Below are 144,179 nucleotides of genomic sequence, written 5' to 3'. Positions count from 1 at the left end.
TCTGTGGCCAAAATCCACAGTGGGGAGCTGATCCATTCCCATAAAGGAGATTTGACTGGCTGGCAGCTGGCGATTTTCCTTTGTGGAATGGGTGTTCCTGGCACTCCATAAAGAAGTCCCGCCTTGCTCCTCACTCTTTTCTCTCCGCCCCCGCACTCCACTCCCTACTGCACACACCCTCCCACTCCTACATCAATAAAACCCCTCCCTAATGTACGCTGCGCGCGCGCGCACACACACATGCCCCCACAGCTTCCTCTGCAGACACACCCACATCTCTGAGACACACACCCAGGCAGCAAGCCTTTCCTTCTCAGGCCCTCATACTTTCTTCTACACAGACCTTCCGCACACCTGAGCACCCTATCTCCCACCTGACTCCCTCTTCGTCTCATCTCTCCTCTGTTTTCCTCGCTTTCCTGATTTTCCTTCACCTCATCCCAGCTCACCCGGCTTTGCTGCCTGGGCCTGGGAATGCTGGCGCTGTAATCTCGTTCTGCACATTTGTAATCTGGAGCCGTCACAGGCAGGAAAGGCAGCCTGCATGTGCCTGCCTGTTCTCCCACAGCCAGGCTAAGACAGAGGATGGGAAGAAGCTGGCAGCACGTCCTATTTCTGGAAACAACAAAAACTCTTGTTTTCCCTCTTCAAATCCCCGAAGGAGCCAGTGCAGCCTCTAGAGTAGTCACCACCATTCCTCCCTGCCTTGAACTCTGTTGCAGGTTTTCCTGTCCTTTTTATAGAGGCTCTTCCAGCCCGGATGCCTGTGGCGGCATCCCTCACACCCTGTTCATGCAGGCAAGTTGCCTTGGGGCTAGGGGACCCCACAGACCCACAGATGATATAGAGGACTATAAAAGAGGAGAATGAGATTGATTCCATTTAACCAGAACCTTCGATAATTTAAATATATGTTAATCACCTGGATCTACCTACAGATATAACATTGAAAAAAATGCTGAATCAATGAAATATAGAACGGATGAATTTATAGTGTTTCCATGCTGCGTAGTACCTGAGAACTTCACTAGGATTTAAAAGTGTTCTTCCTGGGCAAATGATTTGCCATGTTGCCTGAGTTTCTTATTTTTCCTTGGGGAGGTGAATTCTCCTCTAAATAAATAGCCAAATAAATGTTATGAACAATGGGGGTCCTTTATTCCTTCCATTCTAAGAACACATGAATTCTTAACAACAGCTGCTGTTTACATGAACTAAATATTAAGCATAGCCTACCACATTGCGTTGGACATTAGCTAAGCAAGTAAGATAGATACTGTTTTTGTCCACTGAAAATGTACCATCTCAGGAAAGATTATATCAGTGGGACAAAAAAAATATGTGAATAAATAGCCAGAAACAGCTCTGATTACTTTTTTTCTAGTTAAAAACAAAACAAGAAAATCAGTGAGTCCCTGCTTTCCAAAGAATAAAGTCCTAACATATAAATTTGATGTTCAAGAAGCTACCAGTTTGAGTCCTATGCTCCTTTTCATCTCTGTCTCCTATTTTCCCCACCAATGAAGTGGTCTACACTCTGGACTCGCTGACACACAGACACACTGTGTGCTTTCCCTCACGGTCTCGCGGCCAGGACTCCTGTCATTTCTATATCGTATCCCTCATAGTTCCTAGCCATAATTTTGCAGTTGCTGAAGGTAAGCTTCGCGAGAGTAGGGCAGTTGTAATTTGGGCAGAACTAGAATTTGCAAAGCTCACAAAGAAAAGGTATATCGTACCCTCTTTGCTGAGAAAGTGCTTGCTTTTTCCTTATATTAAGCCATCACCCTTTAAGCGTTCTTGTTCATCAACACTGTTTTTTGCATTGCCATTCCTGCCCAACGGTGTTAATATAGTTCATGTCTCTGGGATGTGCCTATTCAGACTCGCATGTCCAGGCTTCACATCTATCTTTAGGCTGGATTTTACCAGAGACTAAGAGGTTGCTAACACCACCCATATCCGAAACGCAAAAAACAAGTCAGCACAGCACAAGTAGAGACTAGAATCAGACCCCACGCCCCCCAAAAAACCTAGTTAATTCACCCTCCTTTCAGTATGTTGAAGAAATACCGTCTTCAGGGGTGTATAAGCATTTACATGTTTCGTTAATTTCTTCCCTCCTAGGGAATAACTCCCATCTCCCACCGTCTTAATGTTTAGCTGCCTTTTGTTGCTTCCTGTTTTATTTAACATCAGTAAAATGTATCAGCATCAGGACTGCTTTCCATCAACAAACCTTGGAAGTTGGTGCTAGTTCTAAAAATCATTGTTTCAGCCTTCTGAGTCAAGTAGTTTAAGAGTCTCCTGGTAATTTAAATACAACCTGATTAAACGAGTTGTCGATCATTTTCCATGGCAATGAGCATTATAAAAAGTAAATCACATATTCCTTATAGTAATTGTGACTATAAGTCACTAAAATTCACAAGTGATCATTAATACTCTTTTTAACCATTAATTGCAAATTTTGCCTTTTTCCTAACCAGGGTCATATAAGAGAGCAATTTTAATTTAACCTTATTTGACCATTTTATATAAAGATTTAGAGGTACTAACAAGCTGTGAATGACTCATAAGAGAACGGTGAGAGAGAAGAAAAAAATTTGAAAGGTCCACAAACTGGGTAATAAAGTCATGAACAGATGAAAGCTTAAAAAAAGATAACTTTTATTTTTTTAATCTTGAGTATTTCATTGCAAGGGAATTCTAAGTTTAGTTGAGTAAAGCAAAAAGTTTTTAGGAAAAAAAATTAGTTTATTAGACCAGAAACTTCAGAATTTGAGCTTTGAATGAAAAATAATTGAGCAAAGCTTTGCTGAGTTGGGAGTGGGGCAGGGGAAGGTGGGTGGGTGTGGAGAAGGACCATTTGTTGGGGCTAGTGGGAAACTGACATTCAGGGAGCCATTGTAAAAAGATGCAGAGCTCAGAAAGTAAATTAGTAGTTGCCTAGGGCTGGATGGTGGGGTGAGGGGTGGATGGGAACTTGGGAGTGATGGCTAAGCGGGGTGGGATTTCTTTTTGAAGTAATGAAAATATTTCAAAATTGATTGGGGGCTATGGATACACATCTCTGTGAATATGCTAAAAGCCACTGAATTGTAACTTTACATGGTCGAACTGTGTGGTATGTGTATTAAATCTTAAGCTGTTGATAGAAAGAGAGACAGAGTCCGTAAATGTTGGGTTCATCTAATCTAACTCATTCTAATCTGACTCATTCCATTCCAATTTTAAAGCCATTTTTTCCTTTCATAAGCACATAAATTGTAACTGCTCTCAGGCATATTCAAGCCAAGAAAAATGTAAAAGGTACTAGGGTTCAGGAGGTTTCTTCTGGGGAGCAAGCAGGGGCTTGAATAGCAAGCTACTGAAACTTTGACTCAATTTCTGGTTCTCTTGCAATAAGTTTAAGAAAATAGAGGTTTTGTTGCGGGAATAAATGCAAAGTTCATAAACAAAGATTGTAGAGAAACACACAACACTGTAAATAATAATAATAAAATAATGCCAAAAAATTCAAGAGACAAGGAAAAAAAGATAAAAATGGTAATAAATACACTGGATTTGAATCCCAACTCTGCAACTTTCTAGCTGGATGATGTTAGGTAAAACACTAGCCATTGCTAGCTTTGTTTTTCTCCTTTATAAAATGGGGGCTTTTATAATTCGCAGGGTTGTTCTGAAGATGAGAGATAGTGTATACCAATGCCTGGCATATGGGGGCACTGAATGAATGGTAGTAATTATTATTGTAAAGGACATATTGAGGCTCTTTCATAGGTCCAACATCTTAAGCTTATTATTTTATTAATTCTAAGTAAATCTAAAGTAGTCAGAATAGACTACGTTACATGGCAATAACAGACAATCCCAAAGTCTCAGTGGCTTAAAAAAAACAACAAAGATTTATCTTTTACTCAATTTACATACCCATGGGCGCCCTTCTCTATGCCATGCTTATTCTAAAGAGCTAGTATGATCCAAAGTACTTCTGATCACATGGCAAAGAGAAAAAAGAATGTGGCAAACCACAGATGGCCTTAAAACGCACACCTGGTGGGATGCCTGGGTGGTGCAGTGGGTTAAGCATCCGACTCTTGGTTTCTGCTCAGGTCACGATCTCAGGGTTGTGAGATGGAGCCCCACATCGGGCTCAGAACTCAGCTTGGAGTCTGCTTGAGATTCTCTCTCCTTCTTCCTCTGTCCCTCCTGCTTGTGCTTGTACTCTAGCTCTCTTTCTCTCTAAAATCAATAAATAAATGTTTAAAAAGAATGTTTGCCTGGAGATGGCACATGTGACTTTTGCTTCCATATCACTGACTAAAGAAAGTCACATAGCAGGGCCCCTGGGTGGCTCAGTTGTTAAGCATCTGCCTTTGGCTCAGGGTGTGATCCCAGGGTTCTGGGATCGAACCCCACATTGGGCTCCCTGCTCTGCTGGGAGCCTGCTTCTTCCTCTCCCACTCCCCCTGCTTGTGCTTCCTCTCTCGCTGGCTGTCTCTCTCTCTGTCAACTAAATAAATAAAATCTTAAAAAAAAAAAAAAGTCACGTAGCCGTACCTATCTTCAAGGCAGCAGGGAATTATATTTTTAACATGTGCATAGAAGATGATACGACAGAGTGTCAATAGCCTTAATGATTGCCACACAATCTTAGAAGGGATATATTTTTGGGGCGCCTGGGTGTCACAGCGGTTGAGCGTCTGCCTTCGGCTCAGGGCGTGATCCCGGCGTTGCGGGATCGAGCCCCACATCGGGCTCCTCCACTATGAGCCTGCTTCTTCCTCTCCCACTCCCCCTGCTTCTGTTCCCTCTCTCGCTGGCTGTCTCTATCTCTGTTGAATAAATAAAATCTTTAAAAAAAAAAAAAAAAAAGAAGGGATATATTTTTATCCTCAATTTTAAAATAAGGAATCTGAGGCACAGGGAATATAAGTACTTGCCTACAGCTAAATGGCTAGGAAGTGGCAGGGTAAGAGATTCAAACCCAAGTCTTGTGGCTCCTATCTTTCCAACCAGACCCTGAGCACTGAAAATATTCTACCTACAAGGATACAATATGTGAATATATCTCTCTCCCCACGTTCATAGAAAAAAAAATGTGCATGTTTCCTTTGGGAACAAATTGGTACTGCCTTCTCAGAAACCAGTTTGGAATGAAAACATTAAGAATCATAAACTGTTCACACACTCTTTTGACCTGGTAATCCTAGTTCCAGGAATTCATCCTAAGGGAATCATCTCAAGAAAATGAAATAATTATAGTCATGGAAAGAGCTATTGTGACATTGTTTATAACAGTGAGGAACTAGAAATAATCTATATTTTCAATAATAGGAAGCGCTAAAGAATTTGATTACATTCAATAAATTACTATAAAACTTTTATAATTATGAAGATCACCTAGTGATGTAAAAAAAGCTTTTGATATAATGTTAAGTAAAAAGCAAAATAAAATTGTTTTTACTATTTTGCCACTGTGTGATACATTTGTGTGGCAAAGACTGCTAACACACTCCATCTTTGTTCTCTCCTTCCTTCTTTCAGTAATAGAACCCCACCTCTACTTTCAGCCTGTCAGAGGGATACCCAGCTAAAGACCACATTTCCCAGCCTCTCTTGAATCCAGGTCTTGGCATATGAATAGGTTCTTGCGAATAAAATTCAGGAGGAGTGAATGCAGTTTCCCACTTTTACCCAGAAAAGTGCTGAGGTACATGTTCTCCATGCCTTATTTATTTATTTTTTTTAAGTAGGCTCCACACCCAACGTGGAGCCCAATGTAGAGCCCAACATGAGGCTTGAATTCATAACCCTGAGATCAAGAGTCAGATGCTTAACCAACTGACCCAGGCACCCCCCCCACCATGCCTTATCTCCTCCCACTAGAAAGGAAATGGCAACCACTGAAGCAGTTGTCTTAGGACCAAAGATTAAAGCCATATGTTAATGGAAATATGAATTTTTTATTTTTCTAAAACTTCCTTAATATATTTTTTATTAAAAAAAAGATGAGAAAGTGTTTTAACCTAGTTTTAATGCAACTAAGCATCAAATTTTCACTTAAATATTGTTTTTATAAAGGGAAAATAGTTCCTCTCGTATTTGTGGAAATGTTTGAGGAAGATGTGGGGGGAGAAAACAACCCAGAAAATAATAGGGATACACATACAAATGACATTTTTACCCCAATCTGGGCAATTTATAATTTTAAGCAGCCAGAAATTATTAGAGAGCATGACTTGGAAGGACTATAGTTGGGCAAGGCTTGCTGCAGTGCTGGGAATAAGGATAGCAAGAATCTGTACGGGAGACCATCTGACTGTGGGGCTGGTGGAGTGAGCTGTCATCAACACAGTCCACAAAAAGAAAGAAGTGGGAGATGGGGAGGAGAAAAGAGACAAACCAGTTATGGTTCAATGTGATCAATATCTAACTCCTTTCTCTTTCCTTTTTTGTTTTTTAATATTTATTTATTTATTTATTTATTTATTTATTTATTTATTTGAGAGAGAGAGAGCACAAGCAGGAGGGGCAGAATCTCCAACAGACCCCATTCTCAGCCTGGAGCCTGATGCAGGGCTCGATCTCAGGATCCTGAGAGCATACCTGAGCTGAAACCAAGAGTCAGATGCTTAACCAGCTGAGCTATAGAGACGCCCCTCCTTTCACTTTCTTTTTTTTTTTTTTTTTTTAAGATTTCATTTGTTTATTTGAGAGAGAGAGAGACAGCCAGCGAGAGAGGGAACACAAGCAGGGGGAGTGGGAGAGGAAGAAGCAGGCTCCCAGCAGAGAAGCCTGATATGGGGCTCGATCCCATAACGCCAGGATCATGCCCTGAGCCAAAGGCAGACGCTTAACGACTGAGCCACCCAGGCGCCCCCTCCTTTCTCTTTCTTAATACTACTATGGAGCATAACATTTTATTAGCTCAAGTAAAGCACTATGGTTTCACTCTAGGAATCACCATTTTTAAGTACCTACAAATGCAAGACCAGAAAAATATTGCATACCTGGAAATTCTTAATAGAGAATCGGATTGTCATAGCTATGTATGATTTAAAAAAAAAAGATTTTAATTTAAGTAAAAGATTTATTAATAGCTAGAATTTGTTGAGTACTTATGCCAGACACTACTCTAAGTACATTAGATGTATTAACTCATTTAATCTTCCAAATTTCTGTTAGATAGGTACTATTATTTTTATCTCTACCTTATGGAAAAGAAAACTAAGGCACAGAACACTTAAGCAATTTTCTCAAGGTTACACAACTAATAAATGGAAGCCAGGCAGTCTACTTCAGAATGTGCGCTTTTATCCCCAGCTACACTGTCTTAATCATGAATTATTAAATCCAGAAAAAATAAGTAATCAGGACTTCAAATAATGAATTTGCTAATTGGGCTTCCTTAATGCTTATGTCAGCCCTTCTTGCAGTATATATTAAATAACTACTCGACAGATGGTTTTGTTTGAAATTAATTACATGGCAGTTACTAAAACATGTGAAGGCTGCTGTTTGCCTACCAAATAATCATTCTTCTCTAACTCATAAAACTCCTATTTTGAGCTCGACATATTCCGACTAGCTAAGAGACCACAGTTTGCAACCATGCTTGCAGCTATGTGGTCATGTGACTAAGTTCCTCACAATGAGACCTAAATTAAATAGGATGGTAACTTCTGGGAAGTCTCCTTAAAAGGAAAGGGGCACACCCTTCTCCTTCTCCATCCTACTTTTTGGGGTGTGGATGTGCTCATTTGCAATCCCTGAGCTGAGACTCATGCCTTAACCAAAGCTGAAAGCAGCCAGGTTTTTGATGATGATGACTCCACCTTGCTAGCCTTGGGCTAACTTTCTCCAGATTCTTTTTACAGGACAGAGTAATGATCTAATTGTTGAAACGACTATCTTGGGGTCTCTATTAAGTTACTTGTAGCTAAACTTAATAATCCAAACTTATACATAAACCTAATGTTATTTCCATTCAGATTTCGGGGGCATGAAAAAATCTCTTAAAGCCCTGTGAATTTAACTACTTCTCTTATAAACTTAATAAGGAAGCAACTGAAAAAGACTTTACCTAAATGATATCCATCCTTACAATGGATTTTTATGGCACCTGTTTAAGGCAGTGCTTCCCAACCCTTTTCATGACATGGCACTCAAAGAAAAATCATAATAATTGTACAGTACTATATGAAATAGTTAGGGTGCTCTTGGCCAGAGGTTACTGATCCAGGGAGCCTGCCTAATCCCAGAAATGCGAGGATCAATTTCTCAATTCCTCACTCCTAAACTATTCACCACAGCCCAGCTTTAATGTCATTCCACAATGGACAGATTGGTTCTGTTTACTATTAGATAAAATTTGAATCTGGAAGCCATTCAAAAATCATTAAAGCTTGAGAAAAGTGAAGTCGAATAAACTATATATTGCACTTTATTGTTGAAATACTGGATGGATTTTAAGGTTACTTGGATTACTCAGAGAACATTTCTTATTTCACTTAGGATCTTTTACATTTTTTTAGAGAGTGTGTGCAGGGGGGTGGGGGGACAGAGGGAAAGGGAGAGAGAGAATCTTAAGCACACTCCACACTCAGTGTGGAGCCTGACATGGGGCTCCATCTCAGGACCCTGAGATCATGACCTGAGCCACAATCAAGAGTCAGAGGCTTAACCAACTGAGCCACCCAGGCTCCCCTTCACTTAGGATTTTTAAAAAATGACTTCATTATGCACATGTACCCTGAGTATTTCTTTCACATCCAAGGTGTAATGGAAGGGTCCTTGTGAGTACAGAAAAGAGAGGGGTTTCAAAGAATGAGCTGATACTGCTGAAAACCAGTGCCCTGGTTTTATCTTTAAGAGGAGAAAAGGGAAATTTTTTTGATCATTTTCAATCTACTAGAGCTTCCAAACATATTTTCTCATGAATTCCTTACCCTTTGGAAGGAAGACATAAAAGATTTTAAAAATTAGGAATCTTTTTTTTTATTTTAAGGTTTTATTTTATTATTTTTTTAATAATATTTTTTATTATATTATGTTAGTCACCATACAGTACATCCCTGGTTATTGATGTAAAGTTCCATGATTCATTACTTGCGTATAACACCCAGTGCACCATGCAATACATGCTCTCCTTACTACCCATCACCAGCCTATCCCATTCCCCCAACCCCCTCCCCTCTGAAGCCCTCAGTTTGTTTCCCAGAGTCCATAATCTCTCATGCTTCATTCCCCCTTCTAATTACCCCCTTTCTTTATCCCTTTCTTCTCCTATCGATCTTCCTACTTCTTATGTTCCATAAATGAGTGAAACCATATGATAATTGTCTTTCTCTGCTTGACTTATTTCACTTAGCATTATCTCCTCCAGTGCCGTCCATGTTGCAGCAAATGTTGAGAAATCGGTCTTTTTGATAGCTGAGTAATATTCCATTGCATATATGGACCACATCTTCTTAATCCAGTCATCTGTTGAAGGGCATCTTGGCTCCTTCCCCGATTTAGCTATTGTGGACAATGCTGCTATGAGCATTGGGAATCTAATCGAGCAAGTAACAGAGCCAAAATTCAAAACTCTTCCTAAGTGTCTACATGCCTAGATTCATTCTTGCAAATTAATTGTTTTTATTTAAAAATTTTTTTCAATGTAACCTCCTCACAAGTCTACAAAATCAAATAAGGGCTTACAGTGATGATCAAATCCAGTGACACTCCTCCAAAGGAAACCACTTTCAAGCTTTTCCCTTTAGCTTTTAAGATGGTTGCCTCCATATCTCAAAAATAATATGCCTGTATTGTCATTTCTCTTTCTAAAATTATGTATATTTTCATCTAAGTTATAAATGTACAGAGTTTTAATAGCTAAATATCTCTTCAAAGTCTGCAGGAAAAAAAACAGCCTCTTTCCCTGTCTAACCTACAGGATCTGATGTTATTTCCACTCCTAAAAGCAACCACACTCAACTCTTTCAGCCATTTCATCTGGTATTTATCTCCACATTTCCACTGCTATTTCTTGATTTTTCAAAGTTCAATATATTATCTGTGACTTCCTTCTAGGGAAGATACGGACTTAGTCCCTTAGACCTTCCTCTAATTCTCCTAATAAAGTTATTTCACATTGTTTTTCTCATATCACTGATCAGTTTTTACATGATTAAGATGATGAAAGTATTATTTAAGGCTGAAGGATGTAATGTACTGTGATTATATTGCTTCTCTGGGTACAAATTTGAATTCCTGGAATTGATGATTATCTCATTTTATTTGTATGTTTACTTTTCTATGTACCTGTCAAAAGTAATTCTTTAAGAAAACAATAATACTAATTCAAAAGTATAATATGCACCCCTATATTTTTTATTGCAGCCTTGCTTACAATAGCCAAATTATAGAAGTGGCGGAAGTGTGTCCATCAATACATGAATGGGTAAAGAAGATATGGTATACACTTTTATTCAACATGGTACTGGAAGCCCTAGCCACAGCAATCAGACAACAGAAAGAAGTAAAAGGGATCCAATTAGTAAAGAAGAAGGAAAACTTTCACAATTTGCAAATGAAATGATACTGTATATAGAAAACACTAAAGACTCCACCAAAAAACTACCAGAATTGATAAATGAGTTCAGTAAAGTCACAGGATACAAAATCAGTGTACAGAAATCTTTTGCATTCCTATACGCCAATAAAGAAGCAGCAGAAAGAGAAATTAAGAAAACAATCCCATTTACAATTGTACCCAAAATAATAAAATACCCAGAAATAAACTTAACCAAGGAGGTAAAAGAACTATACTCTGAAAACTATAAAACACTGATGAAAGAAGTTGAAGGTGACACAAAGAAATGGAAAGACATTCCATGCTCATGGATTAAAAGAACAAATATTTTTGGGGCGCCTGGGTGGCACAGCGGTTAAGCGTCTGCCTTCGGCTCAGGGCATGATCCCAGCGTTATGGGATCAAGCCCCACATCAGGCTCCTCCGCTATGAGCCTGCTTCTTCCTCTCCCTCTCCCCCTGCTTGTGTTCCCTCTCTCGCTGGCTGTCTCTCTGTCGAATAAATAAATAAAATCTTTTTAAAAAAATAAAAGAACAAATATTTTTAAAATGTTTATACTACTCAAAGCAGTCTACATATTTAATGCATTCCTAATCAAAATACGAACAGCATTTTTCACAGAACTAGAAGAAACAATCCTAAAAGACCCCAAATAACCAAAGCAATCTTGAAATAGGAAAACAAAACTGTAGGTATCACAATTCCAGACTTCAAGTTATATTACAAAGCTGTAGTAATTGAAACAGTATGGTAATGGCACAAAAATACACACATAGATCAATGGAACAGAACAGAAAACCCAGAAATAAAACCATAGTTACATTGTCGGTTAGTCTTCAACAGAGAAGGAAGGAATATGCAATGGGAATAAGTGGTGTTGGGAACACTGAACAGCTACATGCAAAAGAATGAAACTGGACCATTTTCTTGCATCATACACAAAAATAAATTCAAAATGGATTAAAGACCTAACTGTGAAACCTGAAACCATAACAATCCTAGAAGGGAACACAGGCAGTAACGTCTCTGATGTTGCCTGTAGCAACATTTTTCTAGATATGTCTCCTGAGGTAAGGGAAATAAAAGCAAAAATAAACTATTGGGACTACCTCAGAATGAAAAGCTTCTGTCCAGTGAAGGAAACAATCAACAAAACTAAAGGCAACCTACTGAATGGGAAAAGATATTCACCAATGGCATATCTGATTAAGAGTTAGTATCCAGGGGCGCCTGGGTGGCACAGCGGTTAAGCGTCTGCCTTCGGCTCAGGGCGTGATCCCGGCGTTATGGGATCGAGCCCCACATCAGGCTCCTCTGCTATGAGCCTGCCTCTTCCTCTCCCACTCCCCCTGCTTGTGTTCCCTCTCTCGCTGGCTGTCTCTATCTCTGTCGAATAAATAAATAAAAAAAAATCTTTAAAAAAAAAAAAAAAAAGAGTTAGTATCCAAAATATATAAAGAACTTATACAACTCAACACCCAAAAAAACAAATAATCTAATTTAAAAATGGGCAGAAGACATGACATTTCTCCAAAGAAGACATCCAGATGGCCAACAAACACATGAAAAGATGCACAATATCACTCATCATCAGGTAAATGCAAATCAAAACTACAAGATATCACCTCACATCTGTCAGAATGGCTAAAATCAACAACACAAGAATCAACAGGTGTTGGCAAGGACGTAGAGAAAAAGAAACTCTCGTGCTCTGTTGGTGGGAAAGCAAACTGGTGCAGCCACTGTGGAAAACAGTATGGAGTTTCCTCAAAAAGTTAAAAATAGAACTACCTTACATTCCAGTAATTACGCTACTGGGTATTTACCCAAAAATACAAAAACACTAATTCAAGGAGATATATGCACCTTTATGTTTATAGCAGCATTATTTACAACAGCCAAATTTTGGAAGCAGCTCGTGTCCATTGATAGATGAATGGACAAAGAAAGAATGAAATCTTGCCATTTACAGCAACATGGATGGAGCTAGAGAGTATTATGCTAAGCGAAATAAGTCAGTCAGAGAAAGACAAATACCATATGATTTCACTCATGTGGAATTTAAGAAACAAAACAAGGAAAGGACAATAAAAACAGGGAGAGACAAACCAAGAAACAGGCTCTTGACTATAGAGAAAAAACTGATGGTTAGCAGAGGGCAGGTGGCGGAGATGGGTGAAATAGGTGATGGGGATTAAAGAGTACATTTAGGGGAACCTGGGTGGCTCAGTCGTTAAGCATCTGCCTTTGGCTCGGCGTGATCCTGGCATTCTGGGATCGAGCCCCACATCAGGCTCCTCTGCTGGGAACCTGCTTCTTCCTCTCCCACTCTCCCTGCTGTGTTCCCTCTCTCACTGGCTATCTCTCTCTGTGTCAAATAAATAAATAAAAATTAAAATAAATAAAAATAAAGAGTACATTTATCATGTGGGTTCTCTTTTCATCTGAAGTGTGATGGATCCCCTATTTCTTAGACCTGATGTCTTTCTCTTTCTTGTTTTATCCCCTTATTTTTCTAGATCATCCCCTGAAGTAGCTTCCTACAAAAGATACACAAGAGGTAAGTTTCCTGAATTCTTCTGTATCCGAAAATGTGTTTATTCTGCCCTCACACTTTGGTAGTTTGGCTGGGTAATACATTGTAGGTTAAAAAAAATTATCCCTCATAATTCTTTTTTTTTTTAATGATTTTTTATTCTATTATGTTAGTCACCATACAGTACATCCCCGGATTCCAATGTAAAGTTCGATGCTTCATTAGTGCGTATAACACCCAGTGCACCATGCAATACGTGCCCTCCTTACTACCCATCACCAGTCTGTCCCATTCCCCCACCCATTCCCCCTCTGAAGTCCTCAGTTTGTTTCTCATAGTCCATAGTCTCTCATGTTTCATTCCCCCTTCTGATTACCCCCCCTTCCTTTTCCCTTTCTTCCCCTACTGATCATCCTAGTTCTTATGTTCCATAGATGAGAGAAATCATATGATAATTGTCTTTCTCTGCTTGACTTATTTCACTTAGCATTATCTCCTCCAGTGCCGTCCATGTTGCAGCAAATGTTGAGAATTCGTTCTTTCTGATAGCTGAGTAATATTCCATTGTATATATGGACCACAGCTTCTTAATCCAGTCATCTGTTGAAGGGCATCTCGGCTCCTTCCACGATTTAGCAATTGTGGACAATGCTGTTATGAACATTGGGGTGCATATGGCCCTTCTCTTCACTACGTCTGTATCTTTGGGGTGCAATGGCTGTATCCCTCATAATTCTTAAGACATTGCTCCATTGCTTTTTCCATTCCAACATTGTAGTTGAGAAGTCTCATGCATACTGATTCCTGCTTTACAGTCATTTGTTTTTCTTTTTCTGGAAGCTTTTGAGATTCTTTCTTTATTCCCAGTGGCTGACACTTCTCAATGATGTGCCTTTTTTCATTTGTTGTGCTGAATACTTGTAGGCACTTTCAATTTTGAGACTTATGCCTTGTAGTTCCAGGAAACTTCTTGTATAATTTTTTCTCTGTTTCTTTGTTTTCTGGAGGTACTTCTAGTCAGATATTGTACCTACTGGACCGGATCTCTAAATCTCATATCTTTTCTTTCTCATTGTTCATCTACTCATTTTTGGTTCTGTTTTCACCAAGTTTTCTTGACTTTATCTTCTGATTCTGCTGTGGAATTTTTTTTTTCAATTATTGCATTTTTAATTTCTAAGAGCCCTCTCCTGTTTTTTTTCTTAATTGTTCTTTTATCATAGCATTCTGCTTTTATTTTACATATAAAATCTTCTCATAACTTTTGAGGTTATAAATTAGCATGTAAAGAGTGCTGTTTCTATTCTCTACCGTTTCCTCTTGTACTCTTTCTGTTTTTCTTACTGAGTTCTCTCTTTTAGGTTAGAGGTTGCCTTACATGCCTGGTGGTCTTTTTTCGGGGGGGGGTCCGTTTATATTTAAGAATAGGGTGCTGAAAAGCTGATGCGGGACTCAGTGTGGGTGGATGGGGGTTACAGAGTGATGGGCTTCACTTTTGGATTGTGGAGAAAACATTTTGTTTCTTTTCTGAGTCAGTTTAGCTTTTCAAAAAACATCCCTCTAATTTCTTGCCAAGGGAAGTGACTTGTAAACATTTTTGACAGTAAGAAGTGATTTTCCATCACATCCCAGTCCACACACACATACATAAACATAAAGATAAAAAAAATTTCATGAAAAAAATATTTCCTTTTTCTACATGTAATGCACTCTGATCTTTCTACCTAGTCTACTGCACTTTCTTTTTTTTAATGTTTGTGACAGACCTTGTGATGTGCCATTTGGATGCCCCGCAATGAGGGACTGGTTGCCCAGCTGCTGGGAGTGCTGCTGAGGGGCAGTCTTCAGCTGTCAGCTCTCTCGGGGATTGCCTAAGCCCAGAGAGCTGCTGTGTCCAAGGTCATCCTTCCTGGGATGGCCACATCCAATGTGGGGGGATGTAATAATTTGCTAGGGCTGTCATAATAAAATACCACATACTGGGTGATTTAAACAACAGAAATTTATTTTTTCACGGTTCTGGGGGCTAGAAGTCCAAGGTTAAGGGGTCAGCAGATTATTTTCTCCTGAGGCCTCTCTCCTTGCTTGCAGGTGGCCACCTTTTCATTGTGTCCTCATATAACATTTTCTCTGCATGCCTACCCTTGGTGTTTCTTCCTCTTCTCATAAGAACACTAGTCACATTGGATTAGAGGTCTACCCTGAGGGCCTCAATTTAACTTGCTCACCCCTTTAAAGACCTTATCTCCAAATAAAGGATAAAGGGGATAAAGGCCTGGCCATCTTGGCCTCTCTTGGGACAACTCTGAAGAGCCATTCTAGCTTAGTACATCCCATGGGCTTGGCTGAAGAGGTCACTGAGCTTTGAGTCACAGTTCCACTCTTCCCTTCATCTGATTCTGTTTCGTTCTTCAGGTGTTTATCCGAAGGGCATGCCCTAATAAATATTCTGAATCCATAACTCAGTTTTAGAGTCTGTTTCCTGGCGAACCCAACCAATGGCAATGTTGGTTATGACCCATTAAACTGATTTCATAGTCCGCTAATCGTAACCAATTTCATAACCCACAGTTTGAAAAACACTTGCCTAGGTGTTTGTTGCTTGATTAACAGTTCTCTGATTATGTGGCAGGGAAGAGAACACAGATAATCCAACCATTCCCAACGTAGGCTTCTAATTCATTTCAGTGCTTATGTCCCTGCCATATCCATGTCTTCTATCAGGCCTGGTTTCTCTAATGCCCAGGCCTTTGCTACTGGAGTGTCTCCAGGAAACAAACCTTATATCTCCTCCTGGGAGATAGCCTGGGAGTAGCCTGGGTGCTGATTTTCTGTGCACGAGGGTGCAAAGTAGTTGACTGTTCCTTTTCAAGCTCTTTAACTTATTTCCTGCTTTATGTGGCACACCTCACTCCCACTCTACCAAATCTGGTGACCCCCAAGTCCCGAGCCTCTTTCTGGTTCTTCAAGGCAAAATATCTTGCTTATCTTCAGTATGCCCCACTTTGAACACTTTAGATTGTAGCTTCCTCTCCCATTGGGCCAGTTAACCCTCCGTCATTCTCTTTCCATCAAATATCTGTTGACATCTCTCATCTATTCCTATCCCTTCTTCTGGCCTGTACCGAGAGGAGATAAATGCCTAGGTTCATTTACCATCTTTAGCTAGAAGCCAGCAACTAGAAACTTACTGACAGTCGTATCACCACTGTGGCTGAAAGATGGACAGGGAGGTATTTGTTTTTTGCACCTTGCTTGCCTCTTTTTATGCAAGGAGCTTTTTATGTAAGGAGCCTTGCTTTATGTGAGGATATGAAGTTAAATCATATAGAGCTGTAACTTAAAAGTCCTTAGGAGTCATGAAAAGCTCTGAGATTAAAAATGATACAAGAGAGAAAGTGATGAATACATAAGAGAACAGATGCAGTGTTGTGAAAATTTAAAGGAGAGCATTGTTATATTCAAAATAAAGAGTAAATTAGTAGTGTATATAAAGTAGAATAAAATTGCCCCTAAATCTTAGTGATGACAAGAGAAATTACCAGGGACAGGAAGCAATTTTCCAGTCACGGACCGAGTGCCACTCTCTGTCGGATATGGTGCTATACCTCAGAGAGATTAATGGAGAAATGGTCCCAGCCTGCCTGTAAGGAGTTCACATCGATTACAATATTGAAAAAGCCAAATGACAAAACAAAACAAACTGTACCAACACAAATTCCATGTGCGCTCCTCAGTAAACCCACGATTATGTCCGTTTTTCCTATCAAAGAGTGGATTTGTGATATTGCAGAATAGATTCTCTTCACATCATGTGGTATATAATCTGAACTCCATGGAAAGATGAAAATAGTTGTAATGAATGGAAGAAAATCCAGCATCTCTCTAATTCTTCATACTATAAATACTGAGAAGGGTCAGGAATGACTCTTTAATGCTGGAATTTAAGGCATAGCAACATCAGGGTGAGGATGACTTGGGGAAAGCCTTTCTGGTGGCCTTAAAAACACACATAAGTAGGGGCGCCTGGGTGGCACGGTCAGTTGAGTGTCTGACTCTAGGTTTTGGCTTCGGCCATGTTCCCAGGGTTATGAGATTGAGCCCTGCACTGGGCTCTGTGCTGAGCATGGAGTCTACTTGGGATTCTCTCCCTCCCTCCCTCTCTGGCCCTCCCATGTGTGCTCTCTCTCCTCCCCTCTAAAATAAATCTTTAAACACACAACACACTCACACAGAGTAGCAGAGGCTGGCCTTTCTGCCTCCGCTAGGGCTAGTCCCACAGAGTGGGGAGTCTTTAGCAGGGTTTTGATGAGTGGGCTGGCCCTTATTCTCATATTGGCTCTGGAAGAGCTCGGCATAATCCACAGCCAATTAATCTTGTCAGGGTGCCTATTGATTTCAGCTATAGCTCAGACACTGTCACTGCAAATAACCATCCCAAGGAGCCATTGTCTCATTGGTACACTCATTCACTTCAAAATGTGAATAAAACATTTTAATTTGGACAAAAGAGCATCTGTTTCCACTGAAAAAAGTTACAACACTCAAAGTGCACTTACATTTTGGTAGTTTTCAAAAATAGAAAATCCAATTATTGTATATGAAGGAGTTTTGAAAAAATAATCTAAGAATAAAAGAATTGTTTCTCAACTACTCATTTGTGGATAGAGCTTTTTAATTAAAAAAACAAACCATAAGGGTCATTAGAAAAAGCATTCTTCTTCTCCCACCCCCAGGCTATTATTGTGGTTTGGCCGCTGAGCAGTGGGAGTATGAAAATGTCTACCTGGAGAAGGAGAGAAGGTGAGGGGGTGGATTTGTGGGAGAACAAAGGAGAGGGTGGGTGGTGGGCCCCAGGTCACTGAGCACTTGTGTGGGAAGAGGCTGGCCCCGGAATCAGCAAGGAGTAGGAGGCCAGGTTTGTGTGGGTGATGAGGGGGCCACCAGGAGAAAACAAAGCCATTTCACAAATGTGAATGTCTTAGGAAAATATCCATAGGATGGTGAAAAGAGCATTAGAAAACAATTCATTAGCAATTCTAATTTTAAAAAAGCAAAGCTTGCTGATAATGCCATCTTACAGGTCCTCATTTTGAATTTTAAAAATTATCCTTTTCAAAGAATGTCTCAGTATATATGTAGCTTTAAGAGTGATCTCGGTGTTGCCTCTGTAAATATGAGTGGCCCAAAGCAGAGCGGAGGAACCAGTTGAAGATTCATGGTTGAGGTGAGCTTAAATTTTCCATCTAAAACAAGGCCAAAAACCCTAGGAAGAAGAAAGGGATACTTTTCTTTCCTTATTTGTTAGCCAAAGGCATTTATGTTAAATTTCTTTAAAAACTGCACTTGGCATTTTTTCAACATCTGCATTAAAGTCTGAAACTGAAGCACAGACTCATATAACATTAGGGTGAAGACAGAATCATAGAGCTCATCTTAGTGAGTTGCCAAGCCACGTTTATGGAATGAGCTAAACAGACTTGGTGGAGAACTGGGATGTGAGGTTGGTAACATTTAATCAATCAATCAATCAGCAAACAGGATGGGCTGAAAGGGCCCTGGCCCCACCCACAGCAGCCACCAGAAATAAGTGTGGAATGTTTGTGACTCCACAGAGAGGCACATGGGCTGGCGGAGTGGGATACTGAGTAGTGAGCGGTTTCTGGTGCTGCAGTGCCTTTCTGTGGCCTCTGGTAGGAGGGCTGGAGACCCCTACTCCTTGGTATAACAATGTCAGCTTCCTCGCCCAGAATTTGCCTTATCAGACCAGAGCTTAGCTAAAGAGTTAGCATCCCATTTCTCCTGGTCTTTGCCTGTGTTTTCCGTTTGAGCTAATTCAGGTCTGCTGGGCTTGCTTCTTGCTGAATTTCCCAAAGAGGGAAAGGACTGTTTGAATTTTCTCTTTTTGGTCAGCCCAGTGAATCCCAGTTCAAAGATTCCTTGTCTTTCTCTCTGTTTTACTGATATCCTTTAATTACCCTTTAAAAACTAGCTTTTCATTCAAAATTTTTTTATGTGTTGAGGACATCCTGTCAAGGGCAAGATGAAACAGTTGAGCAGCAATAACTACACAGTAAAATAAAAACTAAGATCCTCTTATTTTTTAAAAAATAAAGTTAGTAGTGATGAGGACACGGAATACACGTGAGGTTCAGTGGGGTAGAGTCCGGAGACGACGACCAAGAAAGAATTCTTAAGGTGTCTTTGGTGCAAAAATGGTGGTTTATTAAAGCACGGAGACAGGACCCGTGGGCAGAAAGACCTGCTGCACCGGGGTTGTGAGAGGTGGCTGTTATATACCATGGGGTTGGGGGAGGTAAGGAAAAAGGGAGGTTGAGGAAATACTTTCATTATGTTAAAGAAGACTCACAAGATACCAGAGGCCTTGCCATTGTCAAGTTAAGGTTGTTTTTCCCTCTAGCAAGGCATTAACATTAAGATGGTTGGGAACTTCCTGGTGCCTGCAGATTACAAGGACATTTAATTGTATCTACATTCCCTTCCGGGGTCTAGGTTATTGATAGAAATGCTTGTTCTTGTAAACTGCTAAGACATTTGTAAACTGAGGGAGACTTAAGTCTTGCAGGATTGGTGTCTATAGGTTAACTATTTCTTTGTCCTTTAGGGCAGCCAGGAGTGCCTGAGGAATGTCACCTACATCCCATGGTGGGGCGCGGGGTTGCGGGGTGTCAGTTTCTCCTTTGTCCTCAGCTGGCCTTCTGTTCCCTCATCAGTAGCATCCAAGACTAGGGGCCACTAAAATAAGAAATCTATCTACAATATAATTAACTGAACTCATTATATTATGAGAACAGCTATGATGTTATTCGTAATAATGGTATTTTGACATTCATTTTGCAGAATATTTACATTCCTGTATTTGATTTTTAAGAGATAGAGGCGCCTGGGTGGGTCAGTCTGTTAAGCGTCCGCCTTCGGCTCAGGTCATGATCCCGGGGTTCTGGGATCAAGTCCTGCATTGGGCTTCCAGCTCAGCAGAGAGCCTGTTTCTCTTCCATTGCCCTTCGCGCCCCCCCCCAGCTCATTCTCTTGCTCTCACTCTCTCTCTCTCAAATAAATAAAATCAAAAGAAAGAAAGAAAGAAACATATTTGGTGCTATGGGCTGAATTGTGTCCCTCCCCTCCAAATTCATATGTTGAAGTCCTAACCCTTAGTACCTCAAAATGTGACTGTATTTGGAGATAGGATCTTTAAAGGGTTAATTAAGTTACAATGAGGTCTTATGGGTGGGCCCTAATTCAATCTTTTATTAGTCTCCTCAAAAGAAGAGATTAGGACCCAGACACATACAGAAGGAAGACCATGTGTAGACACAGGGAGAATCTGGCCATCTAAAAGTCAAGGAGATTTCTCCAAAGAAGACATTCAGATGGCCAACAGATACATGAAAAAAATGCTCAACATCACTCAGCATCCGGGAAATACAAATCAAAACCGCAATGAGATACCACCTCACACCAGTTGGAATGGCTAAAATTAACAAGTCAGGAAACGACAGATGTTAGCGAGGATTCAGAGAAAGGGGAACCCTCCTACACTGTTGGTGGGAATGCAAGCTGGTACAGCCACTCTGGAAAGCAGTATGGAGGTTCCTCAAAAAGTTGAAAATAGAGCTACCTTGTGACCCAGCAATTGCACTACTGGGTATTTACTCCAAAGATACAAATGTAGTGATCCGAAGGGGCACCTGCACCCCAATGTTTATAGCAGCAATGTCCACAATAGCCAAACTATGGGAATAGCCCGTATGTCCATCAACAGATGAATGGATAAAGAAGATGTGTGTGTGTACACAATGGAATATTACTCAGCCATCAAAAAATGAAATCTTGCCATTTGCAACAATGTGGAAGGAATTAGAGAGTATTATGCTGAGCGAAATAAGTCAATCAGAGAAAGACAATTATCATATGATCTCACTGATATGTGGAATTTAAGAAACAAAACAGAGGATCATAGGGGAAGAGAGGAAAAAATAAAACAAGATGAAACCAGAGGGAGACAAACCATAAGAGACTCTTAATCATAGAAAACAAACAGAGTTGCTGGAGCGGAGGGGAGTGGAGGGATGGGGTGACTAGGTGATGGACATAAAGGTGGGCATGTGATGTAATGAGCACTGGGTATTATATAAGACTGGTGAATCACAGACCTATACCTGTGAAACCAATAATACATTATATGTTAATTAATTGAATTTGAATTTAAAAAAAAAAGAAAAGTCAAGGAGAGAGGCGTCAGAGAAACCAACTCTGTTGACATTTGATCTTGGACTTCTAGCCTCTAGAACTGTAAGAAAATAAATTTCTGTGGTTTAAGCCACCCAGTCTATGGCAGCCCTAGCAATCTAGTACATATGGTCTTCATTCTGTGTTACATGTCACTTTCAAGTGTTCTTTGAGAGAAGATGGTGGTTCAAGGCAGAGATTACCTTCTCTTCTTGAGTCTTCTCACATAGGGTGATTGGAGAAGGGGACAGGCTGCAAGAGAACGAACAATACTGAGGGGAGCAGAGAGGATCCAGACCCTGGGAAAATGGTGGTAATGGGGTCTGGAACATCCCCTTCTCTTCCTGGCTGTTAGCAACTTCTAATCCTCCCGGAAAAAACGTTAAAATGTTCTTAATAAGTTTAGCTCTGTTCCATTTGCAATAGTAATGCAGTATATAAATTCTCTGGATACGTGTCACATAAATGATTAAGATTTCTAAAAAAATACTGATGATATTATAAGAAACAAATATAGTATTTCAGTACTTAAAAATCACTTGGGATAGAAAAGCGATCTTTAGATCCCTAACTCTACCCAGAACGCAGTCCATTAAATTCATAGTTGAGGGGATTAAGTCAACTTAATGGCTATACCTCCTACGTACCTTAACAATGAGCTACATGGAGGAACTGAATTCACAATAAATCCATGGCACTATTAAAGAACAGCCACATTTAAAATTTTTTTGGTTGCGGGGCGCCTGGGTGGCACAGTGGTTAAGCGCCTGCCTTCGGCTCAGGGCGTGATCCCGGCGTTATGGGATCGAGCCCCACATCAGGCCTCTTCTGCTATGAGCCTGCTTCTTCCTCTCCCACTCCCCCTGCTTGTGTTCCCTCTCTCGCTGGCTGTCTCTATCTCTGTCGAATAAATAAATAAAATCTTTAAAAAAAAAAAAAAAATAAAATTTTTTTGGTTGGAAGTTAATAAATATAAAGTCCTAGCTCAAAGGAGGCTCTCAACAAATATGTGTTGAATTAAAATAGAAGATATCACTTAAAATCACAGTATCACCAACACATGGCATATTTGTCCAGAAGTTCAAAGATTTAATCCAGATAGCCAATTTGTTTTTAAAAGAAGGTGACCAGTAATGGAGAGCAAATGTCATATTTTCTTGAATTTTGAATGATATATACTGTTAGGGTATAATTCTCAAAAAGAGAAAAATGAGTAACACACAAATAGTAAATGAATATGTACAAGGATTTTATTCAACATATTAAAAATGAGAGAGCAGCAAGATGCTCAAACCAGTTCAATGAGCACTTGAGGAGGGAGGTGTATGTAAGCATTGGGTAAAGGAGGGGCAAGTGAGATCTGATGGTGGCCACTGGCCCGCAGCCCCTGCATTCCTTACCTGCCTCTGTCTACTGCTCCCAGACCTCAAGCATTCCTGTCCCAGCAGCAGGAACTGCTTGACTCCTACCTGCAGGCCCCCACCTTAATTCAGTGTTCCTTCCGGGCTGAGAAAGTAGCAGCAGTTCTTGTCTGAACACTTTTAGGACTCAGCGGTAAAGTCACCTGACTTCTCATTTTGCTCTGGACCTTCGGCCCTATGTCCTGAGTCTGGCCCACATCCATGTACACCATAGGTGGTAGCTGCCTTCGCCTCTGTGCCTCAGCCACAGTTGGAGACCTGGCTACGACTGTCACCCTCTTAGGAGCCAGTTCCTGCCTCATTGTCACCATCCCTTTCAGAAACTGGTGACTGGCCCCTGAGTCCCCGAGCAGACAATTCTGAAATTGGTTTTCAGCTTTTCTGGGTACCAACTACCTGCCTGAAGCAGCCCGGCCTCACCTACTCCCAAAACCCTCTATCCGGGAGCAGGGTACCCTTCTCCACACTTCCCAAGGCTACTATAATTTTTTAGGATGCTTCCCTGCTAGGCATTTATGACTGCTTGCCTAAACTACTACATTTTGTTGCTATCTCTCAAGGTATAATGCCCTTCTCATTGCTAAATTGTATCTTATTAGAACTTCCTCTGGCATTGGACATGGCTGACCACTCCCCCCTTGAAAATTCTCTTCCCTTGGCTCAGGTGACCCTCTGCTGTCCCATCTGCTTCACAGTTTCTGTTGCAGGCTCTTCTTCTTCTGCCCTCCATTTATTAATTTATTTGTTCGTTTGTTTGTTGAGAGAGAGACAGAGTACATGTGGGAGTAGCGTGGGAGGGGCAGAGGGAGAGGGAGAATCTTAAGCAGGCTCCACGCCCAGCACAGAGCCCCACACAGAGCCCAATGTGGGATTCGATCTCGTAACCCTGAGATCATGGACCTGAGCCAACATCAACCGACTGAGCCACCCAGGTGCCCATTGGCCCTCCTTTTAAATGAAAGTGCTCTCTTCAGGGTTCTGTCCTTGGCCCTCTTCTCATTTGACTCTTTCCACTCAGCCTGGCAATCTTGTCCCCATCCCCCTGCCTTCAATTAAGATTTCTATGCTCAAGAGTCCCAGATCTTTCTCTCCTGCTCACATCTCCTTTCTGAGCTCCAGCTCTCCTACCCAGCTACCTACTAGTCATGCATGTACTTCAAAGTCACTTCCAAATGGAATTTATTCTTTTTCTTTCTAAACTTGTATTTTTTGTTTTCTTAGTCTTGGTAAGTAGGATGGATGTTCATTTAAACCAGAAACCCCAAATCACTTTCATGGGCAATTAGTAACCAGTTTCTCTGGATTCTAGCTCTATCCCCCTGCCACTGCCTTGCTTTATATCCTGATTATCCTGACCTATTTGCACTTTGAGTGCTCTTGCTGTCTCCCTTTCCCCACATTGCCACTATTTTTTTTTTTATTTTGAGGTTCACTCTACGAGGGGTTGTGCAACCAGTTTAGTGAATTGTTTCATATATATACCTATATACCTTCACATATGTATACACATATGTACACACATATGTGTATGTATTATATGTTTCACACACACACATATATATACTGTGCATATGAATCACCATGTGTAAAATGTATTTCTTACTACAGATGATGATCATAAAAGTTCAAAGCCATTCCTGTAAAATTGACCAGATCGGTTTCTTTCTTGCTTCATTGGCTTGTCTAGAGAATAAGTTCAAATATTTAGCAAAAATCTTCAAACTCCCACGATAGAGCTGCAGACGACTTCTACATCCTACAAGCTTTCAAACGGGGGGAACTTTAGGAGTACATGGTTATATGCCAGGAGGTACCAAGAGAGCCACTGGAGAAACAGTCTTGGTCCCCCCATAGCAATAATTTTACTTGCCAGCAAGTAGTATGGAAAATAGTCTTTTTGTATTCAAATAGCACAGATGTATTGCCAAGTAAAATTTAAAAGTTGCGTGAATTTTAAGGTAAAATATTAGGATGTAATGAAAAACTGCCAGAAGGTTTGGGACAGGATTCTCCTGTCGGAGAAGCACTGCCGCAAGCACCAGAAATGCTCTGGCACTGCCTTTCACGTCTACCACGAGCCGAAGTTACTCATGTCCAGTGACACGCAGGTATAGTGATGCCACACGGCAGTCAATGTGCCACAGGTCACACAAAGCACACTGCTGAAATTGATGTTAGCTAGTAGAAAAAAGCAAACTAAGGGGTCTAGCGTCCTAGGTTCAGGTGCCACTCTCACTTACAGGCTCTAAGGTGCTAGACGTGGCTCTTAACCAGATTGTGAGAGAGAACCAGATGTGAGAGAGATCTGGCTGCAGCACCTGTCACCCCCAGGGGTCCTCGAGAAATATGTGATTGGTATGGGGCGCTTGGGTGGCTCAGTTGGTTAAGCATTGGACTCTTGGCTTTTGGCTCAGGTCATGATCTCACAGGTCGAGAGATCGAGCCCTGCATCAGGCTCCCTGTTCAGCACGGAGTCTAAGGATTCTCTCTCCCTCTGCCCCTCCCCCCACTTTCTCTCTCTCTGTCTCTCTAAAATCAATCAATCAATCGTAAATATATATATATACATATACATATATATGTATATGTATATGTATATGTATATGTATATATATATATGGTTGATAGAGCTGGCTACGCAGGTTCCACTGCCTGCCACGAGCTACGCAGGGATCTCTCCAAAGCTGAGGCCTTGGCGGAAGAGCAAACCTTTTAAGTATAGAGTCCTCCCTGCTAAAATCTTAAGCCAAGGCATTTAAGTCTTCTAAGGTCAATTTCTTCTGAAGAGTAGGACTCATAATAACAGTACCTCCCTAAGGTTATTTTGAGGAGGAAATGAGATATATATGTGTAGACACTGTGTAAACACACCTCCTCTTAATACAGCAATAAGAATGTTATTTTTATTATTTTCAGCTTATAACCTGCTTTGCACCAAAGTTTAATATGAAGTTGGTTTTTCCATTAATACCCAGAACACTTAATATTTTAAACTGGTTTGAGGACACAGAAATTTTCTCTCTTTAACTGTACCAGAAGTAGACTGAAAAATACATACCTCTAGGGGCGCCTGGGTGGCACAGCGGTTAGGCATCTGCCTTCGGCTCAGGGCGTGATCCCGGCGTTATGGGATCGAGCCCCACATCAGGCTCTTCAGCTATGAGCCTGCTTCTTCCTCTCCCACTCCCCCTGCTTGCGTTCCCTCTCTTGCTGGCTGTCTCTATCTCTGTCAAATAAATAAATAAATAAATAAAATCTTTAAAAAAAAAATACATACCTCTAAAGCTCCCAAAGGATTTTATAACATTGAGAAAACATTCCCTAAACCTTGCTGAAATTATAATAAAATTATCCTAGCTTAGGAAGTTATTAGCAATTTACCATTTTCAATTCTTGTGATATGTGGATTCTACTTAAAGAAGAGAATATTTTAAATCTATTTGGTGGGTTCCAGGAAGATGACTACAGTGGCAATGTAATTTTGAATCCAAATCTCAACATAAAAACACAGAACTACTCTACAAAATAAAAAGTCCATGGACAACATCTACACTGACGCTAGGTAACAAGGCATCCACAAAGACTTCAAAATGCACATGAGTAAGGACAAACCACGAACAGCCACAGACCTGAATCATACCAGCATCTGAGCAGGAAAAGCAGAAAGAAGCAAGGAAGTTAACAGACGTTGACAGACTTGCAAAACAGCAACGACTATTTCCTGGAACACGTAGGTAGGTTTTGCCCAGTCTAGTAGATGGTGAGCGCACCAAGGCTGTTACAAAGCCTGAAGGTGTTTAAGCAGTGCCGGCCCTATGAACTCTCTCTAGACTGACCTGCCAGAGCTCCCTTCAAAGGACAGAGTGTCCCACGGAAGAGAAATGCTGAGAGTGGAACCAAAATTGAGCTAGACAGAGACAACAGCATAAAGATAGAAAGAGACCCAAATAAAAATGTGTTGCGGGGAGGCAACAGGACCAGGAAATCTCATAAAGCAAGCTGACCCTTCTTAACTACATGAAAATAGCAGAAGAGGGAATTTATGAAGTTAGAGAAGCTTACTTAAAACCACATCTCCTACTAAAAGTTCTAAAAGACCATTTTCGCATAAAAATGAGAAACAAAAAATTATTGAGGCCAAATCCTTTGCATATTTCTAAGAAAAATAGTGGGTAGAGACTAATATCCCTATACCAGAAAGAAATACACAGAACAAATCAAAACTGTAACTTTCTATCTCAAGAGAAGCTAAAACACGTTAAGAAAATGACACAAGACATGAAATGAAAATGTTAATTAAAACTGTTAAAACTTGGAAAATTTTAGGGGCGCCTGGGTGGCACAGCGGTTAAGCATCTGCCTTCGGCTCAGGGCGTGATCCCAGCGTTATGGGATCGAGCCCCACATCAGGCTCCTCTGCTATGAGCCTGCTTCTTCCTCTCCCACTCCCCCTGCTTATGTTCCCTCTCTAGCTAGCTGTCTCTATCTCTGTCAAATAAATAAATAAATAAATCTTTAAAAAAAAAAAAAACTTGGAAAACTTTAAAAACACTGCCACTGAGGTGGCAGAATTCAGGAGACAATTAGAAGTTAAAAAAAAATTCAGAAGCGACACTAAACTAGAAGGAACACAAGAGCAAATATAGTTAAACAGATTATGCCTTAAGAGAAATAAAATATAAAAAGGACAAAATGTTTAAAAAAATATAAGTTAAAAAACATTTGAGAGAAAGTGACAAATAGTGAAAATGGACAAAAAAGATTCATACACAAGTAACCAGAATCTTTGAAGAAGAGATGCAAAACAGGGGACAAAACAAATAATTAAAGAGAACTTTCCTTAAACAAGAAACAATGTGAAATTACATATTGAAAAAGCACACAATGTAGCTGGGAATATTGACCCAGAATAATCAATATCAAGACATATTTCTAGTAAAATGAATGAACTTTTAAAAAATGAGAATATTCCATTGAGTATGCAGTCATAACCACCAAGTAACTTATCGGATAAAAAATTAGATTATCATCAGGTTTTTTTACTTTGACAGTTATACTTTATGCCAGAAGGAAATGAAATAACATATTTAAGAGGCAGAAGAAATAAAATGTGAACTGAGGATTTTATATCCTGCAAAACTGACTTTCAACCATAAAAGGCATGGAACAACAGTTACCAATATGCAAGAACTCAGAGAATATTGTTTTCATTAGCCCTTCCTGAAGAGTCTAGTAGAGGATGAGTTTTAGACAAAATGATTAGAGGTATATAGTAAAACCTAGTTATCTGAAGAAATAATATTAAATGAGAGTTAAAAGTGAATAAATATGTAAGAGCTATATTCTTGCATAATGTAGAAATAGTACAACAATAAAAAACTGAGTGAGAGTGGGGAGAACATATAAAAAATATTTTAAACTGTTCTTTGTAATTATATTGTGGTAGTAATATATGTGTTGTTATTCTAAGCCTGTCGTGTACAATGTGGATGAGTAATTATGAGATATTCTAATTCCGTCATCTCCTGTATCCTTGGGAACCAGAAATCTTGTTATGGAGGAAAAGAGATACAGATGTAGTAAAAGCATAGAAAAGGCTAAGTAAAAAAATCCCATAGTTCTGAATTTTAATTGAAAATATCAGTATAATAAGAAGTACATTTATCTATAAAATTATGTCTGTAGGTATAATTATCAATAGATAGATAGATTTCCTAGCTTTGCCACTGAAAAGGCCAGAAACAATAACCATCCCTGGAGCAATAGACATTAGCACCAAGACTGTGATCTTGAAATTGTAAACGAAATCAGGACTTCTGGAAACATGACTGATTCCATGTCTGGGGCAAGACAAGTAAGGGATGAACCCGGACAGCTGATACCAAGTATCAAAAAAGTTATCAAATACTAGTATGCTGTATCAAAAGGGCTCAGAAGCCAACCTGAAAAGAATCCTGTTGGCCAAAGATAGGACAAGTTGAGCTTCAAAAGAGAAGCAATTGCTATTGATTGAAACCTTATCAAATATGTTGAAATCATGAGTTCATAAGATTGTTTTTAAAAAAAGAGTCACCTTCAGAGGAGGATAAAAAAACAATTTAATCTCTTAAAGTAAAGTGAAGGAAAGAACCAAGTACTTTACCCTAACTTTTCTTTATGAACTGTGTACCTCTGAGTAATCAAATAATAAATAAGGACATGTGTCTCCTTAAAGTATTCCAACCAATAAGTGAAAAAGAAATGATGGAATTAGAATATCACTATTTTGCAAACTCCCAGGGAGTTAATGGATCCAGACATCATAATTTCACAGAAAGAGAATCAACCAGACATCATATGCCTCCTTATGAAAGAACACAGCACAACCTATCATCTTGCCCAAAGAGATAAAACCCAAGTTCAGGAAGCTTCTGAATCCAGCTGCCAGTTTTCAGGGAATACCCAGGACTGAGGAACATGCCATACTGCTCTGTGAGTACAAAAACACCTCTACATGGTGGAAAGATGAACCTGTAGAATGAGATTTGAAAGATATATTAAAAATATGTAAGGACAGAAATATAATGTCTATGGATGTGCACTTCTGCCATATAATTATAAAGAAACACATGGAAATAATTACCATAAAGATTAGGATGGTGGGTACTTTTGGGGGAGGTAAGTGGTTTGAAATTGGTGAAGGACATGGAGGGCTTCTGGAATAGCTGGAAAATTCTATTCTTGATTTGGGGGTTGGCTACAAGAATGTCTGCCTTATGATAACTCAATAGGGTATACATTCATTTTGTATTGTTTTCTCTGCTTTTATTTTACAATAGATGTAAGAATTAAAACAACAAAAGCCTATTTACATAATCGATACCTATCACAACAAGGGGAGAATTTCAACAAGATTCTGTCGTGTATTATTCAAGATCGATAAAGTGTTAAAAGGAGCCTATAATATTTCTGGTGATTATAGTATCTGGCAAAGAGTAGAAAGAGGGAAAACTAGGAAAAGGCAATAAAGAACCAGGTGAAATAGGAAAATGGAAAGCAGGAAGAGTAACCTCTCAATCCTAAAACAAATCCAAGAAATATTAGTGGGTTTAGCTTTAATTATTGCTGAAACAAGTTAAGAGCCTTAAATATTTAGATGGATTATTTTAAACATCGTTGTTAGGCAAAATATCTTTAAGTGAAAAGAAGAAAGAAAAAGGAGTGCCAGCCTATATGAACATGCATTTCCAGGGACACACCTGCAATGTGGTTAAGACAGACAAATTCTAACTTGCAGAATGCGTGCCTGACAAAGGAGTTAACTCCCTCCTCCTTTCTATTTCCTCCAGAGTCTCAACGCCTTACCCTGCCCATCATTCCAAGGGGCAAGTGATCTAGTTAACTGAACTCTCTCTTGTTAGACCATCCAAATAGTCACTGCTCAGTCTACTCTACCTTTCCTTTTTTTTCCCCTTACCTTCTTCTTTTTCTACCATTCCTATTACTGTCTCCTTACTTTCCCTATTATAACCCCATACTCTTTAGTCTAATTTTCTTCTGTGTCATTAGAATAGGAAATACTTGCTATTTGGGAAATTCGGTGATTTGTATAAAGATGTTGTGTAAATCAACAAACAAGAGCAATAGTAGGAAAAATACTTGATATAGAAGCAACTCCCATTTTGAGTCAATGTGTAAATTTCTACAGGAAAGGGGCGCCTGGGTGGCACAGTGGTTAAGCGTCTGCCTTCGGCTCAGGGCGTGATCCCGGCGTTATGGGATCGAGCCCCACATCAGGCTCCTCCGCTGTGAGCCTGCTTCTTCCTCTCCCGCTCCCCCTGCTTGTGTTCCCTCTCTCGCTGGCTGTCTTTATCTCTGTCGAATAAATAAATAAAATCTTTAAAAAAAATTTTTTTTACAGGAAAATACATTTATCAAAGTTTAGGATAAGAAATAAAACTCATTTATTAAGTCAGCATAAATTTCAACTACCATTTTCAGAAACCTCCAAAGGCTTTTGGAAGCTGTCAGAAATATCACCACAGTGATTTTTTCCCCTGTCTATTGCTATTCCAGTCTTTGTCTTCTATGATACCCTTCCCACCATGGAGGCCGAAAATCCCCGCCACTCCACCCCATTTAGCAAGGGCATGGGCTAGTCACTACTACTACTGCAAATACTACTACTTCTTCCTCCTCCTCCTCCCCTACTCCTCCTTCTCCTCCTCCTTCTTCTTAAAGGACTATTTATTTTTTGAGAGAGAGAGAGCAAGCACAAGGCAGGGGAGAGGGAGAAGCAGGCTCTCTGCTGAGCAGGGAGCCCGATGCAGCACTCGATCTCAGGACCCTGGGATCATGACCTGAGGTGAAGGCAGATGCTTAACCCACTGAGCCACCCAGGCGCCCTGGGCTAGTCACTTCTAATAGCACCAGCAAGGGAGTCTGTTGAGAGGGTCAAAGTGAGGGCTTCTAAGAATGGCTCCACTTCCCATTCAAGAGATGAAAGGGGAGTTAGTGCCTCCTGCCTCTGGTCACAGTGGTATGAGGACCCAATATTGGAGGCAATGGCAGCCCTTTTCAGTTATGAGGAGAAAAGCTTATGGACAAAGTCCAACAAGCTAAGAGTGGGAAGTAGAGACCTGGAAAGAGTCTGAGACCTTGATAGCATGCTTAAGCTGCTGAATTAACCTGCCTTGGGACTTACTTCCATGTGACATAATAAATGTCTTCATTGTTTAATACACAGATGGAGTTTTTGACCCTTTCAATAAGGACAGGGCCTAATAAATCACAGCAAAGAAATATAAATGAGTGTGCGGAAAAGTTACTGAAATGTACTAAATCATAATTATTTTTTCCATCTAGCTTTATAGACTTTGCTTAATGTAAGCAAAATATATCTAATTTTAGGCAGATAGACTTCACAGGCAAAATAGGACTAATAACATTAGCAAAAATTAGAAGTATATTAATTGAATTATTTCTACTTTCCATGATCTCTACTGACACATGACTAATTTAAAAATTATAATTGTGTTATAGAAACCGTCAGAGCAGATAGACTCTCATGTCAATTTTCTTCATAAATAAAATATTTTTATTATAAATAAAACATTATAAATTTCTTCCCAACAGTTGCTTATACTTTCTTTCCACTCCCATGATCAACAGTAACATCCTGGAAAAATAAGGAAAGTCAAAATCTTTATAACAACTCCATATTATTCTTGGATCTAGCCAGATGTATATATTCTAGATATAGAATGCAAAGAGACAGCAATATTGGAAATACAGATAGGCTATTTAGATCTGGTTTGGAGAGGGAGAGAGAGACAGAGACAGAGAGACAACATACAAGTAGAGGAAGAAAATCTGAGACTGTTATATTTATCTTCATCTCCTAGCCCCTACATGCCTTTTTAAAAAAATATTTGAGTTCTTTCCAAAAACACATGAAAGAAATAGATTGAAGAAGTTTCCGGATAGACTGTGACCACCAGGGACATTCTGCAGTAAGTGCTTGATCAAGAACTGAAAGCAGGAAGAGAAAATCCCTGTTTGAACTGAACTGAAGGGCTCCTGAATCATACACAAATCTTTTTCATTGTCAATAAATGATCGATGAAGATAGTTAAGGAATTTAAACTATAAGCATATCTGTAGTTTACAGCTTTCCATGAAAGAAAAATATATAATTATTTCACTATAATCGTTTTAATAGAAATTACTCCAGTGGCGGGGGGGGGGAGACCTAGATTGTTGAGAAAGGCTGATTAAAAACGCTTTCCAAGGGTATGTTGGCAGCAAAGAAAACTTTGATAGAATTTCTTTAGGAATCAGGTGACGTGGAATGGTAGGATTCGATGGTGTCCAGGCGAAAGATTGCTCTACTCTTTGAAAACATAATAACTGGTTACCAGTTTTCTGTATCCTAGTTCCTTAAATTAACTCTTAGAAAGCTGTAACTCTTCGACCTTTTTTTAAGATTAAGCAAATATGTCAATTTTTTTCCCTTAGATACTATTTTTTAGCCACCATCAACTAACCATCAATCACTTTTGAATATTTTTTCTGCCACTAATACAGTATAGTCAGGACTGTTTGCCTCAGAATTACCAATGTAGATTTCCAGGCCACAAAAGAGACCTAATGAATAAGAATATTTGGAGATGGGACTCTTACCCACACCAAAATTTGACAACCACTACTTTAAAGAATTCCACGTCTCTCTACTTGAATTGAAAATTTTGAATTAAATTTGACCAATTATTTTTTACAACGGGCTTTACTAATTTGATATAGAGGACATACTATCTTTCTTATAAATTATATTTATTCTAATCTTTCCCAACATTTATTCATACTGAAAAGCTATCTCTCTCTTAGTTTTGACATGAATTATTACTAAAATTACCAAACTAGTATATGGCAAGTCAATTTCAAAATATTTCCTAAATGAAATATGCTAAGAAAAACATGATCCAATGAGTCAATTTCTATTTTTACTTTTTTCCTTTATGGATAGGTCTTGAACAGCCTGCTGTTGTTTGGTGTTTATTTTCTCTCTTTAAGTAAAATTCAAAAATGGGAATTTTTAAAAAGAAAACGTTATGACATATAGCCTCTGTAATTTTTACGTCATTGGTGGGTGTCAGCGCAGTAACAGACTAATTCTTTCTTTATGAAAGAACACAATGTAGTAGAACTTTATTTTATTCTAATTCATTTAACTAAATGTTCTACCTACCTAGAAACCAAGTGAAAGTTCCTAAATAATTTCTGACATGAGCTAAATTTTACATCTGATTCATAATGACTGGTTATAATCCTATGACAGTTACAGAAAATTAATTAGTTATGAAGAACAAGAACTCTAGAAATAAAAATGCAGAGGCTGAAAATTGGATTATAATCTTTTTCACACCATGTGGAAATAGTCGAATGGAATTAAAAAACTCAGGTCACTAAAATAATATTAAGGAAGCTCTTTATTATACTTTTTTTTTTTTTCAAAAATGCATCATATTATAGGGGCGCCTGGGTGGCTCAGTTGTTTAGGTATCTGCCTTCAACTCAGGTCATGATCCCAGAGTCCTGGGATTGAGCCCCACATTGGGTTCCCTGCTCAGTGGGGAGCCTCCCTCCTCTCTCTCTCCCCCTGCTTGTGCTCTCTCTGTCTCTCTGCCAAAAAAAAAATATATATGTATATATATATCATATTATACCAATATGAATTACATAAAGTACATACACACAATATTTTAGCTGTGGTTACAAACTTGCTGAAAAAGCTACTTCCTCTCAAGCATGAAACTTGTAAAACTCAAAGTTTATTTCTAATGATTTTGGATCGCTTGGGGTACATATTAAGAAGGTGCATTTTGGGCTTTCCCCAGATGAACTGAATCAGTCTCCAGAGGGTTTGTCTTGGGAATCTGCATTCACAATGCTAAACATTTACTTATTACCCACACCAATAACATTCTGGCAAAAGTGCCAACTTCTTCGTTATCTAGGAGATCCAGATCACCCAAGCTGCAGTGCTTCATTCCACCTTAGAGGTGGACAGGGGCTGTTTACCAGAAGTCCACAGTTAAGATCTATGACACAGTTGGGCAACAGCTTCAAGAGGCAATGAATTTTGTCCTTTTTCAGTCACCCATTTTGGTGTAGAAATTATGGGCTGGTGTTATTATCCAGTGACAATTGTTTTTGCATCCTCTTGACATGTTTAATGGCAATTCCAACTACAAATTTCTCACTTCACTGATCCACTGATGGACAAACTTTTTCTCTATTTTCTAATGGAAAGATAGAAAGCAAGCCTGCATAATATTCCAGGAAGTTTTGAACAGAGGATTCTGCTGGCATCCTGTTTATAGGGGGTTTTGTTTTGGATTGATTTGGTTTGGTTTGATTAAGGAGTATATTTCATCTCCTAGAAGGATGCACACAAATGCTGGTGTAATTTAAGAATAATATACTGCAATAATCACAGTTCGTTAATCCCTTTTGCTTCTCATGAGAAGGAAGCAATGTTCCATGATGATGTCAAAGAACCTATGAGTCTGACCACACTTTCAGTTCTTTCTCTTTTTCTCCTTTTCCTTCTCCTTGTTTTGTTTTGGTTTGGTTTTGGTTTTTTTGTGGATTTTGGGTTTTTTGTTTTTTTGGGTTTTTTTTTTTTTGGCTCATTTCCATTATTGCCAGAAGGTTTAGGTGTGGTGCTCACCTCTAAAGCTCTTTACACAGCTAAAGCTTGACTTTGAAATAAGACTTTATAAAAGACTAAGTGTAGTGTTTTCATATGCATGGGTTATGAATGGATTTTATTTGAGAAAAATAATTATCAGGCTTAAATTTCAGTGTAGTGTAAACCAAATGTTTCACCAAGAATTCCTCAATCCAAGAGAGATCATGAGGGAAACAACACAGCATTAATAGGGTAAAAACTAACCTAGTATAATTTACTATATCATAGTTTTTGAGAGTCAGGAATATAGGAGCAGCTTAACTAGGTGGTTCTGTTTCAAGGTCTCTCAAGGGCTGCAATCAAGGCATTGGCCAGTGCTACAAACATCTCAAATTCTGTTGGGGAAGATGTGCTCATTCACATGGGTCTCTCCATAGTGCTGCCTCACAACATGGTAACTGGCTTCCCTAGTGAGAGTGATCCCAGAGAAAGTGAGAGAGAACACTCAAGATAGAAGCCGCAGTCTTTTTATAACCTAATCTTGGAAATGACATACCATGTCTTTCACACACTATTCATTAGAAGCAAGTCAGTATTTCCAGCCCACACCCAAGGAGAGGAGTTTATACAAGAGCATGAATAACACGAAATAGAGGGGATCATTGGAGGTCATCCTAAAGGCTGCCTGCTGCAAATTTCTTTGCTACAGGAATTTTTAAGTCTTTAATATGCTATTTGTCATTGTGAATGTCTATGAGGGATATGCAGTAAGCTGTATTTTCCAAACTATTTGAACTTGGATTCTTTCCATCTGCCCTCATTCTATCAATTTTCTATGGGCTTAGTGTTCTAAGAACTTTTTAAAGATGTCCTTTAAAAACAGTGCTTTAAGAACTGTTTAAAATGTCCTCAGACCACTAGTGAGTTTGTTAGAAATGCAGAATCTCAGGCCTTACCCTAGACCTACCTAATTACTGGTAGTATTACTTATTCTTGAATCTACTTCATCTGATATTAATATAGCCACTCAACTTTCTTTTGATTTTTTTTTTATGGGGCCTGTCATTTCCCATCCTTTCCTTTTTAACCTATTTAAGTATATCTCTAAACTCAGGGCATATTTCTAGTAAAGAGCATGTAAATAAACTTTTGCTTATTTATTCAACCTGAAAACATCTGCCTTTTAATTAGATGTTGAGCCATTTATATTTAATGTAATTATTGATATGGTTGGATTTAGACCTACCATTTTTTAAGTTGTTTTGTATTTATCAATTTATTCTTTATCCCTTTTCCCAATTTATTTTTTATCCCTTCCCCCCGCCCCAATACTTCCCTTCTTTTGGAATACTTTATCGTTCTATTTTATCTCCACTGTTGGCTTATTAGATATACCTCTTTTTAAGAGATTTTAGTGGTTGATTTAAGGTTTACAACATACATCCTTTTATCACAGTCTAATTTCAAGGATTACTATATCACTTTAGGTATGGTGAAAGAACTTTATGATAGTGTACTTCCATTTCTTTCTTCTCATCCTCTGTTGTACTGTCATTCATTTTAATTCTACATATAAGTCCCACAGTGCATTGCAACTATTTTTGCTTTAGACACATCTTTTAAAGTGATTACAATAATAAAAACTTTCATATTTACTTTCACTTTATCATTTCTAGAGTTATTTATTTCTTTGTGTAGATTCAGATTACCATCTACTATAATACTCTTCTTGCCTGAAGAACTTCTTTTAACATTTTTTATAGTGAAAGTTTACTGGAAATGAAAAAAATCTTCATTTCCTTTCAATTTTTTGAAAGATATAACTGGTTTTAGAATTCTGGGTTGATGGTATTCTTTCTTCTACTACTTCCAAAATGTCACTTATGTAGTTTCTAACAAGAAGTCTGCTGTAAGTTTTAGCCCTCTGCAGTGTATCATTTTTCTCTGGCTGTCTTTAAAATTTTGTCTTTATCTTCTGTTTTCATTAATTTTGGAGAATTCTCAGCTTTATATCGTAAAATATTTCCCTTCTCATTCTTCGTCTCCTCTCCTTTTGGGATTCCAACCTGTGTTTATTAAACCACTTGATATTATTTCACAGTTCTTGGATGTTCTGTTCTTTTTTTTTTTTTTTAAAGTTTTCCCTTGTATTTCAGTATGGATAATTTCTATTTACCTATATTCAAGTTCATTGTTTTTTTCCTCAGCTATGTCCAGTGTTCTGCTAAGTCCATTGAAGGAATTATTCATCTCTAATAATGTGCTTTTAATTTCTAGAATTTCCATTTCACATTTTTAATAATTTCCATCTCTCTGCTGAAATTTCCTATATGTTCACACATGTTGTCTCCCTTTTCCACTAGCTCCTTTAACTTATTAATCATAGCCCAACATGTGGGTCATTTTTGAATCTGGTTTCGTTGATTGCTTTAAGCTCTTTAATAATGGATTTTTTCTTTGCTGGATTGGGTGTCTTGCAATTTTTTATTAAATGATGGATATCCTTGTAGAAGAACAGTAAAAGCTGAGGTAAAAAATATTTATACCCAGAAACAAGTATACCTCTTCTTCTGTCAGATTAGAAATGTAGGGGCGCCTGGGTGGCACAGCGGTTAAGCGTCTGCCTTTGGCTTGGGGCGTGATCCCGGTGTTATGGGATCGAGCCCCACGTCAGGCTCCTCTGCTATGAGCCTGCTTCTTCCTCTCCCACTCCCCCTGCTTGTGTTCCCTCTCTCGCTGGCTGTCTCTATCTCTGTTGAATAAATAAATAAAATCTTTAAAAAATAAAAAAATAAAAAGAAATGTGGGTGATTAAATCAATCTAGTCAGGAGGTGAGCTGAGTTTGGGTTTTATTATTTTTATAACAATAAATCCTTTGGTGTACCACAGGATTTAAAAAAAAAAAGATTTTATTTATTTATTTGACAGAGAGAGCACGTGCACAGGCACGAGCAGGGGGGAGGGGCAGAGGGAGAGGGAGAGGCAGACTCCCTGCTAAGCAGGGAACTGGGTCTCAATCTCAGGACCCTGAGATCATGACCTGAGCTGAAGGCAGATGCTTAACCAAGTGAGCCACCCAGGTGCACCGTACTAAAGGATTTTAATTTTTCTCCTATTACCTTGTTCTTAGTATAGAAACTGGAGCGCTGAGAGTTTTTCGTAGTGTCCCTTAGCTTTCTGCAGTTCTTGTATGCCTGTGTTACAGAGGGATCTCTCCCCACATTCTTTTTCCTCCTGTACAGAGTAGGGTTGCTTGTTGCTAGTGCTTGGCTTGTGGTGGGGCAAGAGGGCTCTCCCTTCTCCTGGTCAGCTTTGCTCTTAGGCAAGTCCTGCATACCTGAGCCTTAGAGGTGGGGCTTTTTCAGTGTTTCTTCCCCCTTTTCTCATTGCTGACAAATCCTGCCTTGTTTCAGTGGTATGTCTTCAATAAAAGAGGGTTTCCCAGAAGTTCCCAACCTCTACTCTGTGTCAGTTCAGTTCAGGACCCTGAACCCCAGTGTTTCCGCCTGCTCCCCCGGGGGCAGAGAGTTTGCACTTCTAACTCTCTTCCAGAAATAAAGGCAAAGGCCATGGCCCTGTGGTAGTAGTGTTTTATGCTCCTTCCACAATAGCTTAAGGTTTTCCTATCAGAGTTTTGGGCAAGTTAGGTGAGGTCTCATGATTGTCTCCCAGTGACAGAACTACCACCTTCCAAGATTATTATCTCTGGAAAAATATTTATTGCTCTCCTATAGAGAGGAATGTGGTGTTTTGACTTAGCTTCTTTACAGATATTTACTAAAGATACGCTACACGAATAGCAATTTGAATATTAATTTATTATATTGCTGCCTGCTCTTTACCAGATACTGCTGCAGGAAGACACACTTATCTTTCAAGAAGCTACCTGTTTCTTTTAGTTACTTTTCATCGTGCCTTCCAAAATTAAGCTATATCAAAATGAATGTGGTTAGGAGAAAAAGCTGTTGTGCAGGAGGCAAGTGCACACCTCACACTTGGATCAAGAGTTCTGCTGTTTCTCTGGAGACAGTCTTCAGGTCAGACAAGGTGGAAGTTTAATAGCAGTTTATTTGTAAAACTCATCCCCTTGAAGAGTTCCTTATAAGGAGATTTCTGAACTTCCAAAACCATCTATGGGTATACACGTGGTGCCAGGGATTTGAGGACAATTGGTTAAACCTTACTTTGAAGCCAGGGAAAGTCTAGTTAGTGAGTCCTACTCATACCTTTGGAGAAAATGAAGCCGAGTTATTTTTAGAGGATGATTTCTGTCACAATTCACTTCTCTGAGGTACCTAAGCAGAAGACCAGAATTAGAAAAGAGGAAATGAACTTTTGTTCTAGTAAATGTTTAGTATGAAATATTGAATCACATTAATGGGTTTTCAGGGCCTGAGGAAGATCTGTTCTTTAAAAATAAAAAAAAAGCAATATAATTTACTGACGTCTGCAGGTTCTATACTCATTATCAATATTAAGGCCACTCAAGATATTTTTTCCAGTTTTATTGAGATATAACTGACATATAATATTGTGTAAGTTTTAGGTGTCCAACATGATATATGTATATATTGCAAAATGATCATTACAGTAAGTTAAAATACATCACCTCACATAATTACAAAAATTTGTGTGATGAGAACATTTATGATTTACTCTTAGCAACTTTCAAATATACATTATTAACTTCAGTTATACTGTACATGACATCACCAGAACTTATTTATAATTTTCAGTTTGTACTTTTTGACCCCCTTTGCCCATTTTGCCCACATTCCCCCACCCCCTCCCTCTAGCAACCACCAGTTTTCTGTATTTTTCTTTTTTTAATGCAAGCTAATTTTAAGACATGTTTTATTGGTGAGGGAACGTTTTACAGCCTCTTTATGCTGAAATGTATGTTTAGGAGCTTAGACGTACAAGTCAGTGTTACTTAAGCAACTAAATTGCCCGTTTGTTATTGTTACAAACGAGAAGGAAAATAAAAAAAGTAAAAATAAACTTTTATTTGTAAAAAAGGGGGTTCTTGAAAGGTCTTCCCCTTCATAGAGCATCACTCAAGAGCCTCTGAGAACTCAGCCCTAAAACTCCGCAGGTGACACATGGGTCAAAAAAGTTTTAGGCAAAATTGACAGAAGAGTGGCCCCCTCCTCCCACAATTTCCACCCCGGCGCAGAGACTGACGGGACTGGGATCCAGCCCAACTGCCCCAGGGGAAAACGAGGCCCGGAAGCCCCACGGCTTGGCCAGCGGTGCCCCACCGCGAAGGCTAACGCAGAAGCTTCGTGCCGACTCCTCCTCCGCTCCGGGAAGGCGGGGCTTCCGCCTTTCCCGCGTGCGGGTCTCGCCCCTCCCTCCCCCGCCGTAGGGCCCGCGCCATTTCTGCTACTAACGGCCGAACCGGCCCCCAAAGGCTCGGGCCGCGGCAGAGCGGCACGGAGCTGGTGCCGGGGCGGGATGCGGCCGCCCCCGGGGCGGTGGTGGCTGCTGCTGTGGCTGCCGCCATTGTCTACACCGCCCGCAGGCGCTGTGCGCGGAGAGGAGGAGGAGGCGGCGGCTGCGTTGTCAGGTAACCACGGGCGGCGGGCGCGCGCGCGCGCGCACGCACGGGCTCCGGGTTTCCTGGGCTCTCCTGCTTCTCCCGCGCCCAGCGGGCGCTCTCTCAGCCCCCGGCGGCGGCGAGGAGCAGGCAACCTGTTGGGCGCTTCCTCGTCCCGTCAGGCTCACCCCGCGGGCGCGACCAGCACCCGCGGCAGGCCCAGCCTCCCTTTCCGCCTGCTTGGGCTCCCTGGTCTCTTTCGTGGCACTTGGACATTTTTCTGATTTTAGTGGAAGCAACCGCAAAGTCCAGAGTCTAGCCCAGTTCCCTCGGTTACAGAAGCAGCAACCAAAGCTCAGACGTGGTTTGATTTGTCTGAGGTCATACAGCTAGTCACTGGCACGGCTGACTCCAGTCTCCCGACGTTCGACACGGGACTTTTGTATAGTACATCAATTTATGTTGAAAACTTCAGTATTTCTCTCTATAGCTATTACTTTGGACTCAAGACAAGAGAGGGTCAGAGCTTTGGATTTAGAGTTAGACCTAAATTCCCCTGCCCCTGACTAACTCTGTGACCTGGAGCAAGTCACTCTACTGGTCATATGTAAAACACAGTATCTGACAGGATTGTTGCGATGTTTAACGTGTGCACGATGTTGCACAGGAGACAAGAAATGGTAGCTGCTCATAGTGTTGTTACGGCCTCTACGTGGAGTGCTCTCAAGGTTCTGGCACGGAAGGGGGAAGTCAGGAGTTCTAACTCCAGAACTACTGCTAATACGCTAAGAGCTTAACATTTCTGGCTCATTCTCTACCCCCCACCCCACCCCGCATAAAATCCTTTAAAAGATTTCCTGGAGTTTTTTGTCCACCGACTTCTCTTCATCTCATTGGCTACCTCTGTTTGCAAGGGAGGCAACCAAGTGTGGTCTTTTATGCTGGGCATAGCATCTCCTCCAGTGAAATCGGGGTTCTTTGTCTAAGGATGCAGACAAGGATCAGAATCTGCCAGAGCTGCCAACTCATGGGAATCTGGCAGTGAGTTACACTTTGGGGAACTGTTCTATACCAGTTTTCATTGAACAGACATTTGTTGAGCGTTTACTAAGTGCTAGGCAGTGTTAAAAGTGCTGTAAATGCATTGTCTTATTTAATACCTGTAATAGCCCTCTGAGGGTAAGTACCATTAACATACCCATTTTATGATGAGGAAAGGCAGGCTTAGTAGTGAGAAATGTAACCAGTCTATGCTGATGAAAAAATAAATCACAGATGTGTCTAAGAAGGAGGATTTCTGAGCATGGCAGCAGCCAGAAAATTTTAAGTAGCCCTGGGCCGACGCCCAGAAACTTGACTTCTAGACATTTGTTACATCCGCCTACCCAGTTGTAGAATTACCTTGGTCCAGGCACATAATCTTTATGGACCATGGTTTTCTCATCAGTAAAATAAAGTTGTTCTTTGCGGAATGGTTTCCAGTATTTTCCTCACCTTTTTATTTCCTTCTGTTAACCCAATATTTTTCATGTTTGTGTTACAACATTTGGTGTTAACTATGACTTCTTCTATTTTGTTAACCAAAGAGCTGCATGAATGCTTATCAGAACTACTGTTCTGCCCAAGACATGCAGGATGTACACTGAGTTGATAAAAGTCTAACCCAGAGCCAAGAAAAATGGCAACTTATGTAGCCTTAAAGCAATTCTTGCCATTCCAGATATGCTTTATGGGACAGGCTGCAGAGCATCCTGGATCCTGTGGTGTGCCAGTGACACCACATTGGAACCTCTGGGCTAGACTAGGTCTAAGGAACATCGCTGCTCTGAAAGTGGTTTTATGAGCTGAGATCAAACAGCTGGTCCTTCCTTTCATAATAGGGGCCCATCTCTAACATGAGAAGCTTGATGATACTTAACTGTTGTAAAATTCTGTCTTGAATGCACACACCCTTCCATAAAATAGAGAACATCCAGAGCCAGACCAGCTTTCTGTCACCCTATTTGGAGGAAAGTCAGAGGCAGGTGACACAGGAGAGGCAGGTAGTTGGCTGGCTGAAAGGAGGGGTTGTTATTCATAGTTTGCAGCCACCGGGAGAGGACCCTAGAAACCATGTGTTGTCTTACGATATAGTTCAGGCTACTGCGTTGAATTCCCAGGCTTGAACTTTACAGCGATAGGCCATTTGAAACCACAGCTTTCAAATTCATGTATGGAGAAGAAAAATCAGTCCTTGAAGTTAAAGTAAGCCTGAATGTCCATCAGCGTGTGCTAATTTCAGATTCATTCTCTATGAACATTGTTGGAGAAACAAAAATCAAGATTTATGTTCAAGTCTGGTTACAAAAACTAGTGTCAATAGAATAGAGAAAGTTACCTTCTAACTTTGGTGTTCCATGCACATTCCTTTGAAAATGTGAATTTATAAATAATACCGAGAAAAATTCTTCCTTTTAACTTTCAGGAGCTAAGTTTTGTTGGTTTTTGCTTTTTGGTTTTCTTTTTTTCCCTCTCCTTGTCCCAAAAGAAAAGCAGTAATAGGCCAAATGGAGAAAATGGCAGTCTAATTTAGTAAGTGATTTTATTATTCTATTATAGTTTCTTCTGAAGATATTTTCTTCCCATGTGAGGGACATGTAAAGGTTAAATTTTTAGAAGGAACATTGCTGAAATACTTTTTATGTTGGAGGTTGTTTAAGATCTGCTAAGATTATAGGAGTGTTTGTGCTTTTTATTTTTAGCATATTCTATAAGTAGGTTTAAGTACTACCTGACCTTTTCTGAAGTTTTGACTGAATATTTTTACCTTATGTATGACTAAATTTTTTAACTTAAATTTATCCTTTTACATTTAGGAAAACTAATAAATGACAAAAGCGGTACAAAGGAGTAATTTTAAATGTAATTTATTAGTTAAAGCAGGTAATAACCCATCTGTCCTTTTTTTATATAAGCTATGTAGTCTTAAAATTAGATTAATTGAGTATTTATAAATTGAGTGCTATTTAAAATGAACTAAGGAATCTAATTGGGTAAGGTAACCCTGACTCAAATCCTTTGGTAATGTAAATAGTTGTCTTAGCAGTTGGGGCACAACTGTCCAGAAAGTCAGAAGTTAGGTTTATTGCCGAATCAAGAGAACCTTCTAAGGACTGCAGGGAGTTACAGAAAGTGATGACCATTTCGTGGCTTAGAGACACAGCCTTGCTGGGGTAGGTATAGTAAGGATGGCATTCAGGGCTGGCCCTGCAGATATTCCTAGATGCTTAGGAGATGAGGCAGAGGTGGGATAGCCCACACTTCCAGATCTTTCTCTGGATCTGGAATCAGGTTTGAGGAAGTGAATACCTAGGTTATGGGTCACCTTCTGGGATAGAAACATATTCGGCTTCTCCTGGAAGCAGTAGCTGTCCCTAGGCAGCTATTATTCTCTTCTGATCAAATGAGTGATTATTATTACATTTTTTTCTGAATCCCTAGGAATTCCCATTTGTTTTCTAGATTGCATTGTGAGGGGATTTTGTTGATATTGTGATATCTTTGGGTTTGCCTACATCTACCTCCAGGAAGTTCCATCTTAGCAGAATGAACCAGCAAAGACTGAGGCCACGAATAAATGACACCTGCAGACATGCAGGCAGATTCCCAGACTTCAAGGCTTGAAGTGTTAGGGCTTGAGCAGCTGATGGAGTTCAGATAAGCAGTCCAGCTGGCTATATCTTCTATTTCCCACCCTTAGGTGGAGATGAATAATGGAAGTAGAAACTATATAATAAAATATCTCTAGAAGAAGCCTAGGTAACAATCTCTATTGTCATAGTTACTGTCTTATGCTTAGCCCGACTAGCCCATGGCTTAAGGTTTACGTGAACTCACATGAAGCTAGATTTGTAGTTTCTTGTGGCTGTGTCTAGTTCCTTAGATATTTGGGAGTTCTTGTGTGGAATGAATAATTCATCTCTGAAGAGAGTCAATAACAATGAGGGTAGCCAGAGGATACCATGAAATGCCAGCACCTTGTCTGTTATGTCTCATATATTGTGTAAATTTGACATCAACTTCATCTCAATAGCCGGAAGCCACTCTGGAGAATTCCAGGGAGGACACTTTACAACATGCCTTTAGTAGTGTTTCCATAGGTATCAATATCAGAGCAACCTACCTCCATCTGTACTTTACTTAATCCTTAGAGGACCGAGGAGAAATTCAGAGCAAGTTCCTTTCTTCTAACTGGGAACTCCCTTATGCAGAATACACTCATGTACCATATGAGTAAAACAAAAACAAGCTTCTTGTCTCTTGCTTCTCTCTGCCCTCCTCTATCTGGGGAGGATAAAGAAGAAGGTCCCTAGCCCAAGGGATCTTAAGGATTATAGCTTTCAACCCTGTGGTTAAGGTATATTGATGATGGAGTAGGGTGAGGGGGAGATGTAGCCTGTGGGTTCCGTAGGTGGGATGGCAGTGACACAGGCTGGATAAGGGTGCTTCACGGGGAGCGTCAGAGTGCACCTCCTTTTATGGTGCTGACCGGTACTGGGCAGCCTATTACAAAGATGGCCAGGCTTTCATTGTCTCGGTTATGCATGCCCAAATAACCCACTAACCCTCTCAAATTATAACACACATACAAAAGACAGATATTTAAAGGCTGGGGATACAGTAGTGAACATGCTGTCCCTAACTTTATGGAGAGACAGAGTATAAACTAATAATATGAGGAAAAAATAAAGCAGAGTGAGAAGAAAGTGGGTGAAAGGAGTTGGAGTGTGCCATTTTAGACAGCGGGGTCAGAGAAGGCCTTCCTGAGAAGGTGACGTTTGGGCAAACCTAAATTATCCAAAGGAACAAGCTCTGCCAAAATCTGGGGAGAGCAGATTGCAGGTCAAGGAATCAGCACATAGGAAAGCTTAAGGCAGGAATGGCTCAGCATCTTGAGGGCAGGAGGTTGGTGTGGCCTGAGCAGCTGAGAGAAGGAAGAGTAGAGGAGAGAATGCCAGAGGTACTAGGTCCTTGGAAGGGAGGGTGGATTTTATTATGTGTGCAGTGTGAAGTCATCAGTTTTGAGTCGGTAAATGATGTTCTCTGATTGATCTTTTAAAAAGATCTATTGGAGAATGGGTTGTAGGGGAACATCATAGGGCGATTTTGGAAGCAGGGAAACCAGCTAAAAGTCTATTACAGTAATCCAAGTGCAAGGAGACTGGCTTGGATGACAGAAGCATTTACTTCTAAATTCAAATTATTGCACTATACTTAAATTACACCATCTTGCTCTTAAGAGTTACAGATACCAGATGATTTAGGAGATAGTGTTAGGACCAAGTGGAAAAAAACCCATTGGAAGGCAGCATTTGTTTGCAAAGTTCAGGTCCAGAAAGAGGACATTCCCTCAAACCACTAACTAGAGGAGTAGTTCGCTGTTGTTATGGGAATTGATTCCTCAAAGTAGAGGAGCCCACTAGGAGAGGTGATTCGGGGAGCAGCCCTGGAGCCAACCTTAAGAAGAGCCCCTGGCATTGAACACAAGTGTGGTATTATTAGGAGTAAACCTGAAGAGAGAACTGCCTGGAAGTTAACGTTCTTAACAATGGCGTGGCGCTGTCGGGGTCTGTGGACCTGAGGCCTCCTCCCTTTTACCTGTCCTGTTGGAATGCACTCCCTTTCCAACAATAGGTGGGAATTCCTCTCTTTTATTGAGGACCCCCAGTGTAACGTTGTCAACTCTTGCCACCTGCTGTAGTCCTTTTCTGCTCAGAGACACCACAGGAGGTTCTGCAGAGGCAGAACATGGGATACCAGAAGGCCAGTCAGTGCACAGCCCTCCTTCCAATCCTGCCTCTGCTCTCACCAGCTGAAGGCTTTTAATGTGCTTTAGTTGCTCGTGTGCTCCCAGGTTCTGCACTGCCTTTGACATTGTCCTTTCTACAGCTGGCTGCCAGCCCTTGCATGTCCATGAGTGCCATCTCCCCTGTCCAACCCATGGCCAGGAGTCATCTGCATCTCAGATATACCCAAGAATTTACCTCGGCATTGTTTGCTTTGTGTTGGTCACACTGGTTCTGCATTCTCCTTTTGGTCTTATATATAAACAGGCCATACAGGGGGATGCATTTTTAATTTTTAGTATCCTGTATTAAGCAGAGCGTCTCTAGGCCGACCTTCACGTACCTTTTTGAGACCTGTCTCTTAGAATCTTGTATTTGCATCTCAGACTCTCAAACTCGCAAATTTGTTGGTATATTTAAAAAACATGCATTTTCTCACAATGTTAAGAGTAAAGAGTAAATGATCTGACGGTGTCACAATGGAAAATACTGGATTCTCATGTAACTTTCCTGCTTTGTGTAGCTTTGTAACTTTTATGCAGTTACACTGGTGGGTATTCTCTGCGTCTTCTCCCCAAGTCTGTCTTCACTTTCTCCAGCTGAATGCTTAGGATTCTTCTAGCTGGGACACGGATCTATGTGGGCTTATTCAATATTATTCCCTAAATGGTTGTAATTGTTGACTAGTTACTAGTTACTCAGTCCTTCCCCAGCTTTGGTGTAGTGGGTCGTTCTAGCTTCATTGCAGGTTTTTCTGGAGCAGCTAACCACACTTTCCTTGGAGGAGATGGGGGATAGGCATAAGGCCCATTCTCTGTGTGCCCATAGCATTCTCTGTGCCTGTTCCCTATTGACAGATGTAGCAGTAACACATTATCCCGGATCCAGAAGAATTTATGACTTTCCGTTCATTTTACTTTATTTTTTTCCCCACAGAAAGTGGTTTATTGCTTTTAGAATAAAATAAGATGCTTTCAGGACTTTTGTTGGTGAAGAAAAACAGAACTTGAAAAACTTTTCTAAAACATTATTTTGTCAGCTGATGGAAGTAAGCACTTTAACATAGAACACTTCCCACTTGCAACTCTGTGGAGCCAGAGCTGTTGGACTCGATAAAGCTAACCCCTTAGAAGCGGGGCTTGTGCTTGTGGCCGCTGTACTGAGTGTTCGGTCTCACCTCCTTGCCCTGATGCCTGCAGAGCTCCCTCTTCTCCGGCACCCACTCACAGCTCTTCCTCGCCACCCTGCTTCTCAGAGTCCTGTAATGGATCATATACTGGAGACGCGGCTCTGAAGAGATGGATGGAGCAGCCTGGCTGGTACCCACACTAATCCAGGCAGGGAAAAATGAGTTAGGTAGCCTCCGATGCCCCTTCCACAACAAATTCCCCACTTTTGGACACCCTCTCCTCCCCCAGTGATATCCCCTGGGGCCAAAGCCCTTGTTTAGTAGGTGAGCAGCTCCACTCCCTCAAAGCCATCTTTGTGTAGATGACTACCTCTGTAGGTGTGTTTCTTAGGTGTTGCCTATGGGGCAGGCCGGGGGCCAAGCTACTTTTGGGGCAACACAGGCCAGGATCAGCTCGTGAGAGCCTGGCACTATCCAAGGAGAGCTAGAGGCCCCATGCCTGGTGCTGCTACTTCAGACCCTGCTCTGGCTGGGGGGTCAGCATGCCTGGTATAGACCAAGTGGGGGCTCCCAGCAACTACAGGTGTCTGAGGCAGGAAAACAAGCCTGCCAGCATGTGGCAGCCCTTACAGTGATCCTCAAGGGCAGATCTTGGCCTCAGACTGTGACTGGGGAGGAAAGGGCATCTCACTTCATTTTAAATTCAGATACAGAGGCAGCCACAGAATAAAATTAATCCCATTACTTTACAGTTTTCTTATGCTATTTACCCTCTAATAAAGTACCTGTCTCTCCTCCTCTGTATATTAATAGTATATGGTGTTGTGTTATGTATTATTTATATGTTACCTCTACCACACAAATGCACATATATTTATACACACAGACACAGACACACATATGTACCTACTTCTGTCTCCAAACTTCTCCTCTGCTGCAGACCTATCCATCTTCACTTAGTCCCACAATCGAAACTCAATTATGTCCCAAATTGAACTCCTCCCCCTTTCCCCGCACAAGCTTGCATCTTCCCCAGTGTTCCTTATCTGGGTGAAAGGCCTCACCATCTCTCCACTTACCAGAACTTTCATGTCATCTTCTTGCTCTCCCTCATCTAATGAATCTCCAAAGTCTGTTGATTCCAGTCCTAAGTGGTCTTTAATCTGTTCTTTTTCCCTCCTTCCTGATTCATTTCTTGCTTAGATTGCTTCAGTAGTCTCCTTAGTGGTTCTTGTACTTTCAGTCTTCTTCACCTCTAAAATTGCACATTGCTTATAGAATGCTTTTTCTAAGAACAACTGTGTACCTATTATTTCCCTATTAAACTGGCTATTCTCTGTTTGTTCCCACAGATCCATTCTCTGTCCTTCCCTCCCTGGCTCGGTGCCTGGAAGCTGACATCTGTGGATTGTATCACCTTTGCTTCTTTGTCTTCTGGTTCCCATTGGGTTTGGCCAGTGAGAGGTCCTGATGGGAGGGCAGGAGAGAGAGGTCGAAGTAGTCATACCTTCATTCCACCATCCCACATTTTGGCAATGACTGCATCCTATTAGACTGCCCTCCGGGCTTTGTAGCTCCAATAACATCGAGTCCTACCTTTGCCATTTCAGGCCTAGGGATGTTAAAGGCTTCCTGCTATTGTCGATGTCTAGGCAGTTCACAATGCCTTAGTTCACAGTGTTAATGCCTTAACTCTGCCCACATCGTCACTGAGCTCTTTAGTCACACCCTTTGGAGTGTCAGCAGTTTCCTGCTGAAATTTTGATGCTTACCTAAATTCTTCAATACTCTGCTTCCAGCATGAAGTCCATACTCCTTAAAGTAGTAACCATTGTTTTCCTCTCTACTGCGGATGCTGTAAGGCCCTCATGTATTCCCCACACTCCATCCTCAGTGAATGACTGAGCCACTTCCGTGATTTCCCTCATCTCCACGGTTTTGTATACACTTACTACCCTCTAACCTGTCTTCTCTGTCTCGTTGCCTCCGACTTACCTTCAGTACTCCACTCACAGTTCCTCTTTTCTAGGAAGCTGCCCCCAGTTCTTGCCCTCTACTTCAAGATTGAAGTACCTGTTCTCTCTTCTTACAGTGCCTTCCATATATCATAAGAGTATTGACACCAGACTGTAATTTTTTGTCTGTCTCCTGTAGGTTGAGAAGACTGAAGGACTGTAATTACCATGTAGAAGAATTCATTGGTTAGAGAATGATGTAAAAATAGCATTATTCTTGTGAGTAAAAAAGAAAAAAAAAGATAATATTCTGAGAAATTAAATATCTTAGGAAATATATTCTCTTTTCCATCTCTCAGTTCTAAGGTGTAAAGCTCTGAAGGAAATGGATTTTATTAAAACTTCTGACTCAGGCTGTTACTGCTATAATCGAAATTCTCAAATGGAGTGGAAATACATGTGGTCGACTATGCAGGTAAGATCCTACATTTAAATCATGTCTTAGGAACTGAGAATTGAAATATACTATTTCAAGAATGAAAAATAGCTTTTATATAACACAGAGCAGTATATCAGTATGAAAGCTGACTTGGGAATCACATAGAGTGGCCCAAGGGAAAGGGTCATGTGGAAGGGACATTAACTCCTCATACTTTCCATCAGCCTTTCTCTAAACCACTCCAAATAAATGTGGTATCTAAGAGAGCACAGTGTGCTTGCTGTTCAGACACCAACTCAAGACAACACCCTCTCTCCTACTTTACAAAATAATTGCTATCCCAAGCCCCTCTCTGATCCCAGGCATGGCCAAGATAATAGTTAATCTCAGTAGCCTAGTACTTTCCTTCATTCAGCACTTACCATATTAAGTACTTGCTAAGTGCCAGAAACTATTATAGGCTGTTAGGATACATCAGTGAACAAAACAGATCCCTGCTCCTGTGATGTTTATACTCCTAGAGGTAAGGGATAGGCCATAAATGTAATAGAGAAGAAAATTATAAAATGAGTAAGTGCTATGAAAAAAGAAAATGTAGAGTAAGGTAAGCAGAATGAGGGAGGTGGGGAGCAAGTTATAGTATAAAAAGAGTGGTCAGGGTAGTTCTTGTTCAGAAGGTGATATTTGAGAAAGATTTTAATGAAGTTAGTGAATTACCAAGATAATATACCAAGAGACATATTCTAGGCTGAAGGAAAAGATAGGACACCATCTCAGAAGGCACATGGTATTGATTTATACTGTTACTGATAATATACACCACTTTGATCACCTGGTTAAGGTGGCATCTGGCAATTTACAATTTACCACTGTAAAGTGACCATTTTGCCCTTTGTAATAAATGAGTATTTTGAGGAGATAATTTGAAACTATGTAAATACCCTTTTCCTCATCAAATTTTCACTCCCTAGTTTTATCATCCATTGTTGATGCTTGCATGAATCAGTTATCATCATAATGTTAATCAAACGGTCATTTTCTGGTTCCATTATTCTTTCTACATTCATCAGCATTCTTCAATAAGGAAGAATTTTTCCTCCTCCAGTTTATTTATATCCATATTTATATTAAATCCACGGATTGCCAATTCATTCAGTGGATTAAAATCAATTACTTCATTATTTATTTTGATATTCAAATTGTCCTAGATTTGACCAGTAAGAGCCCCTTCAAAGTAGCTCACGTGTCCTTTTAATTTGTGCCTGTCATTTGAGCATCTTTTGGCAAACAAGATGTTCCAGGCTTATCTTATAATTTCTTAAACCCAGCTCTGGAATCATAATGTTTTTTCAGGGAGCATTCAGTTAGGTGTATTTATCAGTGCTTCAATACCATTGTCATATGTGTACACACAGAGATATATACATCCATACACCTGTGCACATATCTATTTCTGTCTCTTCATCTATTGAAAAACATGAGTTCTGATATATTCTATACGACTGGGTTCATTCTAATCTCTCTCCTTGCCATATTTGTAACTTTTCTCTGATGTGGGGAACCTGGTTTTCATTATTCTCAATATGTTGATTTATTTGCCTGATGCTAGAATAGTAATTTGTTTGTTATTTATTTCTTCGTCAATGTTTGTTCAGAGTGTGTTTTACCTCTAAATACTGTGCTCCAAAATTACTTAGGTTAATTCATTCCCACATACCCTCCTTTAATATGGTTATATTATTCATTTGAAATATATTTGGTTTTATTTTTTTCCATTTCCATTTGAAATATATTTGTTTTCAGGGTTTTTTCCTTATCTTAGTTGATTTTATTATCATTTATTCGTATGTATGGTATTAATATGGTTTAAAATCACAACTCTATGTGGAAGTATTCTCAGAGAAGTGTCACTCCCTCTCATTCCTCTACCCATTCCTACCCAGCCCTTGTGGGTAGTCAGTCTTACTAGCTTCTGTATGTCTTTCCTGTGTTTCTTTCTGCAAAAGTAAACAGTGGTGCATGTTTATAGACAGTGGTAAGGAGTGAGTTTAGTTGGAGGACCAATAGCTGAGCCTGGGTCAGTCTTATATATAGGGAGGAGAAAGGAGCCAGCAGAAGCGAGAGAGGAGGAGGACAAGTGAAGATGTCCAGGAGGCTGCAGGAAGAAGCTGTTAAAAGGAAAAGGGAATGATCAACAGTGCTAAATGCTGTTGATGAATCAAATACGATGACTGAATTGACCATTTGATTTAGCAACATGGAGGCCACGTGACCTTGTGAGGGATAGTCTGTTGGGAATGAAACACTCAATGATTGAAGAGGGTTAAAGAGAGAATGGGCGGAAAAGAACTGAAGACTGCAGGTATGGGCAACTTTTTCAAAGAATTTGATTGTAATGGGAAGTAAGGGGATAGTTGGAAGGGAAAGTGGGTCAATAGAAGGCTTTTGTCCCCCCCCAGTGGGAAAAGTATCTACATGTTTGCATGCTGATAGTGATATAGGAAAGATGTTAAGGTTTAAAACCACAGCCAAGAAAGAATTCTTGAGACATCTTTGGTGCAAAAGGTGGTTTCATTAAAGCATGGGGCCAGGACCCGTGGGCATAACGAGCTGCACTGGGGTCATGAGTAGTGGCCCATTATATACTTTAAAGTTGGGAGGGCGTTAGGGATAGCATCTCTAAAGAATTTTGGAAGCGAGGTTTCCAGGACCTTGAGGGGGCTAGCTGTTGTTGGGAATAGGTCATTTATTACTGTCTAATAAAATAGTCATGAGATCCTCCAGATGTATATTGGTGGGTCGTATGCTTGGGGATGATTGCCAACATGTATCTTGGGGGGTAGAAATAAAGGAAGTTTCCAGAGAAACTTTTTATATATTCAAGTAGATTCATAGGATTCTGGGAGTCCGGCTAAGATTGGCTTTTGCCCTTAGCAAAGTAACATTGAGGCAGCTGAGTTTCTAGAGGAATGTCACTCTGCTTGTTTCAAGGACTTATCAGTGGGCTATTTTAGTAAGGAAATTTCATTTTTCTTTTGCCCTTGTTTCCCACATCAATAGGAATGGTCCAACAGAGAGGGAAGAAGTATTGGTAGGATGTCCTTGAGTAGACAAAGGTGGATCTTGTGCCTTCAAAATCTCCTTTAAATCTCCTCTATGGCAGAAAGTTCTTCCCAATAGGCAGGAAGCAGAGCACATGCCTACAGGTGCCCACCAGTGGTTGGGAAATGGGATAGGAGCCTGTTGACATCGTCTTCTTCCATTTTCAGCCAGGAGTGAGGATGGGGAGGAGGTGTTGGTATTGAGGAAGGAAAAGCTGTGAAATCTTTGTTGAAGAGAGTGGAGAGTAGATAGGAATGTGTGGTATGATCACCTGTAGCTTCAGGTCCCACTTCGGGTTCACACCCAGGGGCCTGAAGTCAGACTGCTGAGTGTTTATCTAGCACTGTTTGGTGGTGCAAATGCAAGAGTGGAATGGGTGGAGAGCTGGATCTTGCAGGTGGGTGTGACAAAGCAAGAGCAGTGCAAAGGAGTTAGGGGTACAAGCAAGGGAATGATTTATAATGATTGGTTATGGAATTTAGCTGGTAAGAACGGCCTAAGGACATCAAATGGGTGAGGAGCGGGGGGAAAAAATGCTTGATCCAAGGCTTCCTGGGGTCGAGCTCCTATAAAGGGCATGCTGGAAAAGTAGGAGGTGGTGGTCAGCCAGTGGGATGCATGAAACGTGTAGAGGGCCGGTAGTTTGGTAATAACAATGTCCAGGGTGTGGCCATGGGCGTGATTAGCTGAGGTCAGACAGAGGACTAGAGCATAAGGGAGGAGTCAAGATGCCGAGAGTCAGAGTATTGGAAGGAGTTTGGTGTATATATTGTGCATATTGAATCCCTAAGACGTATGACAGGAAATAGTATTAGAGAGAGAGCAATAGTGAGCCAGAAGAAATGAGGGTAGAGAGTGGCTATATCACCCGATGCCTGAGATTCAGAGCTGGTGATCTCACTCCCCTTTTCTGGCTCACCTTACTCCTGGACAAAGAAGGGTATGAATAGAGAGGGATAGACAAAGGCAGCAGCACAATTGTCATTTAATGATCCCTGGTTTATCACTGTCTGCTTGGTACTGTAGCTAGTGCTTTGTTGTGAGTCTTGAATAGGACCTGTGGTTGGGTTCTTTAGGAGGCATGGGAAGAGAAGCCTGAATTAAATATGCTCAGCTGATCCAGAGGAAGTGCTTTTGCATAAACACAGTAGAAAATGGTAGAGATAGAAACCCCATTATACCCCAAAGATACAGACGTAGTGAAGAGAAGGGCCATTTGCACCCCAATGTTCATAGCAGCATTGTCCACAATAGCTAAATCGTGGAAGGAGCCAAGATGCCCTTCAACAGATGACTGGATTAAGAAGATGTGGGCTATATATGCAATGGAATATTACTCAGCCATCAAAAAGAACGATTTCTCAACATTTGCTGCAACATGGACAGGACTGGAGGAGGTAATGCTAAGCGAAATAAGTTAAGCAGAGAAAGACAATTATCATATGGTTTCACTCATTTATGGAACACAAGAAGTAGGAAGATCGGTAGGAGAAGAAAGGGAAGAAGAAAGGGGGGTAAACAGAAGGGGGGATGAACCATGAGAGACTAGGGACTCTGGGAAACAAACTGAGGGCTTCAGAGGGGAGGTGGGTGGGGGAATGGGATAGGCTGGTGATGTGTATTAAGGAGGGCACGTATTGCATGGTGCACTGGGTGTTATACGCAACTAATGAATCATGGAACTTTACATCAGAAACTAGGGATGTACTGTATGGTGACTAACATAATATAATAAAAAAATATTTAAAAAAAAAAAGAAACCCCATTATAAACCAAGTAGTTTGCCGCCTGTTGCTTTCTGCCATCCTTTTTCACATGTCTCTTGGCCACAAGGACTTGCTAGAAGAGGGAGTTAAATCACCTCGGGGAAGAAACTTCCACTTTGCGAAGTCTCTGTGCTCCAGCATGTTCGAACTAATACAGATCTGTAGGTCCATCTATGGGATCCCCGGAGTTGTGTGCATCTGAATGTCTGTCCTTTATCCTTTCTCTCAGGCTCTCTTTATTCCTCGGCTCATGATTTTAAGGAGCTTATGTATTTATGGATTTGTTTGTTCTCCTTTTATAGGTGAAAATTACCAGTTCAGGCCTGCTTAATATTGTATATATCACAGAAAGACATAATTGTCAGTATCCAGAAACCATTCTATCTTTTATCAAATGTATGATTCATAATTTTTGGACACCGAAGGAGTCTAATGAAATAACCATAATCATCAATCCATATGGAGAGACCATGTGCTTCTCTGTGAAGCCTGTCAGGAAGATATTTGTCTATACAATTAGTGTGAATCGAAACAGTAAGTCTGTTTTCACTACACTTGATTTTCTGTATTTAGTTTTTCTGGAGTGATATTTCAAGAAATTGACTTTTCTCCTCTTTTACTAGCTACATTGACACAAAATCTTTGTTGTGTGTGTCTTTTTTTACCCCAGTTGTAGATTTCAAACTCTTCTTTGTGTTTGTGGCGGGCATTTTCCTCTTCTTTTATGCAAAGACGTTGAGTCAGTAAGTATTCATTTTTACGTTGTTAATTTTGTGAATTACCGTTTATCCTTTTAAAAAGAATAGGACAGTTTTGATCCTATGCTATATATTTCCACATATATAGCTTGTAGTTCTTGCTTTAGGTTTTACAATCAGTAGGTCTGAAGATAGTGCTTGAAAGGCCTTTAAAAACTAGTAACAGTACACATGATATGTAATGCTTTTACATGCATTATTTTATCTTACGTATTAATATACATTTTTTAATCTGATTCTCTTAACAGTTATGTAAGCTTTGTATTATTGTTCTCATTTTATAGATGAATAACCAACATTCATTTCACATGACTAGTTCTTCCTAGGGCTGAGATTTATACTCAGGTTTTCTGATGCCGGATGCCTTGCTCTTTCTATTAGATTCAGGCTGCCTCCAAGATTTGTGGCTCTGATACAAAAAGTTGAATTTAACAAGTATCTGACTCTTGGATAAACATATTATCCTGATACTTTGTGTATTACAACTTCTCTCATGAAAAAGGAGTCTTTTTCCAATAATATTTTAATTCTTAGCTTGTTACTCTTAATATTGTTCATCTTTCTCGTAGTATAATTAAGTATATTTAATGTAATCCGTGGGCTTTAGAAACCAGGATAAAACTTGGACTCAGAGGAACTAGGCTGCAAGCCTGAATCCTCCAGTTGGCAGATACTCACTTGAGGATGGTCTTTAACTTCCTGGTGGCTTCCTTTCTTCCTCTGAAATTTAGACACGGAAAGCCATTTCACAGAGCTGTATGAATGCGTGCACAGCTCACAGACCAGCATCTGCTACATGATTGGTGCTCAGTAGTTCTTCTTGCATCAGATTCTAAACATAGAAAGTAACTCAGACATTTTGTTTTGAGTTAGTGGCAAGCTATTTACCATAAATTTCAAGTACAGACTTCATTTTTTAAGAGTGTAGGGTGTAATTAAAGCTACCGTCTGAGTTTTTCTCCTTAGTATTCTTTATGGCTACTGTCATCAGGTTAAACATGGTTTTAATACTGAAAGTGCTGCTTAGCATTTAAATGGCTTTTATCTGCTTGTCTTGACAGAAGTCCTATTTTCTATTACTCTTCTGGGACTGTGCTAGGTGTTCTAATGACATTAGTCTTTGTCCTGCTGCTGGTGAAAAGGTTTATTCCTAAGGTAGGCATACTGTGTATAAATGAATAAAAGAGGGAATGAATAAAAGAGGGAAACCATGATCTCATAGACATGAAAAATTGATCAAAGTTAATTCACATTGATTGTGACAGTTCCTAATTCAAACTGTATTTCTGTATTGTATAAACTGACTTTAAAATGTATCTTTTTCTAGAGGTTCCATTTTTATTTGTTATTATATATACCCTAAAGTAAGTATTAAGTTTTGGTGATACTTGTTTTGAGACCCTTTTACTTTAGGGTAATGCATTTTTCTTAGGAGTGGCAGGGGACTGATCTATGCTGTGTAGAAATTTGTCTTGTCTTAGCAGAGCTGAGGAATGTCATGATGCTGAACCATCAAGGCCTTGAATAACTGCATTGCTACATCTGGAGATTTCTTCATTATGAGTTCCCTGAAACACCTTTAATGAAAGAATGCTCTGCACTTAGTTGAGGATAAATATTAGTTCATGGTGATAATGTTGTGATACTCTGATTGAAGCTTACAACACCGGCGTTATTTTGAGATAAATTTCTTCTTTAAAACAGTGCTTTTCCAACTTTAATGTACCGAGGATCCTGTTGAAATGCAGATTCTGACTCAGTCTGCCATAGGGCCTGAGGTCTGCATTCCAGCAAGCTCCCAGGTGATGCCGATGCTGCTGGCTCATGGACCGTAACTTTAACAAGACTCTAGAGAGTATCTTGAATTGACTTCAATGCAATTTGAAGTAGAAGTTTCTAATACAAAGGGTTTATTTGTTTACTCCTGTTTTTGTGAGAGTGAATGAACCAAAAACTGTGTCATTTATTTTTTTCCACGCACAGTATAGCACCTTTGGGGCTCTAATGGTTGGTTGTTGGTTTGCTTCAGTTTATGTTGTGTGCCAATTGATGGAGGATCTGAAGTGGCTATGGCATGAAAACAGGATATATATATTAGGTAGGTAATTTTTAAAAAATATGTCCTATTATCAGTAAAGCTGAAAAGTACAACTGGAGGCCTTCTTTGGAAATATGTTTTTCTCTAGCGTCTAAATTTTCCTTTTGAACTAAGGAAAAGTGCTGTTAAAAATATTTTATTTTATTCCCACAGTTGATGATTTCAGTTCATTAGATCTCATTTTAGACTATTTCTCTATGACATCTTTCTTAGTTTTCTGTACTAATGATCAAAAGAGCAAAAAAGTATTTGTCTTTTTTGACTGCCTTTATGCCATTGAATTGTGGTTAAGCTCTAACCAGATCTGATTTGTAATGAAAAAAATTCTCTGAAATGTGGCTCTTTTTCTTAATATATTCATCATGAAAGGTGAGAAATTCTAAATATAAATGACTAATGAAAACTTGAATTTTCAGAAACAGAGAGGCTATTAAGAAACCACTTGTTCTTATTTCATGTAACCACAAACAAACAACTTTTTATAACTTTTTGTTTATTTGTTTTAATTGGGAAATAATGTAGAATGGGAGGATCAGTTTTCTCCTAACCCCTAAGCACCAAATTTTTCACAAAAGTCCACCCACCCAAAACAAAAGCAGTAAGTTTTCTGTTTTACTTGAAGATTTTATGTCTTTGGTTCACTCTCCTTTTTTTGATAAAGTATTTTTAAAAAAGATTTATTTATTTTTTTATTTGCGAGGGAAAGAGTGCATGCACAGGCAAGGGGAGGGGCCGAGGCAGGAGAGAAATCCTTAAGCAGACTCCCCGCTGAGCATGCAGCTGGACAGGGACTCAGCTGTGGGGCTCCATCCCAGGACCCTGAGATCATGACCTGAGCTGAAATCAAGAGTAGACCACTTAACAGACTGAGCCACCCAGGCGCCCCTATGATAAAATATTTTTTAAAGTAAATTATAGATATCATGGTATGTTCCCCTAACTACTTCAGTAAGTATCTCTAAAAAATAAGAGCATTTTCCTCTAGAGTTAAAGAACTATTAAGTCTAAAAAAATAATAATTACATAAATTACTCAAGTCATGTTTAAATTTCCTAAGCATCCTTGATGGTTGATCTGTATAAGGGGGGGATATAGTCCGGAACCATATTTTGCATCTACCATGTCTCTTAAGTCTTTTTTAATCCATAACAATTCCTTTTTTCATTGCTGAGACCAATCTAGTTGTCCTATAGAGTGTCCCGCTTTCTGGATTTCTCTGATTACTTTTTTTTGGTGTAATTTAACTTGCTCCTCTCTCCCCTGTATTTTCTAAACTGGAAATTAGATCTTGAAGCTTGCTTAGATATGAGTGAAACACTTTTGGTGGAATACGTTAAGAGGAGATGTGGATTTCACATTGGATCCCAGCAGGAGATGCAGAATATCGCATCTTCCCACCATTATTATTTTTTTTTTTAAGATTTTATTTGTCGGGGCGCCTGGGTGGCACAGCGGTTAAGCGTCTGCCTTCGGCTCAGGGCGTGATCCCGGCGTTATGGGATCGAGCCCCACGTCAGGCTCCTCTGCTGTGAGCCTGCTTCTTCCTCTCCCACTCCCCCTGCTTGTGTCCCCTCTCTCGCTGGCTGTCTCTATCTCTGTCAAATAAATAAATAAAATCTTTAAAAAAAAAAAAAAAAGATTTTATTTGTCAGAGAGAGCACAAGCAGGGGGAGCAGCAGGCAGAGGGAGAAGCAGGCTCCCTGCTGAGCAAGGAGCCTGATGCAGGACTCGATCTGAGGAACCGGGGATCATGACCCCAGCTGAAGGCAGCTGCTTAACCGACTGAGCCACCCAGGCGTCCCCGTCCCACCATTATTAATGCAGAAACTGAGCACTGCACTATTGTGCAGCCTGATCCCTCCACAATAAAACTGTGTTTTCCTTTTTTAACTAGAAAGTAAAAATTAAAAAATAGGGTTTGTAGCCAACTGTGATATATGCTGAGGCTTAAATCCTGACCAAAGCAACCATGATAACATTTGTCCATCTAGGACTCTGGACTAAAAAACAGGTGCATATCATAATAATTTATTATTAAATAGCTTTAGTTATTACAAAAGGCAGTGTAGTATCTCACATGGAAGGAATAACTATCCCTGCATGTGTTTTTCAATCTTACTTCTTCAGAAAAAGAAGTCATAAATATGAAGGCTTTCTGATATGTTCTTAGCTTAAGTCAAGGGTCTGCCAGGATTTTTCATCCAACTTCTCAAGTTCAAATTTTCAAGTTCTGCTTTTTTACAGGCTATGTCCTAATGGTGGGATTTCTCAGCTTTGCTGTTTGTTACAAACACGGGCCCCTTGTTGACGAAAGGAGCGTAAATCTCCTGACGTGGACGCTGCGGCTCCTCGCCCTGCTCCTCATCTATTGTGGTGTCACCGTGCCGCAGTGCTCGTATGCAGCTATGATCCTCGTCCTGTCCTCCAGGAGTCTGCGCTACCCACTGAAAGCACTCAGTTATATGACGTGGTGCGTGTATTTTTTGGCCTTGTAAATTTGACATTTTGAGCTCTGGTTTTATTTATTGTTTTGGTAAGTTTCTTGCACGTGTCATATTTAGTCTCATAATTAACTGCATTTCATCTGGAGATTTGAGAGAGGAGGAGGATAGAGAATATAAGCATCGAATCCCATCTCCATTCTAGTCTTCATTAATCTTTCAGAGGACCTTCCCCAATTACTAAGTAATTACAGCTCACCCAGAATTCACTAAAATCAGTAGCAAAATTACTTGCACTCTGGGTTGCCTAAAATTTCCACTTTCATTCTAAATTTCCTTTCATTAGGGCCCAAGATTGCTTTAAAGGTATTTGTTGTGCTTATGAAATAGAGCTAGAAAAATGATTGAAATGTATTATTTATGTGTAGGACCTGTTTTTTAGGTTTTAAGTTAAGGCTTAAGCCCTTTAAAAATACAGAAAGAGAGATGAAGTAACTTTTATTGCCACAGCTTTATTATGTCTCTCCTTAGTCATTGAGTCTAAACACCTGTTTTTGTGTCAGGTGCACAAACGAAGGAGATAGTTTCTCCCCTTGAGGTATACTTGTTGAGACAGCAGCATACCTTTCTATATCTCTGAAGTGTTAAGATATACCTGTTCAGGGACTATGGCACGTAGAGTTCAGGAGAGTTTCTGAAGAAGACATTACTAGGCTGAATCTTCATGAATTAAAACAGCCAGGTGAATAAATGTGGAAAGGACTTTCCTGACAGGGAGAAGGCCCAGTCTGGTAGCATCATGAGGCCGGTGAGCAAGGTGGGCATCTGCAAGGTTGTGGAGGCTTCACAGGCTGTGTTAAGGAATCTAGTCTGATCCTGTATGTAGTAGAGGCCAGAAGCCATTATGTATTTCAGGCAGCATTCTCTGCCTACTGCTTGGACCGGAGTTATAAATCCAGTTGCTTGGGGCTGGTACTGAGTGGGTGATGCTGAGCAAGGGTAAGGCAGTGGGGCCATCATGAGGACTGTGGGAAATTCTGCAGTGCAGCCTCATCAAAAAGGGGGCAGTTACTACTCAGCTTGAGCTGATTGTTGCCACGTAGGAGTATGGGCCCTGCTTTGCCAGATCTTCTGGTTTTTATTTTTTGGGTTTTTTTTAAGAAAAGCTGGGAATATGGATTTGAATGTGAAATCTTATTATTTTTAAATGTTGGCAATTAATATGAAAATAAAAATACATTCAACAGTCAAGATCAAAGCAGAGACCATGAACCTCCCTGGGTGGCAGGATGTGGCCCAACTGCCTTCTGGCACAGAGGGTGTATGTACCTAGGAGGCCCCGAGGCAGTGACATCACAGCGGTGCGGGCAAGAGGTGATGAGGGCCTAGAGTCGGGCTGTGAGACAGTGAGGTAAACCTAGCTGAGAAGAAGGAGACTCTGGTAAGTGGTAGTTTATGGATCTGGGACTGCATACGTAACCGTGTCACAGTGTTAAAAATGTACCAGTGACAGGACAGGGCCCTTGTGCAGAGAATGCTGGCAAGGCTGAAAGGCAGCAGGGCTGGGTCAGAGGGGCTGCTGTTAGCTGCTGCTGTCTGTCCTATCTCAGAGGCCGATGTGACTGGGATTACCAGAGGTCCCTCTGCTAGGAGGAGGCTGGCCAGTCCACATCTGCCAGCCCTCTGGCCTTTGGCCAGGCTCGTGGCTTGAGGAACCCAGAATAGAATTTGGGCCTCTTTCCCTTTAAACATCCAGCTGCCCTGCCAAGTGTAAGGTGTGTTGTGTTATCTGCATGATGGTCCTTCTATGCACTTGCTATGCATTCTGTTAACATGAACCTAATACAATGTTTTGTAACTTCCTTAGCTTTTCATTTTGCTAGTAAATAACTATGTGAAGAACAAAAGGATAAAACAGGAACATACAGGTTAAATTACAAACCAGAGAAATAATACCTTGATTTGTATAGTATTTTAGTTTTACAAAGAGCTGTTTGAATATATCCTAGCATATGGTAGCTACTGTCTTAATTATCCTTGTTGAACTCTCACTATAAGCCACTCACTGTGCTAAGCACTTTACACAAAATACACAAAATATTTAATCCCTACAATGACCTCATGAGGTAGATGTTATTGCTTTCACTTTGTTCATATGAGCAAAGTGAGGCTCGGAACTGTTATTCACAGTTGACACAGTGGATAAACCTCAAAGCCCCAGTCTGTGCCCCAGTCTTCTGCTCAGAGACCAGTGGTTTTCCTCTAGGGAGACCAGGCTAGGTATTCAGAAAAGGAAAAAGAAATAATGTCAGTGGTGTTCCAGTCTGACTCTTCACACCATACAATCTTTAAAATTTTAAGATTTTTTCAGGTCCCAACCCTCAAGAGAATATATGTTTAAACCACCTCCTGGTAATTCTTATACTCATCTAGATTTGGGACTCTCTGGTTAAATTAAATTTTAAACCACCCAAGAATATTTTTAAAAACTCATTGATAAATGTAACATATATGTTAAAACCTTATCGTCATTGCCATTTTTATGAGATTCTTCCCTTTAGGACTTTCCTGATTGGGAAAAAAAAATTCCAGTTATGAGCTCCTTAGTATGTAGCAAAGGAGGAGTTATTATAAATTATTGTACACAAATGATCTTTGTACAATATTTACTTCTCTTTTCTAGGATTAGTCAGAATCTCAACCACTAGATGGAGGCGATATCCCACAAATCCTCCCTTCTTTTTTGTCTTTTTTTTTTTTTTTAGGGGGCTAGCGACTAACTGGTCATTGATTCTACCAGGTCTCTGTAAAAAAGCATCTCAAAGAATTGCTTCCATTAGTGCCCAAGATAATGAGCAGACCAAGCATAAAAGAGCCAGACTTTTAGTGGTCTGATTGTGCAATTAAAAATCACTGAGAAGAAAAATGCAATTAATATGTCTCTCAGAAATTGAGCCTCACATTCCTAGGAACATAATTTAGGATGATCCAGGAAGAGAGGAAGTGTACTGTTAGGCCCAAACGGTGCATGTTCTCTATACCTCAGTCACGGTAAGAACCATGAGAGTACAGTGTGACATCAAGGAAGTTAAGTATTACTGTTCCTTTCTAAGAAATGTATTTTTATAAATCTTAAGGGTTGAATTGAACAGTCAAATATGACCAGGAATCTAGCAACCAAATGCCACATGTTTTAGGAAAATGAAGAAATGGTTTACATCAGAAAAGCTGGTGGTTAAGTATCTCACTGAAGACGAGTACAGGGAACAGGCGGATATGGAAACAAGCAGCGCCCTGGAGGAGCTGCGCTGCGCCTGCCGCAGGCCTGACTTCCCAGCGTGGTTGGTCGTCTCCAGGCTCCAGGCTCCCAACAAGTAAGCCCTGCTCAGCTGCTTGGACTAAACATGGGTTAGAATGAGTGTGAAAATACTGTGGTGGTTTGTTACACATACTTCAGACTAGGAACAGACTCCTGCCCTGGGTAACAGATGGTGTGGAGGCTGTCGGAAGGTCTGCTTTTTCTTCAGTGCCCTGCCTTGCATAGAACTGCCAATGTCAGGACAAATTCTCACCTGACGTGTTTGATAGGGAAGGTCAGAAAGATAACTTACGTGTGGGAAGTTATTGGTATGGAAAATCATTTTCAAAGTTTACCAAGAAAGACATCTTTGCCCCAACATCTTTTTCCTTACTGCTTCCCCTTCTTCATAGCTTTATCCAAATAACAGTGCCCTCAAATTAAACATTGGAGGGGGAAAGTATTGACGTACTAAAATAACAAATGAATCATGAATCTAATAAGAAAGAGAGAAGGAATTAGAAAACAGGAGTGGGTATGTTCAGCAGCACTCAGTGCTTCTAAGTCTGCCTGTTTCTCTGTGCTTTCCCTGATTATCTCTAGAAGGATCACATAAGCCATTGCCGTTTTTATATCCAATGTATAAATGGTGTTCTTTATTGACATAAAGGCAAATTTAATTGAAGAAGATAAATAACAAGAGAACATGTTATCTTCCAAATAAACCTTTCTGTGATAACACTAACTTCATTTAAAACAAAAACATACTTATTAGATTTGCAGACTTTGTTCTTGGAGGAAGCCACTTGTCACCTGAAGAAATTAGTCTACATGAAGAGCAATATGGTGTTGGGGGTGCCTTCTTGGAAGAGCAGCTGTTTAACCTGAGGACTGCTTGATGACCGCCTGTGCATTGACTTCATTTTGGACAAGGAAATGGGTTAAGAGCAAGGATCCTGTTAACGTTGGGCAGAACTGTTCTAGGGAACAGTGGCAAAAGCATTTTCTATGGGAAGGAGTCATACTGGAGAGGAAAACTAAATATATGGAAGATAACGTTTCATTCTTGGTGAGTTCTGCTAATTATTGTACTATAGGTAGCCGTCAAGATTCTGTGAGAGTCATTACCACTTTCCTTGAATGAAGACTTTCCTTAGGAACAGGGGAATCATGTTGATCTTCAAGGAGTCAGCTAACAGGAACTTCTGCCTTATCAACACCAGGACATTACATCTTCTCTTAACCTTCAGAACCTGTGTCAAAAGACTGTATTGGTCTTCCTACATGCTATCAGTATAAGTGCTGGAAGAGACCTGAGATACACTGGACCAGTATTTTCCAAAGTATAATCCATAGGACGCTAATAAGTGCTAGTCAGTAAAGGGATTCTGAGGTCATCTAAGATTGATACAAAGTTAAACAAATGTACTGTAGGACTTCTCAGAGCCATTAATGCTGATGCACATTGTGAATCTCCTAAAGAAAAATTGTGTGCAGCGGTTTGACTTAATTTGACCACAGAACCCTTTTTCATGAGATTAATATTCCTTTGAACAGTTTAGAAAATGCTAATGGTGGCAGAATTGAGGTTTGGGGAGGTTAAATAACTTGTCCAAAACTACAAACTAGAACTCCAGCCCTAGTGTTTCCTACAACTCAGGGTTAAGAAGAGACCTTCAGAGGTGAGCCTAGGGGCCATCTCCCTACAGCCTTGATCTCGCCGTATTGGTGACTTTTTTATTTTTTATTTTTTAATAATGGACAATTAGCTACTTGATAACTACAATAGAGAAGCATTTCTTAAGATATTTTAAAGCTTGATAAGATCTTTATAGACATGTAAAAATTAGAATTATTTTCTGTAGTTTTTTGTATGTTGAAATTGAAAACATTCAACTTCTTAGGATATTTTGAGTTGACTGGTCCATTTTTACAAATTTAGTTATATATATTTGCAATAGTTTCCTACAAAACAGATTTGTGATCTTTCTTGAGAGAACAAATCTTTTTTTCGTGATTCTCCAGAGTGAAATGAGGGACTGACTGTAAACTTTGACCCTGGGGAAAGAAGGCCAAACCATAAGAGCTGAGAAAAGATGTGAACACGGGAAAACAATCCAAGGGTTAAGATGTGCTAAGTTGATTCACTTTAAGAATCAAACATAGCCTTTTTTTTTTTTTTTTTTTTTTTTTGTGATGGGTTCTTAAAGAATAGAGGCATGAAGAATGAGGACTCTCCTTTTACTAGAGGAAGGGATATGGAGGAGGGACATACAGAGAATTCAGGAGCTGCTTTCCTGAGCCAAGTTCAGTAGAGTGTTTCTAAATTGTTGAATAAAGCATGGCTCCCGTTTGGAACTTTCTAGGTTGATTTTCAAGTGATATTTCCTCTTTGAAACAGTGTGTCAGTGTTTTACAAGTTTCTCTTTTGGCCAGGTACCTCTTAATATTAGGAGCTTTGCAATTTTTTGAAATGCACTAAATTCAGTCTGTGCTTTCACATAGACTGATTCAAATACCAAAGAATCTTCCATTCAAATTTATGATTATGATGATGATGTTTTGTAAGTATAAATGGTTCTAATGTCATTTTTGTTATAGTTTAATCTGATTTTTTTATAATTAAATTTATTGCTGATCTAAATGTATCAGATGTATCAATGCTTGTGCTCACCACATTCACCTCCCAGGAGGCAGTTTTTGACAGAATGTGTGTGTGAATAACATGTGAACAATCAGCTGGAGTTCCCAGGGGCTGCCCCAGCCAGACCCCCTGGGGCTTACCTTTGCCAGTTTGAAGAGGTGCTGACTACAGAAGGAAGCAGCTTCTCGTGGGTTAAGCTGGATGTAACCATCACAACGAAAGGAAAAGAACAAGAGTCTTCCAGATACTGTTTTTCATGTTTATTTTTAGAGGAAATCATGGATTTGTCAGTTTCTGTTATGTGAGAACGCTGAGAAGCTGAACAATTACAAGCATTACTTGTGATACATTTGGTGTATTTCTGTTGTGTTCATTTGATTTGGGGTTTATTACAGTGCTGATCACAGTTCTAATCCCCATGAAGCAGTATATTGATGACTCCCATAGATCTTTTTTCTCTTCTTCCTCCCTTCCTTTCTCTCTCCCTCCTCTCCCCCTCCATTATTTATTGAAAACTCTTTAAACTGTGTAAATGATTATTCAGTAAAATGGCTCTGCCCTTCACAGGTAGTTGAAAGTTGGCCTCGTGCTTCCTATAGCCATAGGAGTGCAATTACAGAGCATAACTGAACCCTTTCTGTTATTGCTTATGCAAGGTGCCTCATAAAAGCTTACTGTTGTTAGCAAGTTGGGACTATTTGACACCAAAATGTGTGGGTGAGATTTAGCATAGGTGGCCATGCTTAAACAATTGTATCATTCAAATGTTATTTTTAAAGGTTTTAAAACACATTTTACATATCACAAAAAATGCTTTGTGAATTGGTTGTACAATTTGCCAGTAATACTAAGGGCTGAATTAGAGGGGAGTATCCACCTGATGTTTAGGATAATATTTGAATTTATGACCTTTTTTTTTTAAATCTAGAAATTTCAGATTTTAAGAGGCTTGGAATAGATGATAGATTTTCAATACAGGTAAACGTGGGTGAATTAGGACCCTTGAAATTGTGTCAAGAAAAGAAAAAGGATTCTGTATGTGATTATTTCCCAGTTAAAGTAGTAGAATTTTTTAAAATCAGCTTCTTTTGTCCAGCTGTTACGCATAATGGATGTAGAATTTTAAAGAAGCCTGCCGTAAGACAGAGGTGCTTGTAGGTGACCCCAGGAAGCTGCCTTCTGAGAGACCCCCAGTCCAGTAGGTGATATGACATCGATGACTTAACCACGTGAGTGTGAATCTTGACCTTATTGATTCATTACCCTGATTTTTGTTAGTTGCACCGTAGGAAAACCTGTCTCACATTAGCCAATTCATATAGTCTATTTAGTGATTCACAGCCAAAAATAAAACTGGCATAAGGATTAAAAACACTTGAATTGGTAAAACCAGCAGATTCTCTCCCAGAAGACCCCTGAGGGGTCAAATGGTGGTAAGAAGGTTGCTTGAGCAGAAAGAGAACAAAGGGAGTTTGTTACATAATTCACATGTTTAATGTCACCAGGCCAAAGTCTAATGCAACCCCCTCAGTGGGGCTACCGTTGCGAATGTGATGAGATACTCAATCTGTTAGTAAAGACCACCCTTCCTTTATGCAGGTCCTACCACCTTTTCCTTTCTGTGATTGTTGTTTTGTAATTCTTTTGGTCATTGACCAGCACCTCTACCCCCTTCTACTGGGTATGTTCTTGTTAAAATCTGCAGTCTTTCTCTGACCTAGGGAGTCTAGTTACTTTTTCAGGTAACTGCTTATTTTTGCTATGACCCCTGAATGTGATACCTTAATAGGTCACTGGAGATTTGGGTTGAGTATATATTTACTAGGATAAATCTAGGAAGACATAGTCATTGGGGTAGCTGCGCTGTTTCTTGTTTAAGTTGTCTGGGGGAATCAGTTTACCTTTTAGATTTGGCCCATTTTCCAAGAAGGCAGTCATCAAAAGGAGAAAGGGGAGGAGTACCAGCATTTTTTAGTGATCTATAAAGTGCTATACTAGGCCCTTTCTGTGCCTCTTCATTTGGACTTCTAATCAGTCTGATACACTTTAGCATTGTTTCCATTTTTCAACTGAGGACAGACTCAGAGAAGGTTGCTAAAGGACATATGTAGCTAAAGTGGAAGAATCAGAAGGTGCGCCTCAGTGTGTCCTGGCCCGTGCCTTTGTGTTGCCTTTACTGCCATCTTTAAAAAACAGAGTTAGTCAGGTAAGTGGCTCTGTGGCTAATTAGTTGAAGAGATGACGACATCTGATGTTAGGTGCGTGCCAGTTCCAGGGCAATGGACCAATTCCCCCACCTTACGTCAACCACAGACCGGTACTTTTGTACACTAAGAATAAAAGAGAATTAAGTTGAGTAGCACTGGTCTACATGTTATTTTTCGAGACCCCTATTGATCTTTTTGGGGAACAAAAAGTTCCTGACCTTTTCAAAATATTTACATTTGAAGAGAATAATAGCCTCAGCTAACTATTTGGCAGAGAGCAGGGTATGTGACTTGTTAAATGATTATAAAATTCTTGCTTAGCATTTTTTGACACCCCTTAGAAGGAAAAAAAATATTGAAACTGTGGAACAAATGTCTTATAACCTTTCCTGTCTGTGGCTCTTGCACACTATAGAATTGTCCTTGTTATTTGTCATTTTTCCCAGCTCTTCAATTTATATTTTGCTTAATTTTATCTCTTAATTAACTCATATCTGCAAGCAACTTAATGGTTATAATGCATGTTGGACCTGAATGCTTGCTGGGTGTAGGCAGACATTTGGGAGAATGTAGTATTACAGATTTAAATGTTAACAAACTACTAGGGAGCTAGGCCCTAGTTGGGGAAATGAGACAGCACTCCTCTTGCCATGGGCTGTTTGTCACACAACGAAGGCAATATTTATAGAGTGTGCACTGTGTGTCAAGTACCTCATTTAAACCTCAAAACCACCTGTAAGGTAGATACTGTAATCACTGTCATTTTACAGAGGAGGGCTCTGAGGTGCAAAGAAGTTATGTATGTAAGTTCTCACTGGCAAAGCGGAGACTCGAATCCAGACTTGGGGCTCAGAACTTGCACTTCACCCCCAGCACTGTAAGATTCCTGGGTTGCCATCGAATATCTTCCTGGAGCCGCAGTAGGGCAGGCGGTCCTGCATCAGCCACTGGAAGCAGATGCGAGCTGAGTGGGAGTTAGGCATCCCCTGGACTGGCTCATTTCTCCCCCAGTCTAGACATCAACATGTTTCCAGGTACTCTCGTAAGCCACAGTTTGTCCTGGCATAAGGTGAATTACTTTTTTTTTTTTTTTTTTTTTTTTTTTTTTTTTTATTTTGGAACGCTTCACGAATTTGCGTGTCATCCTTGCGCAGGGGCCATGCTAATCTTCTCTGTATCGTTCCAATTTTAGTATATGTGCTGCCGGAGCGAGCACAAGGTGAATTACTTTCTGATTTGAGAGACCACTCTGCCTTTCTCTCACCCCTTTATTCTGTCCCCGTCTCTCCCCATCTGCTTGATGGTTTGGAATTCTTGAGCCAGGTATTCCTAGAGCTTTGCTGAAATGGCACAGGAGTCTTTTGGGGCTTCAGAAGTAGCTTCACCTTGTCCTCATGAGGCAGAGGATAGAAGACCTTCTAAAAGGAAAATCACCTTTTACTTGCTTACAGTCAGCTGTGTCACATCATTCCTCATCTTCACAGAATAAAATGTTAGGGTCCAGCCTCTCACACTGAGATGAGAAAACTGAGGCCCAGAGATCTCCCCAAACTGATCTCTTCCTCTGTAACTATACTGTCCAGAATGGTAGCTGAGAGCCTCATGTGGCTGTTTAAATTTCAATACAATGAGAAATCTAATTTCTTCAGATGCACTGGCCACATTACACGTGCTTTAACAGCTACCATACGCAACAGTGCTCCTGGGTACTGAATAGATCTGTCTGCTTGTCCTTCCTGACTCCTGTGACGCTGGCCTTCAGGGTCCCTGCCAACTTCCCAAGTTTTCTCTACAGGGTTGCAAACGGTGCAGGTCGTTCTCCAGAGTGTAAGGGGTCTGACACTCACAGCTAACAAACACCAGGAGTTTGAAGGTACTGGATTTCTAGGCATCTAGGAATATCTAGAAATCCTAATAGAAATACAACCACACACGTGTATCAGGCACACGTTCAGGCCAGGGCTGCTTTCACCTGTTCTACCACAGAAGCATGGAGTGGCCTCCCCAGCTCCTGGGCGGGGGGGGGGGGGGGGGGGGGGTAGGTGCTGGTGGACCTGAGTTTGGCATTGGGTAGGTTTGAATTTGTATCACTGGTATCCTGGCTTTGTGATCTTGGTCCCATGGGGTAAGCTCTGTTAGCTGCAGACTTCACCTATTCTGGGAGCTACTCCAGTATTTAAAATGGGGAAAGTGGTATGTATATACCGTATTGGGTTATTGTAAGGACAAAGAATCTCCTCAGCGTGCAACCGCACTCAGTAACTGTGGATGTGGTTCTCCTTTTTCCAAGATTCACTGCTTAAAACTCCAGATTGGCCTAGTAATTGCTTAAATAATGGTCCCAGTAGCACGAGCAGCCCCCACCCGCAGTACTGGATAAATGCAAATTAGGGAGGTGCTTAGCGAACCACTTCCTGTGGCCCAGGGCAAGATTAATAGGCCAGTAAAGCAGCATGTTCTTCCTATGAATAACTTAGGCTTTTTATGAGGTTTACTAGCTAGTAGATCTATGTGTATTGTAATCATCTAATATTCTACTTAAGGTTTTGAATAATAGTCTGATAATTAGCAGCTAACCTCTTTGGATCCATACAAGCTCAGCACTCAGCCAATTCACTTTTTCTACAGTCAGAAAGAGTATGAAATAAGACATCAAGACAGTGATTACATCAGCACGGGCTTTGTGATTACTCTGGGGATTTCCAGGGAGTCTCAGCTGGGGTTATGAAATTCTCAAAATTTAATTTGAATCCACTTTAATATTTTTTAAAGGGCGCCTGGCTGGCTCAGACAGTAGAGCATGTGACTCTTGATCTCAGGCTGGTGAGTTCAAGCCCCATGCTGGGCGTGGAGCCTACTTAAAAAGTAAATAAATAAATAGAAAATTTAAAAAATAGTAAAATGCCATAAATAAATAGAAAATTTTAAAAATAGTGAAATGCCAAATGGTGCTTTGGCGACAGTAAGAGAAAGGAAGTCCACAAACCCTTGAAGGTGTCTGTCCTAAAAGGCTAGAAATTACTGCATTACTCAATCAGCTCTCATAGTAAATGATCCATAACAAAGGCCTGTTGAATTTGGTCTCAGTCATTACAGAGTAAAGGGCTTTTATTTGGTCACATCTTTATCATTTAAGAAATTTTTAAAAATGATATTTATTTTTATTTCAGCATGTCAACTGTGCATTTCCAAAACAGCAGGCTTTTCAAAGGAATAAATCAGAACTGTAAACACAAGACACAGTATAAGTTTTTGACTTCCTAAAGTCAGTGTCACAAATCCACATACTGTACATTCATAGGTGAGGTTCAGCCTGTCATCCATTTCTTTATTTCTATAATTACATAAGCATAATAAATACATCTGATTTTAAAGGTCACTTAAAATGAGTCATGATAATTTACAGTACAGTACGTTTCAGTTCAAGTGCAAAAATAACTATTTGCTTAATTCTATTTCTTTCCGTTATTTTATTTCTAAGCTGTGTTTTGTGGCAAAGCTAGACATCCAAGTATAGAATTTCTTCTCCCAGATGCAGTATTGGGCAGAAGTATGGTGTCATGGAGAAGCCCTCAATTTACAACTCATCCTGTCTAATCAGGGTCAGGAGGTAAGGTGAGTTGCTCATTTTTAACTCTGTTCTTTTCTTTCCTCTCTCCTATGCTCACTTACAGTTATTACACATTCCATAACTGACCTTCATTCAGCTAAAGCAGCATTCCCTTTTCCATTACAGCCCTCCCCCAGGGCTTCCTCGTATCCTCAGCTTTTCATTTTTAGCAGCAGGCTTTATGCGTGAATCACCCAGCCACTGTTCTGACTGTAGCTATGATATTTACAGAAGCACACCCCTATCTGATCTGTCCAGTGTCTGACAGTATCCTCATGGAAAAGAATATACTGAGATTTGTTTCTTTAGTCATTGGAAAATATAGTTACTTCTTACTCTCATCCTTTCCATTCCTGGCTTCCTATTCATCACCTTTTCCCCTCACCAAAAACAAAACGAAAACTTACCCATTGCGTGAGTTTTAAAAATTGTATCCCTCTCCCAGGCACTTAAATCTTATACTGTTATTTGTAAATAGTTGCTTAATTAAAGAAACCCTTAGGAATTCAGTGATTTTTATTTTACTTAGAGCCCAAATCACTATAAAATTGTTAAACAGTGATAGAGGCTCTTTACAGTATCGATAATATTTAGTAAACCCTTGTCTGTCAAGCCACAGGATACTGGGTTGGTTGGTTTATTTGAAATATTCCCTCCTCTGGTCTTAAAGCCCATTTAAAACAAAAGGCATTTTAAAGCTCAGCTTAGTTTGCAGTAGTCAATGCGGCTTTTGCTGCTCAGAGAATTGACTATTTTCATTATATACCATATACATATAAAAATATATTTCCTAGAGATATGTCAAGTTTCTAATGAAACTTTTTGCTTTTTTTTTTTTTTTTTAAACAAAAGCATATAAGCTAGTAACTTTTATCTGGCTACTTTTTTAAATATGTCTTGTAATTTTTTAAATAGTTCTTTTCAAGAGAAACAAAATTATAGGTATATTGTATTTCTTCCCAGTTTGCATTAAGAACCCAATAATTAGAATAAATAATCAGAAGAGGGAAACTGTATCAGCATTCACCTTGAAACAATTTCTTTCCCTCCACTTACTTAGTGTAACTGCTGCCTTCAACCCTTACTGCACTGGCAAAGAAGTCCTATAGTCCTGAACCTAACCAATCAAAGAACTGGAACTCCACCGAACTCCCATTTCCCTTCTGTGATTCCAGTGGGATTATGGAAGTTTACCTGTTTCTGCCAATATGTACTGTAGCTCCTGTGTATGTGTGTGTGTCTCCATGTTGATGAGTTCAGGTATTTAGAAGCGTATATAGTGCTATGCTTCTCAAGGTGAGGCATGTCTTAGGTTCAGGGAGCCTCTCCGTCTGTCCTGGCAGAGAAGCCCAGTTCCATGCAGGGTGTGAGATGAGTGAGAGCCCTCAGTGTCCCCCAGCGGCAGGCTGGACCTGCTTGTCCTCCCTCTCCTCCACACGCTGGTCCACACTGGAGGGAGTGGGGCTGCTCTGCGTCTGAGATGCTGCTGCTTGAGGGGATGGCTGGTTTCTACATGGGTCAGAGTGAGTCTCACATGGGACAGGCCGGATTCCACCAGCTAGAGAATTTTCCCGATTCTCATTGGTCCCCTGGAAGGATAAAAAGAGAAGATGTTCTGTAGTCAGGGCTGCTTGCAAATAAATCCAACATTTTTTATACGCCTTCAAGTAAGATACAGGAAACATGGGGAGATCATCCTGAAGTAACTTCAGGCAACAAATAATAGAGGAATAAAGATAGAATGTCTTACCTTTCATCTCCTTTCCTATGTGCAACTGCCAAAGCCGCATGAAAAACACAAACACTTTAAGCAGACGTATCATGTGGATAAAGGAACATCTCTACCAAAATGCCTGGTACTACTAGGAAAACAATTCATATCAGATATTTACTGAGCCGCCATCATTGTGACATGTCACTGAGCAAGCAGCATAGAAGTGAAACTCAGGCCACTTGCTGAGACCATAGAATTCAAGAGCTGGAAGCACCTGTCTGACAGAAAGTAAGTAAGGCATTCTCAGCCTCAGAGACAAGGCCAGCAAAAGAATGTTCTGAAATTAGAGTACTGATGAATATTTGGGATTTAAAGTATACACTAAAAGTTTAAACAAGACAGAACATCTGTGTAAAAAAGGGGACTGGAAACAAGCATTTAGGTCACCAATTGTAAGTAACTGTGAGTCCACACATACTCCAGCATATCACCCCCGCATGTCTGTAAAATGCCACATCACCACAGTCCATGATACATTCCTGATTAATAGAAATCAGGAAACATGTTTTTTTAAAAACAGATTTTCCTCTGAATTAGTATACATCACTTCAAATAGCTGACCACCAAAGAAAAAGTTTTATTTCTGTGATTGATTCTAAAATGTAAAGAAATCTTAATATGATGACTACTTATTCATAAGAATAACTAAGCCATACCAGCCAGTTTTAATTAATCTTAACATGCCAGAAAAAAAAATGTAATGATGATATGTAGGCCTAATAGGTTTCAGTGAAAATGAGAATGAGTACGGAAAACACTGCTATCCAAGCAGAAAATCTCATCCTTTCTTCTGCTTGACCTTGCTGCTTCATATCCTTTTTATGCCCCTCCCACCCCAAGACTCTCCTTTCTGACTGAGCATGTGAGTTCATAATCTTGATAAATAAGATCATGCACAGACCAGGATGAATTATGAGTATGGGTGAAGAATCAGGCTTGGTTTAAATTTTAGAAATATTACATGTTAGTTTACAAAGTCATGATAAATTTAATTAAGGTAGCTAAAATTTTCTAAAAAGGAAATTATCCAAATTACTCTTTATTTTTGTCTGTCTTATGTGCCCTCCAAAGCTACTCTAGATATAGAGCTGACATGACTCATCAAGTAAAAGGATGTGATTAATATAAACAGGGAAGCAGACTCATTACTTTAGCCGAACTATTCATAGAAGTCACACTTGATCGTTTCCAAAGGCAGTGGTATAGAGCTTTAGTTAATAATTACCCATACTGTTTTATCAACATGATCTGACTTTATTCAGGAGAGACCACATCTCTAGGGACAAGAAAAAAAACAATTTTTCATGTGAGGCCACCAGCAAAACAACACCTCCACTAAGTTGAGTATTCCATTAGACTCATTCAGTGGCTCAGGGTATTAATCCATCAGATATTTATTGAAGTCCTATTATATATAATGTCCTCACTAGAATTTCAGAATTACAGAGATTAATAAATAATGGTCTCCCGTGGCAAGAACCATCTATCCTCAATAGAACTGGTATCTGTCAACACTGAAATTTTGAAGAAATGTACAATTTCTTGGATTTATTTTTCTTTCTTTCAAGAAATATCTTCTCTGTGAAGCCTTCCTGAGCTCCATAAGGCAGAATTTTCCCTCTGCAGAACCTTGTATACACCTCTATGATGCACTTGTCACAGAATACTGAAATTATTTGTCTGCATGTCTGCTTTGCCCACCAGACCTTCCATAAATCTTGGTGAGTGAATAATTAACACAGCTGAGCCCACTTAAGGGAGCACCTTTACCTGCAAAGGCTGTATCTCAGGAGCACGGTTGTCTTTTGTTAGCTGCATCATCTCTTTAATTTGGTAGAGTGCATAGACAAAGGTCACCCAGGGAGAGGAGCTGACCCCCCAGGCTGGCTTGTTCACATCCTCCTGTTCTTCCTGGTGCTTGGTTTTCTTGGGCGGAAGTCTAGGCTCAATGCGTGGCATGACATCCTCTGTCTGTTGCTGTACCAAGTCAATGGTTGCTATGGGAACAGGACTAGAGGGAACAGGAATCCTTTCTGCAAGCATTGTCTTGTCTGGAGAGAAAATCATGTTTAAATCATTTTTCAGAATTTTCTACATATTTAAACAAACATAAAAATAAATAAATAAGCAGACAATCCTGTAACCCCATTCTAGTGTACTTGGCAACATAGTAAATTGATATGTATCAAGGGCCTCTTGGTGCAAGTACTGAACAATAGATGTGATGTTTATCTTCCAGGATCTCTTTATAGGTATTAATAGATATTAGCTTACATTTATTTATGAAATGTATTCTTCATTACACTTAGATGTAATTTAATCTATGGGCACGGGTTATCATGAATGTGGTCTTAGGCCCACTTCTAGTACTGAGTTTTTAAAGATAAGTATCAAAACAGTAATAGCTGTTTTTATTGGCCTTTTACTGAAGGTGTGGACTAACACTGTATAATCCATTTAGGATTAAAAAAAATGAGAAAAATCAGCATTGGTCTTTCTTTCTGTATAACTTGTTAGTATTAAAATCTGCCTCTGGGGTTTTCTGTAACAAGCTAGTTCTTCCCTAAACAGAAGCACTTGAGGTGCTTGAGGCAAATGCTCCTTGAAGAATAGGACACCAGGGGCACCTGGGTGGCTCAGTAGGTTAAGCGTCTGCCTTTGGCTTAGGTCATAATCCCAGGGTTCTGGGATCCAGTCCCTCATCAGGTTTCCTGCTCAGTGGGGAGTCTGCTATTTCCTCTTCCTCTGCCCCTTCCTCTGCTCGTGCACGCTCTGTCTCGCTCTCAAATAAATAAATAAAATCTTTAAAAAGAAAAGAAAAAGAATAGGACACCAAAGAAGATGAGCCTTGTTCTGGGACCCAAGAACTAAGCAAGAATATTTCCATTCTACTGGTTGGTTTTCTTCATTTAAAAAAAAAAAAAAAAGTTGATTCAGCTTGTACATTATATTTGATATAACCTCCTTTCTATATGACAATTTTAATGAGGGTCATGCCTGGTTAAGAGAAAACTTCAAATTTAAGTTTTAAGATACTTTTTTCAAATAATTGTAAAAGCATAGCAATTAATACCACTCCCTATCCCTCATAGTAAAATTACTGTATAGCTTAAATGTGATTTAAATTTGAAATCCCTTTAGAATACCAGAGAAATTTAAAACCAGTTCTTCCCATACTACCTTATACTACAAAACAAAACAAAAACAAGAAAACCCCAGGCTATTTAAAATGACCAGCATTCGTTTCTAGACAGGAGACAGCTTCTCTCTAGCAGTGGTACACATAAATTCATTGATACACACCACTGAGAAAATCTAGCCAGGCAGGTCTGTTACTACCTCTGGGTTTCTGAGGGGTACGTATAGAATTCTTCATGGCTTCAACCTTTAGAACCAGTAAGAGGGTATGTACAGGTTTACCTTCTTCCTCATCTGGTACTGCCAGCCACTGGATCAGGGCAAAAAGCAGGAGGATCACGAGGCAGGCCATACCGATTCCTCGAAAGGTCGCAGCAGCCCCTGTGAAAACAGAGCGCTATGTAGGGTAATTCCAGGAAGTGCAGATAGCCTTAATCCCAAACTGTCAATGTGCTGAAGTTCAGGGCAAAGGCAGCAGAGCTTGGGATGAACCAGAGAATGATGACTAGCCAGTCACTTCATATAGTGGAAAAACACAGGCTTGGTAGGTGCCAGGAGCCCCAGATGCTGGTATTGGATTGGTCATTCATCAGATTTTAAAACCACATTTATAAAAGATTGTCTCTGAGTGCCTCTTACCATAAAACTCAGTGGTGTTCTCTTCTTCATAAAGACCATTTACCTGTTAAACAGCCCTGTTAATCAGTAGTTGGAACAGCGAAGCTTAAATAGTGCTGTATATTCAGATACCCTGGGCCCACCTTCCACAGATGACTGAGCAGTCCAGATCCCTTGAGCAGGATAATTTCATCTCTAGCCCCCCACCCCTTGTATTTCCGATAAGCGAGATCAGACAGGGCAGACAGATTGTGTTATCAGAGATGTAGTGACATTACCAAAGGCAGCAAATAGCTAGATTTTTCTGAAATAACAGTGATGAATTTTTCCTCTAGCATTATTATCAGCAGGTTTAGGGTACCTTGCTTCAAACCAAAGCACATGTGCTTATTCATTTGTTTGGCTCCTTTGAGGTATCTGTGCAGCATCCCATTAGGCTGTTTGTCATAGAAGTGTGCACAGGTATGGGCTGGCTCTAACCATCGTAATGACTTAAGCGCCCTGCTCTACCATTATGACTACCATGAATGTGAGAAAGATAATATGAATACTGGAGTTTAGCTTCTAGCAATCTTCAGTAATAATTTGAGTGTTTACTGAGGTGATGCTGAAAAAGTGTAAGTTTTCAACAAAGAAGAAAGGGAAAAAGTGAAAGCCATTCTTACCAAAATAATTGACTAATACTCCTCCGATCATGGCACCACAACCTCTCCCCAAACCCAAGTGAAGGCCCTGCAGGATGCCCTGAGCAGATGTCCTCAGCTCAGGGGGAACAGCTGCACTGAGGTAAGAAATGCATGCTGCCCAGATGGCTGCGTGTGTCACTCCTGGAGAGGAAGAAGAGTGGGAGTGTCTGATGAGCGTTCCTTAGGTTACTCTTTTTTGGAGTGCAAAATATTTACTTAATTACACACACACACACTTAATAAAGACATACACTTGATTTCCAGTAAAATAAGCATAACATGAAATACACTATCTTAACCATTTTTAAGTGCATAGTTCAGTAGCATTAGGTACAAAGTGGTATGCAGATGGCATCCATCTCCAGAATTTTTTTTTTTATCATCCCAAACTGAAACTCTGTACCCATTAAACAATAACTCCACTTAGGTCCTAGAAACCACCATTCTACTTTCTGTCTCTGAATCTGACTACTCTGGGTACCTCATATAAGTGGAACCATTTATCAGTGGAATTGGTACATGTCCTCTTATGTCTGGCTTTATTCACTTAGCATAATGTCTCCAGGGGTCATCCAAGTTGTAGCATGTGTCAGAATTTCCCTCTTTTTTTTATATTGTCTTGCAAGGATATAACACATTTTATTCATTCAGCTGTTGATGGACATTTCAGTTGTTTCCACCTTTTGGCTATTGTGAATACTGCTGCTATGTATATGGGTGTTAAGTATCTGCTTGAGTCCCTGCTGTCTGTTGTTTGGCGTGTACACCTGGAAGTGGAATTACTAGGTCATAGGGTGGTAATACTATGTTCAACATCTTGAGGAACTGCCTGCTTTCCACAGTTGCCATACCGTTTTATATTCCCCTGAGAAATGCACAAGAGTTAGTTCCAATTTCTCCACACCCTCCCCAGCACTTGTCTTTTTTCATGTGTTTTATAGTAGCTTTCCTAACAGGTGTGAAGTATGTCATTGTGGTTTTGATTTGCATTCCTTAATGGCTAGTGATGCTGAACATCTTTTTATATGTTTACTGGCTATGTGTGTATCTTCTTTGGAGAAATGTCTGTTCAAGTCCTTTGTCCATTTTTGAACTGGGTTGTCTGGGGGTTTTTGCTGTTGAGTTGTAGGAGTTCTTTATATATTTTGGGTTTTAACCCCTTACTGGACACCTATTATGACTTAAGATTATTTCCATTTTTTTCCATTATATTGAGCACCGTGACTAACATTTCTAGAGATACAGCTTTTTACATATCTGAGATTATTTATTTGGCTATAATTCTACACATAAGGTTACTGATTCAAAAGATATAATAATTTTTATGACTTTTAATATATAGTCCAATTTGTTTTCCAAAAAAGTGTAGAGACCATTTATAGTGCCTCGATACCTGTTTCATTATATTTTCACCATTTGTTGGGAGGGAGGAAAGGATAAGGATAACAGATGAAAAATAATTTTGGTATAGTAACTGTGCATTGTCTGAATTTAAATCTTTATTAGAGCACTGCTTTAAATGTAATAAAAAGATACTGCCACAACAGATTTTATAGCTAGAAGGGGTTAAGAAATCATCTGGTTCTGCCTAGATTAAGTCATGAGCTTGCTCCCTGAAAAATAATCTCATTTGGAGATAATAGCATTTCATAACTTATGTTTTGAAATATTAAACTAAAAGATTAATATTAAGATTTAATCTGACATTAGTCTGCTTCTGACCAAAATGGAATAATGGACTGGACTTGTCCTCCTTCTGAAATAATAAAAAATTGGACACAATATATGAAACAATAGTTCCCAAGACACTGGACATCAACAATTAAGGACAGTGATGTCTGACTGATAGGAAACAAATGAGGAGCTTTAGAGTTTAAAATCTATAAGGCATAGAGAGAGAGCCACTGAGTTGAGGAGATGAAGCTGACAGTCTGGAGAGACCACAGCAGCTAGAGTTCCAGGGCAGAGTACCAGAGAGGAGAGAGCCTTACAGAAGAAACCACGGGCATCTGTAGGGGGTTTCCCTCACGTGCTCAGCACAGAATGCTGCCGCAAAAGCATGGTACTGACTGTCCACAACCAGGGAAAGAACCATCCAAAAGCATTACAGAGAACAGTACTCAGAACCCACACAGGGCCAGGAATAGTACCTGTTTCCATCAAACTGGAAAACTCATGATTCCTGGGATTGGGAGAGTACTCAAAAGGGCCATGTGTTAGTATTATGAAAGAATGGGAATTAGTCTGAATACTGCTCTGGTCCCACCTAAGTAATCTTCACAAGCAAACCCCAAAAGGATCATACTATTTCCAAGTAATTTATCTGTATCCCAGTACAAAGCTCAACAATATTTATAGAAATACAAAAATATCCAGCACCCAACAACATAAAATTCACAATGTCTAGCATACAATTAAATTACCAGGGATGATCTTAAGTGGATATATGCCCTACAGTTATATGCCCTACAGTTAAATAATAAAAATAATTTTTATGAGGTTTATATATGTTTCAGTAATCATTTCAACTAGGTTATTTATTAACTAGAAAAATGGTCTAGATTAGGAATAGTATGCATACTTAATTTCCACGAAGTCAAATAAAGTATTTGCTTTATCCGACTAAACAATTGTAATACCTTAGATAATGCCAGCTTTCTCAGAGCTGAATAATTCCTGGTAGATGTTTTTTTTTTTAAGATTTATTTATTTAGGGGCGCCTGGGTGGCACAGCGGTTAAGCGCCTGCCTTCGGCTCAGGGCGTGATCCCGGCGTTATGGGATCGAGCCCCCACATCAGGCTCCTCCGCTATGAGCCTTCTTCTTCCTCTCCCGCTCCCTGCTTGTGTTCCCTCTCTCGCTGGCTGTCTCTATCTCTGTCGAATAAATAAATAAAATCTTAAAAAAAAAAAAGATTTATTTATTTATTTTAGAAAGCAAGCGAGCAGGGAGAAAGGGAGAAGGAGAAAGAGAATCCAATCAGAAGTTGGAAGCTCAACTGACTGAGCCACCCAGGCGCCCCCTAGAGTCTTAATTATAAATGTTGACACAGTAGTACCCAATGGAAATATGTTTAAATATTTCCCTTTATATGATTAAAGATGCTGCTAATTCCATTTCTTTTCAGATACACATATTTCTTCATTAACAGCACTAAGGAAAAAACTCAAATAGTCCAAGAAATAAGATGAATGTATTCAAAATTAGATTTATTAGTAAAATCCAACATAGATGTGGAAATCAATTCTTAAAGATGAATCATCAAAGACCTGAAACCGCATCAAATGATTATAAACTACCTTTAATAGTGAAGCCAAATCTATCGTATGTCTGTGTGTGAGCAGTCAATTGCTGGATTTGCAGGTAGACAAAGATGGGCCTATGTATTTATGTGACCAAAACAATAACAAATATATTTTTGTTATAATTCCAGGTCAAATATAATTCCAGCAGTAATAGGGTTTCTTTCTTTCTCTTTCTTCAAAATTCTGAAGGTTTTCTAAAACATTGAGTCTTCTAAGATAATTAAAGGATCTTCCAGCAGGATGACTTAAGTCAGGATTCTTATTAAAGATTCTAAACTATTCTTAGAATTTGGGGGCTAGTATTATGTGGCAGTTTTAAAAGATTCTCTGTAGTCAGATTTCTAGAGTTTCCTTACTGCTTTTTGGGACTAATTAGATAATTGGGAACTACATTCCTTAAAGCATTTCAGAGCATTAACTGAAGGAAAATATAGTCTTTACTATATACAGTAAAAAAATATATAGTTAGACTTAAAAAATATAGTCTATACTACATACAGTAAAAAATTTTCTTTGGTACCAAAAGCAAAAGAATGAAAGCCACTCTGCCTGTATGCTCCAACATTTTCCAGGGCAGATGTAGAATTAAAAATTGGTTTCTCTGAGATACCTTATTTCAAAATAGGTAAGTACAAGAATCCATTCCACTTCCTAGAAAAGAAGCTAGCAAAACTGAAAAATCCACAAGATGGGATTGGGTTGGTAATACCACTTTTGTATATAAGACACAACTGTGGAGTTGTGGTTCTTATTCTTAAATATGGAAACTTCTAGTAATCACATTAGTTATATGAAACTCTTGCCAGTGTTTTTACTATAGTTCTGGTCTTCTAATTTTAAAACAATAAAAAAGCAATCTAGAAACCTAAAAACTCTCCACCATTTGTCATATTTGTAAAGCAAGCAAGAAAGTCTTAACAACTGTGCTACCCGAAACAACTTTCCTGTAAGATTTGGGAGGTAAAAGATATAAGCTGAGGAAAGAAAATGCTTCTGTCCACTTTATTTTTTATTAAGAACTGTGAAAAAGTAGTAGGTGATTACTCTTTATATGATGAAATAAATAAGCAAATTTATTCAGTGGCATGGGTAAAAATGTTTTCACATTAGAGCTACAACTTCTTAAACCTTTTAGTATGAGATACCTAGGTTGGTGGATCAGACAGTCTAAGAATAAAAAGATGCTACCCCCTGACTGATAATAGTAACAAAGGTACTTGAACTTTCTTTGCAATATGTGGTAACCCTTCCTTGGCTGCTTGTCAGAAAACTATTGATATTTGTGAATGGCAGGTCTAACACCAACTCACATACTAGGTGCTTAATGTGTATGTTTGAATGGTGATTCAACACCGTATGTTAACTGATGATGAATGACTCTCAAAGACCACATAGGTCACAGAAACTTAGCTTCTCAGTGTTTCCTTACCTTTTCTGGGGCCCCTCAGGATTACCTACAAAGCCTAACAGAAACATAGAGATAGCTTCACAGTACCTACAACCAAGACCTTAACTGTTTGGGAATACACTACATATGAATAATCAAGAACCATGAGAAATAATTATGACTAACATTAAATTTTTTCATTAATAATAATATAGCAGTTTACTGGGAATTGTGCTAAGTGTTTTATATAGGTTATCTCATTTATTCCTCTCAGTAATATTTTTTTTTCTTCCTTTTCCAAAAAAGGAAACTAGGCACAGAGAGATTAAAGTGCCTTGTCCAAAGTCACACAGACAACAGGATAGAACAGGATTTGAACCTAAGGTATATAAGTTCAGAACTTAAGTACTATACACCTTCACAACAACTATTAAAAATATTATATAGTAAATATAACAATCTACTTTAAGAGGTTGTTTGATAATATCAAACATATCCAACAATCTATCAATTTAAAAAAATGTATATTCAGGGCGCCTGGGTGGCTCAGTTGGTTAAGCGTCCAATTCTTGATTTCAGTTCAGGTCATGATCTCAGGGTTGTGAGATCAAGCTCCACACTGGGCTCTGTGCTGAGCATGGAGCCTGCTTGGGATTCCTTCTCTCCTTTTCTCTGCCCCTTCCCACTCACGTTCTCTCTACGAAAAAAAGAAAAAGAAGTATAGTCTCACTACCTACTTCTCCTCTAAAGAGCTCACATCATACATATTATCAAGTTTTTTATATGCCCCAAATAACTCTACCTTATAATCAGCATTGGTATCTGATCCTGTAACACGATTTTCAAGATTGTTCAGTCTTGGCCCAGAAGAATGCTCTATTGCCATAAATGTATACAGGGATGAGCAAGAAAAAAAATCCTTTCTTCCCAAATAGACAGCTGCTCTTTGTAAAATGCTGCTTGGCTTGAGGAAATCACATCATAATGGCTGGGAGGGCTAAGAAGTGACAAAGTACTGGAGAACTAGGATTTTTTGTTTTGTTTTTCTTGCTCTGCCACTGACTTATGCTCACTAAACAAAACATAAGTATTCCCATAGCACTGGCACACTGAATCATTTGTGACAAACCTTATGCATTGATGGACCAAAGCATACGTTTCAGTTACTTCAGGGTACCTCTCAAATGCTAGGATTAAAAAAAAAAAAAGCTTCTGAAAGATCAACCTAGTGAAAAGAGACTGTTCTTTCCAAAAAAAAAGAAAAGAAAAGAAAAAAGAAAAAAAAAAGTCTCCACTGGGCTCACAATAAACAGAATCTGTAGTGGCTAAAGTAATGATAGCTGTTGTAACAGATAAACCTTGGAATCTTAGTTTCATACATTAGATGTTTTGTGTTTTTCTTGCTCATATGAAGTCTAATGGGCATGAGTCAAGAGGAGTAGCAGCCGTGCTCCATACAGTCATTCAGGGATCCAGGCTGCAGAGACTCTGCCATCTTCAACACCTGGTTATCTTGGGTACTGATATCCAGGTGGCAGAGTGGGGAGGAGAGGATGGCACATGGAAAATTTTGTGGTCTGGGTGTAGAGGTGACACTATCATTTCTGCTCACATTCCACTGGAAAGAATTAGCCAAATGGTCATATCTAACTGCAGTGGAGGCTGGGAAATAGCATCCAACTATGTGTCCATGAAGAAAAGGAAACAGCAGGTAAACAGCAAGCCCAGTGTCTCTGCTAAAGTCAGGGCCACCAACAGCAACAGACTTTCCAAAAATAGCAGAGAACCCTACGAAGAACAGTGGACCTAGCAGCCACCTTCATGAAGAACCTGTGCATTGAGTGAAAGAGACTTTATATAAGGCATGCAACAATTATTGTTAAACACCAAAGCTCCCTATCCACCAACGTATAGCACTACAAGAATCACCTTCATGCATTCATTCAATAGGACTTAATGAGCACACACACTGTGTGCCAGAGCCCCTGCTCTGCTTTGAAGATATGATAATGTACAAAACACCTCTTAAACCACCATGGAGTTTACAGTCTAGTGGGTAAAAAGGTCCAGCACTGATCTGAAAGAGAGAGACTGAGCTCCTTGAGAACAAACATACGCAGCGCCTTGACACACGTTGGCAGAGGAGCAAAAGAATGTTGAAACTAAGCAGGCAGTGGTCTGCATGTTGGGGGATGAGGAGGAAAGCATTTGGAGATAAAAGGGGCCCTGGGAAGGGTTGGAGAAAAGTTCCAAATCCCATGTATAAGGAAAAATGAACAGAGGAAATGAAGCTTCTGTAAGTTTCTAAACTTCACTTTACAAGTTCAAAAAAAAAAAAAAAAAAAGACGTGGATTGCGTTAAAAAAAAAAAAGGGGGGTGTAATTGATACAACAATGTTTTACAGGCCCTTGTGAATTTTACCTGCTGGCACCATGCCCTCAGCATACCTTAAAAGAAGTTTTAGGAGACCACTACCCAAACTGTTTGATGTCAAGAGTTGCCAACAAAGTCGGCTACATGCTTAGTATTTCCCCATATCAAGCCTCACGTGAAAACGGCTGTCATATCAAAGACAGTAAAAATTTCACTTCCCAAAGATACCTTGAAGAACAGTGTGCACTGACTAGTCATTTATGGCCAGGTTTTAATGCATAACTGCAATTTAATCTCGTAGAGCAGAATCTTCTACATTATATTTCCCTTGGTCCTGATTTTTATTTATAATTTTTTATTTTACTTTCATTGTTATATTATCTAACATTTATTGAAGGCTAACTATGTACCAGCTAATACGCTAAGTACTTTGCGTGGATTATTAGTTTATTTAATACTCACAGCAGTCTATTCTATAGCATAAGAATCTAAGGCTTAGAGAGACTGAGTACCTTGCCCCAAAACACCTAGTTTGTAGGTAGGGGAGCTGGAATACAAGACAGTCTAATTCAAGCCTAAGCACCTAATAGCTTGTAGATTATTGCATATTTTGGTAAGTTGTCTTATGTAATTTCTAGAATGAGGTGGGAACATGAATAAATGATTAAAAACCCACTGATGTTTTATAGATGTACAGTGGAGAAAGGATGATATCCTAGGAAAAAAGTTAGTATATTGAAGGTTCAGCTCTCAGATTTAGTTTTCAAATTTTCTTTACATATTTATAAATTTTTGAGATAGGACTTTCTGTATTACTCAAGAGCTTTAAAAATTAGAACACATAATTACAGTACATTTTGCAGGAGACTATAAAATCATACAATAAGCAGTTACAGTATATCTTCCTATGTGCATGTTTCTTTGGAGGATTCAAAAAGCATAAGCATGGTCTTCGCATTTAAGAGTTAAAACTAAGGAAGTAAAACTAGTATTGGTAAAATAATTGGGTAGCAATTAAGTGCTAAACTGTGTAACAGTCCATCAATCTGAGAACAGTTCAGAAAAGGAAGAGCTCAGTGTGAAATGCAGTTGCCAGAACAGGATTCTTGAAGCAGAAACATTTAATGTGAATTTTAAATGGACAAAATAATGCCTATTTTGAAGAAAAGTTTATATAAGAACCTTTAGTAACTGCAAACAAACCAAGGGAGTGACAAAGAATAAAACTGCTCTGTTACAATTTATAAGACTGTTCTGATTAAAACTAAATGATTAAAACTATGATTTTAACAGCACCAGTGACTTTTATACGCCAGTTTATCAACTGAAATGCTAAACCTGGAAGCATTTGTCTATCCCGCATATTCATGTGGCAAGCTACTTGTGTTTCAAGGGTTAAGCCAGACGGAAAATTTCCAATATGGATGTTAACAGATTGGAATCACGTCTAGGATTTCCACCATCAGAGAAGGACTGCATAGTAACCCTTTCATAATGTCTCTATGATCTTCCAGAACACAAGGGGAAGGAAAACATGGTCCTTACTTGCTGAACAGGCATACTAAATAAGAGCAAAGCTTCATAAATACCAGTCCAAGCCCTCCTACTGGTGACACTAAAAAGCCATCTTTCATCAAAATCTTAATCCAGCTCCCACTGATGGAGCATCCTGCAGAGAAGGACCTGACACAGACCTCATTTTTACCCCTCAGTGCTCAGACCATTCAGTCAAGTACCTCAAAAGGACTTTGGTTACAGCGGCTCTGGGCTGGTCCTAATTTCCTTAAATGCATTTTAATAGCAAGAATAATTTTGATCACATTTGTCTCAAAGTTTGTAAGGATTCACAACCAATACCTGCATAGGAAGGAGCATAACAAATCTGGGTTTGACTTGCTATATATAAAGTATATATACCTCATCATAACCATGAATGTTTAAATGCTTCTTATACAAAAGTAATAGAGAAAATTCCTATGGGTTTTAAAAAACGAGATCTTGAAAAATACATACAAACTCACACCCCTCTACTTCACCCAGCAATACTTTCAGGACTTAGACTCACTGTCTCTTTTTAAAATAAATTGTAGGCTCCTTATGGGCAGGAAATATGTCATCTGCTTCTTTATGTGGTGCTGCCAGTTCCCTAGAGGACGTGTTTGCTGCAGATGGTAGCCAGGCTGCTAAAAGCATAAGATTGCAACAATACTGGACACTAAATGTGAGGAAGATCGTGGGAAAGAAACATCCTTACGATTCCCAACAGTATCCAGGAGTCTTACCTTGATCCCCAAATGGATACCTGCAGAGTCTCCCTCCTAGGGGCCCAGAGAGGAAGAAATTTACTTCATCCCCATCTCATTTGCTAATTATTACCAACATGACCTAAGGAGATAAATGCTGAAATGATGATCAAGAGCTCCAAAGAATGAAGGATAACAAGGGACCTTCCTCTGTTGGTTACATATCACTCAAAGAGGACGGGCTAGGCAATGGAGGATAGGGAGTAAAGTACATCCCTGTCTCCTCCCCTTCAGTTGCCCACTAGGTGATACTAGTTCTCGTGGTATTGGGGGAAGAAGCAAGGGCTAACAGGATGAAGAGACAGACCTCACCTCTGTTTTTTTAAAGAAGACCACCTGGTGTGGCACTGGTTGGGAATCAAGGAATAGAAGTGGGGACTATTCAGTGTCAAGATCATTGATGAAGAGAGCCAAAATCCCACTTCCCAGCTACCACCCCATTGAGACTAGGTCTTTGGTAATCATCAGTAACAATTCCAGTCAAGGAATTAAGGAGCATCTATATCATGACCATGGGCTTGTCCTGTAATTAAATCTGTTTTGTCATCATTAGTCCTTGGCTTTACCATACCCTAAGTAGAGCTGCCTTAAGTACAGAGACTTTAAAGTCATTTGGACAATATCTGTAAAGGGGGAAGAGTCCAGACTGGCAGAACAAACCTCTTCAGTCCATGTGATGCAGGATTTTACTCCACGTGGGTGATCCACTGTTTTCTGTGGGCTGGGTATGGGTCTAACAAAGGCAAGGGATTTTGTTTTCGTTGTACAACGGAAACATACTAAGCACTCACTTCTGCCAAGGAATGAGACTGTCTCCTCCAGTCTTAGACACAAAGAGTTCTTAGAAGTGGTCACAAAGTCCTCTATAAGACAAGGAGACTCTATGTATTTACAGATAGCCCCTTTTACTTGCTTCAGATCAGTAACTAGATTTCTACTGGCACAGGGGAAAAGAAAATGAACCACAGAGGTATAAATTGTAGCCTGCCACGGGGAGCAAAATGCCTGTTTGGATTTCAAACATGGGCAACTCCAGAAATGCTAGGATAATTACCCTGAGGTATCCATAAATATTTAACTATGGCCACGGCATACACTTTGTTTCCCTCAAGTTGCCACTCTGCTTTCCACTTCTTGGCTTTGGCACATGGCTTTGTGGCATTTTCTCTATGCCACAGTGGATTCCTGTGCACCCTTCAAAATCCAGTTCATATGTGATTTCCTGGGGGGAATCTTTCAGTAATATCTTTATCATTCTATCCCCTGCTCCTTCCAAGGAGCTTCTCTGTTACCTGGCACATTTTTCTGATTCCATCTAACACACTAGTAATTATGTTTACACATCCAGCTTCCACAACAGATGGCGGGGCCTTGGAGCCTAAGTTAATATATTATTTTTTTATTACATTTTATTGCATTTATGACATGCCTAGCATGCTACCTGACTCTTGTAGTTATTTAATTTATCTTGGATAAATGAACAGGAAAAAGTTTTTTGATTCATAACAGCATTTTTTTTTCGCCTCTTATAAAATTCCTTTGTTGTTCCTTTATCCGTTTCATTTAAAAAGCTTCTCTCTTTTGCTTTCTTTTCTTGAGTCATTTATGTCCTTTTCCATCTAATTCATGTTAAATTAAAAGGAGAAAAAATACATATGCATATATTATTACAATATCCTTTCTTTTCTGTGGGCATACCAGTTAGTGAGTTTGTTTTTTAATATAGAGTCTGCACACTGCTATACCAACAATAAAGCAGTTAAGTAAGGCAAGGATCCTGCCCCATAAAATAGGACTAATGATGAGAAATCCTAAGAACTGTGTTGCATTGACCTTGTTATTACACAGTTCTTTCCTATGGTCCATACTTAGTGCTTTGTTATTCTTTTTTTTTTTTTTTTAAAGATTTTATTTATTTATTTGACAGAGATAGAAACAGCCAGCGAGAGAGGGAACACAAGCAGGGGGAGTGGGAGAGGAAGAAGCAGGCTCATAGTGAAAGAGCCTGATGTGGGGCTCGATCCCACAACGCCGGGATCACGCCCTGAGCCGAAGGCAGACGCTTAACCGCTGTGCCACCCAGGCGCCCCTAGTGCTTTGTTATTCTTAAATGACACAATGCTGAGACATGCTCTACCTCAAGACTCTTCCAGAGTTCCAATTATTATAAACAATTTATTATAAGACCAAATTTCCATTTTCTATTTTAAATAAAATCTCCTTTCACCAATTATACCATTACATCAGGCCTGAGAAAAGCACCTTTAGAGTATGTATATATTTTAATTTTATAATTATAATGTGAATAAAAATTATATCTCCTGGGGCGCCTGGGTGGCACAGCGGTTAAGCGTCTGCCTTCGGCTCAGGGCGTGATCCCATCATTATGGGATCGAGCCCCACATCAGGCTCCTCCTCTATGAGCCTGCTTCTTCCTCTCCCACTCCTCCTGCTTGTGTTCCCTCTCTCGCTGGCTGTCTCTATCTCTGTCAAATAAATAAATAAAAATCTTTAAAAAAAAATTATATCTCCTTTCAATAAGGGTTTTTTTTTTCATTGCCACAATGGGATTTGATGAATGAGCTTGCATTTTGTACATTTTGTTTAGATGTATAATAATGAGTCTTTCATCTTAGACATCATGATGAGAAATTATGTTGATTGCACTATATTTGTATTCTCAGGTTTAGGGAAAATGATAATGGCAGTCTATAAAGCTAATTAAATTGTATACAATCATGGACTGTTCAGTACAATTAATGATTTAGGAGCCTGGGCCGTCCCAGAAGACCTCACCTCTGATAACCTTGTCCTAAACCTTTACTTTAATCACCATGCCAACCACCAAATGGTTCAGCCAAGGAGTTAACAAGGGTCCTCAGTAGATAGTCTAAATTATATGAGCTAATGTGGCCATGAGCTTTGTATAGAAATCCAGGTTTTTATTGCTCCTAAGCCACATGGCAAAAGCCCCCTAGAATTTTTTTTTAAAGTTATCTGTTGAAGGGAAACAGTCCAGTGAAGCAAAGAGAGGAACTCTGGTCAGGATGTTTGAGCAAAGATTTAAAAGGTTCATAGGAAAATAACAGCTTGACTATAAAGCTTTAGTTGTAAATCACTAGATGTGATAAAAGAAACTGAAGAAACAGAATAATTACGACAACCTTATTTTAATATGTACAGTTAACCTACAAACACCAAAACATCAAATTCTTTAAAAGATAAATCCTTTTATACTTAAAACTACCTTTGGATGTATACGCTTAACAATTGTATATAGAGTTTATTCCAGAGTTCCTTCTTCTTTGTTTAATCACAAGGGTGTGAGACAAATCCAGTTTTGTTTGGCTCAACAAACACAGAACACTCAGAGTAACTGAAGAGCCAACCCCCCTGATGTCAACTCTTCCTTAACAACCACTTCAAAATCATATAAAACAGTAGGTCTGCCCTTCCTTTCAGAGTCAGATGCTCAAGGCCACTAAACTTTTACATAGTCGTAGCGCAGTCAGGTAGAAAAATAATTCTCATTCCAGCTGTTAACTTACCTTGAAGAACTTCCATGGGGAGAACAGTCCAGGCATTTTCCAGATAGGAAATATAAATATAGCGAGCTGTATTGCAGGCCAGACCAATGTAAAGAACCCTTTAAAAGAAAAAAAGGAAATAAGTTGAGGAGCTGTATGAAACATAAAACATGCAAATATTACGTATATTTTCCCCTGTCCACACCATCCATCATCCAGCAGTGTTCAAAGTTAGGAGTTGGGAAGCTAAAGGACAACTAAATTTAAACATGAACTCTGAGGAATAAGAAAACTGCTTCTAACATATCTGCCCTCAGTCTTTTCAAAACACTTGTTCATATAAAAGCGAACATCACCCTTCCTGAAACTGAATTAGTAGCACAGCCAATGCTTTTTTAAGGTAGTCTGGGCACACTGCCATCTGTAATGACTTTACTGGACTCCTTCCAGATGACTGTAGGGTAAATATGCCTGGGATTATAGCTACTTCACTATGATGGGGGAAGGACAGGATAAAAATGAGAACATGAATATGAACGTGGTCTCACATGCAATACCCAAGACCTCAAGGAGTTTTGTAAGGAGACTCTCAAGGTCATCAAAAACTATCACTCAATGGTGAATAATAAAATATTTCGAAATCAAATACTTTTTCCTATCAGTTCAACTTATACATCTTCATTATTTAAAAATAAATCCATGATATCATATGCTGACCAAACTAATAAATATATATCAACATTGCTTTCCCCCTCACAAACAGCACCACCGAAGTTATGAGAAAAACAAAATAAATAAAGGCCTAAGTGGTGCATCCAAGCATAAGGTTACATGCTTTCTCGTTCTGAACTGGATAAGCTGGTTTGGAAGCAAATGGTGGCTGCTGCTTTGTACAAAACACAACATGATGGTAGGGATTTCTCTTTCTAGTTTGTTTTCCATTTTCTGTTAATCTTCCTAATCTTAATGCTTTTCTTTTTTTCTAAATTCAAGTGGATGAAAACTCGAAGGTAAAAGAAATAAGCCAATAGGACAGTCAGTGGTATTTTCCTAATCTTGCTCAACTACATTTTTATATTAAAATCATTCCAGTAAACACTGTTCTCTTTTCTCAACCTTGAATCAAGGAAAGGAAAGCTTTGAGGAATCCAGCTGGTATTAACTGAAAATATAGAATAGAAGGATGGGAGAAAGACAAAAAAGGGTTGAGGGGCAGAGATGGGATAGGAAATGGATATTAAAAGGGATTTAGGAGAGCTTCAGTATTGAAAAGGTCTGGGTTATCATATTCTATGGACATTATGTTCTTTGTACTGGTATGTTTTGAGGAAAAAAGTGTATGTTTCAGTCCTGTTTTATAAAAAATTTCCTGAACAGACTAGCTACAGATCCATCAACCAGGGTCCTTCTGCTAGAAACAACAACAGCGACAAAAAAAGCCCACAGGAAATTAAAGTGCAAAATACACTACACAAGCATACAAGTTACACAAACCTAAGTCTTCTTTTTAAGTTCTAATCTAGCTCTGTTGATGACCTTGACATAGCCTATCTCAGGGGTCAGTAATGATTTCCTATAAAGGGCCATATTATAAGTAGTTTAGGCTTTGTATGTCTCTTGCAACTACTCAACCCTGCCATTGTAGTGTGAAAGCAACCACAGACACTATGTGTATGAATGAGCATGGATGGATGTGTTCCAATAAAATTTGAATTATGAACAATGAAATTTAAATTTCTGAACAATGCAGGGGTTGGGGGTGTCAGCCCCCTGCACAGTAGAAAATCCACATGTAACTTTTGGCTCCTCCCAGAATAAGTAGTCTACTATTGACTGGAAGCCTTACCAATAACAAACAGTCAGTTCACACATTTTATATGTTATATGTATTATATACTATATTATAATAAAATAAGATAGAGAAAAATATTAAGAAAAACAAAAGGAAAATACATTTGCAGTACTGTACTGTATTTATTGAAAAGAAATCTGTGTATTAGTGGACCTTCACCATTCAAACCCATGTTGCTCAAGGGTCAACCATAATTTTTATGCATCAAAAATATTATTCTTTGATTTTTTTTTCGACCACTTAAAAGTAAAGAAACCATTCTTAGTTCTGGGTCATATAAAAACAGGTAGCAGGCCAGATTTAGCCTATGGGCCATAGCTTGCTAACCCCAGATCTAGCTCATAGTTCTTGTTAACTTTGGCTATATGTCACATTTACTCAGGTAACTACTAAAAACAACAGATGTCCAGGCCCATACTAGTCATAGTAAAGATCTCTATGGTTGGAACCCAGGCATTATGCTTTAGAAAGCCTCCCAATTTATTCAGATACTAAGCCAGGGTGAAGAACCACTGGTCTAGCTCATTCCAAGCAGCTCCCACTAATACTTTCCCATAATTCCATTATAAAAAAAAATTGGTAATATATCTTGTGTTCATATTGCATATCCTGAAACTTTCTTTTGAGACCACCTCTGAATCAGTTATCCTGACAACTCTTATTCAATGCAGGCCATAATCCACAGGTCCTAGCCTAAAAGTAACCCAAAGTCAATCAGCCCAGTTTAAGAGGTTGATTGTGCTGTGCCTTCAAACCTCTACCATGTGGAATTCAGCCACTGGAGTCTATAACCTCTGGGACTCTTAGGGCTCTGATTGCCACCAAGAATCCAGGTGGCTATCAGCTTGATATCTTTTGCTTCTGTCCCACATTTCTAATCTCGCAATTGATAGTCCTTCAGGACCAAACAGATGCCTTACAGGAGAAAAGCGAAACAAGAAGTATCCAGGGAAAGTTACTTCATCTCTCTGAGCCTCAGTTTCTTCCTATATCAAGCAGAGATAATAACATCTATGGTGCAGGCTTGTGATAATTGCAATACAGTGAATCACCCAAAATAAGCACTCAAAAAATTGCATCAGCAGCATCCTCCTCCTCATCATCATCTTGAAGAAAAGTATCTGAGTACCCTTTTGTTTTCTGACAAAACTTGTAACCCAGAATTCCAAAAGAGAGAGGAGCACTAGCATTTCTTCCTCACCAGTGATTCTGGGGCAGCCAGGGTAAAATTGTGAGCAGAAAGGAAGACAACATTTTGATCTATGAGAAGGAAAAGAAGTAGGCACGTATTTATTAAATAGTCACTTAAAAGTATTTCAGCAACCTAAAAGAATCTCTTTAATACCTGAATGCGATATCTAAACTGAGATATTATTCACCGTTATGGGCTGAATTGTGTCCCCATGAAATTCCTACATTGAAGTCCTAAGTCCTAACCCCCAGTACCCTGGAGTGTGACTCTGTATGGAGACAGGGCCTGTAAAGAGGTAATCAAGATAAAATGATGTCGTATGGGTGGGTCCTAATCCTTCTGCGAAGAAGAAAGAGAAGAGGTCAGAGACAGGCATAGAGAGAAGACCAGGTGAAGATACCAGAAGAAGATAAACCAAGGAGGAGAGTCCCTCAGAAGAAATACAACTTGCTGCCATCTTGATCTTGGACTTTTAGCTTCTGGAACTTTCTGGTTTTTTAAGCCATCCAGTCTGTGGTGCTTTGTTATTGCAGCCCTAGCAAATGAATTCATGTACACTTCCTGAAATAAAGGATTTGCTGATAAAAAGAAATTTAAACTGTTTTCCTGATCATCTTCTGGGCAATCAGATCGTTCATACTGACTACAGAGCACACGTTCAGAGCCCAAGGGTATTTGTGAGCACTAAGATGTCTGGGAATACAGAAGAATGGGGTGAAAAATGCTTCTCACTGAGATACAGATATCTTTTTTTTTTTAAATTTTTTTTATTATGTTAATCACCATACAGTACATCCCCAGATTCTGATGTAAAGTTTGATGCTTCATTAGTTGCGTATAACACCCCAGTGCACCATGCAATACGTGCCCTCCTTACTACCCATCACCAGTCTATCCCATTCCCCCACCCCCTCCCCTCTGAAGTCTTCAGTTTGTTTCTCATAGTCCATAGTCTCTCATGTTTCATTCCCCCTTCTGATTACCCCCCTTTTCTTTATCCCTTTCTTCCCCTACCGATCATCCTAGTTCTTATGTTCCATAGATGAGAGAAATCATATGATAATTGTCTTTCTCTGCTTGACTTATTTCACTTAGCATTATCTCCTCCAGTGCCGTCCATGTTGCAGCAAATGTTGAGAATTCGTTCTTTCTGATAGCTGAGTAATATTCCATTGTATATATGGACCACAGCTTCTTAATCCAGTCATCTGTTGAAGGGCATCTCGGCTCCTTCCATGATTTGGCTATTGTGGACAATGCAGCTATGAACATTGGGGTGCATATGGCCCTTCTCTTTACTACGTCTGTATCTTTGGGGTAAACACCCAGTAGTGCAATGGCTGGGTCATAGGGTAGTTCAATTTTTAACTTTTTAAGGGACCTCCACACTGTTTTCCAGAGTGGCTGTACCAACTTGCATTCCCACCAACAATGTAGGAGGGATCCCCTTTCTCCACATCCTCTCCAACAATTGTTGTTTCTTGCCTTGTCTATCTTTGCCATTCTAACTGGCGTAAGGTGGTATCTCAGTGTGGTTTTGATTTGAATTTCCCTGATGGCTAATGATTTTGAACATTTTTTCATGTGTCTGTTAGCCATTTGTATGTCTTCATTGGAAAAGTGTCTGTTCATATCTTCTGCCCATTTTATGATTTGTTTATTTGTTTCTCGTGTATTGAGTTTGAGAAGTTCTTTGTAGATCTTGGATACCAGTCCTTTATCTGTGGTGTCCTTTGCAAATATATTCTCCCATTCCGTGGGCTGTCTCTTAGTTTTTTTGACTGTTTCCTTGGCTGTGCAGAAGCTCTTTATCCTGATAAAGTCCCATAAGTTCATTTTATCTTTTATTTCTCTTGCCTTTGGAGATGTGTCGTGAAAAAGGTTGCTCTGGCCGATGTCATAGAAGTTGTTGCCTATGTTCTCCTCTAGAATTTTGATGGATTCCTGTCTCACATTGAGGTCTTTCATCCATTTGGAGTTTATTTTTGTGTATGGTGTGAGAGAGTGGTCAAGTTTCATTCTTTTGCATGTAGCTGTCCAATTTTCCCAGCACCATTTATTGAAGAGACTGTCTTTTTTCCACCGGATGTTTTTTCCTGCTTTATCAAAGATTAGTTGCCCAAAGAGCCGAGGGTCCATTTCTGGGTTCTCTATTCTGTTCCATTGGTCGATGTGTCTGTTTTTGTGCCAGTACCATGCTGTCTTTGTGATCACAGCTTTGTAGTACAGCTCGAAATCCGGCATTGTGATGCCCCCAGCTTTGTTTTTCCTTTTCAACAGTTCCTTGGAGATTCGGGGCCTTTTCTGGTTCCATACAAATTTAAGGACTATTTGTTCCAGTTCTTTGAAAAATGTCCTCGGTATTTTGATCGGGATAGCATTGAAAGTGTAGATTGCTCTGGGTAGTATGGACATTTTAACTATGTTAATTCTTCCAATCCATGAGCATGGAATATTTTTCCATCTTTTTATGTCTTCCTCAATATCTTTCAAAAGTGATCTATAGTTTCTAGCATATAGGTCCTTTACGTCTCTGGTTAAGTTAATTCCAAGGTAACGCATGGTTTTTGGTGTTATTGTAAATGGGATGGATTCCCTAATTTCTCTTTCTTCAGTCTCGTTATTCGTGTATAGAAATGCAACTGATTTCTGGGCATTGATTTTGTATCCTGCCACCTTACTGAATTGTTCTATAACTTCTAATAGTTTGGGAGTGGATTCCTTTGGGTTTTCCATATAGAGTATCATGTCATCTGCAAAGAGAGACAGTTTGACTTCTTCTTTGCCGATTTGGATACCTTTGATCCCTTTTTGTCTTCTGATTGCTGTTGCAAGGACTTCTAGTACTATGTTGAATAATAGTGGCGAGAGTGGGCATCCTTGTCGTGTTCCTGATCTTAAGGGAAAGGCTTCCAGCTTTTCCCCATTGAGAATAATGCTTGCAGTAGGCTTTTCATAGATGGCTTTTATGAGATTGAGAAATGTACCCTCTATTCCTACACTCTGAAGGGTTTTAATCAGGAAAGGATGCTGTATTTTGTCAAATGCTTTTTCTGCATCAATTGAGAGGATCATATGGTTCTTGAGTCTTTTCTTGTTGATATGATGTATCACATTGATTGATTTGCGAGTGTTGAACCATGCTTGCATCCCAGGTATGAATCCCACTTGGTCATGATGGATAATCCTTTTAATGTACTGTTGGATTCTATTAGCAAGGATCTTGTTGAGGATTTTGGCATCCATATTCATTAGAGAAATCGGTCTGTAATTCTCCTTTTTGAGGGGGTCTTTGCCTGGTTTGGGGATCAAGGTAATATTAGCCTCATAGAATGAGTTTGGTAGCTTTCCTTCTGTTTCTATTTTTTGAAATAGCTTTAGGAGAATAGGTATTATTTCTTCTTTGAATGTTTGGTAGAATTCCCCAGGAAAACCGTCTGGGCCTGGAGTTTTATTATTTGGAAGGTTGTTTATCACTGACTCAATTTCTTCATAGTTAATTGGCCTATTTAAGAAATCTATTTCTTCCTGTTTCAGTCTTGGTAGTTTATAGGTTTCCAGGAAGGCCTCCATCTCTTCCAGATTGTTTAGTTTTTTGGCATATAGCTGTTGATAAAAGTTTCTAATAATCCTTGCAATTTCAATGGTGCTGGTCGTGACCTCTCCCTTTTCAGTCATAATTTTAATAATCTCAGTCCTTTCTCTTTGTTTTTGGACAAGTTTTGCCAGTGGTCTATCAATTTTATGGATTCTCTCAAAGAACCAGCTTCTAGTCCTGTTGATCTGCTCTACTGTGGTTCTGGTCTCTAATTCATTGATTTCTGCTCTAATCTTGGTCAACTCCTTCCTTGTCAGTGGGTTAGGCCTGTCCCTCTGTTGCTGTTCCAGTTTCTTGAGGTGAGAATATAGAAACTGCATTTTAGATTTTTCTATTCTTTTGAGTGAGGCTTGGATGGCTATGTATTTCCCCCTTAGGACTGCCTTTGCAGTATCCCATAGGTTTTGGACCGTTGTGTATTCATTCTCGTTGGTCTCCATAAATTGTTTAATTTGTTTTTTGATTTCCTGGTTTATCGAGTCATTCTTGAGCAGGATGGTTCTTAGCCTCCAAGTGTTTGAGTTTCTTCCAGGTTTTTCCTTGTGGTTGAGTTCCAATTTCAGAGCGTTGTGGTCTGAGAATATGCAGGGGATAATTTCAATCTTTTGGTATTGGCTGAGACCTGTTTTGTGTCCCAGAGCATGATCTATTCTTGAGAATGTTCCATGGGCATTTGAATAGAATGAGTATTCTTTGGTTCTGGGGTGTAGTGTTCTATATATATCTATGAGGTCCAACTCGTCGAGTATGGCATTCAAAGCCTTTGATTCTTTGCTTAGTTTTTGCCAGGGTGTTCTGTCTATTTCTGATAGTGGGGTGTTGAGGTCCCCTACTATTACTGTGTTCTTATCTATATGTCTCTTTATTTTGGTTAAGAGTTGGCTTGTGTATCTTGCTGCTCCCCTGTTGGGGGCATATATATTAATAATTGTCATATCCACTTGTTGAATACTTCCTTTAAGAATAATATAGTGCCCTTCTGTATCTCTCTCTATGGCCTCTAGTTTAAAATCCAGTCTATCTGATATGAGAATTGCTACTCCAGCTTTCTTTTGAGGTCCATTTGCGTGGAAGATGGTACTCCATCCCCTTACTCTAAGTCTGAATGCATCTTTGGGTTCAAAATGAGTCTCTTGTAGACAGCAAATGGATGGGTCATGTCTTTTTATCCAATCTGCAACCCTGTGGCGTTTTATGGGAGAGTTTAAGCCATTTAGATTGATAGAGATTATTGACAGATATGATTTTAATGATGCCATTTCTCTTTAAAGTCTTTGTATCGGTTGTGACTTGCTGCTCTGTATCACTCTTGGGGCCTTTTTACCTTTATAGAGCCCCCCTTAATATCTCCTGTAGGGCTGGTTTCGTGGTTACGAAATTGGTTAATGATTGGCGATTTTGGAACGTCTTTATTTCTCCATCAATTCTGAATGACAGCTTTGCTGGATAAAGGATCCTTGGCTGCATGTTTTTCTCTGAAAGAGCTTTAAAAATGCCCCCCCAAGCCTTTCTCTCATTCCAGGTCTCTGTAGACAGGTCTGACGTAATCCTGATACCTTTGCCTTGGTACGTGAGAAATTTCTTTGCCCTGGCCGCTTTCAATACTGTATCCTTGGATCTAATATTTGCGAATTGCACTATGACATGCCGTGGCGTAGGTTTGTCCTGGTTGAGCTTGGATGGGGTCCTCTCTGCCTCTTGGACACGAATGCTTGTTTCCCTTGCTAGATTAGGGAAGTTTTCAGCTACAATTTGTTCAAATATCTCTTCTAGACCTCTGTTTTTCTCCACCCCTTCAGGGATGCCGATGATTCTGACATTGGATCGTTTCATAGAGTCAGTAATCTCCCGTAATCTACATTCGTGGGCGTGGATTTTTTTAAGACCAGCTTCTATTTTCGTTTTTTCTTCTACTAACCCATCCTCCAATTCGCTAACGCGTTCCTCTGCCTCGGTGACCCTGGCCGTCAGAGCCTCTAGTTTTGACTGTATTTGGCCCACTGAGTTTTTAATTTCTGTCAGATTCGCTCTCATTTCTGCCCTTAGGGATTCTATATTCTCAGCAACGCTTTCTCTGATGCTTTTTTCAAGTTTACTCATCATCTTGACCATTGTTGCTCTGAATTCCATTTCTGATAATTGGGATACATCCATATGTATTAATTCTGTGGCCGAGGCCAATTCTGTGGCAGAGGCCACAGACTCATTATCTTTTCTTTGCTGGGGGGGACTTCTCCTTCTCGTCATTCTGATGAAGAGAGATTGCAGGGTTGTCCAGAGCCCAAGTGTTGACTGGGACCCAGGCCGTGCGCCCTTGTTTTATAGAGATCTTAGGGATGTGGGCTTCTTCCTTAAAGAGTTTATTTATTTATTTGAGAGAGAGAGAGACAGTCAGCAAGAAAGGGAACCCAAGCAGAGGAGTGGGAGAGGAAGAAGCAGGTTCCCGGTGGAGAAGCCCGATGAAGGACTCCTTACGGAGCGTTGTGATCACACCCTAATCCGAAGACAGGTGCTTGGTGACTGCGCCACTCAGGCGCTCCGGGTTGTGGGCTTCTTGATTTTTCAGCCTGCCTTCTGGGGGAGGGGCCTGCCTGCAGGTACTCAGAAAACCCTGTTTGGGTAGAGTCTCTGTGTCCCTTGCGAGGGGGGATGGGGATGGGCACCCTGTGAGCCGGTATTTCCGGGCTTTTGTTCTCTGGCGGCTTTCCCTGGCGGTTTGCTATGCCTCTTCTGAGAGAGCAGCAGCGGCTGAAATTCAGCCTCTGTCTCAGAACAGAGGGATCGCGGATCGTTCTCCACTGATGTTCTGGCCACTTTAACTCTGTTTCTGTTGGTGCTGCTCAACCCTGCAGCATCCCGGGCTGTGCGCCCCACACCCGGCGTCCCAGCCCTCACTTCCAGGGCCGGCACGTCTCTGTCCTTTGTGTTTCCAACCCCGCCCGCCGCCAGCCGCCCCGCGCGGGCTCCCGGAGCTCCCCGTCTCAGTCTGGTGTCTCACGGGTGCTGACCGCGAGTCCGCCTGCTCCCCCGTGCAGGTGGCCCTCCAGCCGCCAGCCGCCCCGCGGACGCTCCCGGAGCTCCCGGTCTCAGCCTCGATCCAGTGAGCACACCGGAGCTCCGGAGCTCCGTGAGATGCTTGGTGGTGCACGCTCCCGGCTCACGGACTCAGTCTGCCGTTTCCAGAGTGCGGGTCCGCGGTCCGCCCGCTCCCCGGTGCAGGTGGCCCGCCAGCCGCCCTGCGCGCGCGCTCCTGGAGCTCGCGTTCTAAGTCTGTTGTCTCGCGGGTGCCGTCCGCGAGTCCGCCTGCTCCCCCGTGCAGGTGGCCCGCCAACCGCCAGCCGTCCCGCGTGCGCTCCCGGAGCTCCCTTCTCAGCCTGCTGTCTCAAGCGTGCGGGTCCGCGGTCTGTCCGCTCCCCCTTGCAGGTGGCTACCGCTTCCCGGCGCCCTGACACGGCGGCTCCCTCCCCCTTCTGTTTAGCTTCCGATATCTGTGCGCGGTTTCACGGCTCCCCGCTTCGTACCTCGATACTCAGCGCTGGAGATGTTCATTTGTAGAGATCCAGATGTATCTTCCTGCGTCTCAGGCTGATTCCGTGGATATTCCTGCTGGTCTGGTACCTATCCAGCTCAACTCAGGGGACCAGCTGAAAAAGGGGTCCCCTACTCCTCTGCCATCTTAACCTCCCCCCTGAGATACAGATATCTATTGAACACTAAAATAAAGATGTTCGGAGACAACATCATCACTTTCCTATATCACAACAGGAAGTCCGTAAGTATAAAATTAGGCAAGAAATAAAGGCATTTTTAGAATAGGTTGTTGGTGTAAGTGAACTTACCTATAAAGAGGAGGAACACGATTGGTAAGAAGCAAATGATTTAGCAGAAAACAACTACACCATGGAAAACCCAAATCACTTGTCAAATACCTTGATTCTGTATTTGAGCAAAATATAAAAAGAAAAAGTGCTTATGACATTCTAATTTATGTAACCACAATTCACGGTATTGGCAGGACAAATTGGTGGTTATGATAAAACTGGTACTTCTTTTTTCAGACACAATATTCACGATTCAGATATAATTGTGACCCATTCTGCAATTCCTTACAAAGTGTAGATTAGTTATGATGCCTACTTTTCTAATTTTAACCCATCTATAATGTGGCTGAATATCCCCTGAAAGTCTCTCTAAACCACAATGAATGTGAATTTTGCTCAGTAAATGTAATTGAGATACCATTATGTATCGTATACTATGCTGTACTCAAGGGGAATAAAAATGAAGAGAATTCCTCCTTGCCTTCAAGGAACTTGCAGTCTAGCGGAGAGATAGAAATATAAGCAAATAAGTTAAATACTAAAATGTATGCACAGAGCACTACCCGAGCACAAAGGAGAGGCACTTAGCTATCCCTGGGGGTGCCAGGACACCTGAGTTAGAACTAACTGGACAGAAGTAACTGGGAAGAACATCACAGGCAGAGAAACAACGGGAACAATGTTAACCGTAAACCTCAAGTGTTTGCAGACAGAGAGGTTGTCTGAAAGATATAAGGAGAAACAAAGTGTAAGGATTTATGAAGAGGTGACTGAACTTCTCAGTCCAGATCCAGTCTGGAAATTATTCTTTATTCCAGAGACAACACAGGCTATGAGCCTCAAAGAAAGACCCAAGCAGGATTATCAGACAATGCTCAGATCTGAGAGACAAAAGAGCAATACCACACAAAGGGATCCCATTCTCAGCTAAATGAATTGGCAGCAAGCATTTGCAAAGCCTCTACTGGAGAAACCTAAAACCTCCTCGAAAAGGAAAAACCACTAAATAAAAACAAAATACCCTGGATGAAGACTGTTTTTAGCAATCGGAAGTGGAGTATTTCCAGAGAGACTGAAAATACTATGCCCCCTGTGTTACAAGCCCTCACACAAAGATGCATGCATTCCAGTGCCCGGAAGGTGTTGCTCAAGGGCCCAGCGGGAGATGAAGACAGACTAGCAACAGACTAAGATTCAGAAAACATTGTGAACAGTTTACAAACCACTTGGACAATTTCCTCAGCTACATCTGGCTGGAGTTTTTAGCAGTTCCTAATGAGACAGAATTGGTCATTTATACCAGATACTTGGAGCACAGTCTATAGTCTGCCTCATGTATGAATCAGCTTAGGTTTTCTGTATGGTGAACAGTATATGGTCTCACCCCTAAGTTGGGTTTCATTATTCGCAGAGCATACTTTTATAGCCTATATAAACTTGTCAGTAAAAAAGAGTCCTTCAGATATTGTTACAGATGTCTTTCTAGACCAGGCAGACATCAGCTGCTAATTACAGTCAAGATTTTGGAGCTTAATGTAAGCATTCAAATGTAAGCAGTGCCCTCCTCCCCAAGAAGGAAGCTTATTTCAAGCATAACCAACAATTTATATTGATGACCTTAGGAAGATGAAGTTTCCTATAGTGGTTAATTTTAAAAAGGTAGGAAAAAATATATCCGAACTCTGGAAAATAATTAAAATACAAGGTTTAAGCCTTTAAAGAGTTAAATGTCAATCTAGAAAACTCATGTTTTCTCATATCCATCTCCCTCTTCCCAACCAACCTCCGTTAATATTACTGTGGATGTCCTGCCAGGATTTTTCTGCCCCTGTCTAGCAGATAGGTTTTTATCATCGCTATCTGGAATCTCCTGTCCTCCCTCCCTCTTCTTGTTCTCTCCGTGTCCTTTCCTGCCATCCTGTGTTCCATTCCCATGGCCCACTGGTCTGAAAGGATCATAGCTAGCATTGCTTAGAATTCCCACTCTAAGGAAGTGACCCAAGCCACCATCACGGTATACTCTTCTCATGCCCCCATGGTAGCAAAAGCAACGAGATAGAGGGAAGGAGATGTGGCCACAGTCAGTGACTTGAACAACATGTGGCAGGAGCTCTGACACCTCATGCTCAGACCAAGTGCTTACGTAGCAATGCCAGAGCCGATAACATACCTGTCCTTGACGCCGGCATCTGTGATTGAAAAAGTCCATTCTTGAAAGGGAGCATCCCTTCTGAGAAGTGTCTCCAAATGTCTCCAGAAACAACTGATCCTATCTCCTCCTGTTCTTTTGTTATACTATTAGATTATTTGTTTCCATTCGACTATTTGTCACAGTCTACACCTTGCACACAGAAGATCGTGAGTTCCTGGGAGACTAGGAAGATGTCTTTATCTTTGTACTCAAAAAGAGCCTGCCTTGCTCAAGTGCTCAATGAACCTACAGTAACACAATTTAATGTAATCTTACTTAAATTAATAAAATAGGAGGGCAAAAAGAAGCACTGTTTCTCTTGCTGGATTGTAGGGTAGTTCTATAACTCTTTGAGGAACCTCCATACTATTTTCCACAGTGGCTGCACCAGTTTGCATTCCCACCAACAGTACACAAGGGTTCCTTTTTCTCCACATCCTTACCAACATTTGTTTCTTGAACTTTTGATTTTAGCCATTCTGACAAGTGTGAGGTGATATCTCACTGTGGTTTTGATTTGCATAATTCTGATGATGAGTGATGAGCATCTTTTCATGTGTCTGTTGGCCATCTGGATGTCTTCTGCCCATTTCTTGATTGGATTATGTGGTTGTTTTTTTTTTTTGGTGTTGGGTTGTATAAGATCTTTATATATTTTGGATACTAACTCTTTATTGGATATGTCATTCACAAATATCTTCTCCCATTTAGTATGTTGTTTTTAGTTTTGTTGGTTGCTTCTTTTGCTGTGCAGTTATGTATTTTTTGATAATTATATAACAATCAAGATTTAAAAGGTAAGGATAATTATATAACAATCAAGATTTGAAAGGTCAAGATAATTTTATAACAATCAAGATTTAAAACTGTCAGATTAGACATAGGAAAGGCAACCATAAAAAATCTGGGTTAAAAAAACAAACCAGAAGAATTCAGCTCTCAGGTTGTTTTGAAGATATAAGTTAGTGTTGCACATTAAAGAAACCAAAACTGACAGAAATCATAGATTATACATTTGGTTTAACCCCAACCAGCAAAATTGTTTTCAAAGAAAAAAGTCTGACCCTACATCAAAAGCTTAGCACTTTTATATTTTTGTTTTATAATATTTAAATTTTGAATGTTATGTTTTATCATCAACCTGCCAACCACTAACTCCTCCATACTGCCATCTAAAGCAAGCTAAAGATCACTACAGAATAGTAACTATAACATTCTAATATTTATGTCAGAGGAGAGTTGCACATATGTGTATGCACTTACATGTGAACAGAATATCTCTGAGAAGATACACTAAAACCTCACGACACTGATTGTCTCTAGAGAGGGGGACTGGGAAACTGTCCCGGGGTGGGAGAGAGACTTTACTGAATATCTTTTAGTACTTCTTGAATTTTTTCCCATGCATATACTTGCTTTATCAAAGAATGAATAAAGATCAGTCACTATGTTTCATGTAGCTATAAATATGCACAGTAAATGATGTATGATGCTTGGCCAATAGTTCTCGAACCTGAAGGGATCATTATCTGAGTCTCTATTTTGGCTTAAAAACAATGTGACATCCTAGCTAGAATTCAATATTATTTCTATCTTTTGAACTTATTGTGAGATCAGGTATAAGTAAACAATACAAACATACAAATATTTAAGAAAAGCGCATGAAATAATCAGCATTGCCATTATTGTATTCTTTCTAGACAAAGCAAATGGCAGTCTGTAGAGTCTTAAGAAAAGTGCTTATTTGCTTCAAGGACCACTTGGTTCATCAGAAATTATATGTCAACACAATGGGAACCTTTGAATCAAAGCTTCTAAAAGAAACAAGATTCCATTATAAAACATCTTTCTTTGCAGCCTGTTTGCAACAGTGCTCTGCCCAGCTCTCTGTCCTCCAGCCATGTATGGTCTGTGCAGGGTAAGGTCAATTTCATGTAATGTTGGCTGAGTTTGATCCCTAGTGCTTGGCACACAGCAGGCACTCAACAAATATTCATCAACCATAGGGAAAATATGAATACTTTAAATAGAACATCACTCAACAAATATTTATTAAATACACGGTGCTAAGTGCCAGGGATATGGTGGTGAACAAGATATGAACTATGTACATATTATGCTTATAATTTTATGTGTGTGTGTGTGTGTGTGTGTGTGTGTATAAGAGATGTGTATGTGAAAGAATGAACTGACCTATAAAAAGACCTAGAACTAGGATGATTAAAAAACTGGATGCCCATATTTGGCACCATTTGTGATTAATGTTAGTAGGTTGAAGATACATATTAAGTCATTTATATGAACAAGCAATAGTTTAATGAACAGCTGTCTGTGGTTTGTTCATTTGGGGCATCCTGAAGCATCATGCAATGGATCTTCAACACATGTGCACAAGCAGATAACAGGGTTCTTGGGTACCCACAGGCCTATCTCACTAGAAGACTAAGAGCATCCATGCCACAAAGCTCAAAAGAGCCAATGGCACTCCCTTACCAACCACAGCATAGCCAAGGGGATCACCAGTAGTGACACCAAGCTACTAAGCTTCTATCACTAGGCAGGTGTAGCTGGCCACTGACCCATCCTTGTAGAACAGAGCGTAAGAACCATATTGTATGTCAGAAGAGTGAATGGAGGAAAAAAAAACTATTCATTTACCTATGTTTTGTGTAGCTACCAATACTTCCATTTTTTCTGTTAGAAAAAGAAAATGTGAAAGTGAACTCTGAGCCTCTGTTGGTCTTAAGTCATTCTTTATTTTGTTGCCTTCAAATATTTCCTCTCCCAATGATTGCACTAATTATGGAAACCATCAGTCGGGTCACTGTGCTGGTTCCTGGCCATATTTACATCTCTCTATTGTTCCTTTAGTTACTCAGTCTACTTTTTTTTAGATTGTGTATATCTCTAGGTAGAAAAATAAGGATGTTCAAAACATAATAGAACCTTAGTTAATGGAACCAAACTACTTGGAAAGCACAATATGCTGTTTTATTTTAGTTTCCATTTGAGTAACATACAAATGACCAAACACACACACATGCACACACCCCATATAAAATTTTGTTTAAAAATTTTCCATGAGATGACCTGACGTATATATAAAATACAAATTCTATCATTTCTGGACAAGAGTCATTGACATTTGGTATAGCCATTAATTTGAAAAAGGCCTCAAGAGTTTTACTTGACCCTAAGCTAAATTTGAGGGAATTAAACAAGTTCATCAAAATTCAGGCTGAAGGAGTATCATGACCAAACCAAAAGGAGATAATAGTCTCACTGTTCTTGGCTTTGGCCAGACGACAGCAGGAAGTGGTAACAATTAAGAGATCACTGACAAAAAAGAAAGGAGCCAGAATCAGGAGGGGAAAGAACAGTAGGGAGTTTGGGATAAGATGCTCTGTGGAAAATCCACGAGAGACCTGAAGAGGCAAAGCTATAGGAGGGGACAGTCAAATGTATAAAGGCCTTATCTGCTGAAGAGGGAATGGGCTGTGTTAACTACTTGCGAGCAGTCAGTACAACAGAAATTGTTTTAGCTGCTAAGCAGAAACTAAGAGAATGCAGCATTCTCTCTTTTCGGCTAGACTTGATCCTGGACCTGCCTGAGACTTCCAGCTCAGGCCTAGGAAGCCTACCCAATAGGAGACAGAGCTGGGAGATGAAGAAACCCAGGTTCTGATCACATCATTTGAGCCCTGGTTAAAGCTACACCTACAGCCATTTGCTCGACTTCTCAGACAATGATTCCCTGTTTTGCTTAAGCCACTTTGAATGAGTTTTCTGCTTCCTCAAATGAAAGAGTCCTAAGTGACACAAGATCTTGGCTACCCTGTGAGGTAGCAAGTTCCATATCACTGAAAGCAGTAAGTAACCATCTGCCAAGGGCTGGGGGGAAGGAAACCTAAACTGGGATCAAGCTAGGCCTACGTGATGGTATGGGTTTGCTAGTTCTACCGTAACAAATACCTCAGACTGGGGGACTTAAATAGCAGAACTGATTTTCTCATGATTCTGGAGCCTGGAAGTCTGAGATCAAAGTATCAGCTGGATTCGTTTCTTCTGAGGCCTCTCTCCTTGTCTTGTAGATGGCCATCTTCTCCCTGTGTCCTCACATGGTCTTTTCTCTATGTGTGTCTGTGTCTCAGTCTCCTTTTCTCATAAGGACACCAATCATATTAGACTGGGGTCTACCCCAACAACTTCAGCCTAACTTAACTACCTCTTTAAAGATCCTATCTCCAAATGCAGTCATATTTTGAGGTGCTTGGGGTTAGGACTTCAACATATGCATTTTGCGGGGACACAATTCAGATCACAAAAATGACCTGCAAGGTTACTGACAATTCCAACAAAATTTAGTAAAGAATGCCAGTGTTTTACTCAAGAGCTCTCTCTTCCATCGATCAGAAATAAAATGTGTGATAGCAGTTGCGGCTTCCCTAGGCTTCTGAGTGAGGCTGCACCCTTAGAAAAGAATTTGTTAGCAGTTTGTACAACCCAATCTGACATATTTATTCATTTATGTTATCTAGGGGATTGCTATTTACTTTTCCAGTGCTTGAGGTAAAGTGAAAGGGTTTGCCAAACAGTGCTAATTAGCGCGTTTGTACAATGGGCAGCACGGTGGGGCGCCAGCTGCACCCCAGCTGAGGTGGTGGAGTCCGCGGCACAGACGTCCTGGAAGCCGACTTTTCTCAGGAATGGTCAGAACTGCCTTGCTTATGCTATAGAGGTTCTGAAAAGATCAAATAAACATATAAAGAAAAACTGCACAGTACTGTGCAGATGTGTCAACTACCATTAAATTAAATGCAAATATTTGAGCAAGGGCAGCCAAGTCTTTTACAAATTCTTTCTGAGCCAGTGCATGAAGAAATGTCCAAGGTTAGGATTCTAACCTCCATTCAAGTCAGCTGGCTTTCCAGAAAGAAAATCCTCTCTACAATTTCTAGCGACTGCTATCATAAATTACATCGCCTATCTCTGACCAGAAAGTCTATTGTCATGACATGGCCTGGATGAATTTGCATGAATGGCTTTGTGCACATTTCTGACTTATCAGCAAAAGCCATTTGGAGTCTGAGTCCTTGCAGGAGTGGGGGGTGGGGAGGGAGCAGTGAGGTCTGATGTGTGGTTTTTCACACACTAAAACCCACCACAGTAGAAAGTTAAATCATTCCAGTCAGAGCTCAAAGACTCCACGACATCAAGTCCAACCCTCTTATAGAGACAAGGAAACAGAGGTCCAGCGAGGCAGAACAGGGCCACAGAATCGGTTGGCCAGTGCAAGGCCAAGGTCCCTGCCCGCTTGCCTGATGGCTCTTTTGATAGATTATAACAATGTGCTGTGTTCCTGCATGAAGTCAGACCTGGACAAGGGCCTGAGAAGTACCCCTGGATTGGACCAGCAGCAGCAGGGCCTGGCAATGTCAGCATGGTTACATGTCTGGTAACAGCTGTGCACTTGGATCAAGGAAGTTGGATATATGTTTGAGTTGGCTTTAGAAGACAGTTAACATTTTAAACTTTGATGAATCATTAGGAGGACTGGCATAAGAGGAAAGCAGTAAAGCAAATGCCAGTCAACAGCTGTCCTATATCCTGGATCACGAAAGAAAGGTTTACTGAGAAGCAAAATTTTGTTATGAGAAAAAAAAAGGGCCCAAAGCCCATTTCTGCTAAGGTAGCCCAAGAAAGCTCAGGTGTCAGTGTTGAGGGAGGACACAAGGTGAGCCAGGATTTCTGCCCCAACCCGGCAGATTTTGAGGTCAAATAATCAGAAATTGACTATCTGGCATGGGCTGGATAAGGAACAGAAACTAGGGAGGGGCACCCTGCACACACACCCCTAACAAGTTTGTGAGGAGAGAGTAAAGACAGGGGCTGCCTAAGAGTCTCCATCTTGGGTTGGTCCGACCACAGGCACAGGCTGTGTTCATCAACACTGTGGGTCTCTAGACGAGCCTGGGAAGTCCCTGAGATGGGCTGAAAGGAGCCCTGATCTTTTCCATTTCCTGATCCCTGAAGTTGCTCCACAGAAGCCATGGTGAGGAGTCAGCAGCCCTAGCAACACTGGTTTTGAGTCCTCACCCCCTCTTTCTCTCTTTCTTAAACTTTTACTGGCTTTCAGACTTAATTCAATGTAATCCCAACTCACAATGCTAAACACCTTCCCTGAAGAGAAAATTAGTTTATGGGTTTTTCAAGAAAGGAAAAAATAATGCAAAAACAACTACAGTAAACTCCTGCCCCAAACTTGTTAAATATATTTTTATGACTAGAAATTTTGTTCTATTCTTTTTTAAAATAGGGAACTCACTGAATATTAGATTTTGTTCAAATCCACTCCTGTCTCCCTTTCTGTGATATTCAGGAAAAAAGAGCATCAACATCAATTGCCCCGAGACCTCTGCTTGCTGCAGGCCCCTCACCATGCCTAAGGCCTCATACTAATATTTCTATAACGTTCTCCAATTCTTTTTTTTTTTTAAAGATTTTATTTATTTATTTGACAGAGATAGAGACAGCCAGCGAGAGAGAGAACACAAGCAGGGGGAGTGGGAGAGGAAGAAGCAGGCTCATAGCGGAGGAGCCTGATGTGGGGCTCGATCCCACAACGCCCGGATCACGCTTAACCGCTGTGCCACCCAGGCACCCCAACGTTCTCCAATTCTTTACCACTTTCCCCACTTAATATCTCATTTATTCCTGCAAATAATCTTCTGAAACAGAAAGGGCAAGAGTTATCATGAGTCCTCTTTTACAGCTGAAGAAATCAAGGCCCTGAAAGGTTAGCCAAGTTGCCAGGATCACAAAGCTAGACAGATCGCGGAACCAAGACTCAACTTGAGGTCTTCTGTCAAATCCCACACCCTTCCCAGAGTCAGCAGAGCTCCTCCACCCTGATCATAAGGCTTTGAGGCAAACTGAGGGAAATTTAAAAGGTGCTCTTTTTCATAAACACATAAAAATTAATGACCATTCTACCTTAAAAATCTTGTTTCACAAAAATTTGCTGTGATATTCTACCTGTATTGGAAACATATTAGCTTTCTAACAAAGTCTTATTAATAGGACTAAGAATAACTTAGTAACTTAGTAGAAATCAAAGAGTATTAGTAATTAATAGTAACTTGATTAAGAGTAATGAAGTGATAATGAAACCAGTCTTCATCTACTTTGATGGATGCCAGCGTTATTATCTGATATACTGAAAAGAGTATGGGATCTGCAAGCCAGAAACCCCGACTGTGTCTCCACTCCACCACTCAGAAGGGTAGACCTTGGGCAAATCATAGCAAATCTGTTCCTTCCTAGGCTTTCATGGTGGATCTGCCCATTCAACCAACGTACATGCTACCAGGAATGAGTACACATGCAAAAAATAAGTTTGTCACTGACTGACTCACTCCCACAGTCAACCCAATGTTAAGCCACAGGTCCCTCCTATTCTAGTCTCCCCTGACTCTTACAACCTTTGGGAATCCCAGCCCTCTATACTCAGCTAAGGCTCTCCGTGCTCTATCTGTTAGGATACATGTCTTAGTCACCTCAGGCTACCATAACAAAATACTACAAAACCGGTGGCTTAAACAACAGAAATTTATTTCCTAACAGTTCTGGAAGCCGGAAGTCTGAGAACAGGGTGCCAACACTGTCAGATTCTGGGGAGGACCCTCTTCCTGGCTTGCAGAAGGCCGCCTTCTCTGTGTCTTGTCATGGCTGAGAGAAAGAGCCAGAGCAAGATCACTGGTTTCTTTTTTTATAAGGGCACTAATCCTATCATGAAGGCCCCACCCTCATGATTTCATGTAATCTTCATCACCTCCTAAAGGCCTCATCTCCAAATACCATCACACTGGGTGGGGGTTAGGGCACCAACACATGGATTTCAGGGGGACACAATTCAGTCCACAGCAACAGGCTTCTCTGTTCCCAATACCCACGCTCTCTGACACAATTAGGAACCCACCCTAGGGCTCCGTGAACCCTGGCTGCAGGTTCTCAGGTGCTCTACCCTAAGCCCCCAGGGAGTCAACATGATCTTTCCAGCAATAGAGGATATCTGGCTCTCAACAAGCTACTGTAAAATGAATATAACATAAATATTTTGTAAGGTCGTTGTAAAAATAAAAATATTTATGAAAACTATAAATTATAAAGCCTATAATAATATTATTTCCCTTTATTTTTATTGGTGATCTAGAAATTAGAAATGGAAAAAGTGATCTTCTGATTTAGCCTAATTAGGAAACACAATAAAATGGTTCCCTTTAAAAGATACAAGAATCATCTCTGTGGAATAATGTATATTCCAGCTATCAGTAGCATTCTTGAGGGAAGGCAATGTAAAAATAATCCTACACTCAGGCATGTGTATTAAAAAATAATAATAGATTTGTTTGCTGGTCTTGGTGTGCTTTCTTAGTTTACATTGAACTTATCAAATAAGCCTAGGCACAGAAATCACACCTAAGCCATTAGGCTATTTTGGGCATCATATTCCCTCCAGTAGTGTGTTTCTCCAGTCCCTCAGAAATGCAGGGGCCACCATGCCTCAGGGTGAATGGAGGCTCACCCTAGGATGAAGGTCTTGAGTTATGAGTGAATAACATCAAGAGAACATTAGGGATATATTTATCAAAACTTCATGCTCTGACTTTAGGATATAATTTTCATCCCCATCTTAGGAGCACTGAACTTGTCTCTTTTCAATAGTTCTGCTCTGTGATACTGCTTCTAGAGATAATGCTGATAGTAACATGTTCCTTGTTTGGGGCAGATGATTTCCCAAAATGGATTTACTAGCTGAAGGGAAGGGAGGGACATAGAGGAGGAAGATGGTTACCGAAAACTTCAAATCATGGGATGGAGCTAGCTGTCCTACATACACGTCAGTGTTCCCCGAAAGACATCTCCAGCCTCATCCTCTTCCAAGATCTAGACTTACAGTTACAACTTCCCAATGGGCATCTCCACTGTCTCATAAGATTTCCCTAAGTTCCATACTCCAGTATCCTCTTACCCCTCCCTGGGTTTCCTTCCTTGGTTGAGTGGCACCAACACCTCTCTGGTATCCAGTTCATAAAATAACTTCTCCCTTGCTCCATCTACGCTAAATCCTGCCCCAAGTTACTCTCACTTTGATTTGCTTTACTCTTTTCCCATTTCCAGTGTCTTAGGTGCCTAAGTTAACATTTCTGTAGCACCCAACATTTTTGTTTGTTTTATGGTCTTCCATGCCATGTGAATCCCATGAGAGAGGTGCCTTGTTTATCTTGTTCAACACTGTATCCTAGAACAGAACCTGGTCTTTAATAAAGACTTTAAGAAAACACTGAGTGAGCATAATATTTAATTTTGAACTAACTCTACATGATACACAGTATTCATTAGAAACATTAATTTTTGCCATTTATATTCAGCATGAGTTTTACATTACTCTCAACCACACACTACTTAAAGGCAGCTAATATGGAGAAATAAGAATTTCATTGGGGGGCGGGTGAAAGGAATAATTTGAGAGAATGCGGCATTTTAGAGGAATGAAGATTTTACCAGGAAGATATGGGAGAGTGCTTGAGACTGGTGAAAAAGTTGTACCAGACACTGGTCACTCAGAATAGTAAAATGGAAAACTAAGAGGTGAGACAGGGTTGCTTCAAAGGACAAAATACTTGCTGCCCTACACCTGTGCCCATGAATCTATAAAGTAGCTAAGATCAAAAATAAATAAATAAATAAAGTAGCTGAGATCATGGGCTTTGGAGTCTGAGTGGCTTGAGTTTGAATCTTACCTCTGCTATTTACTAGCTGTGTCACCATGGGCAACTTATGTAACCACTCTGAACCCCTCCTCTCTAAGACAGACATACCAGTGCCTAACTCAGAAGGCTGTTAAAAGGGTTAAATGAGGGCTTGGAGGTGAAGCATTTAGTACATGTCTTTATAAGCACTTTTCTGTAGTAAGCCTTCAAATGATACCATCCCAGCTATTATTTTTTTTATGTCATCCTGTAATTATATTTTTTGTTAAGGTTGGAGATGTCTTTTTATTTTTTGTTTATTCTCTAGATTGAATGGCTATTCTGAAATTCTGAAGCTGCTAAAAAACAAAACAAAACAAAACCCGAACCCTTCATCTGGACTGGTGGAAAGCCCTAAATCAACAAACGTAGTGTATTATTACCAGCTTATGACTCAGGAAGAAAAAGACTCAATTTCTCTGTAATTCAGAGAATGAAGTAAAACGGGCTCCTTCTAAACTAGAGCAAGGTAAAAAATGATGATAAATTCACCACCCATGTAGGCATTTTAAAAAAAACCATGAAAGCAGAAATCTGTTCACGTCACCCCTTGCTCAGACTCGCCACTGGCTCCCACTTGTCTTAGATGTGTAACATGCCATCTCTTCATGTGGTCCTCAAGGCCCTCAGTATCCCTGCCCACCTTGCGGATTTCCTGTTATTCCTCACTCTCGCCTCACGCCGTTCATGCTTGTGGTTTCCTCTGTGCCCCAAGTCTTCACTGGGTGGCTTCTCTTCAGGACTCTGCTCAAATGTCATTTCCTCAGAGGAAGCCTCCCAGCCTTCCCAAGCTAAAACAGTCACCTCTCCTCACTCTGTGAATCCTCATCCTGCATTATTTTTGCCACATGTCACTCATCATTATTGGACATAAAATAATCTGTTTACCATTTATTGTCTACCCCCACATTTTGTTAGTCCCATGGGGAGCCTCTGTTTATCTTATTACACACTTGATATATCCCCAGGGTCTAGAAAAGGTGCCTGTCACCTAGTGTGTGCTTAATAAATACTTGTTGAAGGAGTCAATTACTAACAGCAGTAGTAAAACTGCCTACTGTTTATAGTTGAGCACTTATGTTGCTATCCATTATCTCATGTAATCTTAACAATGCTATGAAGTTAAATATAATTATTAACCCCACTTTATCAATGAGGAACCTAAAAGGCTTAACAACATTAACCTGCTGACTTATCTAAGGTCAGACATATGGTAAGTGTGGGATTTTAACCTAGATCAAATGTGCACGTGTGCATACACACACACGTGCTCCCTATAGGTAAACTGGCAAAAAGAAGAATAAAAAAAAAAACAGGATGGCTACCAGACTACCCAAAAATTCTACCAGGGCTTGAGAAAATGACTGAAGTCAAGACTAAACCAATGTGGTCCCATCTCCTTCTCATTCTAAATGGAATAAAATGTCGGGCCAACATGCCACAGATTCAGCCAAGGACCGTCCCTGCCACTCGGTCCATGAGGATTGCTCAGTGTGCTTAGCGGGCAGCGGCCACACACAGTAGCATGGTTCACAGGTATGGGACCGAGACAAATAACAGTTACTCTCGATGATGTCTGAACGTCAGTCTGTGGGGCAAGTTAACAAGTCACTGTTTGCTTACAGACTACTAATCAGCGATGCTGTTTTCAGCAGTGAAAGGATGAAGAAAAGATGCTTAAAACATCAGAAATAAGAATGGAGTGGTGTTCTTCCTTACAGCTGGAACAGCTTTGGAGAGGTATGCTATGAGGTAAACTAAGAAAATCTCCTTTCTTATCCACTCTTCAAAGTATCCTACACAATTATATAATTGCAGTCTGCCAAATATTTCCATGGATAAGTAGAAATACAGTTAGCCAGATTACTTAGATTTTTGACTTGTACAAAAACAAAGAAAAAGGCAGTAAATCTACACTGTCTGACTCAAGATAATTAAACAACTGGTGCAAACACCCATACTTAGACTCGCTGCGTATAATAAACTATGATCTTCGGGAATTCACCTGGCTTTTTGGTACCTTAATTTCTTTTTATATATAAAGAAATATAATTACTACCCAAGTCAGGGATGTTGGGCACTTTGATGTTAATTCCCAATAAGATACAATAAATTTGCACCCTATCTCATTTTAAAGAAACCTGAGGCCATGATACTTATGCAAGGTAGATTTTTAGTCATTTATATTTATGCTACTTAGGGGGAAATACATGGGCAATGTACATATCAGGGGCACAAATTCTCAGTGTTTGATATATTTGGATACAATATGTCTCTAAAATATATACAGCTACACACACACACACAATTCTTCTATATGAGGATATTTATATTAGATTCACTATAAATAGACAAGCTTTCAGCTATTTCCAACAACAACAAAAACTCTGCAGAGAATACATATATCCAGCACTGAAAATGGAAAATTATGAATATTTTTCCATATTTCCTTAAAAAAATAAAATATTACAGATAAAGTGGAGGTTCTCCTTCTCCTCTTTGTTCCCCATCCCAGTCCCCTCCTTTCTACATCCTGTCCAGAAAACTGGGGCTAATATGAATTTGAAATGTATTTTTTCTTCTCCAAATTTAAACTTCCTTCTGTACATATAGGTATACCCATAAAAATGTTATAACTTTTAAAATCCATTGTTAAAATGTACATAAATGTACCAAACTATGCCTCATTCTGAAACTTGCTTTTTTCCCCATTCAATGTATTTTAAGAGCTTTTCATGTTGACATATTGATCTAGTCCACTCCTTTTAACTTCTGCATAATCTTCCATCTTATAACTATACTATATTGAATATACTTATTCTCCATTTGATGGATATTTAGACTGTTTCTCTTTTCCACTGTTAGAAAGCTGCATTAGCAAGTAAACATCCATGTACATGTCTTTTTGCATGTAAGTTTTTCCAGATTGGTATATCGCTCACAATGCAATTTGCAGGCCATAGACAATGTCTAACTTGAGCCTACCCTGGACTGCAGCATTGTCTCCACACTGTTGTCTAGGTAATGAGTTTGTAGGAGCTGTCTTTACTCTTGTTGGTGCACGCTCTGACGAACATTCCATCAGCCTGTGAGATGGTGAAGGCGACTGCCTGCAACCACAAGTTATAGCTTATATGGAGTGAGTTCTGCTCTCTTTCATTCAGTGCCTCAGTCAACCAAAGGTAGAAAACAAACCAAATATGACACCAATAAATAAAAACCCTGGATTCACTTATACTACCTTGCAATAATGGCCTTTTGTTCTGAACTAGGAATGGCTCCATTATCAGTAATGCTGTTATTAACAAGTCAGCCTGGTAGCTATAATATGGTCACATATTTCTTTACAAAGTTGTTCTTTTCAAGGGACTATAAAAACCAAATTACTTTCTTTCAACTCTTGATCATAAATTCTTCTACTTTTGAGATTATACAGCTTACAATTTTTTAATGAGATCTGTATTTGCTTGAAATAGCTCTAAAAGGCTTTTCCTATAAAAATGGATATCAATGTCTTCGAAGGTAAAGTGGGAAGGGAATAGAAAAAATGGAAAGCTATCACATATAATTAATGACAGCAATAATTATAACCATTCTGTATGCCAGCTATTTACAGCTCCAAAAAATGGCACTAAGAAGTCTATAAATAATCTATAGTCATCATACAGAGGGGGGAGAAAAACTCAATTTGACCAAGATGTTTTGAGAAGAATGTAGTTTTGAAAATCACAAACATTTTCACTTTGCAACCTTAATAATCTGTATACTTATGATATCGTATTAAGCACCTGTGTTTTTATCATATTCAGTGGCCCTTATAGCAACATAATATATCTGAAGACTGACATAGTAGTAATAATTTTTAAAAATCAACTGAATGCCATTCACTGTGCTAAGCAGTTGCCATGTTTTATCTCATACGTCTTTATTAAAAAACCCCAAAAACTAAGAGGTGGGTACTAATAGTATCCCTATTTACAGATGACAGAACAGAGATGCAGAAACTTACATAACTTGTCCAATGCCACACAGTTCCAAATGGCAAAGCCGGGCTCTGAACCAGGCAACGTGACTTCAAGCCTCTGCTAGTAACCATTATGGAGCACTGCCTTTCATGAATAAGGGCAGGAAGAAACCTTCCCCTTGAGAAAGCAGCATTTCCTTTCTCTACTTTTCTTTCTTTCCCTTTCTGCTCCTTAGATTCCTTCTCCCTTTATTTTTGTCTCTCCCCTGTTTATGTCGTAGGTCCACTTTATAAACACTCATAGAGGGCTCCTGGCTCAGCTGATGGCATTGGAGGGGAGCTCAGAAAGTCATTTCCTTGATGTAGCAAGCAAGATGTAGAAAAAGGTTACAGTAAATACCGCACCACACACTTCCCCCAACACAAAACATTCTTAAGCATGAGAATACCTACTTTAAACAATAAAGCATAGACCAACATTTCAATAAGGTCAGAAATTTGGAATACAATCTTGAAGACAACTGTAATTGATTTTCCTCAGCCCATTTCTCTTCTTTGACCACAAAATTTCCGTGTTGATCTTATCTGTGTTCACAGTTTGAACTATCCCAAATCCGTATCCCCAATCCTAAACTTGGAGATACAATTTAAGCTTCAAGCATGTCAACTATCTGTTAGACATTTCCATCTAGATGTTCCAATTTCAAATTAAATAAACGCAATACTGAATTCAGATCACATTCTCCCAAATCCCCCAAATCGGTATCTCCTTCCTGAATTTCCTATTAGTTTTAGTGGAACCACCATACCCAAACTGGAAACATGGGGATCTCTACCTCATTTCCCACATCCAAACCATTCTGTCAATTTTGTCTCCCAAATCCATCCCTTCCCTCAGTTCCTGTTGGTGCCACTGCAGCTCAGGCCTGTATCACTTCTCCCTGTATCACCTCTTTCTGTATCACCTCTACCTTGGACTATTTTAAGAACCTTCTCAGTGGGTGCCCTGCTTCAAAGTTACCCACTGCGTTGCAAGTAAATGCAAATCTATGGTACTGCCCTGCTCTGAAACTTGCAAAGATTCCCTACTGCCTCGCGGATGAAGTTCATCCCAGCACCCACCTGGCCTTCAACCTGCCAGTCTTCTTAGCGCTAGTCCCTGCATCCCGTGAACCTGGCATTCTCTAAGCCTAAGTAACTGTTCAGCTAAACTCAACAAACATGCAGGGTTTTGATCTTTATTGATTGATTTTGAGAGAGAGAGGACTAGTGCATGGGGGTGGGGGAGGAGCAGTGGGAGAGAGGCAGATTGATCTTTAAGTAAGAGTAACATTTGCTCCTTTAGATAATGTATTACATAATTTCAAATTTACTGTGAAAATTAAGTCTTTAAAAATTTTTTTATTATGGTAAAAGTCATTTTTTTAAAAAAGAAATAGGATTCCTTGGGGCGCCTGGGTGGCTCAGTCAGTCAAGCATCTGACCCTTGATTTCAGCTCAGGTCATGATCTCAGAGTTGTATGATAGAGCCCCAGGTGGAGCTCCACACTGGGTATGAAGCCTGTTTAGGGATTCTCTCTCTCTGCCCCTCCCCCCACCCTGAAGAAAGATAATAATAATACTCCTTTAAGAAATAAGAAGAGAAAAAAATTTGCTTAAGGACCACATTCTTTTTGCTTTTTTATCAAGAACTGTGAGGACGAGCTGAGAAGCCCAGTCTGGTGGGAGAACTCAGGCAGCCTCTGTAAGGTCCCAGTTGGAAGGCTGCAGGGCTCAGGGCCCCCACGGTGGTGCAGCGGCTCTCAGAGAGGCTGCCTGACAGGGCGCAGAGATCTCCAGAGCTGAGGAGACAGACTGAGAGTCTGGGGAGCAGCGTGGAGACTACAGAGCGAAGGGCGGCACAGAGAGAGCCCCAGTGGCTGAGCACTGATCCGCCTCTGAGTAAAGTGCTGGAGGCTGGGAAAGAACCACCTGAAAGGACTGGCAGGAGCAGTGGACAAAACCCACCTAAGACACTGCCTGAGCTAAAAAAAAAAAAAAAAAAAAAAAAAAAGGAGAAGGAAATGCCCTGGATTTTTTCCCTTCTTCCCACCCTCAAGTCCTCCACTTGCACCTCTCACCAGCTTGGTGGTTATCAACCTTGGTCACGCGGTGGAATCAGCTGGGGAACTGTGGAATCAGCTTGGGGAACTTTAAAAAAGGTGAATGCCTGGGTTCAGCCTAGAGAGTCTTAAGTAATAGGTCTGAGTGCAGCCTGAGCAGTAGGAGTCTGAAAAAGCATTCCTGTGAAGTCTGCTGGTTGAGAACTACTGCAGGGGTGGGCCCAGGCAGAAGCCGGGAAACCAGGTCTTGGGGGAAGCTGCCCGCAGAAATCAGCACCCTGCCATGCACGGTGAGGACAGGATCTGAGAGCCAGCAGACCTAGAATCAGCTAATATGGCACGAAACCATGGTAAGAACAAGGCAGAGGAGAAGCAGCAAAATATAAGTAAATGAACAAGATTTCTCCAAATCCTTCAGTGGCAGGCAGCCTTCTCTGTGAAGCCTTCCCTGAACACCCCAACAGCAGAGTTTCTTCCTTCTTAAAATGCTGATTGCTGTTCCTCCAGTGACAAAATGTCAGGTCCTACCTCCCATGTGTCCTCAGCTGGTAGCCCAGTGTCTTGTTCTCTGTTCTTGGTCTTCCCACACCAGGAAAACCTGTTTTCCTCCTCTTGCTATTTGCGTCATATATTTCCTTCTTTCCCAAGCTGACTGGCTAGATCACTGGGATACTGAGCTACTATTAAGAAGTAATTAATGGCTAAAAATGGTTAATCTATTACCCCTTCCAGATAACATTTGCATGGCAAAACTGACCTTGAGTACAAGAATTTTAGGGCAAAGTCAAGTTGATTGAGTAGATTTTTGTGTCCCTTAAAATATAAATAAATTTCAATCAAATAACATAGGTGATGGCCTAATATTGGATAGTAATGATTTACAAATTTACAAATGATTAATTGTAATGCATATTGATCACAACCCTACTCATGGCTGTTAAAACATTCAGCAGGATAAATATACCCTTAAGATACATTTACATTTCTAGTTAAAGAAGTCTAGTTATCACCTCTACATAAATTTGCCTAGAAATATACTTGCTCTAAATTCCACAGTCTTGTGATTTCACATCAAAAGAAATTTACCTTTTGAGGGGAAATATTAAGCATTATCCTACTTGCCTGAGAAAGCTACTTTCCAGAGAAGGACAAAATCCAATATCAAAACCAGAAATCATTTACTCTGTGTGTGTGTATGTAGTTAGACTGATAGTTTATTCACCGAAAGACTGGGCCCCAACTGTGTAACTGTTAAAATACTAAGTACTTCAAAATTGGACATGCTATTTTAAAAAATTGTTTTCTGGCATGAATTTTTATTCACTATGAATCCATATAAAAAAGTTTTGGCAAATCCACTTCTGACCAATTAGGATATTTACAATTTTTATGGCAGTACTGACTCTTGAAAACAAACTCCCAATAAGACAGTCACAGAATACTGAAAAAACATACATGCATACATTAGAGCCACAGACAGATCCCTCCTTATGATCCTATAAGGAAAACATAGAAGACTATCAATCATGGAAAGATAATTTCTCTTTTCCAACTATTTAATATATGATAGTCTTCTAGTGAGACTATCACTAGATAGTCTATCACTAGAACTGTCCTCATCGCACTCTCAAACCCCCTAGATCTCAACCACCACCACCTGACTGGGCTCCCCAAATTCTTACCAAAAGAAACACATCTGTTTTGCTTGAATAGTGGGCTTACTCACAATCCAACTAACAGAATCTTTTAAAAGTGGTTAAGACAATATGCTTAATGGACAGAATTAAAATCCAAAAGAGATAAATGACCACAAATTGATGGAATCCCAGTAGACTCCAGGGACAGCAGTGTGACCGCAAGAACCTTTTTCTTCCATCACATCATTAAATAAGAAAAGGAAGATATTTTCTGTACAGAAAACCAGAAAATTAAGGTAGAGTGAGCTGTAGGTTTTTGTTTTTTTAAGATTTTATTTATTTGAGAGAGAGAACACAAGCAAGGGGAAAGGGCACAGTTGCTGAGCAGAGAGCCCAACAACAGGCCTCGATCCCAGGACCCTGAGATCATGACCTGAGCCAAAGGCAGACACCTAACCAACTGAGTCACCCAGGTGCCCCTGAGCTGTAGGTTTTTAAGTAATGAGTAACTAATAATGCTCAGGGAAAAAACAAAAAACAAAAAACCAAACAAGTATAAGCTTCATGGTTTACTACCAAAAGTAATAGTAAAACTGCTAGGATTTTATCATGAAAATATACACCTCAGACAAAAGGCAAAGACAGAAAAGAAACTCTTTTCCACGTGAGAAGAGCCTAACAATTTCTTTGAAAACAGAATGCATACTCATACTCTATGCAGAGTCAATATTTAATTAATGCTAGTGACTGATGAAACCATAACATCCGGGAACTCTGCTCGCTTGTAAGAGCTAATGGAGTACCTTTCTGGGAATAAATGACTGTGATTGTAAAGATGTTTATTTGAGGGACCCCTGGGTGGCTCAGTCAGTTAAGAGTCCACCTTCAGCTTAGATCATGATCTCAGGGCCCTGGGATTGAGTCCTGTTATCCCTCTGCCTGCTGCTCCCCCTGCTTGTGTGCTCTGTCTCTCTGACAAATAAATAAATAAAATATATTTTTTTAAATGATGCTTAGTTGAGGAGAGAAGCCCCTCATACACTCAAACCGAAAAGTGTCTAAATGCATCATGGTCAATCCACAAAGTTCAGAGAATGTAAACATGACCTGGACAGAGTTAAAGGACATTCCAAGTCCTTAACATTACAAGACTCTTTTCAAATTGGTCCCACTGAATGTGCCTTGGGGACCCTGTGGGTCTGGGAACCATCTACACAATGCTTGACTTTGTTTAGTGACAACAAAGGGGTCAAAGATTTGAGAAACAAAAGCAGCAGGACACAGCCTCCCAAAGCAAAACCAACCAAACAAGAAAAAAATATTCACAATTGTTTGGGGAAAAGAATGATTCGAGGCTGAAGCTTTAAATTAAATCAAACTATTTAAGTTATTAATTAATTAAAATCTTCAGTTAATAGGAAAGGGAAAAAGATCACTGTTTCTTAAATCTTGTCAGTATCTATTTCTCCTTTTTAATTTCTCAGAGACAGACTTAACAATTACCACACACAAATGCACATGCTTGCTTTCTTTCAGTTACAGCAATTTCAAATTTTAGGGAGAGATGTGCCATACTGTTCTCTAAGGTAAGGATGCTTGAATGTAGCTGGCTCTTCATGTTAGATGCAACAACAGAGCAGGAAGACTTATAAAAAGCAAGGTACTGTTCAGTCAACTTCAAACATTAATGGTGAGAAATATTACATAAGAAACACTAGACATTTATCGAGTTTTTTAACTAAAAAGATTACATGGGAAATTTAGGTAAAAGGAAGATTTTTAAATGTCCCAGGTCTTCATGGCAGACAACAATGCAGAGATGGCTGTAATAATCAGAAAAAAATCATGTAAGAATCTCCTCCATATAATACCATGGATTAGCTATTATGGTGGGTTACAGCCTCATTAAATATAATGGACATCTTCATCGACCACGTGTTCGAGCTTTATCTGTGTCAACGAGGGGCCGAGAGTAACCGAAGGCTGAAAGAACCTAATCCACTTTATCCACTTAAACCCTTCCTCACAAATGCGTAGGCCCAGTGGACCCTTCAAAGTCCACAGAAGAGTCTAGTTCCCTAAATTTGTGCTCCTATACCTGAAAACATTTACTGCAAGAGCCTCTTAGCGTACAGACAGGAAGCAGCATTTTTTGTTGGTTTTAGATAAGCCAAGTAGGTTCATTACTTCCTTCCTTTTGTTTCTATTTTAAGGAGGAAGAGCAACAGAAAGCCCCATTCCCATTCCAACCCCACCCCCAACACAAATGACAATTTCCTTACATGTGCTAAAAGGAGCTGTAAATTATAAAAAGATGAGATTCAATTGCTGAGGGGCAGCAATAGTAAGCATGCTCTTACCTGATGTGGCCAATCAATTCGATAAGCTTGTGACTAAAAAAATAAGCTGTCAGCTCAGACACATGACTCAGGACTGAACAGACCCCAAAGAGGGTTGTAGTTCCATTCAAGTCTTCCAAATGCCAGTAGAGAAAAGTGAACACAAAGCCGTATCCAAACCCCATAAACCATGCCACGAACAACACGGAGCCATACTGCACACTGCAGAGCAGTCTGATTAAGTCCCAAAAGTTGAAGGCCTGTGAGTGGCTCACGGTGGTTGGTGTCTCCTCAGAGGACTCTGTGGAGCTGTTCCTCTCCACTTGAGGGATCTCCACCTCTTTTCCTTCATTTTCATTGTTTTTGAAATGGTTGTAGCGGAACCGGAACTGAGTGGCAACGATCAAAGCCATGGTCATGAGAACTCCAAAGACAATGAAGACGATCTGGTAGTTCCGATACTCAGGGGGTTTACACCCCTTTCCATCGATGAGCACTTCTATGTGAGTGTAGTCAATCCCGATGCCCACAGACAGCATTGCCAGGCCCCAGCCCAGGGAGCCCCACATCCGCTGCAATCCATAGCGATCTCTGTGTTTTCCCAGATACTGGAGTGTTACTGTGTCCACAATGGTGACAGAAGAGGCACTGAAAAATTCTCCTATTATGACGACTACCAGGATCACCAGGAATATAGCCTCAACTTCTTGTTGATCGTAAACAAGAGTGACTCGATCAGAAGGTAAAGATTTGGTGGTAGTGACAATAGCGGTGCTTGTTTCTCTGGTTATGTTTCCTGGGAAGGCAGGAGTTGCTGTGCTTGGACTCAAGGTAAAGTCCATAATATGGTCAGTAATTTCATCTGTCTGAGGTTGCAGAGTGGGCGCACTGGTCTTGTTTGGAGCTGTCGAAAAGATGACAGTTTCTGTGACATTGGGCCCTGTTTCTAATATCACTGGCCAGGTGGAAGGGAGCAGGCTCCTTTTCTCACGCATTCTTGGTGATGTGGGAATGGAAGAGTTGGTTGGCGGGATAGTTAACAGGTGACTTGAATTAGTGGGACGAGATGTTGGGGGAATCTTTGGTACACATCTCAAGGTAGCGGGTTTGACAAATCCGATGCCCAGGTTGAATAAAACCCAACACAAAAGAGAAAAGAGGAGGACAATTTTGCCTTTTTTAAAGCGATCTGCAACTACACCCCAAAAGGGGGCACTGCAGAATTCGATGAAGTATCGGATACCTACTAGCAATCCACTCTGACTGGGTGACATGCCCAGCTGTTTATAATACACAGGCAAAAGTGGGTAAAGAGAGCCATATGCAGAGTAAAAGAAAAAATAGAAGACCTTGGATATCAGAAGATCATTGTTTATTTTGACACAATGTTTCTCTATCCAGTCTATTTCCTCCTCAGGAATAGCTGCTGTCTCTGTGGAGGTGGGTGTTTCATTGGAAGGTGGTTCTGGTTCCCTGGAAATACCATTAAAGGGATCAGCAAGCACATACTTTCTCTTCTGTTCCTCTTCATCATCAGTTAAGATGGCGACTTTATCGTCTGACGCCATGGCTCACCACCACCATCAGAAAGGTTATGACCTTCAGAATCGTGACTGTTGATCTGTAAAGTAAAATTTAAAAGGTGGTTTAGTATGAAAATAATATCTAAACCCAGAGTTTCATCTTGCAAGAAGATGAGGAGTTTCAAACTACACCTAAAAATAGTAATTGTGAGAGAGAATTCTCCCATTCATCACTTGCAGCCATACAATACTAAAAAAGAAATATAGCTTTCAAAGAACCAAATACTCTTTGTGGCCACTGACTGACTAATTGCATGTTCTAATGGCAGGTTTATAGCTCAGGTTCATTCTCAGATCTTTTCATTGATTCCTGGAGAAATTGTACAAATGATAGGGATTATGTCTAAACCAAATATAGGGAATGGAAAATAAATACTATTTACAGTTTCTTGGTTTTACTTTTCAAACAAATCCATTGCATGTTTGAAGGTAGAACTTTTAGAAAATGAAGGTAGCTAAAACTGTTCAGTTTCTATAGAAAAATAGAAATAAGCTTTTAACCACAACCACAAATGTGATAGAAAGAGGGAGTCAACTGCACATTTGCAGCTGGAGTTGGTCACAACAGCCACGACAAAGATATCCTGGTAAAGAAATAGTCTTTAGGTTGTATATATTCCATATGTTTCTCCAGATGTGCTTTTACGGATTGAAGTTTTAAGAAAACGTCAGAAAAAAAATAGCAGATACCATTTATTGAGTGCTTACTCTGTGCCAAGCAACACTTAAAGATCTTTAAATGTGTGAATTCATATTTATCACAATATCCCTATCATCTTCTCCATGTTACAGAAGAGAAAAATGAGGCACGGTGAGCTTCAATAACTCAGAAGTGGCAGAGTGAGGGTCCGAACCCTAATATCATGGCTTTAAGCTGCACACTCTAATGCACCACAATAAACTGCCAAATGCTACATTCTGGATAATAAAATACTATTAAACCTTTTTATAAGACAGGGTGCTTCATATGAAAGATAAGCAATACATCAGTGGCATAAATTTATAGGAACTGTGCCACATCCCATCAGAATTTCCCTTTCTTCCATTATACAGATAATTAAAGAGTCCGAAGGTCTTGCTTGCGTCAAGAGTTGTCAAGCTGCAATCAATATATTCTGTTGTAGGAGGCATATACGTTAAATACATAGTAGAGAGGAATAACTTCACTTGCTACCCCTTAGAATAGATCTTGCTCTCCCTTTTTCCCAAAAGGAAGACTAACTTGTTGAAAATCTTCCAGAATCAGGCTTGCAAACATTTAAAAAAGAGATGCTAGGCAGACAGTGGAAACACCATGTAATAAGACCTGCGTAATAAGTCAATTGATCTTTTACCCCCTGAAGCCAGGTGTCAATGTAGCTGTAAGTTTTAAAAATGTTCATGTGTTTATTTTTAGATTTAAGCAATCTTTTTATTTGAGGTAAAATTCACACAACATAAAATTAACCATTTTAAGTAAACAATTCAGTGGAATTTAGTGCATTCACAATGTTGTGCAACCCCCAACTCTATCTAGTTCCCAAGTCATGTTTTCCTTCACGTGAAAGGAAAACCTGTCTTCCCCACAAACCATCAAGGAAAAGCAAAATCCTATCTTTTGCTGTGCAGCTGGTTTTTCTCAACATTCTAGACTTATGTTTCTTCCATCATCAGTGCCTTCACCAATCCAGGTCAGCAGCTCCAATTCCATCTCATCACCTGAAGAACAATAATTCTCCTTTGGACTTATTTTCTAAATTAATTTCATTTCTGAGCTCAAACTTAAAAGAAATATTTGTTGTTTTTAAAGTGTATAAAAGTTATATGACAATTCTGGGTGAAGATGGCAGACTGAGCACATCCAACTTCCATCCCTAAACTCCACTAAAATGACCATATACACACACACACATTTTTAAAGTCATAATCCAAGCTAGAAGAATTAAAGAGCTCATAAATGGAGCAATAAAATAAGATTCTGGAAGCCAGAATTAGACAACTGGTAAATAACTTAGTGGATCTCAGAAAACTGAAACCTTGGTTGACGGTGGGGAAAGCCAGTAATAGAATTTATTACTCCGAATCCTTCAAAGTCTCATGGGTTGGCCATATGAGGTTGAAGTGCAAGTAAGAGTGTGTGTGTGTGTGTGTGTGTGTGTGTAGAGGCGGGAAGAGGTGAGTGTGTGGGAGGCTGCTGCTAATGGAAAGTCTGAATTCCAACTAAGAACACTCAATCCCCTTCATTCCACATAGCTAACCAGACAACTAGAGGCTTTTTCCCTCTGGAAAGAAGAAAACAGAGGTTCTGCTGCCGTACAGAAACAGCTGGAGTTGAGAGTAGGGGTACCATACTGAAAAAAGGGCATTAATGAACATTTACATCCTGATTCCAAGCCTTAGCCCTGCCCCGAACCCCCATCCCACTTCCCTCACAAGGTTTCCAGAAGCTGGCAAGGCTATCATCCTCCATGCAGGAAACTGGAAGTTTCTTCTCTGAGGATCCTGACACTGAAGCCTCCCTAACTAAACAACCCACCAAATCACTCTACATGGAAGTTCAGAGTAATCAAGCCCTGTCACTAAATATGAACAGTCATCCAGAATTGTAAGACATTTGAAGAAAGTACCTTACGTGAAAGTTAGAACCAAAACAAACAGAAAAAAAAAATCAACATGGAGAAAACAGGAGCTATGTGAGGAGGAAAATATTTACTAAATATATTATTTTCAGAAGTAAGAAAAGAAATGCAACTATGAGACAAAAATAAGATAATACATATTTTTTTAAGAAGAAGGAGGATGAAGGGAAATAAAAGGAATGCTTGAATGAAAAAGTTAAGGAAATTTTTTGTGGAAAAATAGCATAAATGATGAAGGGATGAGGTTGCTGGTAGGAACGAAAATCGGTACACTACTTTGATAACTGTTTGGGAACAGCTGTCAAACCTGAAGGTACACCTGATGACAGCTCCTTGATATGTACTAAATAGTAATGTATTCACCAAATGACATCTACAAAAATGTTCACAGCAGAACAGTTTTAATAGCTCAAAACTGGGAACAACCTATCTATAGCAGAATAAATAAACTGTTATATTCATATAATGAAATACTGTACAGCAGTAAAAAAGAACAATTACAGTTTCATACAATGACAAAGATGAATCTTACAAACATAATATGGACTGAGAAAAGCAGCAGAAGAGCGCATCCCGTATGATTCCATTTATATAGAGTTACAAAAGCAAGCAAAACTAATTTATGGTATTAAAAGTCAGGGTAGACTTTTGCTTCCAAAGAGATTAAGTAGACACAGGTCTCCCTACTGCTCCTGCTAAGTACAACTAAAAATCTCGGACATTACATATAAAGCAAATACAGAAGACTCTGAAAGGTAGACAGAAGAAGATGAACCAGCTAGGACCCTGGTACCCAAAGAACAACATAGGGATGAATGGGGCTAAAGAACTTGGAAAGACCAGTGAGTGCAAACCAAACAAACAAACAAACACAAAAGAAACCCAAAAACAACAGCAAACAACAACAACAACAAAAACCAGAACAAAAAACCCACAAAGCCCTCTCTGGCTAAAGGATGAGGAAAAATGCAGCCTAGAAAAACAGAAAACTTTAGATGATAACTGCTCTACTCCAGCCAAATACTACAGAGTGGGGTTTGGGGTTGTGGGGTAATGTGTCCTGACTCCCACCCCCACCAGCAAAGGCTACAGGGGGAGCATAGACTTCCACACTCACCAGGCTATAACAGCACCCCAACCCCTAAACTGAGGTAGTATCAGAGAATGCCAAGTAGGGAGCTGGACTTTCATCACTGCTAGGTGGTAATGAGGCCATGTCCCCAAGACATCATTAGTGGAGAACACTGGGGGATCCTGGACTTACAAACCCACCCGGGGTGGTGTGAGGAGGGCCTAATAGAAACTCATGACTTTTACCACCACCTAGCACTAACAAGATTCCTCTCCCCGCCCCCACTGTGGTGTCAGTGGAAAACACATAAGCATCTGACTCTGCATCTCAGCTCAGGTCTTGACCTCAGGGTCATGAATTCAAGCCTTGCATTGGGCCCAAGGAATAATAATGAGGCACTCCTATTTCTTCTAGCCAGGGAAGTATCAGTGGATACCTAATGGTGAGCCAGAACACCCATCTCTACTTCACAGTAACAAGGAGCTCCTTCACCCTCAGGTATCAAGAAGGGGAGTGAGTGGGGAACCTGGGCTTCAATCTCCATCTAGCTGTAATGAGGCAATATCTCCAATTCCCCTGCTAGAGCATGTCAGAAAAATCCAGCTAAAACAGAGGCTTAAATACGATCCAGAGTTTCATAACACAATACCCCAAATGTCCAAGTTTCAATGAAAATAATGCATACCAAGAATCAGCGAGACTTCAAAAAATGCTTCAACAAGCAATTACAAACATGCTTGAAAAAAAATGAAAAAATCCTTAACAAAAGTCCTTAACAAACTATTAGAAAAGAAAATTTAGGGGCGCCTGGGTTGCGCAGTCGTTAAGCGTCTGCCCTTGGCTCAGGGCGTGATCCCAGCGTTCTGGGATCGAGCCCCACATCAGGCTTCTCCGCTAGGAGCCTGCTTCTTCCTCTCCCACTCCCCCTGCTTGTGTTCCCTCTCTCACTGGCTGTCTCTGTCAAATAAATAAATAAAATCTTTTAAAAAAAATTTAGCAATGTATAAAAAGAATGGTACACTTTGCCAAGTGAGATCTATTCCAAAGATACAAGGATGGTACAATATTTGAAAACCAATCAATGTAAATCCACCAGATTAATAAGCTAACGAAAAAAAAGTAACAATCCTATTAATTAATGCAGAAAAAGATTTTGACAAAATTAAGCACTCATTCATGAAAAGTCTCAGAAAAATAGGAATAGAGAGAAACTTCCTCAATTAGATAAAGATCATCCAAAAAAACCTACAGGTAGGTAACATTACACTTAGTGGTGAAAGACTGAATGCTTTCTCTCTAAGACAGGGAACAAGGCAAGACCATCTGGTCTTACCACTCTTATGCAACAAAGCATTGGGAGCTCTAGCCATTTCAGTAAGGACAAAAAAGAAAACAAAGGGTATACAGATCAAAAAGAAAGAAAGAAATGGTGTCTGTTTGCAGCTGACATGATTGTCTGTGTAGGAAATCCCAAGAAATCTACAAAATCTCCTGAAAAGGAGAAATATTTGAATATAAATTAATGAAAGGGACTATATGCTGAAAGCTATAAGATACTATTGAAAGAAATAAAAATCTAAATAAATGGACAGAGGCACCTGGTTGGCTCAGTCAGATAAGCATCTGACTCTTCATCTCAGCTCAGGTCTTGACCTCAGGGTCATGAATTCAAGCCCTGCATTGGGCCCAGCATGGAGCCCACTTAAAAAAAGAAAGGAGAAATATACCCATGTTCATGAATTGGGACATTCAACACAGCAGAGATTTCAATTCTCCTTAAATTTATACGCAGGTTTAACACAATCCCTACCGAAATCTGAGCAAGATTTTCTTGTAGATAAAGAAAAGATTATTCTAAAGTTTATATGAAAAGAAAAGGTTAAAAAAAAAGCTAAAAAAGCTAAAGCAATTTTGAAAAAGAAGATTTATTATGGCTACAGAATAATCACGACTATGTGGCACTGGCAGAAGAATAGACACACATCAATGGAACAGAACAGAGAACCCAGGAATAAACGATACAAATATGCCCAACTGGTATTTCAAAAACAATTTGATGGAGGGAAGATAATCTTTTCAACAAATGGTGCTAGAGCAAAAAATGAACATCAGCCTAAGTCTCACACCCTATATGAATATTAACTCAAAATGGAGTGTGGATTTAAATGTAAAATGTAAAACTGCATAACTTTTAGGGAAAAAAAAATCCAGGAGGAAATCTTCAGGCTTTAGTGCTAGGCAAAGAGTTCTTAGACTTAATACCAAATGCATGATTCATAAAAGGAAAATTGATAAATCAGACTTCATCAAAATTAAAAAATCTTGTTCTGCAAACATCTCTACTAAGAGGATGAAAAGACAAATTATAATAGGAGAAAATATTTGCAAGACACATTCAACAAATGACCAATATCTAGAATATATAAAGAATTCTCAAAACTCAACAGTAAAAAATAAATAAACAAACAAATAAATAAATAAAATCCAAACAATCCAATTAGAAAATAGACATAAGACGTGAAAAGACATTTCACCAAAGAGGAGATACAGGATATAGAGATGCAAATAAACATAGGAAAAGATGTTCCTTGTCATTAGCCATTAGGGAAATGTAAATTTAATTAAAAACATATCACTACACATGTGTAACAATGGCTCAAGTTAAAATAGTGACAACGCCAAATTCTGACAAGGATAAGAAGAAACTAGATCACTCATACATTGCTGGTATGGATAAAAATGGTACAGCGGCTCTGGAAAGCAGTTTGGCAGTTTCTTAACAATCGAAACATGTGATGACCATATGACCCAGCAATCGCACTTCTGGGCATTTATCTCAGAGAAATGAAAAAAATTTCACACAAAAACCAAGACACAAATATTTACAGCGGCCCTATTTGTAATACCCCCAAACTGGAAATTACCAGATGTCCTTCAGTGGACAAACAGTTCCACAAACTGTGGCACATCTACAGCATGGAATATCACACGGCAATAAAAGGGAACAAACTATCGGTACGTACAGTAACCTGACGAGATCTCCAGAGATCTGTGAAGAGTGAAAAAAGGCCAATCTCAAAAGATTCCACACTGTATGATTCCATTCATGTATCATTCTTGGAATGACAAGTTACTGAAATGCAGAACACATAAGGGATTGCCGGGGTTCCATAGGGAGCAGAGGCAGAAGGAAAGCGGTGGTAGCCACAGAGGATACATGAGAAATTCAGGTGGTGATAGAATGTCCTAAATCTTGACCATATCCGTGTCAGTATCCTGGTATGCTGTTGTTTTGCAAGGTGTTACCACTGGGGAAAAGTGAGCACGGGATACATGAACTATCCATGTATATACGCATGTATAACTCTGTATAACTTCTTACAACTGGGTGTGAATCTACGGTTATCTCAAAACAAAAAGCTTAATTTTTAAAATAGGAGCTCCCCTTGGGTAAGGTAGTGACTAGATGGGGTTCTGGGGTGTTGAGAATTTTATGACTTTTTGACCTGGGTCTTTATCGTATGGATGCATTCATTGTGTAAAAAAGTCACTGACGTATATTATTTTTTTCAATAAAAATGAACTTAAGAACTTGAAATATGAAGAAGAAAAAAAGAAGAGAGGTGAAAGTAGGAGAGAAAGGACAAGGAAAATATAGGATCAACCAGAAAGTCAAGTATCTAAAAAAATTGGAACTCCAAGAAGAGAAAATTAGGAAAATTAAGAAAAGGAAATTGTTTTAATCCAAAAAAATTTCTTAGAACTGAAAACTATGAATTATCTGACTGAAATGACCCACTGAGTGCCAACACAGAGAATAAAACAGACCCAAGCCGAAACACATGATGAAGATTTCAGAGCGCTGGGCACACAGATGACCCCACAGAGTTTCAGAGAAGAAAACGTATCACACACCGAGGGTCAGGAACCAGAGATGGCTTCAGATTTCTCAACAACAACAGTGGGAGCTCTGGCCAGCCAGATTATTATTCAAGTTTATAGGTGAAATAAAGACATTTTACCTACATGACTTCTCAAAAAACATACCTCTTGTGTACCCTTTCTCAGATTGTGTGCCACCAAAACAAGGGAGTAAATCAAGAGAGAGTAAGACAGGGGATACAGGACATAAAAGACCTGACGTGGGAGAGAGGCAGAGACACAGCACGCTGGTGACTGGAGACCCCGCATGACAGCCGCACGCCAGACACACAGGGCAGCGGGTCTAGCAGGCAGTGGGTCTGAAGGCCCCCAGACAGCCTGTGACATCAAAATGACACCGACAGAATAACAGTACATCTGAATGTCCCAAGAGGAAATTTAGATAATTGGTGAAGAGTTTAGGGATGAATTAGCGGTAAGTACAGAGAAAGTTAAGTACACAAAACATTACAAGAAAACGAAAAGTTGCACAGAAGAAGAAAAATAATCATAGTTTACTACATGTCTCAGCTGTGATTACACAGTCATACTAATGCAAACAGTGAATACTGAAGTCACCAAATTGCCACATCACCACATTGGGAAGATTCGAAATGAGAAGGCTTAAGAGGTAGAGAGAGTTGGGGCAGGAAAGAAGAGTTAACTCTGTACCTTCCATGGTGAGAAGTCAGTACATAATGCCTACACTTAAAAATCAAGAGTTAAGAATACAAGGATTTTATTTAAAAATACACAGGTGAATATCAAAATGGTAGACTAAAATGCAGAGGAAGGAGGTGCCTCTGGCAGGGGAATGAGTAATGGGGTAGACTAAAATGCAGAGGAAGGAGGTGCCTCTGGCAGGGAAAACTGGTGGTTGTTTTACTTTTAAACAAGCTTCATAAACTTGTTCATCTTTTTAAAACAACTTTGTACATGCCTATCTCTTCTTTAAAAAATAAAAATCAAAACTAAAAAAGAAATATGCAGTCATGTGAGCTTTATCTCTATAAAAGACAATAATTAAAAGCAGCTACCAATACCCTTCTATCACAGACTAAAAATAGTTTTTAGAATACAGAGTGAATTCTGACTATGAATTCCAATCAGGTGGGCTTTAATTATCTTCCATAAATTAACCACTGAGTCTTCAACAAGTAGGTCATAGAAGGACACCAAATCCTTTTAAAAGGGCATAAGTCTCTCTGACTTATCCAACGGATGCTGGGAACTGATGCCCAAATGCTAATTCAAAGCTGCAAAATACCTTACATTCGAACGTTCATTTAAACATTGATGAGTGACTTTCTCCCAAACCATTCTTTCCTCACCATCTTATTCAATGATTTTTGATTATCATAAGGTCATGCAAGGTTTCTCTTGTTCCATGAGTCCAGATGTTAAGAGGTTCCCTAAATATCAAGAAATGCAAAGTGGTTACAGGAATGTTCCTCTCCTATAACATTCAGTACCTTTGTATGAATGTCAAATCCAGTGACTTTTATAAGAATTTCAATTCTAAAAATATAAACAATAACTTTTAGTTTCAATTCAGGCGGACACTAATGTTTAGACTAAATATTTTCAGGTTATATTTAGATTTTGAGGAAAAGGAACCAAAGCAATCACATTTAAAACATAGTGACAAAATACAGTTTAACTACAGTCATCTGTGCAATCATAGGATCAGGGACAAAAAGAAGCAAATGAACCAAAACAAACTCTGTATTTTAATAAAACTAAAATATGCTCCAAAGTAGGGCATGCTTTGGCTGACTTAGATTACATTTAATTTGCCATAAGGATTGACAGAGCAAGTATAAAGAGCAGTAAAGTATTTATATGCTGGATGAAGTACTTAATCTGTTTACAAACCAAGGAGAGGTATTAAGTAGTCTAACAACATGAACCCATTAAGCTAACATTTTGTTTAAACCTCTGAGTCTTTTTTTAAAAGATTGTTTTAAAAGAAACTTTTAAAAAGGAGAGAAGACATTTCAAATTATACACAGAATTAAATTTATGAACTTCTCCAGGAACTCTCCACTGTAGGTTTGCAGTTAATCCTACTTGCATAAGAAGGGCTTTTATTTATTAGAAAAGCAGAAAGCTTTTCTCACCTAGCACTCTAATGATAGTAATCAACACCATTACTATGAAAATATAACACAGCCTTTTTTTTAAAACCTGGAAAGGCATTCTACCAGTACTTACATTGAGTCATTCAACTAGCAGGTACTTCTGAATTATTGATGACAGGTGATGAAATAATTCTTGTTAAAATTGATAGCTATCTTCATTATGCAATTAAATGGAAACTGTTCAAACATATATTGAGGTATCCACAAATAATTGAGTATGGAAATGGATTCAGCTTTTCAGGGGGAAAAAAAAACAACAAAAACCAACCTTAAACCTGAATAAATATATCGTTTGGAATAATGATTGCCAAAGGTCAGATTTACGAACATAACACAGCAGTGACATAACTATCAGTGATGGAGAGGAAACAGTGCCTGGATAACCCAGAAAGGACAGTCCCCTCTTGGCACCATTTCCATCATAATTCAATATTGCCCAGAGACCAGTACTGAGGCTGCAAAATGAGAAAATCCACGTGTTAAACCCTCAGAGCTAGCTCTGCATTGTTAACTGTTACCATTCTTTATGCCTTTAAGCAATGTGAGTCTCAGGGCTGGTCTCTAACTACTGCTGCAATTTATTATCAGCACAGACATAAAGAAACCACTCCAAACAAGACTTAGAGTCCTGGTATTCAGCCACTACATTTTTGAACATTGATTTCAATCCCCAGAATTTTCCAGAAAGAACTTTCCTCAGAAGCTGAGCATTCAGTGTCACTTCCAACAGATCTTTTTCCCATGAGGATTGCTGTAGCATCTGCTAGACCTTCAGCCAATGTCATGGAAAAGAAACATAAGGTTGGTTTTATAACAGTTACACAAGCTACAAGGGCATTAAGGTCTAGAGAGGTGAATGACTATTTTGGAATCTTCCTCTTCCTTTTGGAGCATTTTGACGTGGTTCCTCTTATGGCTAAATCAAATTGTAAAAGAGTCAGAACTGCTTCTAGTCCTGTCAGCCCAGCTCGATCCTCCAAGGTCCAGCTTGAGCCCTCCAGACACTCACTGCTTCCCACAGCTGCTACCAACATCATTCCCCTTAGACAGAAACTCCTCCCACAACCTGCCATCCCTGTTATTCTTGGTGGACCTTTCTAGGCTCAGAGCAAAACCTGTCTGCTGGGTGACAAGCAAACTGACTCATATGGCGGCTAATACATACCTTGTGGTTGGCCATCTTGATGACATATTTGTACTTTAATAAGGGCCCGGTGGGCTATGTTATTATCACAGTTACTACCAACGACAACACAACAACACTTAAGTAATATCTGCTACAGGTTTAAATGTATTAACTCATTTAATCATCGCAACAGTTCTCTGGGGTAAGATTACTTTCCCAACTTTACAATGAGGAAAATGAGCCACAGAGAAGGTAAATGATTAGCCCAAGGTCAGTAGGGAGCAAGAAGCCCAGCTGGCTGTCAAATCCAGACAGTCTGTGCAGGGGCTGTGTCTCAATGCACTATGTAGCTACTGGACAGCAATGTCTAAAATGTGGTCTTGAGCCTCAAAGACTTGCTTTATAGTTCACAAGATGAACCCAAAACACAAGGAAGATTTAAACAAGTGGCAAGGATAACAGAAGCTACATAGCCTGCATAATTAACAGGAAATGTTACAGACAGTGGGGTGCTTCTGGAGCTCAGAACAGAGAGCCCAAACTTCAGATAGAGGTTATCAAGAGAATGAGGGACTTAACTTGAACCCCAAAAGATGTGTACGATTTGCCTTGGGCAAAGATGAGTGGGAAACTATTCCAGGATAGGGGAAAAGAAGAGAGAACAGGAGATCCTTATAATGTTAATACTGGGGGATGAGGGGCATCAGCAACAGATCACAGAGGGCCCTACAACTCAAACTGAGGGGTGACAGGAGAGGACACAGAATACCACATTAGAGACTTCTACTGAAAATTAAAGGTGTTCTTTAATCCAACAAATATAAATTTAGCACCATCCATCGGATGGACTGCGTGTTTGGTGATAATTCCAATGGGGAAGACCCAGTCGTTGCTATCAAGTCCAGTGGTCAGAGGGGTAAACACAGCCCTAAGACACTGTGCTGACAGTGGAGTTGACACAGGAGTCTCTGGGGTGGGGCGCTGAAGAAGTCTTGGAGGATGAGAGAGTAACCCACAGGAGGAGGAGCAGGGGAGGGCCTGACCAAGGAGGGCCTTCTACCCGCTGTGAAGGGCGTGCTGAGTCGGGGATGAGAGACTGGCAGACGTTAGAATCCTAGCTTTGTCACTGACTAGTTCTGTAGCCTTGAGGAAGCTACTTCTCTTAGTCTCCTCATCTACAAAATGAGGACATTCATAAGACTTTTCCGTTAGGGTAGCTGCGGTGGGGGAGGGGGTGAGAAAGTATGATGCATGTTGACCTCCTGGCACAGCACCTGACATATAGTAAGAACTTGTTGCTATTATTCATTTTGAGCACAACGGAGAGCCACTGAAGAGAATTAAACAGGAGAATACAATGGCCACATCTGTATTTTACGAAGATCATTAAAGCTTCAGTGTGGAAAACAGAATGGCAATATTTTGCTACTGCAACTCCTAAGAATTTCCTAACATTTGATCTTTTATTTTAGTGCACTGGTCTTAACACTGATTATAAATATTAATATCCTTGATAGAATAATTTTTTAAAGATTTTATTACTTACTTGAGAGAAAGAGAAAGAGAGATTGAGAGCAGGAACAGGGAGAGGGGCAGAGGGAGAGGCAGACTCCCCAGTGAGCAGGGAGCCTGAGAGGAGGGACTCAGATCCCAGGACCCTAAGATCACGACCTGAGCCAAAGGCAGATGCTTAACTGACTGAGCCCAGGACCCAGGTGACCCTAGAATTAGACAGTACTCTATGAATTGCATTTAATGCAATCTTTTATAACATCTCGAAATAGAATAAACTTACCATATTTTCCTGAGTCCTTCAATTACTCTCATACCTGACCGTGGTAAGACTTGTGGATAATTTTATTACTTTTTTTATAGGTATTTCCTGTCTTCCCAATTAGATTATAAACTCCTTGAATGAGGAATCCAGTACTTAGCATATTACCCTTTACTCTTGTAAGTTCACAATAAAGATTATTTTTGACAAGCACCTGATGGATATATATACACACAATATTTTACTAAAGTTTAATGTAACAGAGATTAATTTTAGGCCGTGCAGAGAGAAGGTCCAGTTGCCCTCCTGGCTTTGACCAATCAGTGGCTCTTTGAGCCTCCCTTTATTCATTGTGAAATGGGGATCAAAACACAGACCTAACTCAACTAACTCACAGAAGGATTCTAAGGCTTAAATGAAATAATGTATGAAAAAGTATTTTTCTTTTTTTTTCTTAAAGATTTATTCATTTATTTTAGAGAGAGCAAGAGTGAATTTATGTTCATATCCATTTCCACGTCCCCAGCCTAATTTTTTCTGGGGGGGCAGGGGCATGGGGTAGGAGAAGGAAGCACACCAGCTCACTAGAGAACACATTGTTCATTAGGGGCTGGAATGATAATTAGGTATCTCTAGGCCAGAAATTCCTATTCATTTAAAATCGAGCCACCTGTAGGAACATTTTAGTTTTATTTGTGACATAATAAATGTGAAAGACTGGAGCTGAAATCCTACCATATTTCCCTTCATACTGCTAAGAGAGTGAAAGGAAAAAAGTTATTCTCATCTCTTAAGGGTGTGGTTGTGGGGGAGAAGATAGGCTTTAATCCTAAATGTGGCTTTAGCAATAAGCCAAGTGGATTTTCACTTTCACTTTGTGTAAGACACAAATAAATATAATTCAAAAATTGACAGTTTAGATCCTTAGACCTTATCAATCATCATGGAAGCAAATTCCTACTTATTTGTTTTAGGTTTCTGATTACGTGCTGTGCCAATAGCTTACAGCATAAATGTGAAGCAGGCCCCAGAACCTCGTTTCCTTCTACGCCTTTATTTAACTTCCTGCCTTACAACAAGCCCAGTGTGAGGAATACGTAACAGTTCAAATTACAACATGAACAGAATGTTGGGTGTTTTTTAAATATACTTGGATCCTGTAAGCCTCCGCAACAACAACAAATCCCAGTGGCCGTTGGAAATGGGGTGAGAGATCCTGAACACGCTGCCGCTCACACTCATTGCCGGGAAGGAGAAGAAAGGGCTTGAAGGGGGCCGGCCGGGCCGCAGGAGCTTTGCACACGCACACCCGAAGCGCAGTCAGCTATCCCTAAACAACCAGCAATAGCCAGAGCGCGCAAGGAAACTGTCGACTGCGGATAACCGAACTGCGGAATGGACTGGGTTTCCCAGGGTCACTGTACTTCAAGTGCTGAAGCTTAGAAACCGGTTCCCTCTGAACCACGACCACGAGCAGCGTCACCCAGATGACTGAAGCAGAGTGCCGGAGGAACCAAGGCGCCGCAGAGTACCTGACTCTCATTTATTTTTAAAAAGATTTTATTTTTCAGTGATCTCTGCACCCAATGTAGGGCTTGAACTCACAACACTGACATCAAGAGTCGCACACTCCACCAACAGGGCCAGCCAGGCGCCCCCAGAGGGCGTAACTTTTAAAGTAGAGGAAATTCTGTATTTCGATCTGGAATGCCAGCAACACGTGCCCCCAGACAGGCCCATCCAGAGCGTTCCTACTCACTCCCCTGTAGGCACAGCAGTGGGCATGGAATCCCAGCCACCTGCGTCCTCCTGGGCAACAGTTCCAACCTGTGGGAGCCTCGAGTCTTTGCCAGAAGTCTCTGAAAGCACTAAATACATGTGTCGCACATAAGCGTTCTACTCATTTTCAAATGTTAACATAATTCTTCTTAGCTTTCTAGCCTGTCTTTTCTGAGATAGGGTACCCTACAAGCACAACTATTTCCATGTGAAAGCCTGGAAAATCTATTCACATTGAAATGGTGTCTTCAGACCCCTTTCAGGTAAGAGAAGAGGTACAGGGTCTGAGGAGAAAGAGGGCAGGGTGGAACCCGGTCAGCACCAGCCCAGGCCACAGGGAACCTGGCTACTGCAGCAAGTCAACGCTGACCTTTTGAAAACCCTATTATCAAATGATTTACTATTTTAATGAATATAAATGCAATCTTTGTTTCTTTGCCAAGAAGCCAACATGGAAAATCTTACACTTATCTTTTCAAAGCATGAAACGAAGGGCTTTTAAAAGGTTGATACTGAGGGGCGCCTGGGTGGCTCAGTCGTAAGCGTCTGCCTTTGGCTCAGGGCCTGATCCCCAGGGTACTGGGATCGAGCCCCAGGTCAGGCTCCCCCGCTGGGAGCCTGCTTCTTCCTCTCCCACTCCCCCTGCTTGTGTTCCCTCTCGCTGGCTGTCTCTCTCTTGTCAAATAAATAAATAAAATCTTTTTTTTTTTTTTTTAAAGGTTGATACTGAAAGAAGTGATTTGCTTAAGGTTTTAGAGAAAGATTTTCCTCAGCAAATTTTGCTTGCTATACTTGAGAAGCAATTTATAGAGAAGATACATTAGTTTAAAAAAAAAAGACAAATTACAATTCTATTAAAATGCTTTTTGGTTTATTTTTAAACCTTGTTATGTGAATCTGTTTTATACATAGAGACACATTTTTTTCATATCTTTTCAGAAAAGGGCTGACTCAGGTACATATATTAGTATAGGACTATGGGTTCGAGATCTAAAAATACTAGGAACACAGGAAAAGCAGACTGTGGAAAAATAAGAATTATAAGGAGAAATAAAAACACAATTCCAGGTGTTACGTTAGAACTCTAACATTACATTAGAGCACTCGGGCATACGGGGATACATATGTAAAATAATGTTATATTTATAAAGGGTATTTGATGAAAGCTTATTCAGTAAAAGACTGGTGTTATTACCTGGCCGTCCTGGCACTGTTAAGACACTGAGGAAGTTAAGAGAGTTAAAGAAAGTACACTCTACCCAGAAGACAAGACATTTTAAACAGAAATTTACAGGTGCTCAGACACACCTTTTATGAATTTATAATTTAGATCAAACTCTAGACCTCAAGATTTAAAGTACATTTTTCTATAGACATGCAGCTACCATCTCTGATTTTTATTTATATCTCCTAAATGCTTTCATCTAAAACAATAACTTATATCCTAAACACATTCCTGTATATGTAATCTATAATTGTTTCTTATACTGTTAGAACTCTGATAGAGTTAACATGAGCTATCAATTTCTTTCAGAAAAAGACTGATCACCTAGCCCATTAAAGTAAAAATACATACATGCCTTACCAATACTTTTGAAAATGAAAATATTCAGTGCTGGTAAGGATAAGACTGATAGGGACTCTCATTAACTGAGAAAAGTATAACCTTTCTAGAATGCAACAATTTAAGTGTAAAGATGTTCATTTCAGTACTTTTCATAATAATCAAAACTAGAAACATAAGAAGCAATCAGTAATAGGGGCAGTTAAATAAATTGTGGTATATCCAATGAGAGCAAAATAGAACCTAATAGAATGGAATTAATAGAAGATGGAGAAATGCTCATGATCTATGTATGCATCACATTAAGTGAAAAAAAGCAGGACACAAACCCCTATATATTGCAAAAGTTTATACTTATAAGTCTATGTACTTCATATGAAATATCTTTTAGAAAAAAATTTGAAGAAAATAATAACAAAATGTTAGTAGGGCTATCTCTGAGAAATTAGGAGTTACTTTAATTTTTTTTTCTTATACTTTGCTGGATTTTCCTTCAACGAGCATTTATCACTTTCAAAATACAAAAGAGGCATTATTTTAAAAACAAGGAATTTGACGGAGTGCCTGGTGGCTCAGTTGGTTAAGCGTCTGCCTTTGGCTCAGGTCATGATCCCAGAGTCCTGGGATCCAGCCTCTCGGTTGGGTCGGGCTCCCTGCTCAGTGGGGAGCCTGCTTCTCCCTCTCCCTCTGCTGCACCCCCTGCACATGCTCTCTCTCTCAAATAAATAAACAAACAAATAAAATCCTTTTAAAAAATTAAAAAACAAGGCATTTGAGTTACAATCAGGACACCCTTGATCCTGGAGTTCCTGAAAAGTCACAGGGAGTTGCTAAGTTGAAGTCTGCTTCTCCTTAGGCTGATTCCGATTACTTGTAGAGACAACTGAAAAGGCCTGTAACAAGGGCTTTGAGATACCCTTAAAAGATTTTGTATATTCATGATAGCGAGAATGTGGAAAAAGGGGAACACCTGTGCACTACTGATGGAATGTAAATTGGTGCAGACACTATGAAAAACACTATGGAGATTCCTCAAAAAATTAAAAATGGAATTACCACAGGATCCAGTAATTCCATCGCTGGTTGTTTACTCAAAGAAAATGAAAACACAAATTCAAAAAGATAAATGCATCTCTGTGTTTACTGCAGCATTACCACAGCCAAGTTGTAGAAGCAACCCACGTGTCCATCGACAGAGGAATGGATAAAGAGGAGGTGGTATCTATACATACAATGGAATATTACTCAGCCGCAAAAAAGAATGAAATCTTGCCAATCGCAACAACGTGGATGGACCTAGAGGGTATTGTGCTAAGTGAAATAAGTCAGACAAGAAGACAAATACCATATGATTTCACTTACATGTGGAATCTAAATGAAACGAATGAGCAAACAAAAAAATAGAATCAGACTCTTAAAGACAGAGAACTGGTGGTTGCCACAGGGGAGGGATGTTGGGGGGATGGACAAAATAGGTAAAGGGGATTAAGAGGTACAAACTTCCAATGAAGTCATGGGGATGAAAAGTACAACATAGGGAATACAGTCAATAATATTGCAACAACTTTGTAAGGTGACACATGGTAACTAATACTTATTGAAGTAACGATTGTGTAATGGATAGAATCACTATGTTATATACCTGAAACTAATGTAACATTGTATGTCAAGTATACTTCAATAAAAAATCATTTTAAAAAAGATGTTACACCTTCAAAATATAGGAAAGCTGACTATAAAAGTAAGTAAAATTAAAATGTGTCACTTTTACCCCGTGAAAGTATAACAATAAAATCTTTTATTCATACTCCCTCATAAAGGTGAATTTGGCTTTCATTTGTTCATTAAACACAGTTCTGCAGAAATTATTTTGGAACAGAATTAAGAAGGCACTCCATATTATCCGCAGGAGCTTGACCATGCTGGAGCTCAGTGTATTTCTTTAAATCATAGATGGTGTGCCTGTCACTTTGTATGGTTCTGCTTTATGTTTACTGTAGGGGCTTCACACTTCGCTCTGTTAAGAGAGGCCTTGTTTACCTTGGGCCCAAGCATGTTCTATCTTAATCTTGTCCCTAAAAGTACCCAGCGCAGTTAGGAGACAAGAATTTGCCACATGGCTCCTAGGGACCTGCTCCTCCGCTGTTCCAGGTTCTAGAGCTCCCGGCCACATCTCCACTCGGCACTCCACGGGCCACAGGGACCACGCTAAGGCAGCTCGTGGAAGGCAGAGGGCACCTGTCTGTGCAGTGGAGGTCTCTCTACTTAGCCACACAGGCAGCTCACGACTGCCGCAGACTCCTTACTCACTTTCCCTTGGCACAATGAACCCACAAATCAGGCTTGTTGAGACAATATCAGTTCCTCTTTCTAGTTCTCCTTTTATCCTCCACAAAGCCACACCACAGCTCCCTCTGGCCACTGCTGACTCAGGAGGACCAGACTCCCACTCTCCCCCAGTTCCACTCTTGGTCTCAGATCAAAACATTTCCTCAGAGTTATTCAAAGTTGGACTTTCTTGCTTTCTGTTTGCAAAATGTTCCCTGGATTTGTCTTCCCTTCTCAAAGACATGCCAGAACAGATGTCAGAAAAGGTGTCTCAGCCCTCCTTTACTCAATCCTCTTTCCTACTTCTGGAGTATGGGTTTTTCTCAGAGCCTATATTTCATTCCATCTGCCCCCCCACCCCAGCCTAAAATGCAGCAGGACAGCCCCGTCATGAGGTAATACAGGGTTCTCACATTCACATTTCAAGCCTCACACATCCCTTCAAGGCAATCCTCTACTCGGCCGCATTTACGGTACACTGGACCAGGCTTGTGGAGGCTGCTTTTAATACAACAGTCTGGGTGGTCCTTGTCAGTGCTGAGGTAGGGGTGTGGGCGTGCTCGGGAGCTATGCAGACCCACAGACTAGCAAGACAAGTTGCATTATCTATAGCAACATATTGATTTATAGGCTCAAGGTTTAGGTGTTTCACATTTAGGTTATTTTGTTTTGGTTTGGTTTTTTCTCTTTGGGGCTCTGCACCAATAATTCATGGTTTTAACAAATGACTCTCAGAGTTTCCAAAAGCTTCCTGGCCAACTAAATTAAGACAGTGCCATTTTACAAAATAGTAAATAAGTGTCTTCTAAACATGGAGAAGGAAGCCAGCTAGGAAGCAAATGTTACTGAAATCAACAACAGGGCTAAATACTACATAATGT

At 39.9% G+C, this 144,179-nt stretch overlaps 2 protein-coding genes, 1 long non-coding RNA gene and 2 other non-coding genes across 7 annotated transcripts; 2 read left to right on the top strand and 3 right to left on the bottom strand.

Annotated features, from left to right (window-relative positions):
* The first annotated feature begins 40,274 nt into the window (after positions 1 to 40,274).
* NEMP2 (nuclear envelope integral membrane protein 2) lies at positions 40,275 to 66,305 on the top strand. 2 transcript variants are annotated; one of them, XM_034654864.1, is made up of 10 exons: positions 40,406 to 40,531; positions 49,610 to 49,689; positions 49,770 to 49,885; positions 55,020 to 55,251; positions 55,388 to 55,460; positions 56,537 to 56,630; positions 57,459 to 57,573; positions 59,818 to 60,043; positions 63,212 to 63,388; positions 64,088 to 66,305. In XM_034654864.1, exons 3-10 carry the CDS (start codon positions 49,796 to 49,798, stop codon positions 64,209 to 64,211), a joined length of 1,131 nt encoding a protein of 376 aa, XP_034510755.1. In that variant the 5' UTR covers positions 40,406 to 40,531; positions 49,610 to 49,689; positions 49,770 to 49,795; the 3' UTR covers positions 64,212 to 66,305. The 2 variants fall into 2 exon arrangements, with proteins under 2 accessions (XP_011221690.3, XP_034510755.1); XM_011223388.3 differs by lacking the exon at positions 49,610 to 49,689 and having other exon boundaries at positions 40,275 to 40,531.
* Positions 48,037 to 48,173, bottom strand: LOC117801322. Its single transcript, XR_004623839.1, has one exon.
* A 2,967-nt stretch (positions 66,306 to 69,272) lies between the features above and the next one.
* LOC117801366 lies at positions 69,273 to 69,379 on the bottom strand. Its single transcript, XR_004623870.1, has one exon. It is a non-coding gene; the product is annotated as a U6 spliceosomal RNA (small nuclear RNA).
* A 1,914-nt stretch (positions 69,380 to 71,293) lies between these two features.
* Positions 71,294 to 124,994, bottom strand: MFSD6 (major facilitator superfamily domain containing 6). Of its 2 annotated transcripts, XM_034654863.1 has the most exons (7): positions 123,414 to 124,994; positions 90,906 to 91,003; positions 77,969 to 78,130; positions 76,968 to 77,066; positions 75,318 to 75,598; positions 73,524 to 73,548; positions 73,220 to 73,362 (listed from the first exon to the last, which is right to left on the bottom strand). In XM_034654863.1, exons 1-7 carry the CDS (start codon positions 124,958 to 124,960, stop codon positions 73,352 to 73,354), a joined length of 2,223 nt encoding a protein of 740 aa, XP_034510754.1. In that variant the 5' UTR covers positions 124,961 to 124,994; the 3' UTR covers positions 73,220 to 73,351. The 2 variants fall into 2 exon arrangements, with proteins under 2 accessions (XP_034510752.1, XP_034510754.1); XM_034654861.1 differs by lacking the exon at positions 73,524 to 73,548 and having other exon boundaries at positions 71,294 to 73,362.
* On the top strand, positions 114,757 to 124,926 carry LOC117801111. The gene is made up of 3 exons (XR_004623530.1): positions 114,757 to 115,090; positions 123,998 to 124,134; positions 124,794 to 124,926. It is a non-coding gene; the product is annotated as an uncharacterized LOC117801111 (long non-coding RNA).
* Positions 124,995 to 144,179: the final 19,185 nt, after the last annotated feature.

The sequence above is a fragment of the Ailuropoda melanoleuca genome, chromosome 2 (assembly GCF_002007445.2).
Source record: "Ailuropoda melanoleuca isolate Jingjing chromosome 2, ASM200744v2, whole genome shotgun sequence".
In the NCBI taxonomy this organism is placed as follows: domain Eukaryota; kingdom Metazoa; phylum Chordata; class Mammalia; order Carnivora; family Ursidae; genus Ailuropoda; species Ailuropoda melanoleuca.
Note: the sequence above shows the minus strand (reverse complement) of the source record. Positions and strands in the feature narration are given on the sequence as shown.

Coding starts and splice junctions, on each gene's coding strand:
- NEMP2 (XM_011223388.3), top strand. CDS start 40,420: ATGCGGCCGCCCCCGGGGCGGTGGTGGCTGCTGCTGTGGCTGCCGCCA. Junction 55,252..55,387: donor AATTAGTGTGAATCGAAACA/GTAAGTCTGTTT, acceptor TTTTTACCCCAG/TTGTAGATTTCAAACTCTTC. Junction 60,044..63,211: donor GCACTCAGTTATATGACGTG/GTGCGTGTATTT, acceptor CACATGTTTTAG/GAAAATGAAGAAATGGTTTA.
- MFSD6 (XM_034654861.1), bottom strand. CDS start 124,960: ATGGCGTCAGACGATAAAGTCGCCATCTTAACTGATGATGAAGAGGAA. Junction 77,067..77,968: donor AGTATTAGTCAATTATTTTG/GTAAGAATGGCT, acceptor CTGTTTTCACAG/GGGCTGCTGCGACCTTTCGA. Junction 75,599..76,967: donor AGTACCAGATGAGGAAGAAG/GTAAACCTGTAC, acceptor TTTTCTCTCCAG/ACAAGACAATGCTTGCAGAA.